This window comes from Dipodomys merriami, unplaced genomic scaffold (assembly GCF_024711535.1).
Source record: "Dipodomys merriami isolate MVZ:Mamm:240054 unplaced genomic scaffold, mDipMer1.0.p SCAF_13, whole genome shotgun sequence".
In the NCBI taxonomy this organism is placed as follows: domain Eukaryota; kingdom Metazoa; phylum Chordata; class Mammalia; order Rodentia; family Heteromyidae; genus Dipodomys; species Dipodomys merriami.
In genome coordinates this window covers 38,854,407-38,996,839 of record NW_027202604.1, presented here as the reverse complement: position 1 = coordinate 38,996,839, position 142,433 = coordinate 38,854,407, and the positions used below count along the sequence as shown (strand labels likewise).

The 142,433-nt window shown below is 51.5% G+C and overlaps 1 protein-coding gene across 4 annotated transcripts; it reads right to left on the bottom strand.

Annotated features, from left to right (window-relative positions):
• Nucleotides 1–22,207: 22,207 nt before the first annotated feature.
• On the bottom strand, nt 22,208–129,530 carry LOC138824824 (peroxisome proliferator-activated receptor gamma). 4 transcript variants are annotated; one of them, XM_070019165.1, is made up of 9 exons: nt 129,428–129,503; nt 121,511–121,556; nt 110,524–110,607; nt 59,330–59,557; nt 57,813–57,982; nt 54,130–54,268; nt 45,930–46,129; nt 35,977–36,427; nt 22,208–22,661 (listed from the first exon to the last, which is right to left on the bottom strand). In XM_070019165.1, exons 4-9 carry the CDS (start codon nt 59,547–59,549, stop codon nt 22,414–22,416), a joined length of 1,428 nt encoding a protein of 475 aa, XP_069875266.1. In that variant the 5' UTR covers nt 59,550–59,557; nt 110,524–110,607; nt 121,511–121,556; nt 129,428–129,503; the 3' UTR covers nt 22,208–22,413. The 4 variants fall into 4 exon arrangements, with proteins under 4 accessions (XP_069875266.1, XP_069875265.1, XP_069875267.1 ...); XM_070019164.1 differs by lacking the exon at nt 121,511–121,556 and having other exon boundaries at nt 129,428–129,530; XM_070019166.1 differs by lacking the exons at nt 110,524–110,607; nt 121,511–121,556; nt 129,428–129,503 and adding an exon at nt 107,635–107,876.
• Nucleotides 129,531–142,433: the final 12,903 nt, after the last annotated feature.

Here is a 142,433-nt window from a genome sequence, read left to right as displayed (position 1 = left end):
GGGGGCTGGCGGCTGGCGGCTGGAGGCTGGCGGCTGGAGGCGGGAGGCTGGAGGCTGGGGGCTGGCGGCTGGCAGGGGGCTGGCGGCTGGAGGCGGGAGGCTGGAGGCTGGGGGCTGGCGGCTGGCAGGGGGCTGGGGGCTGGGGGCTGGCAGGGGGCTGGCGGCTGGCAGGGGGCTGGAGGCTGGGGGCTGGGGGCTGGGGGCTGGCGGCTGGCAGGGGGCTGGAGGCTGGGGGCTGGGGGCTGGGGGCTGGCGGCTGGAGGCTGGAGGCTGGGGGCTGGAGGCTGGGGGCTGGAGGCTGGGGGCTGGCAGGGGGCTGGAGGCTGGAGGCTGGGGGCTGGAGGCTGGGGGCTGGGGGCTGGGGGCTGGCGGCTGGAGGCTGGAGGCTGGCGGCTGGGGGCTGGCAGGGGGCTGGGGGCTGGCGGCTGGGGGCTGGGGGCTGGCGGCTGGCAGGGGGCTGGAGGCTGGGGGCTGGGGGCTGGGGGCTGGGGGCTGGGGGCTGGCAGGGGGCTGGCGGCTGGAGGCTGGCAGGGGGCTGGGGGCTGGAGGCTGGGGGCTGGGGGCTGGCGGCTGGCAGGGGGCTGGAGGCTGGGGGCTGGAGGCTGGGGGCTGGCAGGGGGCTGGGGGCTGGGGGCTGGCAGGGGGCTGGCGGCTGGAGGCTGGCAGGGGGCTGGGGGCTGGAGGCTGGGGGCTGGAGGCTGGCGGCTGGAGGCTGGCGGCTGGAGGCTAGAGGCTGGGGGCTGGCAGGGGGCTGGGGGCTGGAGGCTGGCAGGGGGCTGGAGGCTGGGGGCTGGGGGCTGGCGGCTGGGGGCTGGGGGCTGGGGGCTGGGGGCTGGGGGCTGGAGGCTGGAGGCTGGGGGCTGGGGGCTGGCAGGGGGCTGGCGGCTGGAGGCTGGCAGGGGGCTGGGGGCTGGGGGCTGGCAGGGGGCTAGCTGTGAACACACAGCACACCCCTTTATAAAGGGTCAGTTCTTCCTCTCAACAAGTGCTCTGTGCACTCACTGTGTGCCAGGGCTGGGGCTGGGGCGCCGATAGAGCAGAGGAGAGGGACCCCGGCCACATGGAACCCTTAGCAACTTGCACAAAGTTGGTGCTGAATATGGGCAGAGTCTGCAGGCCACTGGGGCCCACACAGCTGGCCGTGGGGCCTGGGGGAGGGGGGGCTTCATCAAACACTATTTTTTTACAGCCTTATTGAGGTACAATTTACAGACCATAAAATATATCTGTTGCAAGTGAACAGTCCACTAGGAAATACACAGCATTGTGCAACCGCCACGATCCGTCACCCACAATGCTCCTTGGAGGCTGGCTGCAGTCTGTCTTTGCTGGAGTCTTCTGCATCTGAAGAGTGGAGCAGGGGTCTGGGGTGCAGCCGTGGCCGGGCCTGGGCTTAGCATGGGCAGAGCCCAGGCTCCAACTCCAGCATTGCCCATACAAGCAAAGAACCTGTTATCTGAGGGAGCTATTCTAAACCAATGATTCTGCAGATGGGGAAACTGAGTCCCACAGAGGTGGAAGGAGACTCTTGCAGCATTACTGAGCCACATCGGAGCAGCTGATTCCAGAGCCCAGTTTTTCCCCCTCCTAGGAGGCAGTACCAGGTCATAGTTTAGGGTCCTGGACTTACCCCGTGTGGATTTGAATTGTAGCTCCGCTATATGTGAGCTGTGTGGCCACGGCAAGTCTCAGCACCTCTCTGGGCCTCAATGTCTTTGTGGCCAGTGTGGGGAAGCAGAGCTCGGCGTGTGGAATCACGCGCGCGTGCACACGCAGGCCCGTGGCCCTGCTCATGGTACTAAGCCGGGACTCAGGGTACTTGGCTCAGAACGAGCCCATTTCCCCATGTTGCCGTTGCGGTCCCCCGATCTGCCCTGAGAATCTTGGCAGTAAAAGACACAGTAATTCAACGCAGCAGCCCGGCCCAGACGGAAGCACACAAGCTGAAGCAGCTTTCTAAGAACGGGGCGCAACGGCCCCGCCCAGCCTCGCACCCCAGGGCGACGGAGCAACTGCCGGGGTCTCCGCGGGGCCGCCCCTCCCCGCTCCCCCAGTCCACAGGCCTCAGGGGTCTCCACCTCCAGGGCCATTGCCTCTCCTGCTCTGGCTTCCTGAGGTTTTGGACAGTGCCACCCTTCAGTTACCCATGCTCAGAGATGAGGCCATGACCCCAGAAGGAAGGAAGGAGGGAAGGAGGGAAGGAAGGAGGGGAGGAGGGAGAGAAGGGGGAAGGAAGGAGGGAAGGAGGGGAGGAAGGAGGGAAGGAGGGGAGGAAGGAGGGAAGGAAGAGGGAAGGAAGGGGGAAGGAAGGAGGGAAGGAGGGAAGGAGGGAAGAGGGAAGGAGGGAAGGAAAGGAGGGAAGGAGGGAAGGAGGGAAGGAGGGAAGGAGGGAAGGAAGGAAGAAGGAAGGAAGGAGGGAAGGAGGGAAGGAAGGAGGGAAGGAAGGAGGGGAGGAGGGAGAGAAGGGGGAAGGAAGGAGGGAAGGAGGGGAGGAAGGAGGGAAGGAAGAGGGAAGGAAGGAGGGAAGGAGGGAAGGAAAAGAGGGAAGGAGGGAAGGAGGAAAGGAGGGAAGGAGGGAAGGAGGGAAGGAAGGAAGAAGGAAGGGAAGGAAAGGAGGAAGGGTCTCACCACCATGCCAATTGCCTTTGCCATGCTATCTTTCTCATCCTGATCACGTTTGTGCCATGCCTAGGACAGGAAGCTGAAGTTGTGCAGAGGGGTGGGGCTCACACAAGTTGGCACTCCCTTAGTCACAGGCCCCCGGTGAAGGACTGTCACCCAGGTCCCTGGAGGCCTGGGGGATGGGGAGCTGCCCCCTCCCCCCCAACGAATACAAACAGGGCCTGGTCTGCAGCCTTGAGGCTCAGCACTCGGCGTGAGTCACCTGAGAGTCTGTTCAGAAGAAAGCTGTGTGTCATCTGCTGGGTTATTCCGGTCCTCGGAGGTGGTGACTAGGGTCCCCTAGCTAGCTCCCCACAAGCAAGATGGGGGGACCCAGAGATGAAGCCATGTCCCGGATGAAACTCGGTCTTCCGGGCGGAAGAGCCAATCAGAGTTTGGTTTGGATGAGGTCTAGAATGCCATAGCCAGGGAGGAGGGAGGAGGGAGAATTTACCACGGGTGCCTGGCCCGGCCTGGGAGGCTCGTGTGGCTGGGGCTCAGGGTGGGAGGTGGAGGGAGAGAGGCCGGGCTCATCTCTAGGATCTTTGGCTTGATCTTGAAGGACGCAGAGCCACCGAAGGGGATGCAGCGAAGGAATGGCGAGGCCTGAGAAGCCTGAGCAGACCAGGAGAGAGCTTACTATGTGCTGGGAATCAGGGTCCTGCTTTAAGGGGCTGATCACAACCCCCCTCCCCACCCCTCCCTCCCCGCCGAGCCACGAGAGGGCAGAGGATGGCCGGCATCTGGCTCCCAGCTTATCACGAGCACAGGCGGCCTCCTGCTGGGCCGCGCCGAGTCCAGTGAGAGGCCCAGGTTGGGCAGGGGCGCTGGGAAGGCCCCGCGTTCTGCCGGCTGCACAGGGCCGGAGCTACCGTTTACCACCGCTTCTACCAGGCGTCGGCCACCCTGCGCAGACACGGCTGCCACCGAGTACGGTGTGGCCACCAGCTGGCTTCTGTGGCCATAGAAAAAAAGGCCACATCCTCCATGCCTGGCCGATGGGTCCCAGGAGGAAGCGCCACATTCTGTGCCAGTAGAGAAGAGGCCCGGGGTGAGGTCCGCAGCTGGACATCAGCGCATTGGTCAAGGCTGCCCGCAGGGCAGATGCAGGCACGACCCCTGCGGGGGTCAGGCTGGCCCCGGACACCCAATACCTGTGCAGCTCCTCGGGTGGAAAGTCTCCCCCGTGACTGTCTCGGGGTGCTGGAGGCGGGGTGTTTTTAATGGACAGGAGATTGGGCTCAGGACTCCAGAGGCTGCCTGCATCTGGCAAGGGCCTTGAGCTGTGTGGTAGCAGGGCGGAGGGTGGAGACAGGGGAGAGGAGAAGGAGGAGGAGGAGGAGAAGGGGAAGGAGGAGGAGAAGGATGGTGATAAAGACGGAGGAGCTGGAGGAGGGGGGAAGGGCGCCATACCCCAGCGGGCACTCACTCTGCTGATAACTCTACAGATCCCCCCACCCACGGAGAGCCCGTGCGACCTTGCTGCCTTTTCCTTGTTGTTTCTATACCTCCCCTTCGGTGGGAGAGAGAGCTAACACCTTTGCATGGCGGGGACACTAGGGACCTGTCCTCAGCCATCACCGTTCTGCAAACACACCACGGGCGCACACGGACCACGGAAGGGCGTCAGCAAACCGTAGCGTGCAGGCTGTGTGCTTATTATTTATTCCTATCCTAAACATCGTAAGAGGAAGAAGTGGGTTTCTAAACAGCAGCTGGGTCTCTATCTGTACATGCATCCCCTGAGATGAAAAGTTGGGGAGGAAGGTTTATTAATTATTTATTTGCTGGTTGTGGGGCTTGAACTCAGGGCCTGGGCACTGTCCCTGACCTCTTTCGCTCAAGGCTAGCACCCTGCCACAGTAGACCCACAGCTCCACTTCTGGTTTTTATGTGGGTCATTGGAGAAAAGAGTCTCACGGCCTTTCCTGACTGGACTGACTTTGAGCTGTGATTCTCAGATCTCAGCCTCCTGAGTAGCGAGGCTGTCAGGTGTGGGCCACCAGGGCCCTGCATTCTTTATTTTTATAGAGGCGTTGCCTTTCAGGGGTCAGGCTGTGGTGAATCGCTTATTTCTAGTTTCTCCCGTCTCATTTGGAACTGAGTAGTTGGCATGAAATTATTTACTTTCTATCAATTCTGGTTTTTTAAAAATTTATTTTATTTTATTTTTTGTCGGTCATGGGGCTTGAACTCTGGGCCTGGGCGCTGTCCCTCAGCTCTTCAGCTCAAGGTTAGCACTCTACTGCTTGAGCCACAGTGCCACTTCAGGTTTTCTAGTGGTTTATTGGAGATAAGAGTCTCATGGACTTTCTTGCCCAGGTTAGCTTTGAACCATGATCCTCAGATCTCAGCCTCCTGAGTAGCGAGCCACTGGCGGCCCGGCCTGTTTGTCTGTCTGTTTGTTTTCCAATAATACGATAAATGGAAAAGAAATAAACAATTAATGAAATGTTGTCAATAGGAGAGGCAGAGTTCACTCCTTCCCCATTCCCATCCCCCGTCAGCCCCTGGGACACACAAGGAGGAGGAAGGTCAGAAGGGGGAGGGAGGGAAGGGGGGAGGGAAGGGGGAAGGGAGGGTTGGCCTAAGATATGGAGGTGACAGCGTCCTGGGTTGAGATGAGGACAGTCTGGACAGGTGCCTGCTTTGATCTAGGTAGGAAGCGGGGACCCGTGTCCCCACGCTGTCCGTCAAGCCTGCCTCCCTCCAGGGCGTCTTCCTGAAGCTGGGGACAGGCTGCCGGTGCCAGGCCCAGTGCTTCCAGCAAAGCAGAATTCCATTCCCACAGTCAGCCTGGCAGCAGGAGGCCAACATTCCTTCCTTATAGAAAAGGACACAGAGGTCAAAGTTGCTGTGCAATGGGTCTGAGGCCACGCAGCTCAGACGTGGCTGGGACGCAGCTAGATCAGGGCGCAGGGTGACGGACGCTAGACCTGTCTGGTTCTTGGCTGTGAGAATACATTCTCCCAACCGCTAAATGCACCACAGGACTCTCCAGCACATGTTGGGGCCGTAGATACAAGAACATGGTGACGGGAGCCAAAGCGGTGGATCCAGTGGCCCACTGGAGTTGGCCCAGCTCTGAGTTAGGCAGATGCATGGATTTACAGGGCAGCCAGGGTTCCAGTTGGGTTCTTGAGTGTCTCCCAGAGGCCCATGGGCTGCCGGCTTCGTCCTCACGGGGCGGCACTGTGGGGGTGGTGGAGACCCCAGAGGGTGGGGCTTGCGGGAGGAAGTTAGGTCATTGCGATCTGAAGGGGAGGCTGGAACACAATCTCTTCTCCTCCCTCCATTTCTTTGTTCTCCAGCCACCACCAGGCGAACAGCTTCCCCTGCATGTGCTCCCGCCACGATAGGCTGCCTCACCACAGCCCCCAAAACAAGGGGGGCAACTGACCATGTTTCCTCCTTAAAACTCAGTGACGATCTCGCAAGTCCAGCTTTGGCTCAGTGGTGGAGGTCCAGTTGACTCTCTGGGGTATTTTTATCAGAGCGATGGAAAGCTGACTAGCATCATGACCTAGGTTCCCTACTTCTGTTGAACTCAAGAGTCCCGGATGCAAAACCCCTGACTCTTCACCTCCCAGGATAGTGGTCTAGTGTTCTAAACACTCCTCATAAAGCCAATTAGTGCTGGGTGCTGGCTGGTGAACCTTGGAATCCTACCTACTCAGGAAGCTGAGACTCAGAGATCACAGTTTGAAGCTAACCTGGGCAGAAAAGTCTGAGACTCCATCTCAGACTTAACCAGCACGTTGTTAAGCTAGAAGTGTGGCTCAAGTGGTAGTGCACCACCAGCAATCAGGAAGAAAGCCAAGTGAGAGCCAGAAGCCCCCAGTCCAAGCTCTGGTACCAGCACGCATGTGCACGTGTGCGTGCGCGCACGCGCGCGCGCGCACACACACACACACACACACACACACGTTAATTAGCTCAGTTTAGTCACCGCACAGTGTATACAGCTCCACCTCAAAACATCATGTTGTACCCGGTAAAGATTTACAATTTCACTTGTGAATTAACCAAAACCCCTACAAAACTTTAAGAAGTCCTTCAGGTGACAAGTCTCCAAAGGCTTGTGACAGACCCTCTGCAAATACTGTCTGCTCCATTTCCCTGGTACCCAGGTCCCTGAGGTGGGAGGAAACATATCACGGAGGTCAAAGGATCCAAAGTCATGGAGCAGTGAGACTAGACCTTGGGTCTATTGAACGTCTACTGCCTCCGGTTAAAACCCCAGACTGTGCTGTTAATCTACGCAGTCACTGCAGTAGGAATCCCAAAGAAAGGGCACCTGCTTGAGCTGGGACTGTGGCTCAGTGGTAGAGTGCTTGCCTTGCATTCATAAAGCCCTAGGTTCGATTCCTCAGTATCACACACACAGAAAAAGCCAGAAGTGGTGCTATGGCTCAAGTGGTACAGTGCTAGCCTTGAGCAAAAAGAAGCTCAGGGACAGCGCCCAGGATCTGAGTTCAAGCCCCAGGACTGGCCAAAAAGAAAAAAAGAAAAAGAAATGGCGCCTGCCACCCACCCACTCTCGTGTCTTTCTTTGGCGTGGAGGAGCTGTGGTGGGGAAGGGCTGGACTCTGATCTCCACTCGGTGTCCCCGGGGGCCTGTGTGTGTCAGGTCTCCCCTTCCCCTGGCCTCTGTTTCCTCATCAATGAGAGAGAGAGCGAGAGCGGTGAAGCCCCCACGCCCCCCCCAGGAAGTCTGGCCGCAGAACAGACAAAGATGTCCGACGCCCACATCTGCACAGACACCCAACAAAGCTTGTTGTGCTCGTATCCAAGGAGCTCACGTTGTTGCCCAGAGCCTCTGACTGGCAAACCCTTGACCCAAACCCTTGCACAATGCCTGTCCTGGTCATATGAGCTTTTGCGCCAGAGCTCGGGTCCCCGGGGTCCCCGGGGTCTTCTCAGAGCCGGGCTCCATGCGTGTGGCAATCATTGCTTCACATGGCGGCCTTTCTTCTTGCACTGGGAGTATGGAGACGGCCAGGAGCCTGGTGTCCCTCCCCCCCCCCCCCCCAGCCCCTGTGCTCTGTCCCTGGCCCTTTCTGCTTAGGAATTGCTACACACAGCCTTGTGTTCCTGGCGCCGCTTGGGGAACTATTGCCAGGGCTAGGGCACATGGATTCCCAGGGGCCCACTGTAAGTTGGGGTGCCGATGTCTTACCCTACAACCTTTTCCATTTCGCCCCTCCTTTCCCTCAGGAAGTCAGTCCTGGGTTCAAATCCAGGCAGCGTGACTCGCAGCTCTCTCTGTGCTGCGAGTAACTCACTTCTGTTCTCTGAGCCTTAGAAAGTGGGGCTCTTTACTCGGGCAGCCTAGGGCTGCTGTGAATCTTAAATCTCACCATGGTGCGGAGGGCTGGGCCGGGGGCCTGGCCCCAAGGGAGCTGAGAGTCCAGGTTGGTTTCCCAGTGACCTTGGCCGGCAGTGTCGCCCTCCATGCTTGAGTTTTGTCACAGCGCACATGCGGGTCCCACACTGAAATAACGCCCCAGGCAGAGAGTAGCCGGCAAGTCACAGGGAAGCTGGGGCTCCCACGGTGGAAGGCGCATGCGCCCTGGCAGGTCCCCAGCCTGTCCTCCCTGGGATGACCGCACACCACGGTGGCTGCGTTGCAAAGACAGAGCACGCCGGCGCCCTCTGCGCCCTCCATTGCTGCGCTGACTGCTGGAGATGACGCCAGGGCTTGAGGGAGGCATGGTGCAGAAGGCCCTGGCCCCAGACACTGAAACGCCACACGTGCCCACCCCGTGCCCAGCAGGGCCAGCGCCAGGCCCAGGCTGGCCCCCCGGGGTGCAGTCTCCATCCCTGCAGCTGCATCTTGGGGCCGTCAGAGCTTCGCCTTGGGCTGGGCTGGGTAGGTGCCATGTGCGACAATGGCTTCCTCCTTTCTTAAAAATGTGGGATTTGGGGCAACAATTCTGTGCTTCAACGACTTCTTTTTAAAGGGGGGCATTGTAGGACTGAGGGGTACAGTTCATGGCTGAATATTTGCCTAGCATGTGAGAAGCTCTTGGTGAAAGCAAGCAAGCAAGAGAGGAAGGAAGAAAGGAAGGAAGGGAGAGAGGGAGGGAGGGAGGGAAGGAGGAAGGAAGGAAGGAAGGAAAAAAGGAAGGAAGGAAGGTAAAGAGGGAGAAAGGGAGGGAGGGAGGAAAGAAGGAAGGAAGGAAGGAAGGAAAAAAAGAAGGAAGGAAGAAAAGAAGGAAGAAAGGAAGGTAAAGAGGGAGGAAGGGAGGGAGGAAGGGAGGGAGGATAGGAGGAAGGGAGGGAGGGAGGGAGGGAGGAAAGAAGGAAGGAAGGAAGGAAGGAAGGAAGGAAGGAAGGAAGGAAGGAAGGAAGGAAGGGAAAAGGAAGGAAGGAGTGGCAAAGTAATTTAGCAGGAACCTCCACTGGATTCTTGAGAGACAATGGAGATGAACTCATGGAAAGGCCTCGGCACAGAGGTGGTGATGGGACAGTTCTAGGTTTTTCTCAGAGCCCTTTCCTTTTCTGCCCAGAACCCAGACCTAAGTCTGCGGCATGACGGAAGCGGCAGCCCCCTGGGCACCTCTCTGCGGGGCACGTCTCCCTGGCTCTGTGGCCCATCCAGCCTCCGGAGCCCAAGGCCCTTCTCCCTGGGGAAGGCCTGCTCCCCGCTCCCCGGCCTGGCTCGCGTTGGCCAGGCGAGCTCTCCTGTCACACCAGCTGCACCCAGGGCGGCCACAACCTTGGGCCCAAGTGCCCCCCACATGGTACGCCAAGCCTGAGCTTGAGCAGGCACACCTCCTCATCCCCTGGGGCTTGTCCCCCCCGCCCCCAGCACGCTTCCTGCTCCTCCATTGAGCCTCTGTCCCAATGCCAGCCTCCTGCTTGCTAACTGGGACTGTGGGAGATGAAGGAGGCAGGGTGAGCAGGGTGCCCCACAGAGCCCGGCCCTCAGGCCAGGGGGGACGCTGTAGGGTGAGTGTAGAGGAGAGCCCCAGCCAAGAGAGCCAGAGGGGGGTGTCCGCACCCCACCTCGGGCCATCCTGGGCTGGGCATTTTGAGGAGGGGGGGCTGTCAACAGGTCCGGCCTGGTCTGCAGTCAGGCCACCTGCACCCAGGTGGAGGGTGAGACACGGGGCAGCTTCCTGGTGGCCTCCATGCCAGTTCTGACTCCACGTGGGGTCGGAGGGCGTCCCAGCAATAGAGCCTGGCCCAGGGGAGTGGACAGCGGGAAAGAAGAGGACGGGACGTGGAAATCAGGGAGGGGCCGCCGGCCTCGCAAACCTGTTTTCTCTGCTGGACAAATGAAGAGTTTATAGACGCCCTGGAGCAAGGGCAGAGGAGAGGAGCGCAGGTGGGAGGAGGAGGCCGGCTGTGGCTGAGGCTGGCCTGTGGCCGGCCAGGTGTCTGGGAAGGAAAGCTCTCTCCCCGGCGAGGGGGGGGGGGGGCTGTGGGATTGCGTGACTCCGGGAATGCTGGGCCCAGGGCGTGGAGGCGAGCAAACGCCATTAGCCCTATCAGCGATCTTGCCGTGCAGATAGGGGAGTTTGAGGAGGCCCAGCCGGCTCTGCCCAACTGTAAAGAGACGTGATTGAGACGGGTCACGGGGAGGTGGCAGCCATGAAGGGGGGGTCGGGGCTGGGAAGGACTTCCTGCATGGCAGGTCATGGTGATGGGGGGGGGGATGGGACTTAGTCACGGTCCCAACCCCTTCACCAGGCCCATAAAATCCAGGCATAGACTGTGCCAGGGAAGGCCTGGGAGAAAATCTGCCCCCCCTCCGCAGTGGGGCGGGGAGGCTGGGATGGATGGAGGTGCCCAGCCCAAGCCCCAAGACAGCCTGGACTCCAGGAAGCCGCCGCCCCAGGCCTGACCAGGAGAGGCAGGTGTGACGCGGGGCCATTCCAGCAGCCGCAGCTCAGGCCTCGCTGCTGCAGGGCAGAGCGGGCAGCACTTTCGCTCTCCCTGGGCGGAGGACAGGATCTGACTCTCACCTGCATCCCTGAAGCGGCCGGGCCAGGCTGAGAGGAGGTTGTTGGGTTTTGACCACAGCAAACCTGGGTTTGGACCCTGGCTTGGGTCCAGGGCTGTGGGGAGTCTCCTGGGCTGGGGATGGAGGAGCCTGGGGCGGGGGAGGGGGACTCTGCCCTCTGGGCCCCACACCTGTCTGGGCCACTGCTTTCTGATCATAAAACTCAAGCAACTGAGAGGAGAGGAGCTCTGGGGTTTCCCTTTGAGTGACTGAACAAAGTCCTAGGAAGGAGGCAAACCCAGGCTCTACCCCCCCCTTCCGCCCACCCTGGCATGGGGGGTGTCTTTGTGTGGGAGACACTGGAGAGGAACACCCCAGGAATGGGAGGGGATGGGGTGCTGTGTGTGGGGGCCTTGGCCCTCCATTCCTAGAGGATTTGGCGCTGCCAAGGTGAAGGAAATTCAACTTCCAGCTCTAGCATTTACTCGCCTCAGTTTGCCCCTGTGAAACGGAAGCACCGCTCTCTATGTCGCGATAGGGGGACAGAGGATGACACGTATCCTGGTCTGGGTGGTGGAGTCAGCGCTGTGACTCTCGAGAAGCCCCAGCACACAGAAGGCCCCCCAGGAAATCCCTCCCTCAGGGAGACATTTCAGGACCAGAAGGACAAGCACGCAGCCATGCCTCCCGCTGGTCCCCACTTCTCCACAGGCACACCTCCGTGATGGGGGGCTTTTTCTGCAGCCCCCACACTTCTCTTCCATCCTGCCTGCACCTCGGAGTGCCAGACACCCCAGCTCCTCCCAGCTCAGGGGACCCACGGCTGCTTTATCTCAGAACGTCTATGATGGATCAGAACATCACCCCCTCGGTGAGGCCCCGTCCCGTCCACACCCATCACCCCCTCACGCCGTCTCCACGTCCCTCTGTCCTTCTGTCTCCCTTGCCAGCGGCCTCTGTTCCCCCGACACTCCCCCCGCCCAGCAAACCTGTCTCCTCCAAGGCCGATGAAGGGGTGCCTAGGCCCAATACCCGATTTACTGTCCCCCAAAGGCTGTGTGTGTGTTGAAGGCTTGGTCCCCCGGGAGGAGGTGGTGGTGATGGTGGGGCTCGTGGGAGGTCCCTCGGGGGGGCACTGAAGGGGACTGTGGGGAACCAGCCCATTCCTCTCCCCCTTTGCACCCCAACTCACCACCAACCCAAAGCAATGAAACCAACGGGACAAAGGGCTGCGACCTCCAAGACTGGGAGCCAAATAAACCTTTCCTTTCACAGGTGGATGGCCTCGGGCGTTCTGTCCTAGCTGTGGTGGGCTGACCAACACACCTGCTAAGCGTGTCCAAGTCTCTCTCCCCACCCCCACCCCCACCCGGGGCTCTGCCTGACCCCCTTAGCGCTCTCAGAGTCTGGGTTCCAACCTATCTGATCCCTTCCTCGGCCTCCTCCTCCCCGAGGCCTGCTGGACTCCAGTCCTGCACACACACACACACACACACACACACACACACACACACACACACACACACACACACACACACACACACACACACACACACACACACACACACACAGAGCTCCGGTGGCCTGGGCTGTCATGTCACACCCGTGGCACCAGGCTGGCTGCCTTCAATCACTAGGACGCTGAAGGCGGCCCCTCCTCGCATGCAGGTGACCCTAACGGCATGTGCTGAGGGAGCCGGACCGTCGAGTGCTTTCCTACCTCATCGCTCACCCTCCTCCCAGTAACTTCGGCCAGGGGGATATGAGCTTGCCTGGCTACTCAAGATAAACTCAGGAAGGTTCTAGGAGGCTAGTCACAGAGCAGCGGGGCTGGGCCGGGCCGTGAACCCACACAAGCCCGGGAGCCACGCTGCTTCCTGCCTGGCCGGGCGGCCCGCGGCTGCCAACTGTTTGTCTCCTCCCCAGAGCGAGCTGGTGGGTGGCGTGAGTCACCGCAGCCTTATCTCTGTGTCCTCAGAGCCTGCGGAGGGCCGGGGACCGAGGATTCAGGGAGCTTTTACTCACACCGAGCTCTGATCTTTTCCTCCTCTCCCCTCTGGCTGACCACAGGCGACCTTTGCCCACTTCCATGCTCTCCCTGGGGTTCTCTCTGCCCAGATCCCTTCGGTGCCAGGGGTAACGTATGGGCCCTGGCTGGCGATTGTTGGTTGTGAAGGACGGAAGGACAGGAGGCAGCTCTGTGCCCGGAGTACTTAACCCACAGGAGGCAGCACTTCAGGCTGGAGGACCTGGTCTTCTTCCAGTCTGGAAGCGGACAGAATTGAAGGAGGCGATTTAACTCGGAAGCGACATTTCAAGCATGAATTTAGAATTCAAAGTGGTAGGGCTGGGAAGGTGGTACAGCGCTTGCCCAGCACGCATGAAGCTCTGGCTTGGATTCCTCAGTACCAGACACAGAAAAAGCCAGAAGTGGCGCTGTGGCTCAAGAGGTAGAGTGCTAGCCTTGAGCCAAAGAAGCTCAGGGACAGTGCCCAGGCCCTGAGTTCAAGTTCCAGGACCAAAAAAGAAGTCAAAGTGGTAGCCAGCTCTTAGAAAAGAAAAATCGTGTCGGTACAGAACATGGAGTTGTGCCTCTTCTTCTTCTTCTTATCTCCTAAGCGCTGTGGGCACACATGTGTTTTCTGGTTGCACCCAGGGCACCTCTGTACTCGGATTCCCCACATGGTTTGAGCAATATGGCCCCAAAGAGAGGACAGGACGGGAGTCCTTTCCTTCCTGGGTCCTCACAGCCAGGCCTCTGGCTGTGCCCTGGGCCTGGAGCAGCTCCTGGGCTCAGCTCGCTGCAAGGCCGGGGATGGGGGGGGGGAGCAGAGGGGTGGGGAGCGGGGGCCAGGGGGGGGCTTTTCCCACCCTTACCCTTGTTCCCTGGGGCGTGCACATGACTCACAGTTAGGTGACCCACCATCTTGCCCCTTCACCCGGGCTCCTGCCCTAAACCCTACCCTTGCATGTGCCGTTTGCTCTCTGCTGGGGTCCTGACCGCCCCCCCCCCCCCAACTCATGCCCGGATTGAAGGGAGGGAAGCGGCTTGCAGCAAGCACCCAAGGGAGAGGAGGACGTGGAGGGTCTTGCCAGCAGCAGGCGGCTCCTCAACACGGGGGGGCCCCCTCAGCCACCGCGGAAGGCCCAGCCCACCCCGGGGAGCCCCAGGAGGCCTGGCCGGGGACCCGCGTTTCCAGGGCTCGCTTCCCACTGCTGTGGCAGCCGCGGCAGCATCATCGATAACACTCAGCTCCTCTGAGGCCCGCCTGGCGCAGGCCCATCTGGCAGGCCTGGGTGGCCAGGGACCCCAGGCCCGAGTGCCAGCTCCTGACTCAGCGCAACGCCCCTCTCTCAGCAGCCTGGCTGCGGGTGGGGACCGCCATCCATCCAGTGTCCCCTCCCTTCTCTCCGAGGCAGCCAGCCCTGGGCCTGGAGCAACCCCAGACCCTTAATGAGTGCTGGCTGTGGCCTGGCCCAGGCCCGGGACGCCCTCACCGGAGAAGCAGCAGAGAATGCTGGCCTGTCATGGGTCGCAAGGAGCTCTGTCTTCCTGCCAGCTGGGGGGGGGGGGGGAAGGAGGGAGGGAGGGAAAGAGGGAGGGAGGGAGGGAGGAGAGGGGGCCCAGTCTCAGGATGTCAGCAGCACTGGGAGGGCAGAACAGATCTCAGAGTGTGTACCTGGGGAAACTGAGGCTCAGGGAAAGCATTTCTCCCAAGGTCCACTACAAATCTCGGTCAGTGTCTATGCAGTAGTGTCTTAGGCACTGGGTCAGGCAGGACTGGCTCCCAGCAGATGCCGTGGGTTTGGAAGACTTGTCTTTAGAAGGTTTTTACTGCTGGGGTTCTTTGTGCGCGTCCGCTGGAGATGACCCCCGATTCTCCAACAGCCCCACAAGATGAGAAACAAGGACCTTGGTCCGAAGTGGCTGTGAGTGCTGAGCTCCAGCGGGAGGAATACACATTCCTGAGGCTGCACAGCTGGTACACAGCTGGGTCACCATCAAAGCCAAGTCATTTATGCCCCCAAGCTTGGGCGCTACCAGCCAGGCTGCCTGCCTCGGTCCTCTCAGAGCACACGGCACACAGTAGCCTAGAGCGAAGTCCAGCGGGTGCGGACTGCAGGAAGCGTGAGGTCTAGCCCACCTCTGCCCGTGTTCGTGTAACCCAGAGCGCTCACCTTGCTGGGCCCTAACTTTCTCCTCTGAGAAGGGAGGCGATTAAGCCTGCCCTGCTTTCTTTGTCGGATGTTCCGTAAGACGCGTTCTAACAGACATGGAGCTTGAACCCTGGGCCTGGGCGCTGCCCCTCAGCTCTTCAGCTCAAGGTGAGTACTCTACCACTTGAGCCACAGCGCCACTTCCGGCTTTTTTTCTGCTTATGTGGTGCTGAGGAATCGAACCCAGGACCTCATGCATGCGAGGCAAGCACTCTACCATGGAGCCACCTTCCCAGCCTCGGGGCCCATTCTTTACTCAAGCTGAATGCATCAGATGTCATGTGCCCGGGGACCCCAGCAGGCCAGGTGGCCGGCCCGGACAGTGACTTCCCGGGCCTCCCACCGACCAAACAGCAGAGCTGTTTCCAACAGGCAGGGCAGGGCCGGTCCACACCCCGTGCTTTCCGTGGAAAAGTGGCAGTGCCATGAGAGTTCCAATGGTTGCCAAAGGCCTCCTCTTGGGTGCTCCCGGTGGACCAGGCCGCGGCACCAGACGGCTCCCGGGAGCGACACTCTCCTGGCAACTTTTGGCCTGGAACATTTGCAGGCCCTGGAGAGAGGGCCCCATCCAGCATCCTCCCTGCAGACCCAAAGGAACAATTTTCTTATGCCTTATTACCCCGGTGGAAATTCAAGCTATGCAATATTCATCTAAAATTAGGAGCGCAAGTCACAAGAGAAAAGGCTCAGTGCGCTTGGAGAAAATGTTTCCCTACCCTGTTCTTACAGCATTTGTTCTAAATCAGAACACAGTGATTATCTTTAATACACACACACACACACACACACACACACACACACACACACACACACACACACACACACATCCTAACATTGTGGATTGGGGGGCAAATTCTTTTGAGAAAATGTTTTTTTTTCTTTTTCTCTACTGATAAACGCTGAAATTTAGTCTCTCTGTTTGGCTTGGCATGTCTTGTTAGGGGGAGTTCCAGGGAGCCCACAATATAGAGACAGGCAAAGCTTCTCCATTGAGTCCTGAATGCTTTTATACATAAAGTGTGTGTGTGTGTGTGTGTGTGTGTGTGTGTGTGTGTGTGTGTGAGAGAGTGTGTGTGTGTGTATGTGTGTGTGTGTGAGAGTGTGTGTGTGTGTTTGTGTGTGTGTGTGTATGTGTGCTGGTACTAGGGCTTGAACTCAGGGCTTGCACTGTCCTTGAGACTTTTTTTTTTTTGGTCGGTCATGGGGCTTGAACTCCAGGCCTGGGCGCTGTCCCTCAGCTCTTCAGCTCAAGGCGAGCGCTCTACCACTTGAGCTACAGCGCCACTTCCGGTTTTCTGGTGGTTTATTGGAGATAGGAGTCTCACGGTCTCTCCTGCCCGGGCTGGCTTTGAACCGCGATCCTCAGATCTCAGCCTCCTGAGTAGCTAGGATTACAGGCGTGAGCCACCAGCGCCCGGCTTGTCCTTGAGACTTTTGCTCAAGATCTACTACTTACACTATACCTCTACTTCCAACTTTGTTGTTGTTGTTGTGGGTTATAGGGCTTGACTCTGGGCCTGGGTGCTGTCCTTGAACTTTTTTGCTCAAGGTTAGCACTCTACCATGTTCAGCCACAGTGCGACTTTGGGTTTTCTGATAGTTAATTGGAGATATGAGATTCACAGACTTTCCCGCCTGAGCTGGCTTTGACCCCGATCCTCAGACCTCAGCCTCCTGAGTGGTTAGGATGACAGGCGTGAGCCACTCTGGGGCCCAGCAAGCCATTTGATTTTTTGTTTTTAATTAACTTTTGATGGTGCTGGAATGGAACCCAGAGCTGTGTGTGTGTGTGTGTGTGTGTGTGTGCATGCGCGCGTGCACACACACACATGTGCACTCCACCTCTGAGTTACACCCCAGGCACAGTAGGAAGAGCACTTGAGCAGCAGCAGCAGCAGCAGCAGCAGCAATAGCATTGCCTGCAGCCAGCACTCACTATCTGAAATGTGCCAAGAAGTGGTGAGAAGTGTTTTACAGCTGTGATTGCATTTGATCCTCAAGATTACCCTCTAAGATGGGCCTCATTATCTCCTTTTATGTATGGGACCATTGAAGGCCCAAAGAGGTTAGGGAGTTGCTCAGAGTTATATAGTCCTTGAGTCAGGCGTTGTTGACTTAGGATTTTCACTCAGTCCATTCCAGGATGGAGTTGGAATTTACCGAACAAGCACTCTGTGCCACACATGGACCCGGGTTATGGAATGACCTCCGACCTCCACAGCCCTCCCTCCAGATCCTCCTCTGCTCCTTCCACTCCCCCCCAACCCCTACCAGCCACTCAAACTGCATACTCTGCCCTTCCAGATCTCTCCATTGAGTGCCCCCCGCCCCTTGTAGGAAGGAAGTAGGTGTGTGATAAACACCTTTGAGTGACTCACTCCTAGTTGACCCGAGTTTAGGTACATGGCACAACTTTTTTTTTTTTTTTGCAGTTCTGGGGCTTGAACTCTGGGCCTGGGCGCTGTCCCTCAGTTCTTCAGCTCAAGGCGAGCGCTCTACCACTTGATCTACAGCACCACTTCCGGTTTTCTTGTGGTTTATTGGAGACAGGAATCTCATGGTCTTTCCTGCCCGGGCTGGCTTTGAACTGTGATCCTCAGATCTCAGCCTCCTGAATAGCTAGGATGACAGGCGTGTGCCTGGCATGGCACAACTTCTTTATCTTCAGGGTCCTACTCTGGCCAGTGAGGTGGTTGTCTCCTCCAAACTGTAATTTTCTAGAATTGTGTGTGTGTGTGTGTGTGTGTGTGTGTGTGTGTGTTGCTAAGATCTCACATGTGCTGGGCAAATGCTCTGCCAGTGAGACTAATTTTCTAGAGAAGTCTGGATCTTTCTGGTGAGGGAGTGTGGGACTGGCAGGCTTTGGCCCAGGGGACTGGATGCGACTGTGGGATGGCCGGCCGCTGGGACGCAGGACCTCTGTAGGTCAGGGGCAGGGAAGAGAAGGGGAGGAGGGCCGGCAGCTCCCTGCCTGTGCCTGTGGCCTGTGTGCCTGCGCTGGGCTGAGAGGCGGTGACTGGAGTAGAGCCCGAGGCGGGCCTGAGCCCCCAGGCTGCAGGACGAGCCCCGTGGGGGCCGGGGTGTCCACGAGGGAGCCCCACTGTCCTCCAGCAGCTGTCCTGGGCTGGGTGGGGAGGGAAGTCTCACGGGAGGCTCACCTCCCAAATCTCGGATTTGATCACCTCCCTCTTCTCAGCAGCACCCGGTTTCTAGCGGGGAGTCCCGCCTGACTATCATGACTGGTCTCTGACCCTGGGCTGTTGTTACTCAGCCCCATGGAGTCCTCAGGGGAGCAGGGCCAGCCAGCCTCCTTCCCCTCATTCCTGGATGCTTGTCACACCCAGACTGCGTGCTCCATCACGGGGTGACACTACACGCTGGCCGTGTGTGTTGAACTCAAGATCTTGCCATTTTTTGTTGTTTTTTTGGTGTCCAGTCGTGGGGCCTGGCCTGGGCGCTGTCCCTCAGCTCTTCAGCTCAAGGCTAGCGCTCTACCACTTGAGCCACAGCGCCACTTCCAGCTTTTTTTTTCTGCTTATGTGGTGCTGAGGAATCGAACCCAGGGCCTCATGCATGCAAGGCAAGTGCTCTACCACTGAGCCACCTTCCCGGCCCAATCTTGCCATTTTATGTTGTCATTCTTCTTCTTATTTCAGTCTGGGACCAGGGGTTGAACTTAGTATGTGATGCTTCTGCTCACTGGCTGGCACTCTATACACCTGAGCCATGACTTCAACCCCCATAGGTAGTTATTTTTGACATGGGCTTTTGCTATTTTGTCCAGGCTGTACTTGAACTCCCAAACTCGAGGATGCTTCCTCTCTCAGCTTCCTGAGCCTCTGGGACTACCAGTACATGCTGCATGGAGGGGAAACAGTACGGTTGCAGCGAAGTGAGGAGGATACGCAAATAACAGTGACAGCCACGCAGAGACAGCAAGTGACCACGTAAGAAGCAGGAGCAAGCCGGGCACCTGCAGCTCACGCCTGTAATCCTCGCTACTCAGGAGGCTGAGATCTGAGGATCATGATTCCGTCAGCTTGAGGAGAAAATCTGAGAGACGCTTATTTCCAATTAACCACCCCCCAAAAACTGGAAGCAGAGCTGTGGCTCAAGTGGTAGAGCATTAGCCTTGAGCAGCAAAGCTCAGGGACAGTGCCTAAGTCCTGAGTTCAAGCTCCATGACCAACCCAATAGTAATAATAATGATAATGATAATGATGATGATGATGATGATGAATGATGAAGCAGAAGTGATGGAAAAGAAATAAGGAAGTGTCTACCTAGTGAAAGAACACATATCTTGGCCTTTTGCTCTCACAACTGCAAACTTCCAGTGAGTGAGAAGCAAGGAAGCGATGCGGATGATCATGGTGGGATCAGACTATGATCTTGGAGCCCCATCTCAACCCCAGCTCTCCAGGCGTATTTCCCCACCCCTTTCCAGCCCCTCTCATCCATCACCATCCTTTATCAGGGTCACACGGTTCACAGAAGATAGCAGGCAAATCAGGGCCTGATCCACACAAAGAACTTCCCTTTGGGGGCCTTGGAGAAGCCCAGAAAGTCGCTGGAATCTAGTAGTAACTAAGTGAATCAGGACCCTCCTTGTGTTCTTTCCCTCAGTGGCACTAATGTGGCCAGCACTTTGTTTTCTGTCCCCAGACCTCTCACTGGGGACTGGCCCGGTGATATCAACTGACCTCCTCTCGCTCCCCCCGCCCCCTGCTGTCCTGCCCCAGGTCCTCAGCTTTAAAAACAGAAGCCAGAAACTCAGGTCAGCCCAGGTCTCCATCCTGGCTGGAGAACTGGGGTGTGGGCCGCGGTATCTTTGCAGGTCCCTGGTTGCCCCTCAGTCCCCTCACAGACTGGGGCAAGGACTCGTCCAGTGAGCTTTGGAATTCTTTTTTTTTTGAATTGTGGCCAACATTACGTTTCTTCCTATTTTGTTAACACAACTCCCCAAGTGTGTGTGTGTGTGTGTGTGTGTGTGTGTGTGTGTGTGTGTGCGTGCGTTCAGGGCAAGTCCTCTGATTAACGGAGGAGACCCGTGTTGATTAACTTGTGAATCCTGCCGGGCTGGGCTGGGGGTGGGGGTGGGGGGCAGGCGCGGGAGCTTTGGAGCTGAATATAATGTGTTGTAAAATATTTAGCAAATGATCATCCAAGCCACAGGGAAGAAGTTAGGAAGAGGGGAATGTGAGAGCTGCCAGGATTTAAAAGCTATTTAATGCTAACCAGCAGTGCCAAAGAGCGCCCCCCCATCCCTCTTCCTCTCCCCCCTTCTCTGTCAGTGGTTGGCAAGGCCAGCTACAGAGTGTGGAAAGGCTTGGATGGCTGGGGATTGCTGGTGGGAATGGAGATCAGGCAAAAGCTGAAAGGCTTTTTGTGTGCGAACCTTGTAAACAAGGGGGGCCTTCAGAGGTGCTACCTGGGCCCAGTCTGCTCCTCTGCTTTTCCATCTCCCTGGAACCAAGGCTGCAAAGCCCAGAGTCAGCCACCCAGATGTGTTCATAACCCGCCTCAAGGCAGGAAACAGCCAACATCATCTGGCAGGCCGAATGTGGTACCTTCCTTCCAAACAAATGGTTGGCTGTCACTTAGACTACGGCTCAGGTCTCTGACTCCCACAAGGCTTTGCTGCCGCAAGGCCCAGGTTCTGAGGTGGTTTGGGCGTCTACATCCCCAAGGCTGTGATCAAGACTCACGCGGACTCTTTGCAGATACGTTGGAGGATTAAAAAACCACCGCCACCACCACAAAGATCTCTCTTGATGTTTTGGCTGAAAAGCCTGAAGGGTAAGGTTATGTTCTTCTGGGTAAAGGTGGTAAAAGGCTTAAAAAAAAAAAGTTAGGAGAAATCACCGTGGTCAGTGCAGGTGGAGGAAGGCGTCTGGTGGTATAGGACTCTCGTGGGAGACCTGACCGGACGGCGTCCTGCTTGTGAACTGGCTGGCTTTGCAACACTGTTGATTGTAGTGAGAAGGTCCCTGCCTGCGGGGACATTTCTCTCCCGGGTGGGGAGGCGTGCACTGTGCAAGTCCTTGGGTTTAGGAGGGGATCTCCGGGCCAGGGTTCTCAGGGAGGCTGCCCTCGGCCAACAGAGACTGCCGCTCTCCTCCCAGGGCACTTCTCCAGAATGCTCGGCTTCAGTCCCACAATACCTACCTCGCCCACCCGCCCGCCCGGCTGCAACTCCGTCCTGGCCACTCACTCCCCAGGGCTTTCATGTCCTCGAGCTCCCCGGCGCCCAAGGGCTGAGCCATTCACCCGCACACGGTGCCGACCACGTGCGAATCTGTCTGAAGAAAGACTCGCTTTCTCCAGGATTCAGTTGCCAGTTCTCTCTTGCAGATGCCATTTCTTAAACCCAGAGCTCCCAGCAGTGCCCAGGTGCCGGTGGCTCACACTTGTCATCCTAGCTACTCAGAGGCTGAGATCTGAGGATCAGGGCTTGAAGTCAGTTCAGGCAGGGAAGTCCGAGAGACTCTTATCTCTAATAAACTACTCAGATAAAGCCAGAAGTGGTGCTGTGGCTCAAGTGGTAGAGCGCTAGCCTTGAGCAAAAAGAAGCTTAGAGATAGCACTGGGGTCCTGAGTTCAAGCCCCAGGACTGATAAAAAGAAAAAGAAAAAAGAAGACTGTTCATTGAAGCACCCAGGAAGTGTCAGGCTAATGCATGCGTTTTTATCAGGGACCTCAACTCCACACCTTGGGAACAAGCCCACGGGCACCGCGGGCTGTGCACCGACAGGCTGCCGGTGGTGAGGAGGAACCTCAGCACTGCGGGAAAGGATGGAAGTCTCGGCAAGCCCAACAGTACAAATGACCGTCAAACTCTGCTTGAGCCCCTTTGGTCTAAAGTTTCCTTCCCTCTCTTAGTTGTGATTAAGGCAGACAGGGAGTTTATAAAAGTTGTGAGTAAAGAAAGAAAATAATTCATAGAGAACAAAGTCTATCAGTAGTTCCATTCATATATATATATATATATCCATATATATTTTTTTGGGGGGGGGTTGTGGGACTTGAACTCTGGGCCTGGGCGCTGTCCCTCAGCTCTTCAGCTCCAGGCAAGTGCTCTACCACTTGAGCCACTGCACCACTTCTGGTTTTCTGAGTGGTTTATTGGAGATCAGAGTCTCTCGGACTTTCCTGCCCAGGTTGGCTTTGAACCGTGATCCTCAGATCTCAGCCTCCTGAGTAGCTAGGATGACAGGCATGAGCCACTGGCGCCCAGCTTCCATTCATATTTTTTTAAATGGCCAAGAAAGAAGGGAGGAAGGAACCAAAAGAAGCCCCTGGGGAGGGCAGGATGTGGGGTAGGGGGTTGGTGGGGGGAGAAACACACCAGACACAGTTTTCCAAGACTCTCCTCAGTTTCATAGCATGGTAATTTTTAATATTAAAAGTAAATTGTAAAGGTATCTTTATAAACAATATGCATAAAATAGATCATATTCTAAAACCTTCCGCTTTTAATGCTTTTGTTCACAGTAAATTTCTTAGGTGTCGGATTTGTTTTGGCTGGAGATAATAGTGCAAGTGGAAGTGGGGCGTTGTTGCCCAGCCCAGCCTCCTGCGGGCTAGTACAGGTCCTTGTAGATCTCCTGCAGCAGTGGGTGGAGGCTCATGTCCGTCTCCGTCTTCTTGATGACGTGCAGCAGCTGCACGTGCTCCGTGACGATCTGTCTGAGGTCCGTCATTTTCTGCAGCAGCTTGGCAAACAGCTGGGAGGACTCGGGGTGGTTCAGCTTCAGCTGCAGCTCCAGCGCCTGCAGCAGGCTGTCCTGGATGTCCTCAATAGGCTTCACGTTCAGCAGGCCCGGCCGGTCTGGGGGAAAATCGGAAACCACAACAGGAGGGTCAGTCGGGTGCTCTGTGGGCCTGGGCGGCTCCAGGTCGCACACCTGTGTGTGGCGCCCAGGGCCTTTGCACCTGCTGGGCGCAGGCAGGCCGATACCACTGGGCTATACCTGCCCTCTGCTCTGCTTCACAAACACAGCGAGGAGGTGGGGTGAGAGCCACAAACAGGTAAAAAGTTGGGGGACAGAACTGAAGGCAAGAGTCTCAGTGCTCCCTCTGGGACTGACTCTGTGGCTGGTGCTCCACACTCCAGGGCCAGCCTGTCCTCGGTGAGTCTACCTCCAACTCCAGCTCGTCGGTGGGATGAACTGACAAAGACACTTTTTTTTAAAATGGCTTTGTCTTTTTTTTTTTCTCTCTCTCTCAATATAGAATATTGCACTTTCAATACAATAAAGTAGTTTTTAAAGACTGCTATGGTTTGGAAGGACTCCTGTCCCAGCCAATATGTTAACAGTGATTTCTTCTAAGTGGGGAGACTGCAGGTAGTGTTCACCGATCTCTACACACGCATGCAAGCATTCATGGGTGCATGCGCACACGCGTACATGCATAAACACACACACGGCGTTGTTCAGGCTCTCTGGCTCTGAACTGCTGGGCTCCAAGGATCCTCCGCCATCCTCTTTCCTCATCTTCCCCAGTAGCTGGGACGTACGCAGGTCCCACCACACTGGCGTGACACGAGTTTCACGCCTCCTGTGGAAGGAAACCTTTCCAATTGTTTACCCCCAGTACTGCTGTTTGCTAGAGATTATGGTAAATAGGGTTCACTCCTGGCTTTCCAAGAATTCTAAAGTTTTCAATTTGTTTTAGAGAGGAGTTGTTGGTTGAATTTTATCAAAGGCTTTTAACATTTCTCTCATGAGAGAGATAGGGTATCTGAAGAGATACGGCTTTATCTTAAAACCTAGCAGAGTGAGGTGTAGCCATCGGTTTCCTGGTACCTTGGTACTCATTTGTTAATATTTCATTTAGGGTTTTTCTATTTTGTAGCTGCTGTTGGTCCAGAGGGCTCTATTTCTGTGGCATCTTTTGCTGGTGGAAGTATTAACTAGCTGTGTGTACCGGAGCTGGACGGTCCTGCTCCAATTCTCCGGGCTCGCCACCTGCTCCTTGTGCGTTTCTTGGAATTCCTCTGCAGTACCATCTCACCTTGCGATAAACCCTGCACTACCTCTCATTTTCCTTCCATGGATTCAGATCCATTCAGGCTCCCCAAATCCTATAAACTTGGAGTAGTAAATTATTATCTTGGCACTTTGAGGACAGATCTTTCTATATAGGCCAGGCCAGCCTTGAATGCTGAGATCCTTCTTCAGCCTCCTGAGTCCTGGGAATTTTTGTAATTTATACTGGAATAAAGTTGTATATGATATTTTCTTTTATCATCAAGAATCTATTATTTATGTCCCTTAGCTTAAGGAGATCTATCTATCTATATTGTTTTGAAATTTTTTAAAGTTATTCATTTATTTGTTTTTATGTCGGTTGCGGGGCCTGAACTCTGGGCCTGGGCACTGTCCCTGAGCTCTTCAGCTCAAGGTGAGCCTCTACTACTTGAGTCACAGCGCTACTTCCGGTTAATTGGAAATAAGAGTCTCATGGACTTTCCTGCCTGGGCTGACTTTGAACCATGATCCTCAGATCTCAGCCTCCTGAGTACCTAGGATGACAGGTGTGAGCCACCAGTGCCTGGATATTTTATTTTTAATGCTACTGTAGCCTGAACCCAGGGCCTTGCACTTACTAGGAAGCAATCCACCACTGTCATTTTTATTTATTTATTTACTTCTTTTTTGAGCTTCTTACTAGTATGCTTTGATAGCACATGGGTGTTTCATTGTGATGATTCCATGCAGTGTACTTTGGGTAGGTTTATTTTGTTTTTGTTCCTGCTGTTTTTTCCTGGGCTAGTCTTGAACTCAAAATCCTTCTGCCCCTACCTTTGCTTTCTGTGTGTGTGCCAGCCTGGACCTGAGTGCTATCTCTGAGCTTTTTTTTTCTTTTGCTTACGGCTAGAACTCTACCACTTGAGTCACAGCTCCATGTCCAGCTTTATTGGTGATGAATTGGAGAGAAGAATCTTATGGACTTCTCCTTCCTCGGCTGGCTTCAAATTGTGATCCTTAGATCTCAGCCTTCTGAGTAGTTGGGATTACACGCGTGTGCCACTGGCGCCTGGCTTTAATGCTTTTTAATTGTGTGTTTTCTCATTTAAAAGTCTGATGGTCATATTATTTTTCTTTCTTAAAAAATAGATCTTTTGATTTTATCAATCAACTTTAGAGAATTGTATTTTGCTTCCAATTTATATAACTCTCCTAAAAACATAAAATAAGAAACAAGTTTTAGGTTTTTTTTCCCCCTTCCTAAATTCTTAGTTCAATACTCTGGTTTCTCTTCAGATCGTATAAATCTTTCGCCTTTTACTAAATTCTTAGTTCAGGAACTCCAGAAAGGTGGAAGGTAGCTCTTTCGCTTTGGGGTGTCCTGCTTCCTAAATCAATGCACTGGGGGCTCCAGGTCTTTCCTCTGAAGAACACTGGTTTCACCTGCCGGGCTTTGATAAATCCATCGCTCCTTGCTCCATCTAAATAGCCTCTTACAAATCTTGTTATTTCATCTTTAATCTGAGTTATACAAGCAAAGAGTTTTGGATTTGGTGCTTAAGGGCTGGGCTGCGTGAAGTTAGGAGTGTTAGGTTTCCTCCTGAAGGCCTGTGGGGGCCTGCTTTGACTTCAAGGATTAGCTCCCCCCTGTGGCTCTCCCTCCCCCTTCCTTCCCCTTCTCCACACAGTTCTCTCTGCCTTACTTTAAGTATCCCTGGGAGCTCTTCTCGCCCTGGCTGGCGCTCTGTGTCTATCTATCGTTTTGAGGTACTTCTGTTCCAAGCTCCTCAGTGACCTCTTGCATGATGCCTGCTTCCCTGTTTTCCTTTTGCACGGTGGCCACAGGCATGGTTTCGAACCTGGGTCTGTGTTCCATCCACCTTGGCTCCTTCCTCTTCTCCCGTCTCCTCCCCATCTCCTTCTTCTGATGGAGGGATGCGATAAACACCCCAATCGTAACCATGCTGGAGTCTACTTAAGGAGCGAGCGAGGGGTCTGAGGAAACCTGACTTTGTCCTCTCACTGTTCACAAAGGTGGGGGGGGGGATGGAGAAGGAATGAAGTCTCAGAGGAAAGGGTGAGTTTTGTGGAGAGCAAAGCTGTAGTCAGGATGGAAGCCCGCAGGCTCGGACTCCCTGCCTCCCTGCCTCCCTCCCCTGTTGGCTAGTACAGGCGTGGGAGCAGAGGCTGTGTCCTGAGCCACCGGGACCCAGAGGAAGCCTTTGGCTGGATGAGTTAGAGAGACAAGCTTAGTCTGGCCAAGCGCCCTGCCTGGAAAAGCCCAATTGTCAGGCCTGGAGGCAAAGCCGCGGGGAAGTCTCGGGTGGACTGCAGGGCGCACACGCCTGTCATCTTTAGTCACGAGGCCAGGCTCAAGAGAGCCACAGAGAAGCCCGAGGGTCCCGGGGGTGGGGTGGCAGGGGGGCGGATTTTCAGAGCTCCACACACCCCTAAACTAACTTCATTACTGCATTTGCTCTGATTTCTCCCCCCCCTCCTCTGACTTCTCCCCCGACCTCCATGGGTCAAATGAAGTATCTTTCTTTTTCTTTTTTTTTTTTTTTTAAACATTTCAGCATTTAATTTTGGAATCATCAGCAAAAGAATAAAAAAAGTCAGATGATGAGAAGGAAACAAAATGTGTAGGCCTGGCCTGCAGCTCCAGCCCGGCACCTTTCCCAGGAAGGACCCATTGGGGGTTCAAGGAAAGCTGGATTCCCGTGGTCCCTAGCTTAACCATGCTGGTGATTTCAAAGGCCGGTCGGTGGCCCTGTGAGTTCGTGCTGGTGGGGCCAGGCCCACCAGGTGGGAAGTGGGTGCCCGGCTCCCCTGGCCTCTGCTCCTTGCCCTGTCTTTTAAGCAGCCCCGGGATGGGGGGTGGTGAATGCTGCCAAAGTCATCATGTGAAATCTAGGAGGTCTCCCTTATCAGACTCCGACCCCCCACGCCCCCACGGCAATGACTGTGCTCGCTGGAAACTTGGCCCCACGGTGCAGTGCGCTGGAGAACAGGGAGAGGATCTGGTTTGGATTTTCAACCCCCTCTTTGGCAAGTGAGCGTTTATGATGTGATGGATGATGTTTGGCTGAGGGGCTGAGACGCCGGGGCCACAGATTCGGGCTATTTTCTCTCTAGTGACAAGTTAGATCATTTGTGGACCATTCCCACCATCCCCCGACGGAGCCTGGGCGGTGAGGGAGCGCATTCGGGGAAGGAGGGAGTGCAGGAGATAGGATCCTCCTTCCTGATCCTCCCCCAGCTCCAGATCGGGGCGCTGCCACTCAGGGCTCCACCGAGTGCAGGCTCTGTGCACAGACGAGCTCCCTCAAAATCCCGCATTCCCAAATTCAATTTATGTACTCCCTCTAGTACGCAGTGGGCGGGGGGGGGGCCCTCAGGAATTGGATTGGAAAAGTGTATTAACAGGCTTATAGATGAACATTGAGAACAAATGGCTTAGTTCAGATCAACGCCGAAAACCAGGCCTCAAAGGTGTCAGGTCAAGGGCAGAGGCCCCCTCTCCAGGCCGCCCTTCCTTCCCGCTTCCCTCTCCACGCTCCTTCTCCACACCAGCGCGGCCCTGCGTCCTCTCCCCCTCCACGCCCCTGCAAGCAGGGCGGCCCACCTTCTCCCTGCACCTTTCCCAGGTAGGAGGAGAGCCTGCAGCCGCCGAGGTCAAGGCCAGGCAGCCCAGCAGCCCTCTGGGGGCGGCGCCTGTTGACTCATGCGCGCTGGGAGGCTGGAGTCAATGACTCCTTCCTGACTCCCCTGGCTGTGAAGAATTGGGAAATAAACCTTTCCGGTCTCCTTGGCGTAGCCCTGGGATTGATTAGGGCGAGCTGCTGGTTCTGAGCAGGTCTCCAAAGCTTCTATCTTGCCCAGATCTGGTTCTGCGTTGAGTGTTCAGCTTATCTGAAATGCGGCCTCACTCCCCACCCTGGACCTGCCCACTGGGGCAGGCAGGCCATTGCAAGCGCCAGGTTGCGTCAGGCTTCCCAGCTCACTACAACGGACTCCCCTGATGGAGAGGGGAGGAAGCACCCCCAACAGGGCTCATTTTGTCTCTGCTCTGAGAGCCACCATCCTGGCCTTTCTCCTCCTTCCCCACTGGCCTTGATATAGCCTGACCTGAGGCGGACTTCACCTACTGTGTGTAGAAGAGAAAGTCTGTTTGTCCGGGCGGCGGGGATGGCCTATAACCCACGAAGGAAGTCAGTGCAGGTTTGGAGTGAACGGAGCAGGAAGAGGGGCTACCACCAGTCAGCACTCAATTGCAGTTGAGCTTCCTTTTACGCTTCCTCTCTCCTTTCCCTCATTGTATGGCCCTTTACTGTGTCACAAGAACAGTCACCAAACAAAAACAAGCAAAGCCGTGGTACTCACAAAAGTTACTACTTTCTTAGAGAAATAAGGCTAGGGCCTCTGGAGGGGAAGGGGGGATTTCCCCATCTGATGGTCAGAATCATGGTGAGCTTTGGACAGAGGGTGAGGACAGCAAAGAGACCGAAGTGACCTGGCCACAGCAGTTCTTGCCCCAGCCTTCCTCTAGGAAGGAACCTTCTGCCCAAGTTCTCTGCAGGCTGCAGGCTGCACTGAGCTGGGCCTGCCATGCGATCGATCGTCACAATCTGGGGAGAACAAACACAATCGCATGTGTGGGTCCTGTCCCTAAGACTGGGGTGTGACCTGCTAGTCCTGGGGCTTGAACTCAGGATCTGGGCACTGCACCTGAGCTTCTTTTGCTCCAGGCTGGTGCCCTAAAGGTTGAGCCACAGCACCAAATTCTGGCTCTTGGGTGGTTAATTGGAGTTAAGAGTCTTTGAGGCTTTCCTGCTCAGGCTGGCTTCAAACCGCCATCCTCAGATCTCAGCCTCCTGAATAGCGAGGATTACAGGTGTGAGCCACTATCACCCAGCCTTCAAGAGCTGCAAAAGCTCCAGGTGACTTGGATGTTCAACCAGTGGCAAGTGGCACTGGTCTACAGAGGTATCTGGGATCCCAACATGGCAACCTACTCCTGGGCTAGCTTTGGGCAAGTCCCTTCACGTCTCTGTATTTCAGTTTTCTCTCATTAAAAGAAATAAAATAAAAATGGAGTTTGGCTAGGCATGGTGGTGCAGTGGCTGGAGCTATAGCCCCAGCTACTTGCAAGGCTCAGGCGAGAGTACTGCTTCAGACCAGAAAACAGGAAGGCAAGACTCCATCTTCAATGAGGGGTTGGGGGGGGGCTTGGCTTGGAGGCAGGGTGCCTGCCAAGCATGCACAGGGCTCTGGAGCGTCAGAACAACAGCCACAGCACAGGTGAGCATAAAGGAGAATGAGCGATTGAACTCCCCATGCTGTCCTGAGGATTAAAGAGCTAATCTACAGAGCATGGCCGTTCATGCTCCATTCTCTTGGCTTTGTGTGTGTGTATCTTTCTATTGCTGCTGCTCTTCCTCCCTTCATTGCTCTCTTTTATTTTCAGCCTTTTCTTTCTTTCTCAGCTCTTGTAGATTTTTTGCCCCCCTCCTTTCTGATCCTTGAGGAGGATTTATTAGGAGCACTAGCAGGGTGAGCCTGCCCTATGCTGAGGCCTGAGAAGTACCCAGGGAGGTTTGAGGAGGACTGAGAGAGGCCCAAGGCTCTGGCCAAGGCTGTGCAGAGACTCTGTATGCGTGGTGTGTGTGTGTGTGTGTGTGTGTGTGTGTGTGTGTGTGTGTGTGTGCACGTGTGGTGTGTGCGCGTGTGCAAGCATGTGCATGTACACAGCATGCATGAGCGTGCACATGATGCACACAGCTCTGTTATTGGTGGTCTGGCCTCCCGCAGTTACTCAGGTAAACACCCCACACTTCCCCTATTTGGCAATGGCCACACGGGAATCAAAGCGTTCTCTGTCTGTGTCTGATAACAACTATGTATAGTTATAAAGAATTTAGCTAAGACAGTGGGAGGGGAACACCACCATGAAACCAAACCCAGCCAATCATTTTGTATCTGCGCACGCAGGGGCGGGTCCACATTAGTTGACCCCATCTCCCAAAGTACAACCCAGGACCCAGCCCTGGGAAGTGCTGGTGTCCCTCCGTCCCGGCCCTCAGGGTGAGGGCCTGGCTGTTGTAGTCACTCAGCGTTCCATTTTCTCAGGGCCTGTAGCCTGCAGACCCCCTTCCTGACCCACCTGCTCCTTCCGCGCCCAGAACTGGCTAGATCCAGACTGGAAATGAACGGGGCTAGAGCTGGAGGACGCCGAAGGAAGTGGGAAGAGAAGGGTCGACGGGACACCACAGAGCTTAAAGCTCTGCTATGCTGAGCTAGGGAAGGGGGAGCCGAGGGGAAAGCCCGGGGCAGGGGGCCTAGGCCAGACTGGGCAAACAGAGGCGGGGCACCATGCCTGGCACCCCCTCCCAGCGCTTCTCTTTCCCCTGGAGGGGGAACCTGGGGTAGAGAACGGAGCTCCATGCACACCCCGCCCCAGAGGCACCGGAGTCGGAGCAGGTACCCCACGGGCCTCCAGCCCAGCCCAGGCCGCATCCTTGGTGGGGGGCAGGCAGTGGTTTTACACCTCCTCCCCCAGAATCTCTCCCCCAGTGGGTTTGTTCTCAATCCACAACTAATCCCCTTCAAGTGCTGCCTGATAAAGGGATTAGCGTCTCCCCAGGGGCCTTACACTGAGGAGGGGGGAGGATCAGGAGAGCGCCTGGTGGAATTTCCAGCCCTTTGACTGGCAGCCGGGATTGGGGCTACTGCCCATTCTATGGCCCTGGCAGGGAGGGCAGAAATCGGCATTTACCTCGCGCTGAACACCGCGTCCTAGGCCGGGCGCCAGAGGCCGCACACTGGTACTGCACTGGCATGGATAAGTGAAGGAAGGCCGGGGGGTGAGTGATTATCCACAATCGCAGGGCTCAGGAGCCGCAGGGGGGGTGGGGGGGGCGCTGGACCCCCATCAGCTCATCCCAGAGCTCCGCCACCCAGCCCTGCCTCCCGGAAGCCCAGGCCTGATGTGGGCACCCTGGGGCCTCCGTCCTCCCCTGCAGGGGACCAGCGAATGGGGCCCTTCCATGAAGGGCAGCCTGGGGTCACCCAGAGTGTAACCAGAGCCCTAACCTTAAAGTGCTCTGAACAGCGAGCGGCGGGAGGGTGCGGGATGGCGACTGGGCAGTTTGGCTTTCCATCTTAGGGTGTCTGTGCCCCAACTCCAGGGTTTGCTGGCTCACCCAGAGGAGCCCCGGGGGAGGGCCAGGGCAGGCAGAGCCGGCACTTTCTATGCTCTGTCAGGGACAAGGCCTGCGCATGCAGTCGCTCTCTTTTGGGGGTACACACATGTCCCCATCTGTCAGATGACTCCAGGCGCATCACCCCCCCATCCTGGCTCCCTAGGTTTTAGTATTGGGGTATCAGTGGAGAGCTCATACACGTACCCCTCCCCAGTCATACCCAGTGCATAAGGTTATGAATGAGACATTTCTAGATGATTCCGAGTGAGTCACTGCGCAGAACCCTGTGGACTCTCTTCCTCCCTACGCCTCAGGCTGGGGTTCCCCCATCTCACCCCTGCCATCACCCTACTTGTCCTGCCCAAGAGAAGTCAGAGGGCGGTGCTTATTCCCAGTATCTCGGGAGGAGTCAGAAAAAGCCACCGGCCTCACAGAGGCTGGGCCCGAGGTCTGGCACCCAGCACTGTGTGGAGCAGGAAGTTCAATATTTAGCTGTGTGTGTGGTGGGGGGAGGCTGGGGTGGGGACTGGGCAGGAACTGGGTGAGAAGCACGTGCTCAGCACACAGGAGGCCTGGGTTCAATCCCCGGCACTGAGCACGTGTGTGCGGGCAGGCAAGCACACGCACACGCAAGCACGCACATGCATGCACGCACACACGTGCACACACACATACACACACATGCTGGCTTATTGCCTATGTTTTCCAATCTTTCTGATTTCTTCTTGAATGCCCAAGGAGGCCGGGCCACAGGCCGGGTGAGCTGAGTCCCTGAGCTGGGCTTCCCCAACACCATCATGAGCCACTGGGCTGAGCACGCGCGGCCTGGGCACGCAGCAGCAGCAGCGGGGACACGGAAGACTGTCACTTGGCATTTTAGAGCTGGGAGCAGGGGGACAAGGACAGAGGGCTGGCAGTCCACGGCCATGCTCCTGGGTGGTCTGTCCAGGCAGGATGAGATGAACGCACTCGGTGGACGGTGTCAGCAGTCCTAAGTGTCCACCTCTACCCTTTCCTGCAGCCTCTTATTTACTCAGGACCTGGTATGAGATGGTATCTGATTAGGTGGCAATGTGTTTACTTAGCTATTTAAAGTTTACCGCTCATTTTCATGGAGAGTTCTGCAAACAACGCCACTGTGTCCTGGATTTGGTCCAGGTGCTGGCTGGCTGGCTGAGTCAAGAACCCCATCAGCAGTGTTGGGCCTTGTTGCTGGCCCTGGGCCCAGCACAGTTCAAAGCCAAAGGACTTAAGTCCGTGAAGACAAGATTAATGAGCGATATACCCAAACCATAACCTGAACCTTTTATTTTTTGGGGTACATTGGGATTTGAACTTAGGGTATGTGCCTGCTTGGCTGGCACTCAACCATTTGAATCACACCCCCAGTCCTGCTTTGTGCTGGTTATTTTGGAGATTGGGTCTAGCAAACATTTCTGTCCAGGCAGGTATCAAACCAGGATCCTCCAGATCTCAACCATCTGGGTAGCTGGGATTACTGGTGTGAACCACTGCACATAGAGGCAAGGTAGAATCTAATGGTTGATTTTTTTTTCCAGTACTGGGGCTTGAACTGGGGGCACGTGAGCCCCCCCCCCCGGCACCATGCTCAGTGTTGGGCACAGGGGCATTGACTTTGAAGTCCCAGACGCCTGGGTCTGAACTTGCATCTCATCAATTAGTCACTCTACAACCTTGGGCAGGTGCCATCATCTCTATACATTTCTGATTTCCCCATCTAGGGGCTCAGTGACCTGATCCACAAATGGTAGCCGTGATCACGAGATTTCTAGTATTCTTCCAAGAAGAATGTATTCATGTATTCTGGACATCATTCTGCTTTAATTCTAGCAAGTGAACAAGCAGGCCCATCCTCGCACCCACAATGTGGTCATGGTCCGTGGCTGAGCCCCCAGGGACCTTCAGAGGGCTGGCCTCATGCAACACCTTCCAGAACTTTCCAGAACCACCTCGGACAGGGGCTGGGGCAAAGAAGGAGGACTGTGGTGGTGATGGGTGCCGCGAGCCAGCCTCCAGAGGGGCGGGCGTGGCGACTGGCCGTCGGCGGCAGCCGCGGTGACGGTGACCGCGGCCTCTCAGTCATTCAGACGGCCATGGCCGCGTGCCGCGAAAAATACACTGTAAAATCCAGGGAGCTTCCTCCCTCGCGTCTTGGAAGTTAAGGGAGAGCTGAAATGGATTCCAAACTGTTTTGAATTAACGAGAAGAGCCCTTTCCTGCCGCAGGGTTCCAGCTGGACCTGGCCTCCACTTTTCTTTACTTCGGCACCGCACGCTTGCGGGGGGGGGGGGGTCCCTGCCGCTCGGCCTACCCTGGGGTTGGTTTGTCAGCTTTCCTGAGCTCTGCGCTTGGCACTGGCCGCTGGGCAGAGTCGGGCCCCGCCGGCTAGGGGCTGGCGCAAGGCCGTGGCGCCAGCTGCACACATCCTCTTGCTGGAGGTGGTTCCCTGAGCCTCCCCCGCAGGCTGGGAGGGTGGTGGGGAGGGGGGGAGGACGGGAGAGGGAAGGCAGAGGGGACGGGGCAGCGCCCGTGGCTGTGAGGACACCTAGCTTTCATCCTGGTTCCGGGCTCCCTAGTTATTAGACCTCAGCCAAATGCTGAAGTCTCCCCTCTGTCCCAGGGGGTGATGATAAAGGCAGGGGGCACATTGGGTGCACTGCGCACGCGCAGACCATAGTCACGGGTGCCGGCTGAGGGTGTGCAGCGCTCTTGTTCTTTGCTGTAGTTGAATCCTCGCGGCCCTCCTCCCTCCCCCACCCAAAGCTCAGAGCAGAATGAGGAGAGCACTTCAGAACCAACGAGGTTATCTTTCTCGACAAGCTGCCTTTGGGAGCTAATGGGTGCCTGGTGTGTGTGTGCGGGGGGGTGGGGGTGGGGGAGTGACACAGGTCAGATCTGAGGCCAGGTCAAATGAGTTGTTTCGAAGGGTGCAGTTGAACAACACCCAGCTTAGGGGAGCGATGCCAATTTCCCCAGCAAACACTGAGTTGGTCAAATCATGACTTTCATCTAAAAATCGAAGGACCCCCCCACTCCGAGTGTCCCAGCCCCCCACCCTCCTGTCCCACAGCTCCCACCTCCGCCACCGTAGAACTCCAGTGTGATTCTCAGAGGAACTTCCTGAAGCCACTCAAACAACCATAGACTTACTTCCCAGCAAATGGAAGATAAGTCATGCTATGCATCGCAGAAATTCATTTTCTGGAGCAGAGCCTCTTACATACATGAAGGTTTTCCCTTTCTGAATTTCTAGGATAAGAAAAAAAAAGTGGACAATCATGGCTTCTTGGGAAAAGGCCCAGGGTAGGCTGTGGATCTCAGCATCTGCTGATGAGATCCGAGTGGACATGGCGCTCCATGGGCCACCACGATCGGGCATCTCTTTCCCTGGCCTGCACCTCATCAGCTTCTCTGAGTAAAGACGAGGCCTGCATCCCTGTGAGCTGAGCAAACACGGCCTCCAGTCCGTTCTTTCTTATCTGTCTCTATGTTTAGACTTCATCTACAAAAGCAAACGTTGGCTAGGAAGGTTCTGGCTTTGAAGATGTAGGAATCGGTCGATGGCAAATCGTTTTTAGAAATATTTCACAGGGTGGTTTTTTATTTTCTCTTTTCATTGTAAGTACAGATAAAAGGCATTTATGGCTGGGCGCCCATGGCTCCTGCCTGCAATCCTAGCTCCTCAGGAGGCTGAGATCTGAGAATCCTGGTTGAAAGCCAGCCTGGGCTGGGAAGTTTCTGAGATTATCTCCAGTTAACCACCAAAAAGCCAGAAGTGAGGTTGTGGTTCAAGTAATAAAGTACTGGCCTTGAGCAAAAAGCTCAGGGACAGTGCCCAGACTCTGAGAACCAGCATCCACACCATAATACACACACACACACACACACACACACACACACACACAAACACACACACACACACACAGAGCAGTCCACTCTGTGGGACTTTTGGCTATTATAAAGACAGTTTATGGCTAAAAGGAAGTTGTTTATACAGTATCTGCATTTCAATGGCACCATTTTTAACTTTCATAAACCAGGATGACTTAGACCCAGTCATTGAAACATGAAATTAAATCCCATCACGTTATTTATGGAACTATCTCTTGACTAGTCAATACTTGCTTCTCCCCTCCCATCACAAGCCAATTTCCACAAACAGAGGCACAGGGCAGAGTCCACAGCAAAAGCTCACCAGAAGTCAATTTCAACATGAGACCCCACCATTTCAAACCCTGTATTCAAGGATGAGAGCAAAACTTCCTCTGATGCTATTTAGACACGTGAGCGTGGCAAATGGAAGTAATGGCTGGTATGGAGCCTGACTTTTGGCGCTGGCTTAGTGAATTAGATCATGTACTTGCAAGGTTAACATTTCTACAAACTGCCAAATCATTCAGCTTATTCCTGGCTTGGGGGGGGGGGGAAGGGCGAGGAGACAGGAGAGAGAGGGGAGGGCTCTCGTGCAAAGAGGCAGAGGTCAGCTGACACACGCACCTCCCTCCCTGATGTGGGACCACAGTTCAGAGCTGGTGGAGGGATGGGAGCCCAAGGGGACCCAGATGCTTAGCGGTGCCTTCTCCATGCTGCACAGACCACCAGGGAAAGCTAAGCGCTCCACATCAAGACTTCAAGGAACTCAAGGTTACATTGGCTTTCTTGGAGAAGGAAAGGAAAAAGAGCTCGAAGAAAAATGAAAAGGGGGCAGATATCAGCCAGGGTTGGGGGGAGGGAATACCACGAGGGAGAGAAGAAATGAGCCTGGGGAGAACTTCCCCCAGCGTTCCTTTGGCAGAAACCTATGGATGGGGTTCTGTGTGGGTCGTGGCAATACTTGTTAGCATGTTGTGCCAGAGAAGTCCAGTTAGGGCGGCGCAAAGGCAAAGATGGCCAGCAGCCCACCTGCATCCCACCCGCTTCCAGGACAATCGGAGGATGGACCGCTTACCTCCGCTGAGGATGATGACGGCGATGAAGATGGCCAAGTCACTGTCATCTAATTCCAGTGCATTGAACTTCACAGCAAACTCGAACTTGGGCTCCATAAAGTCACCGAAGGGCTTGCGCAGGCTCTTGAGGAACTCCCTGGTCATGAAGCCTTGGCCCTCGGAGATGAGCACTCCGTCCTTGTTCATCAGGGAGGCCAGCATGGTGTAGATGATCTCATGGACGCCGTATTTGAGCAGAGTTACTTGGTCGTTCAAGTCAAGGTTTACAAAACCAGGGATGCTCTTGGCGTACTCCGTGATCTCCTGCACGGCCTCCACGGAGCGGAACTGAGAGCCTTGGAAGATGCGGATGGCTACCTCCTTGCTCGGCTCCTGCAGGGGGGTAATGAGCTTGAACTTGATTTTGTCTTCCCCCATCATTAAGGAGTTCATGTCGTAAATGACGTAGGGCTGCAGAGGAGAAAGGGGAAATGCGGCTGAGTTGGGAATGGCACAGGTGCATCTGTTTCTCTCCTACACACATTTGCTCGGCTCACTCACACCTTTAAAGTAGAACAAGGACGGTCGAGCATGAGAACATTCTTCTCATTCTAGGACCAAACATGGCGCATTGGTTTGGGCTGTTTCTTTTTCTTTTCTTTTTTTGGGCTGTTTCTTTCCACAGGTATGCTTAACCCTTTACCTAAAAGATGTCTATGTCATTTTTAAGACAATGCAGATTCTGTTGTTTGGAGCTCGACTTTCAGCAACACACTCATTTAGACTTCTTTCAGTGAAGAAAATAATCATTTCAGCAACTCAAGGACTGAAAAGACTCACTCGAACATACAAGCCACCTTGCAGTTTTAGATTCAATCTACTCAGACTGCAAATGAAATGCAGTGTGCACATAAAATATACTTCACCATAAAAGTCACCCTGAAAGCAGATTACAGATCTTGAGCCAAGAAAATGTCTAATTCTTTTTTTAATGCTCTGAAAGCCATCTGTTTCAGGAAAGGCAGTCATAGAAGGGCCTGTGGGTAAACACTACAAAAAAAAGCCACAAAATAAAAGTAGTTTGGAACTTTCATTACTATTTGTGGTGCTGGGGATTGAACCCAGGAGTCTCAAGGATGCTAGACAAGCACTTTACCACATTATACCAAACCCTGAACTTATTTTTATTTGTTAAATACTGTCCTTATGAGTCAGCCAGGCAATAAAATATATGCACCAATTACTCGGGTTTGCAATAGGTGGTTTTCAAAAACAAATTGTGTTGGTAGTGAAGTTCTCTCCCTCTCACTTGCTTGAGTAGAACCAGCCACACTCTGGAAGAGAGAGGTTAATATTCCACACACATCAAACATACCATACTCTGAAAGAGTCAACCCTCCATCCTATTCAAGGACGTGTACAGCCGTGTGCTGTATACTTGTAATCGCAGGTAATCCTAGCTACTCAGGGGCCTGAGATCTGAGGATCACAGTTTGAAGCCAGTCTGGGTAGAAAAGTCCAAGGAATCCTTTTATCTCCAGTGAATGAGCAACAAAGGTGGGCAGGAAGCCTGGGTCAGGTGGTAAAGCACCAGCTATGAGAGCTCACAAGACCCTGAGTCCAAGCCTTGGTACTGGCATACACACACACACACACACACACACACACACACACACGCACACACGCACACACGCACACAGGCAAAGGAGGTGTGTAGGTGCGATGGGCCAAAGTCGTTTACCCTGTCTAGGTCTCAAGGAAGTGGATACACCTGGGGCCTTCCTTCTCTCCTCTAGAGGAAATTCTAGTTGCTTTTATTGAGGAGCCATGGCCCCATGTTCATGTGCGTGGGCTTGGCAGGGCTGCACGTGCAGACGTGTGCCAGTGCACACACGCACGCCTGTGCACACGCATGTGCTCTGAGGGTGAGTAACGTTCGTTAGGGCAGCAGGGCTGAGGTGAGAGGTTAGAGCAACCTGACACGTGGAGAACTGGGCCAGGCCCAGGTCCCCCCCAGTTCCCCACGCCTGCACTGTGCCCAGCAAACCACAGACTCTCAGAGGCTGAGCAGGTTTCCCAGCATGCACACACTTCCCGACCCCCAGACGCACTTCAACCGAGCCCCAAAGGACCGGCGTGAGGACCCCAGGCAGGTGTGCCAGTGGGCCCGAGCTCTTCCAGCCTGCCTGGAGCACGCTTTGGAGTACATTTTGATCCCATCCCTCTCTCGCTTTCCAGACTGGTATTGTTGAAGGGAGACGGACAGACAAGTAAACAAACAGAACCCAGGCCGGCTCCCAGGCCGGCGCCCGCCCCCCAGTCCCCATGAGCTTCTGCTCAACCATGCAGATTCTTGGCACAGAGCACACGCACCATAGCCTCTCACTTCCAAGTAAGCAGTTTATCTGGAACGCTGCCCCGTTCCTCACCCGCGTGACGCTTCCCCGCTGCTTCCCCTGTCCCCTCATATGAAGCCCCAGGTTCCTGTTTTTGAAACTCCGGGATAGTTGAACACAGGGCACAAAAATCCTGCTAATTTTCTCTCCCAATTTAACAACAATGTGACTTTAACCCCTTGGCAATCAATGTTGGTCAGGATTTCCTGGCAGTAAACAGTGAAGGACAGGGAAAGAAGGTGGCCCTCTCACCAACATGCCACGCCAGTCCAGCTTTGCTTTTTTTTTTTTTTTTTTTGAGGTTGGTGGGGGGGGGCGAGGAGGGAGAAGAGAAGAAAAGAAAACTTTCAGAATTTCTGGAAAAAAAAAAAAGAAGTTCTGAACTGGCCGATGAATTCTGGGTATACGGCATGCAAATGAACAGCAGATAAGAATTTGTGTTAGTCACATCTGATAGTGTGGGTTTCGCTGTGGATTCTTCCTTTCCACCTTTGGGTGCCTTTGTCAATTGTCACTCTGCACGGGTGACGCCCCCTCCCCCGCAGGCAGCCCACAGTCCCTGCCACAGGCCGCTGCCCCAGCCGCTTTTGTTTCCCAAACCGAGCAAGAAGGTGCAGCTTGCTGGTTAGGTCACTGTCCTGCTCAGTAGGGCTCTCTTGGTACAGTATTCTGCCTTAAAAATACTTAAATGCTGCCTTCAATACTGCTCTGCACTGCTGCGGTGAAGTTTCTGTATCTCTTACAAAGCCAGGGCAGTGCGTGGCGAGTTGTCGTTGGAGATGGAAGGGCCGTCCTCCAAGTTTGCCTTGACTTTTTTTTAAACACTTCTCCCGCTAACAAGGGGGGGCTAACAAGGAGGATATTTGCTGATGCAGCATCCAAAGGTTAGATGCGCATCCTTTCTCACAGGAAAGCAAGCGTATTCACAAGCAGAACATACCCCGGGGGTGGATGCAGGTTTTGTGGGTCCTGAAGTGCACATACTGCTAGGGGCCTTGGCTAAGAAAAATGATGATGATGAAGAAGATGATAATGATGATGATGACGACGATGATGATGATGAAGAAGAAGGAGCAAAAGAGCGGGCGGCTTCCCCAAGTAGGGCAGGGCTCTGTGGTCTTGAAAGGGGTCTCGGAGCCTAAGCTTCTTTGGCACAGGGGGACTCTGCCCACGGCCACTGTGCTGCTGTGACACTGTGTCTCTCGGGAAGGGCAGGACAAGACAAGAATGGGTGCAGAAAGGGGCAGCGACACACAGCGTTCTTCCAGGGAAGCCAAAGGTGGCTGTAGAGGGAAACCAGCTTTTCTTGGAGAGAGCCATGAGATCTAATTTTATTTTGATATACTTTGATTAAAAAAGTAGTTCCACATACCAAAGCCAGCATGGTAATCAGGGTCTATGGAGGATTAAACTTCATTATAAATCTATGGCGTTCCTTCTATATGAAACATAGAGATGATGGCAAAATGGGCTTAGAGGTAAATAAGAGAGAACAAGAAAAGTTCCTTCCCTCCTCCTTCTCTCTCACCTTCCCTCCCTCCTTCCCTGTCTCTTTTCCTCTCCCTCCCTCCCTCCCTCCCTCCCTTCTCCCTCCCTCCTTCCTTCCTTCCCTCCCTCCCTCCCTCCCTTCTTCCTTCCTTCCCTCGCTCCTTCCCTCCTTCCCTCCCTCCCTCCCTTCCTTCCTTCCTTCCCTATTAAAGACACCACTGTTGCCCCCTGACTTCGTGGAGGTTAACCTTGTTCTCTACCACTGAACTCTAGGAGTCCAATGAGATCAGCATTTTAATATCTGAGTTATAGAAAGGATTAGGTCAAAGACTCTAAGTTTAAAGCTCCTTTCAAATAATGGAATGGTGAGCTACAGGAGACAAATGGGAACGGTTGGTTAATGAAGCCCAGGTTGCTCCGTATGATTTCTCGGTGTGTGTACGCTCGTGCACACGCGTCACCCGTACCCTTTGAAAACCTTCACCTGGAAACTTGTCAGAGACAAAACTAGCCGGGGAGCATGTCCCCCTCATGGCCGGGCGTCTCGGCATTCAGGTTCTCCAGGAGTGGGATTCGTTCTCAGGGCCAATCCCGTCTGTTTCCTCCTTCCTCCTTAGCCTTCTGACTCCTCTCCTCACCTGCTCACCCCCCAGTTCTCTTTCTCCAGATCCTGTAGGTGACCAGTAATGCCAAGCTCCCTGGTTTGGTACCCCCAGCCCCGTGGTTCCTACCCCACCCTAGTCGAAAGCTGTGGGATTGGTAGAAATCACGCTTCAGTGCTAAGTCTGGATGAGCTGAAGCGAGGAGTCTTGCTGAGGTGGAATAGTGCTTGAGAGCAAGCCCTGACCTAGAACCAGCACCGCTCCCGTCCCCGCCCCCTCCCCCGGCCTTTCCGCCCTTTCCACATGGCTTCTCTGCTTCTTCCCTTCCAAGAAGGCATGGGGGCCCGGAGAGCAAAGCTCTTCTGTGCGGATCCACCGTCCCCGCGCACTGCCAGCCGAGTGCTGAAGTCTGAAGGATTGTCAGATGGAATTGTTTCCCCACATGGTTTTAGAGATTTAAGACAAACAAATGAAAGCCTAACAAGAATTATTCACACTCAAGTGAACAAGCACATAACCACAGCTTAAAAAAAATCATCTTTGCCAGCCAGTAATTCAGTGGATAAACAAAGGCATTGGCTGAGTTCAACCACAGGAGAGGGGGAAAAGCAAACAAGAAACCAAGCACTTTCCTCCTGAACTGTATCAGTTATTGTCGTTGTTGTTATTAGGTGCTAGGGATGAAACCCAGAGCTGCACACATGTTGGACAAACGCTCTACTACGGAGCGCTCTCTCCTGTCCCAGAATGCTGTGCGTATTCTCGAAAGAACACCACTAGTTCGAGTACGCCTCACCTATGTTATTGGCATTGGAAGAACTGATTAATGCTGATCCAACAATGGCTGCTCCCAGGAGCCGAACGTCCCATCAGCCACGGGAAGCTACTCAGCACCCACGCGTGTCCCTCTCCTGTGGGCCTCTTTTCTCTGGGCTCCCGCCAGTGGTTTTCCTCTCAGCAAAGGCCACCTCACTTGGGCTCCAAGAAGAGAGGGAGAACCCCTTCTGCTTCGCAGACAGGTCTCTTTGCAATGTCTAAATGCACCAGGCGGCTCTCCTGCCCGGCTAGCTCCTATTTCACACACGGTTGGGAATGGCCACTCCGCTGAGGGCCCCAGCTGGCCCCCGTCAATGGTGGGGCAGTGCCTCCACGTGTCCCACCATAAACACGACGATGCTGGGAGTCTAAAGTCCAACAGACGCCAAATAAAACGTTTTATTTCTCATTCACGGGGAGAGAGCGCAGCCAGGTCTCCGCCATCGCTGAGATACGGAGTGAAGAGCTGGCAAGCGCATGAAGGGGTTTTTTTTCTTTCCCTTTCTATTTATTGTTTTATGACGAACCATGGCAGTGAGAATGGTTTTATGATTTTTTTTAAACTATCCTGTTTATTTCCATCAACAAGCACGGGGTCACGTGACCGCGACACGCCCAGAGTGATCACTGCACGAGTCCCATTCAGCTATGAAGCTGCCTTCAGGAAACGGAGGGCCAGGGTCCAGCACTGGGGCGGCCGCTGGGGCTGAGAAGGGCTCTGCAGACAGGGGCTGCGGCTGGACAAACGCCTGGGGGGGGGAGGTGATGGTGACCGCCACCTCTACCCTGACAGTGCTGAAAAGGACGAGGGGTCCTGACCAGTCCCGAAGCCCAAGGCCCCAGCTCTCATTCTGCTAAGCAGGAAGATGAAAAGCCGGGGTGAGAGTGAAGTTGATAAGAGGAGGAGGAGAGCTGGGGCTTACTGTGTTGTCTGTTCTGAAAGCTGCAGACGGCCCTAGGAAATCAGATACAGAAGAAGGAAGTGGAGGCCGGGAGGGAGAATCTTACTTAGCTCCCTGGCCCAGAGGCACAAGCCGGGGAGGAGGCAGCTGGTGCGTCCCCTGGTAGGTTAAGGTTAAATGAACAGTGAGATAAAATTTAAGAATGGCCTCTTCAGTCCAGTCATTTCCTTGTTCCAAGGCCCTGGGTAATTGGTCATTCTCTCCACTGAGGGCCCACCCCCGGGGCTTGGCCTGAGCAAAGCTACAGAGACCAGCCAAAGGAGGTGTACAGTGGGTCCGAAGCGGGCCCCCCCCCCACAGCCCCACGAGAAGCCCCACAGCCCAGTGCTTCTCACATCCCTAACCTCTGGGGAAAGCCAAAACTTCAGCAAAACTGTGCCTATCAACACAAATCTTAAGTCTCTAGAGCCCCAGCCAAGAGATAGCAGAACAGCTCAGAGATAGATACTATCTAATGAATAATATGACCGCAATGATAAAGAGCAAATCTCATTGGAAATAACATTTTGGGTTTCCCCCCTCTCCCCTCCCATATTCCTACTCTGAATTATTTCTTTCCACTGGTGCTTAATTTGATTTTGCAAGATAAGGAGAAAAGAAGAGCACCGAACAATTCGATCTCAGTTTCGTGTAATCAGCGAGTGGATTATTTGAATTTGGCTCAATGTCTTGTTTCTTGTTCCAGACCCTAACCAGAGGCAAATCTGCCACTATCTAGATCAACTGAGGATGTCCAGTTTGGTGAGCAAATTCTGACTTAGTGAGAAGGCGTCTGTTGAAAGGCCAGAATTTCAAAGGGCATTGCCAACAGTTTTTCATTCAATTAAACAAATACAGTTTGAGTTCCTGTGGGCCCGCAGCGGGGGGGGCCTGGCAGACGCTTGCCCTCTGAAACCTTGAGAAGCTTAAAATCAAGTTTTCTTTTTGCTTTTTTGCCTTTTCTCTTAAAATAATGTCATAGCAATTTATTCCAGAAAGAGCCTCCAGTGATCTTATTTTTTCACTCCAGGATTTAGAGCTGGCAGATCAACGGGGATGCGATCTTAAAGTGATTTGACTTGCCTATTTCAGAACAAAGATGGGGGTGAGTCGGACATTTAACTTCTCGACTCTTCTTGGCCTTTCTTTGGTCCCTTGCCTTCTTCCTAGTGTTCAGACACCGTGAAACCCCCAGGGCTGGCGGGCTGAGCTGGCAGGTGTGCGCCGGAGGGGAGGACTCGGTGAGGGAAAGGGAGAGGGCTCAGGCCCAGGGCGGTGAGCTGTGCTACAGCCTCCTTCCGGTCAGCACCCCCCCCCAGGCCCTCCTCTAGATCGCTCCTAGCAACGGCCTCCATCTGCTTTAGGTGTTCACTTCCCTTGACTTCTCTATCTGAGAATGAAACAAATTACAGGTCCGCACTCCCCTGTGACCCCTAGTCCTGCCTGGTCACCGTGACTCACGACCCAAACAACACGAGAAAGAAAGTGCCTAGACCATGAGTAGTGAGTGTGCTGTGCCGGCCGGTACGCGGAGCCGCTGGGGTCCATGCACGGCTGGGAGGGGTGTGGGGGACCCCGTGGGGCAGTCCCACGCACGGCTGGGAGGGGGCGTGGGGGACTGTGGGACCGAGGGGTCTTCAGTGCTGGCTGGGAGAGGGCGTGGGGGACCGTGGGACCGAGGGGTCTTCAGTGCTGGCTGGGAGAGGGCGCGGGGGACCCCGTGGGACCGAGGGGTCTTCAGTGCTGGCTGGGAGAGGGCGTGGGGGACCGTGGGACCGAGGGGTCTTCAGTGCTGGCTGGGAGAGGGCGTGGGGGACCGTGGGTCCCAGGGGTCTTCAGTGCTGGCTGGGAGAGGGCGTGGGGGACCGTGGGTCCCAGGGGTCTTCAGTGCTGGCTGGGAGAGGGCGTGGGGGACCGTGGGTCCCAGGGACACACTGTGCCAGGTGTAACACACCTGTGCTACGCCCTTGTTCTTCCCCAGGCCTGCCACCGGCGGGTCCCAAGGGCAAAAGGTCTGACCTTTCTAGACCCGGGCTTCCCTGCCTGTAAGAGGAGGATCGTAATAAATAACCGGCACCCTGAGATGGCCCTGTGGCTTGAATGCAAAGAATGCACAGAGCCGTTTTGAAACAGTGCGGCCAAGGCCCAGGTGTTACCGTGGCCTCAAATCAACAATCAACAATCTCTGTTGTGAGTTGGAAACTCGACTTTCCTAAGCTGCTCTTGACTACAGAATCGCTTTGCGGACTTAACTCCTCCTAAATAGCTTAGTTAGAAGGAAAAATGACTTAAAGATAGTCATCAAAATATACTGAAAAGCAATGATCATCTCCTAAAATGTACCTGAGTGTGTGGAAATTTACACACAGGCTGTCGTGGGGGGGAGGGGAAGGGGGGAGTCCCTTGGCGATCTGCACCTGTGTGCAGGGCTTGAGGGATGGGATGGGGTCAGGGCTTTGATGATGCTCCCCACAGCTCTGCCTGCACACGCACCATCAACTGAGGGTCAGACCCTGCAGCCATCACTGTCCGTCAGCTGATGGCAGAATGGGGACCAGAAGCCAGGGACAGTTTCCCTCTCTCTCTCTCTCTCTCTCTCTCTCTCTCTCTCTCTCTCTCTCTCTCTCTCTCTCTCTCTCTCTCTCTCTCTCTGTCAGTCTTGGGGCTTGAACTCAGGGCCTGGGCACTGTCCCTCAGCTCTTTTGCTCAAGGCCAGCACTCTACCACTTGAGCCACAGGGCCACTTCCAGTTTTCTGGTGGTTAGTTAGAGATAAGAGTCTTATAGACTTTCCTTCTCAAGGCTGGCTTTGAACCATGAGCTTCCTAAGTAGCTAGGATTATAGGCATGAACCACTAGCGCTGCACAATTTCATTCCTTTTAATGAGTATAAGCTGTGTGCTCAGCCTCCTGTCAGACAAGAGCTCTGCTTCCTGGAAAACTTAACTCAGGAACTCTTAAAGCCCTTCTGAGTGCCGGAAACTGCATGCATTGTAAAAAGCAGTCGAAAGCTGGGGATACAGGTGGCGTAGTGCACAGGTCTAACAGGCCTGGGGCCCTGATGCCAACTCCAACACCTCAACCTCTACTAAAATACCTCTGCGGTGGCCCCAGCAGCTGAGATCCCTGCGGAGACACGCTGGGTCAGCCCCTGGCTCCCCAGAAAGAAAGACCACGCGTGACCAGGAAAGAAAGGCTATACAGCCAAGTACAGCTGTATGGGATAAACTTTGCGGGAGATGGGCAACACCTTTCCAAACCTGGTCCCGGCTCCTGCTGGCTTCCTGGATGAGCCGCTGTGGTCCTGCTCAGTTATTTTCCTGCTTAGAAAACAAAAGGGCTAGACTCTGACAGCAGGCAGGAGTGTGCCAGCTCCGTGTGCATTCATGAAAGTGCATTCTCTTATTGTGTGTGTGTATGTGTGTGTTTTTTGGGGGGGAGTTGATCCTGAGACTTGAACTCAGGGCTTGGGTGCTGTCCCTGAGCGTTTTCACTCAAGGTTAGTGCTCTTCCACTTTGAACCACACTTCCCGTGCATTCTCATTTTAGTGTCAAAGATTTCATGGCAGCACGAACAACTTACTCCTTTCTCAAAACAATGCTAACGAATCCCATCTGAAGCCATTTCCTGCATTTCGGACCCGGCCTGATGGCTGAAACGCGATGAACCCTTTCCCCTCCCCCTCCACAACCCCCCCCCCCCCCCCGCAAGACAGCAGAAGAGAACTAACTGATTTGTCCGTGGTCTTTCCTGTCAAGATGGCCCTTGCCTTGGCCTTGGTCAGCGGGAAGGACTTTATGTATGAGTCATACAGATGCTTGGCCAGGGCGCGGAGATCAGCAGACTCTGGGTTCAGCTGGTCCATATCACTGGAGATCTCAGCCAACAGCTTCTCCTTCTCGGCCTGTGGCATCCGCCCGAACCTGATAGCTGTGGAGGCAGAGGACGACAGGATGCGGATGCGTCAGTGAATGACCACAGCTCCCGAAGCTTCAGCCCAGCCCCGCTTCGCCTATCTCCACTGCCCCCTACTCCCTCCCCCCCCAGGCTAGGTTTCTGTCTACCACCTTATTTCATGACAGCACAGATGATATGCAAAAATTAAATGGTTCCCTTCCTTAACGAAAAGTTGTAATGTCTGGAGGGGAAGATATGTTTATTTACACATGCAATCATTGAGACAAACTCCTATTCATCCCTCAAGATCCAATTCAAATGTCACGTTCTTTAGGAAGCTTTCAAGTACAGGGAACGATTCCTTCCACGCTGCTCATCGCATCGCTTCAGTGGCAGCGATGTTCACACTGCGCTGCCTTTGCTTTGCCCACTACCTACTCATTCCACCATTGAACAAGGTCTGGTGTATCTTGGAGTCTCGTGACACATGGCTGGACAGACCAGAAGAAGAACTAGCCATGTGTTTCATGAGTTACACAGGCACGGTGCGGCATGGGGAGCAAAACCAGCACGGGGTTTGGTTCTCAGGCTGCATCTGATCCGCTTCACCTCGGTTACAGGGGTGCAGGGGTGGCATTTCATTCCACTTACTAGGCCAGGCAACTCTTCCATTCAGTGGAGAGGAGCCAGGCTCGGGCTGCGGCCCTCCCCACCCCCGCCCGACTCTCCAGAACGAACACTTAATGATGCTTCTCAGAAAGACCATAGCCCACACATTTTTGGCTTCTTTGTGGGGGAAGGAAGTGCGGAAGCAGAGGGAAAGAAGAGGGAAGGAGCAAAGAGGAGCCGTGGGCAGGGAAATGATTGGTTACCTTAGCGGTGGAGCAGTCACCTGCATGCACAAGACCCCAGAGGGACCCCCGGAAAAGAATGAGTGGCTCTGCTCCTCCCCCTTTCCCAATCACCTGTGTCAAGTAGCCCCCCCAAGCCTCCAGCGGGCTGGGATTACAGGCGGGGACCACCAGACCACTGCCTTTTATCTGAGATTTCCCAGAGAAAACACTGAGTGGGACCGCTGAGCCTCAGATTCGGAAATCCACCTCAGTGGAGCCGAAATAAACTTTGCAGTGATTGTCTGGCCTGGCTTGGAGTTAGAAGGGAGAGAGACTCTTTCAGGAGCCTTCCCATTGAACTAGCTGCTCTGTGGGTATTTCAGGAACTCTCTCCTCGGCACACCACCCCTCACAGCAGAAATCTCTACATCATCGCCTGGCTTTGGTTCGGTCTGTTCCAGCTTCCTCCTCGCTCTTCCCCGTCCTCTCCCTTCGCAGTTGTGCAGGACAGGGAGGCTGGTGCTCATGGCTCATCTCCCCATCCTCGCGCGGCCCTCCCCCCAGCCTGCAGTCTCCTGGCGGGGGGGGGGGGGGGGAGTGTTTCTGACTGGACCCCAGCTTCCTCCACCCCCAGCAGCTCTCTGAACAATGGAGGAGGAGGAGGGTGGGGGCTATGTCAGGGGTGCCTGCCCATCCTGGTGCAAAAGTTGGGGGGAAAACTCAGAATTATCAGAAGGTGAGGCAGACGTGGGCCAGAATCAGCCACGATTGGTGGCCAGATTCGGTCCTAAGCTGCAGAAGCGTACGGCGAACGTTATATGCCGAGAAAGGCTGTGTTTTTCTTTTTTCTCTCTCTTGTGGACAAGCAAACTAGCAAACTTAAATGGCCCAAGATATGGATAGACTTGCTCTCTTATGCTTAACAAAAACAGCCAACAAGTAACTTTAGAGATGACTTTTGAATTAGGAGACATGAACGTAAAATCCTTCTGCTAGAATCTGAATAAACGCTCCCTCATGGAAGTTTCGCCCGCAAGGCTGTCTCCTGAACAAATTATCTGTAGGGTTAAGTGACTGCACTACAATTCAGGGTTCATTAACTTTCAGTGCTACTAGTTACACAGGCGGGGTAGTATTTTTACACCTCTGAGGCTCAGGAAAGGGGTGAAAAATGAATCTTGTTTAGTGGGCTCAAGTTGCCAAACAATATACATAAATCTGAAGCCAGGGAGGAAACAAACATTTTTATTTTATTTTTATTAAATTTTTGTGTGTGTGCTGGTCCTGAAGATTGAACTCAGGGCCTTGGCTCGGTCCTTGAGCTTCACTGATCAAGCCTAGCGCCCTGCCACCTGAGGACTCTCCACTTGCAGCTTTTTGGTGGTTAATTGGAGATTAAAGTCTCACGGACTTCCCTGGCTTTGAACTGTGATCCTCAGATCTCACCCTCCTGAGTAGCTCGGATGACAGGCATGAGCTACCGGGGCCTGGCTTGTATTTTTTTTTAAGGGTCAAAAGCCAACTGGGCCTCTTTGCTTTGGAAGCACACATCTGGCCAGGGTGAGACCCCCACGGGCACGGGCCAGGCCCCTGTGGTCACGCCGCCAAACTCACAGATCCAGAACCCGAAATCTAGGCTGTCTTCTCGCTCTACCTCTCCATCTGGTGTTCCAAATTAAGCGTCTTGTCTTGGAACCAGCCCACACTCGGCCCATTTCCTGCCTCTGGGGTGCAGAGTTGGAGAATCAAAACAGGGAAGGTGGTGGAGGCAGAGGTCAGAGCTCAGACAGGGAAGAGGTGCAGTTTTAGACTGGAAACAGAAATACTGACTGCAGGATGCCCGTACACCATGCACAGTCCATGGTGTGCAGTTGATCCTTCTGCCGACAGAATCCCGCCCCCACCCCCCACACCCGTTCCCCATCACCGAGTCACAGGGCCAGCGAGCACTTGTCCCTGGCTTTCTACTGTCCGTTTGGTAACCAACCAGCTCTGTGGTTTCCAGAAAGTTACTTCATGTCTCTGGTCCTCAGCATGGGGTAGAGGTTCCTTCTTTCGGCTCTAAGTTTAGCTCTAAAATTCTAGGAATGTCTGTAACACTCAGTACCTGGGAGCAGACTTCTGTAAAGCCAACCCATCCTGTCTAGACCTCCAGAAGGCTGACATTTGGTTATTAGTGGGCTAATTGATCCCCTGGGGGGTGGGACAGAGCCTGTATCTTGGTTAAAAAGCAACAGCAAAGCTGTTAAATGACTTGATAGGATCCCGTCAGGAAGACTAGGTTTCATTAGGGGCAGCAGATTCTGGTGAAGATATATTAGCTTGATACAAGCTCTAAATGCCTACTTCATGCAATGTATAAACATGCACTCACACAATGCCTAAAGGAACGTGATGCAAAACACTCGTGATGCAAAACACTCATCGAGGCTCTGACAGACTCAGCTGCTTATTTAGTAGACACAACATTGAAGCACATGAAATCATTAAAGACCCCGGATATTGAACCCGGGTCTGGGTATGGCTCCAAGAAACAGTTGACTTGTTTTCAAAATATCTACCTTAACTGGGCACAGGACAGATAGTCGCTATTTACTTGTGAAGATAGATCGAAGCAGACTTTCAAAATAATAGCTCAACAGAAAAGAAAGAATGACCTAAGTTGATTCTGACCGGGGATGGGTTTGCAGAGCCTGAGAACAAGAGAAAGGCTGACCCCTCTCCCCCTACTGCCCGCCCCATGGGGCTGCGCTCCGGATCTTTCTGCTTTGGTCATCCTGCGGTTTGAACTGAGGGCTTTATGCTCACTGCTATATCATGACGCTCACATCCAACCAACAGCCTTAAATCACGGGCCAGCCGATCAGAGCCTGGATGTGTAAATACACCTCGAAGGCACTAACACATACAGGGGGAAGCTTTTAAATTTAGGCAACTCAGCTAGCTACTCAGGAGGCTGAGATCTGAGGGCCATAGTTTGAAGCCAGCCTGGGCAGACAAATCTGGGAGACTCTTATTTCCAACTAAACACCCAAAAAGCTGAATGTGGGACTGTGGCTCAAATGTAAAGCACCAGCGTACCCAGCTAATCAAGAATGCAAGGCCTGAGTTTGAGCCCCAGTATTAGTGTGCAAACACACACACACACACACACGTATGCACACGCGCACACACACATACAGACACACTCAACATTTTAGGCAGCCACCTTACCAGAAGCCTACATATTTGGGAAGATTGTAGTAGCTGGATGAAAAGTGAAAACTTCAGTGTCTCAGGTTGCTTGATTAGGAAGAATTATAGAATTTCCAACTTATTTATTGATTAAAAAAATTTTTTTGGCAGTAGTAGGGTTTGAACACAGGGCCTCATACTTGCTAGGCAGGCATTTTATCATGCAAGCAATGCTTCTAGTACAACGTGTGTGTGTGTGTGTGTGTGTGTGTGTGTGTGTGTGTGTGTGTGTGTGTGTGTGTGTGTGCGCCAGTCCCAGGGTTTGAACTCAGCCTGAGCTCTGTCCCTGAGCTTCTTTTGCTTGAGGCTGGTGCTCTACTACTTGAGCCACATCTCTACTTCTGGCTTTTTGGGTAGATTAGTGGAGGTAAGTATCTCATGGATTTTCTTGCTCAAGCTGGCTTTGAACTGCAGTCCTCAAATCTCAGCCTCCTGAGTAGCTAGAATTAGAGGTGTGAACCATGAGGCACCTGGCTTTCTAGTAGAACTTTTGGCATTGAAAGACTTGGCGATCATTAATTTCATTAGCTTTCCAGCAGTATTTCCCAGCTCTTAGTGTTCTTTGAACATTACTTTAGAATTCTTCTAAGGTGCAAGTGCGTGGCTAAGGGAGACACCAAGTTCACAGAATGGGCTCAGCAGATGCCAAGGAGAAGAAGTAAAAATAACCCAGAAGTGGGCAATCTGTAATCTCAGCTCTTAGCAGTCTGAGATAAGAGGATTGAGAATGCAAGGCTAGACTGGGCAATAGCCCTGAGGGAGACCTGGTCTCAGAAAACAAAGCAAAAAAAGTAACACAGAAATTGGTAAATTTTTGGGCCAGAGGAGATGTGAATTCCTTCTTATGCACGCTGAACAGGGCTGGGTGCTGATTTGGGGACGGCACTCAATGCCATAATTCAGGAGGCATGGGAGCAGCAATTACTGTCGACTCCCACCTGCCAAAGACATAGAATTTAAAGTTATGGCAACCACCTAGAAGCCTTGCCAGTGGCTGAGTTCCCCTGCTGGGTGCCGGGCATCTGTGGATGGTGTTCTTTTTTGTTGTTGTTGTTGTTGGTCATGGAGCTTGAACTCTGGGCCTGAGCGTTGTCAGCTCAAGGAGAGTGCTCTACTGCTTGAGCCACAGCGCCACTTCCAGTTTTCTGGTGGTTTATTGGAGATAAGAGTTTCATGGACTTTCCTGTCTGGGCTGGCTTTGAACCGTGATCCTCAGATCTCAGCCTCCTGAGTAGCTAGGATGACAGGTGTGAGCCACCGGTGCCCGGCTGTATGGACGGTGTTTAGAAACAGCACACAGACTGCCATAAAAACCCTGGAGGGACTTGGATCCAGTTAAGTGCTGAGCCCCTTAACTGTGCAAGGCCCTGGTATTTAATTCTCTTTTGGCCTTTACAAGTTCGGAGTACTTCCATGTCCCGCTATCTCAACAAAATAACTGAATCGTCAAATAAGGTCAAAGATGACCTTATCAAGTTTGTGATAGGGTTCTGAGATAATTCTGGAAGGAGAAAACCATGGCTGTCACATAGGTGGACTTTCTTTTGCTTTTCTTTTTTGGGCTGGGGCTGGAAGCCAGGGCTCGGGCATGCTCACCCCCAGCCTGTAGGCTGAGATTTAAATAACATTAGCCCATACATACGAAGCAATAAAAGATATATTTTATGTTCATATTAATTTATACGCTTCCTGGCACACAACAGGAAATATATTTCACACCAAGTATATTCTATGTGTGCAATGTCTTTTGGTACTAGGAATTATATTTCACATGAACGTGTGAAGTGACAATTTTTTTTCTTTTTTTTTGGTCAGTCATGGGGCTTGAACTCTGGGCCTGGGCGCTGTCTCTCAGCTCTTCAGCTCAAGGCGAGCGCTCTACCACTTGAGCCATAGCACCTCTTCTGGTTTTCTGATGGTTTATTGGAGACAAGAATCTCAGGGGCTTTCCTGCCTGGGCTGGCTTTGAACCGTGATCCTCAGATTTCAGTCTTCTGAGTAGCTAGGATTACAGGCATGAGCCACCAGCACCCAGCAAAGTGACAATTTTTAACAGGCAAGAAATAAATAGCACTAAAAGCAGAGCTGGCATGCTTTCTCAGGATATCTCAATGATAATGACCTCGAAGTCAATGATTTCTTCATAAAGATGAAATAAATTCATTGCAACTTGATTGCATCACCTAAAATATAGCCCTTGGCTTGAAAACGTGCCCTGATGTTTTATGAGGCTTGATATAAAAAGGAAATGGGTGGAATTAAACCAGCAAATTCTTTTGCAATCAATGACTGCAGTTGTACAGTGTGCTACAAAGCAGATGTAGTCAAATGTCGAGAGAAGTTGGACCCAGTCCCCAGCCTGACCACCAGGCCTGTTGATAGCTCTATTCAGAATACATTCTTGTCCTTAAGGAACTGACCCATATTAACAACTTGAATTCTGTAAACTATTTTTAAAGGGTCACCAATTAGGGATTGATTGCCAAGTATCTTGGTGGTTTCCACTATGAAAACCAAACATCTGTATGGTGGAACAAAAATATTTTTTTTTCCAGATACATTAGAGTCAGGAGGGATGAAGCCTCAGTTCTTTTTTTTTTTTTTTTTTTTTTGTGGGCCGTGGGGCTTTGAACTCTGGGCCTGGGCACTGTCCCTCAGCTCTTCAGCTCAAGGCGAGCGCTCTACCACTTGAGCTACAGCGCCACTTCCGGTTTTCTGGTGGTTTATTGGAGATAGGAGTCTCACGGTCTCTCCTGCCCGGGCTGGCTTTGAACCGTGATCCTCAGACCTCAGCCTCCTGAGTAGCTAGGATTACAGGCGTGAGCCACCAGTGCCCGGCTGAAGCCTCAGTTCTAAGACTATTCTTCTTACCAGATTAATTTGGAGAGAGTGAAGAAGAAAGGAGAAAAAAACCCAGAATCACAGCTGGGCTGCAGTTCTGTTGTACAGCCATATGCTTAGTAGGCTCAAGACCTATGTTTAATATCAAATATGAAAGAAAGAAGGAAGGAGAAGGTAGAAAAAGAGAAAGGAAGAAAAGAGGAGGGGGGAATTAAATATCCAAGGAAATAAAATTCTGAATTAACTTGGTCACTTGAGCCATAATGATGTTTCAAAGAATTGACTAATCCTTGACAAAAATAATACTATCAAGTTACAGCTGAAATTGGTCTTGGGGGTGAGTCAACCAATCAGAACCAAATGGTAATGAAGAATTAATTCTTTGAGTAAGCGTATCTTCTGTGATTTTCCCGAGTTAGCACTGCATTTTCTGAAAACATGTGTTTTCTCAGGTCTTCCGCATTATTTCTTGGAAATGGATGGGCTTGATTTGTGTGAGCGTGTGTGTGAGCGTGTGTGTGAGCGTGTGTGTGAGTATGTGTGTGTGTTGGTGGAAGATGGAACCCAGGGCCTACCACAAGCTACCACTGACCGGCTGCAGTCCTGGAACCTTGAATTTAGATTCAAGTTTGCCTATCACACTGGGATTGTATTGCACGGGTATTTTCTTTCTCCTTTCTCCAAGTGCGTCCATTTTCTGCACTCATGGGCAGTGCACATTAGTGTGTGCAAAAGGGCACAAATCAAAGTCCTCTATGCCACGTAAAACCCTATACCCAGAAATAGCCAGAGTTGTCTTAGAAAGTACACATACACCCACAATACCCAACACACACACACACACACACACACACACACACTTCTCTTTGTAGCTATTAGAGCAACACCAGACACATCGCCATTACCGCTCTACTGGCTTGCGAACACTAGTTCCCCGTGGCTTTCCAGTCTCTTCCCTCAGCATTGCATGTGCCGGACGCACACACCATACCGAAAGCTTCAGGTCCCTGATCTGAACGAGGCCCGCCTGGGCAGCGTCAGGTTCTGCAAACTGGCATCCCGTGGGGCGGCTGCCCTCTCCCACCACCGCCCGCGCGCTGAGCTGCAGGGCCCCCGGGCACCTACCGTTGTGCGACATCCCCACGGCAAGGCACTTCTGGAACCGACAGTACTGACATTTATTCCTACTCTTTTTGTGGATCCGACAGTTGAGGTCACACCTGTCGTAAATAAGCTTCAACCGGATAGTCCTTCGGAAGAACCCCTGCAGAGACACACCGAAAAGCAAACTTTATGTCTTCGTGATCCACAAAGGTAGCACTCACCTACGGCTCCCGGCTCCCTGAGCCCTGGCCTGCGGGGCGGGGGAGGGGACTGCCACGCCATGTTCTCGGGCTATGACAAGTCCCTTGCCTTCTCCAACTCAGGTTTCTTTGCTACAAGCCAAAGCCCTGAGGGACCTCGAGGGTCCCTGTCCAGCACTCAAACGCTGACCACGTCCAACTGGTGTCATTTCGTGTACCTTGGCACGCGCTTCGGTTTTCAGCATGCTCTAAGAAGGGCTCTGGATTTAATGAAATGCAAATAAAACACCATGTAATCAGTTCAGTCTCTCCGAGAGTCGTTCCAACTGCATGCCCCGGCCTTTATAATTGTGCTCAGCAGCTTGGCAAAGTTATAATCATTTCATTCTAAAATATGATTGGGGCCAATAAAAATCCACATGTGGATTTTTTTTTAAAGAAAAATTCTCTCGGTTGCATAATTTCCGGCAGAGTTTGTTTCATTTATTATTAGTATTATTTTTTGTCATTGAAAGCCTGCAGACAGAAAGAGATAATAGGACATAACGTGAGAAGCCATGCACAAGTCCCCAGAAGTTCTACTCTTGCAAGATGACAAACAAGGCTGTTTGGGGCTGACAAGTCTGCTAAATTTCCTCTGGCTTTTGGATAGAACCGAAGAAGGATTTTTTTTTTGTCAGTCATGGGGCTCGAACTTAGAGCCTGGGTGCTGTCCCTGAACAATTTTACTCAAGGCTAGTGCTCTACCACTTTGAGTCAGAGCTCTACTTCTGGTTTTCTGATGGTTAACTGGAGATCGAGTCTCACAGACTTTCCTGCCCAGACTTTCCTGCCTCAGATCTCAGCCTCTTGAGTAGCTAGAATTACAGGTGTGAGCCACTGGCGCTGAGTCTGAAACAGTTTTTAAACTAGAAATGTCTTCCTGCTCCGTTTTTGGGGTTTATAGTATTCTTATCCACTTCCATTGTATTCATCTTTGTAAAATTTAGTTTTTTGGGGGGGTATGACCTTGGGGCTTGAACTCAAGGCATTGTCTCTGAGATTTTTGCTCAGGGCTACTACTCTTAACACTTGAGCCACACCTCCACTTTCCAAACTCAGTTCTTCATCTATTCAAACTGCTCTGGTCCTGTTTGGTACACAAAGCAATGGCTTAGTCTTGGTTCTACCATGGGTATGTATTTTGATTTTTTCCAGAATTCATAATCTGTTGTGTTGTAGTTGTTACAAATACCTTCTCTAATGGCTTACTTCCCTTGAAGTGTATTTTTCATTGTTTTAGAATAACCTGCAAATATATTCATTTCACCTTTGTGTGTGGGAGACCAAAGGCACTCTATTTTCTCTCAGGGCTCTGCATTTCCTTGCCTTGTGCTTCCATGGTTGCTACTGGGTAACCTGTCCCTGCTTTGAAGGTGAGCTCTCCGCGGTGCTGCCTCGTTCTCTGCAGCGTGCCTGGGTACGGATTTCTTTTCACTTATTCTCCACTATTTTTTTTTTTTTTTTGGTTGGTTGTGGGGCTTGAACTCTGGGCCTGGGCACTGTCCCTCAGCTATTCAGCTCAAGGCCAGTGCTCTACCACTTGAGCCACAGCGCCACTTCCGGTTTTCTGGTGGTTCATTGGAGATAAGAGTTTCACAGACATTCCTGCCCGGGCTGGCTTTGAACCTGTGATCCTCAGATCTCAGCTGCCTGAGTAGTTAGGATGACAGGCGTGAGCCACCAGCACCTCGCACCAGACACATTTTCTAAATCTTGACTTCACTTTTTTTTTTTTAAACTCAGTTCTAGGATTCAAATGAATACTTCCCTTTACTATTCCAGAGCCAATAAAATGAAGTGCATTTTTCTGTTTGGGTTTTTTTCTTAACTGTATTTTTTTGTCTTTTCTTTTTTGGTACTGGGGATCGAACACAGGACACTGCACTTGCTAGGCAAGCGCTTTGCCACTGAGCTACATCCCAGCCCATGAAGTGCATTTTTCAACCTGTTTTTCTTTTTTCTTTTTCTCCCAACAGCTTATCTTCAGGTTACCAGGGAGTCAGAGCTGGTGGCATGGGCACGCATCATTTGTCCTTAGCTCTTCACGCCTGTGTGACAAGGTGACTTCTGGCTTTGATTGTTTGTGTCTGTTTCACAATGTTTTCCAATTGCTTTATTTTAAACAAAATTTCATGTGCCACGAGGTAGCAGATTGGCATTTATCTTACACTGAGATTAAAAGCCGCGTGCTGGGCCCACTCCAGCTTCTCCGTGTGTGGTCTGTACGGGCTGAGTCCATAAGCTACGGGATGCAGCCGGGAACTCACGAAAGCCCATTCGACTGGGATAAGGTCCTGCAGACTACGCAGCAGACCACTGTGCCTTTTGTGGGTCCTAAACCGTCTTTCAGCAGAGGTTAACAATGGGATTGTCACGGTTTGATTGTGGCCCCGAAGGGTTCACATGTTAACATTCAGTCCCCCTGCTGGGGGATAAGAAAATGGAATTTAATCTGACTACGGTGGTTAAAGGTGAGACCAGAGGGGACACACACACACACACACACACACACACACACACACACACACACACACACACACACACACACACACACACACACACACACACACACACACACACACACACACACACACACACACACACACACACACACACACACACACACACACCCTTCCTTTATCATGTGAAGAAGCCCCACACTTTTTGGCAATGCTGTATCAAGAAAGCCATCAACCAGCCCGGCACCAGCAGCTCACTCCTGCAGTGCTGGCTACTAAATGTTGGTGAGACTCCCTCCCTCCCTCCCGCAACCAACACCCGGGTGCAGTGCCTGCCCTTCCCGTTGGCTGAGGCAGAGGCCAGAAGGGTTATGGCTTCAGGCAGCCCAGCCAAAAAGTCTACGCGTCTCCATCTCAACAGAAGAAGCTGGGCCTGGGCTTACGTGCGTTTGGCAGGTTTTAGGGAGTGTTTAGTCTCTATCTCTGCATTCTAACCTGTTTTTCTGTTTGTGCATTTTGTCTGGCAGTGCTCGGGATCAAACCTGGGCCTTGCGCGTGCCAGGTGAGTGCTCTACTATTGACAGAGCTGCACTCCCAGTCCTTAACTCACAGTTCCTACATCTGTAACAGCGTCGTAAATAAGCCCATTCGTAAGGGTGAAGTGAAACCAGGAAACCAACATCCGGGCCTCACGCATCCCTGACAGTCTTGCAATGATTCCTGGCACAAATCATTTAAAACAACACTCCCCTCCCCCCCCGCCCCGACCCAAACCTGCAAGACACCAGGGCTGGGCGCGCACACCTCAAAGGAGCAGCATGGGGACAGGAACAGGGGTGGAGCAGTGCTACTTGCACCTGTGTTTCTTAGGTTTTCACACATGGTACCCCTGGAAGGAGTTTAACCAGAAGGAAAAAGAATGCGACCATCTGATCTGGGCTCCCTGGACTGAGCGTGAGCCAGGCCCGTGCTGGGGCGGATTCTGGGGTGAATTCTTTTTTACCTTGCACCCCTCACACGCGTGGACTCCGTAGTGAAAGCCGGAAGCTTTATCTCCACACACGCGGCACTCGATGGCCATGAGGGAGCTGGAAGGTTCCTCGTGGGGCCGGTTGTAGAGCTGCGTCTTCTCAGAGTAGTAAGGCGGGGAGGCCGGCTCCACTTTGATGGCACCTGTGCCCGGGGAAAACATCAGATGATTACCAGGGACATGAACAGTGAAGAACCGAGCATAGCATCCCCAAGCCTCCTTACGGGTGAGCCCCGGATGCTTCACTAGACAGCACCGGGGTTTGGAGCAATGAAGAAGCCGTTTGGCTGGGAGATGGGCTGCACTGAGCCTGGCATTGCAGCATCAATTACATATTTCATCCAAACGCTGCATTTTTTAAAGAAGCATTTTGCAGTCACTCTTGCAAGAGAAACACAGAAGGGCCTGGCTGTGGAAGGTCATGGGGAACCTACCTCGAAGGTGCCCAAACAGCAGGACTCGAGGCTGAGTGGAAAGAGGTGGTGTGTAAAACACCATCTCTGATAAGGAGCAGGAGAAACCTACAGAAAGCTGGTACTACATTTACTGGTTAGGTTCAGGTTGATTACATTTCCGTATTAGGCTCCAACTGAAAACCACACAGATAAATATGACCGCGTACACTATTTATCTAAGAAAAAGAAAGGAAAGAACTAGAAATACAGAAAGTTCATGCTTATGATCAGGCGATGAATGGTTGACAATGAAAGACTGGTGGCTTTGGAAAACCACCCACAGCCAGATATGAATCAAGGAAGCAGCGCTACGGAAGTTGTCCTTTATCATGAAAAGTGCAGCCCTAGTTTTTCTTGAGTCTGATGTTTTGATGTTGGTTAGTGGCATGAAGATTTATCAAGAATACAATGTAAATTTGTGCCAGGAAAGTAGGTTTCAGCATAAATGCCACAAACTACAGATTAGAAGAAAAAAAGAAAACCCTTACAGTAATAGTCACTTAGCGGTGATAAGTTATGTAAGGTAGAAGTGGCGCTGTGGCTCAAGTGGTAGAACGCTTGCCTTGAGCTGAAGAGCTGAGGGACAGTGCCCAGGCCCAGAGTTCAAGCTCCATGACTGACCAAAAAAAAAAAAAAAAAAAAAAGCTACGTAAGGTAACTTACAATGATTACTTGTTAAATTATAAGAGGTCAAAAGAATTCAAAGTTCGGATGATGGACTCTTAAACTCTTAAAGGGGCAGCAAGCATGGGCTGGAGGCGTGGCTCAGTTGGTGGAGCACTGGCCACTGCGAAAGCAGATGTAGGTACCAAGTTCAAGTCCCGGTTCCAGACCTAGGGGAAAAAAAGCAAGCAAGCAAGGAGGAGAAAGGGAAAGGAAGATAGGAACAGGCCATCTTCCCATTTGGACTATGACTGATAATCAAGGATGGATAGATGAAGGACATGCGTGGATCTCTGGGGCTCACATTCCAGGAGCCTGGAATGGGGTCACCCCCAGCCCGAGCGGCCTCAAAGGTGGACATCAACCTCATACTTTGGTATTCCTGCAGCTTCAGGTCGTATTTATAATCCGCCACCATGGGGTCGGCTCTGGCGAATGGGGTGTCCTCGTAGTGTGGATTGGAGATGCTGGAGAAGTCCACGGTGGTGAAGGGTTTGATGTCGAAGGCGTGGGGGTGCTCGTCCATCCCAGAGAGGTCCACCGAGCCAATCCCGAAGCTGGTGGGCCAGAAAGGCATCTCGGTGTCAACCATGGCGATTTCTGAAATGGAAGCAAAGAAATGGAGCCTGAAGTCAGGTGCTGAGGGACAGGGCACTCGCTCACGACTGCACGCACAGGAAGCCAAGTCTTTGATAAGGCAGCCACCCTTCTGAGCACCACCCCAGCTGGGTGAAAAGCCAACCCCTACCCTGGCTAACCCAGGAGAGATCCTGTTGTGTGTGTGCGTGTGTGTGTGTGTGTGTGATGTTCTTCTACCTGTCCTGCCTACATCTCTACCCCTCACACTCTCTAAAGATAGGCCAAGTTAGTTGCTTTTATTTACTTGAAATTTCTTTCCACCAAGCCCTGAGTTCAACCCTAGCACTGCCAAACAAAACAAAACAGATTTTACTCAGTACTAATTTCCACCCATTTCCACCCCCCCCCCCAACACAACAAAACAAAGCGAGATGGAAACAAGAAACAATACAGAAGACAAAGTGGGGAACACATGGTTTCTAAAGTGCAGAATAACCACTGCGGCCGGCGGCGGCTCCGGCGCCACGAGCCGCGTACGTTATTTTACGTTGACTTTTGTCATCACAGTACATGAAATAAAACCTGGCCAGTTTGGGTGGCAAGCATCTACTGAGAGCTTGTGAGCCACAGGGGAGCGGACCGTTGAAGCTCCCACGCACTGTTACCTCCTGGCTCGGATTCTCTGAGCCCAGTTCCCTCGTATCCACAGTGCGCCAACAAAGCAGCCAGAAAGTGTGATAAATGTGGATTCTTTGCTCAGAAACCTGAGTGCAGAGCTAGGCGGAATCCAGGACTGCTACCTCAGGAGAGAAAGAAATGAGCTGCCCATCCAAGTTCCAGAGATTCCCAAGCCCGGGGCAGGAGGTTCAAGTTCTAGACCAGGGCAGAAAGCCTGCTGTCAGCCATCCTCTGGCGGATGGAGGCCGGGGAGGAAGGGCGGGCGGCTCTTCCAGGCCTACCTGGGAATCGGCCTCCTGTCTTTTCCCAGAGAGCCCAGCTCCCAGGAGTTTGCTCTCCCCGGCTAGCGCCTGCACGAGGCCGGAGACTTCAGTTGTGGTCTTCGTAAGAAAAACAAAGTGCTTCTCTAAGGAAGGAGCGGAGTTCTGTGAATGCGCTCCGTGACTCCTGGGACCCTGCCCGTGTTCCCACCCGGGAATGTCCGCGCTGTTAGCTCCCAAACAAACTCATGTTATCTGCAGGCACTACAAAACCTGCCCATGGTGGCCAGGAATGTGGGCGGTGATAGCTGAGGGACCCCTGCCCCTCCGGGAGCTCAGTGACACCCAGAAAATGTCTGTGTCCTGGGGGGGGGGCAGAGGGGGAAAAGGGGAAGCCATCAGGCTCTGTCCTCTGTCTCAAAATTCATCTACCCCCACTCAACCCACGCCACACATCCACGCTGCGGTCTCAGCCTGGCGGGCTTCGCCTGGGCATCACTAGTGACTGCACGTGGCCTGCACCATCCTCACGCTGCCACGTGTCTGGACGGTGGGCCTGGCTGCCAGGCACTGTCCAGCCATCTCTCCCGACAACTGACTGCAAAGCCTCACTAAGTGACTTCCGGCTAGTGACTAGGATCTGTAGCAATACAGATTTATGCAGGTATTTTGTTGTTGTTGTTGTTGGTCGAGGGGCTTGAACTCGGCCTGGGTGCTGTCCCTCAGCTCTTCAGTTCAAGGCTAGCACTCTACCACTTGAGCCACAGCACTACTTCTGGTTTTCTGGTGGTTTATTGGAGATAAGAGTCTCACAGACTTCCCTGCCTGGGCTGGCTTTGAACCGGGATCCTCAGATCTCAGCCTCCTGAATCGCTAAGATGACAGGCGTGACATTACGTTCTGTAGTTGTTTGCCTTGCAGATGTGGATGGGCACGGATGGCGTCCCTTGTCCACCATGGAATACAGAGCCATTCACCCCCCCCCATGTGTCCCAAGTGCCCCGTCCACCCCTCGCTCCCCAGGGAGGGCTGTGGTTTTATGGTCCTCTATTTCAGAACAGCCTCTTTAATAAATGACCGTGTCAGGGCCCGGGCCTTGGCTTAGTGGTAGGGTGCCTGACTGGCAGGTGCAAGGCCCTGAGTTCTAGCCCTGGGACTGGCAAGAACAAAAGCACAAAAAACCCTCAACCCACACTTGAGAATAAATGACCATGCCTGTGTTGGCACCGCAGGCCCTGGAAGGTGGCCCGGCTTCGCCCTGTCTGCTGATTTTCCCCTGGTGACCCCAGGCCTCATCCCGGTGATCGGCACAGACAGCTGTCAACCCGCCGTGCAGTTTGCCCAGGATACCGGCCCCTGTCTGTGTCCTCGGTCCACTCCTCGGGTCCACGCGTGTTCCTCCGCCTAGCACTTGCTCTAGGCACCCCGCTCCCTATGTGTCAGAGCCCAGCCCGTGCTCTGGTCTCCACAAAGCTCCGGGTCTCCAGGCACTCCTGGTGGCTCTCCTCCACCTCCCGCCATGTGCTGACTTGGACGAAGGCTCCGCCATTCGAGTTCCAGCCTGGGAGAAGAGGACTGCAGCTTCTCCATCTTGCCGGCTCTGCACGGTGGTGCTTTCCCGGGCGCTGGCTAGTCCAGTGATGGTATTTTATAGACACATGTAGACTAACTGCTCATTTTTTTCCCCCCGATGAAAAATGAAGATACTTTCTCCATGGTTCAGTGTTGCAAAGGCTTATGCTCCTCAAAGGATAATAATCTCCAGAATTATAAATCTAATGCGGTATGATCTGTAACCCTTTCCTCTCAACAACGAATATTCATTTTTCCTTTCTTTTTAGTTGATTACAAGAGGATGATTAGGGGCCTGTACATTTCCCCCTGCTTTATCTTTTTGTGTGTGATGCTGGAGATTGCACCCAGAGCTTCACACATGCCGGGCACTGAGCTAACACCCCCGGCCCATGTTTTCTTCTTCTTCTTCTTTTTGTTTTTCTAAGTGGCAAGGACAGAATAAGAAAGAAGAGCAGCTGGCTTTTCATTTTTGGGAAAACATGGTGCTCCAATCCCGCAGGACTTCTCCCTGTCCTCCACCCTGAGCCGCTCCGGCCCCAGCGAGATGACGCACCGGCGTTACAGGGAGGCTGTGGCTCCCTGGACGCTGTATTTTATTTTGACTTAGAGATGGGTCCAGGAAACCTGCTTCTCATTCTGTCTTGAGAAAACACAAGCTTCTGTGGCTGCCAAGCCGTCAGTGGAAGAGGTGTTTTCTGTTACTCCGTGCAATTACCCATGAAAGAACAAATGAACAAAATATTTGCATGAACAACAGCCCTTTCTCGGGAATAAGCGAGCGGCTTCACTTCCAGCCGGGTGAGAGCAAGTTGTGTTGCCTCAGGGCAGATCCAGCCATTTCCCAACCCTCAGTAGGGTTCCTGGGGGTGGGGGGGAGGCGGGGGGGGTGGGGTGGGAGGAAGGGGGGGTCTGGAGTCCATCTTGTGAGCAAGGACAGGAATGTGTGTTTCAAACTTGGCTTTAAACGCCATTAGAATGAAGCCAGCCCACTTTTCACAAAACTCCGAAGTATAATGCCTTTCAAAGAAAATGTGATCGATTTCATGCAAGAGTAAAGTAACTTCTCTAACCTGATAGGCATTATTACTCGGGGTATGGAAATGGGTCAACAGAGACACTGAATTGTAAACAGCAGCCTCAGAAACAGAGGGTCTACCTTTGGGGTTTTCTGTTGTCCCTTCAGAAAAGAAAAACCTCCAGTAGAATAGCTTGGAGTGTGACTTCATCCTTGATATAAACCCTAACAGAGAGAGACAGACAGACAGACAGAGACAGAGTCAGCGAGAGGCACAGAGAGAAAGAGCACAAGATTAAGCAGTCATGATTAAAGCATGATTTTGGGGGTGGGAGAGCAGTTCTAGGGTTGGAGCTCAGGCCTCACCTGAGCCAGGCTCCCAGTCCTATGCCATGATGTTAGCAAGCGGAGGTGCCAGGAAACTACTTACCAGACGGAAAAACAGAACAGAATTTAATGCAGAGGAAAGAGATCTGCAGCAGCATTTGTGTTTGACCCCCTGCAAATCAACTCAGGATGAACTGAAACATTTACGAAACCCAAAAATAATAGGCTCTGAATTTAAGAAACATTTTTTCCTTTTCTTTCTTTCTTCTTTTCTCTTTCTTTCTCTTTCTTGTTCTCCTTTCCTCCCTCCCTCCCTCCCTCCCTCCTCCCTTCCTTCCTTTTCCTTCCTTCCTTCCTTCCTTTTCCTTCCTTCCTTCCTTCCTTCCTTCCTTCCTTCCTTCCTTCCTTCCTTCCTTCCTTCCTTCCTTCCTTCCTTCCTTTTGCAGTGCTGAGGATGAAAGCCCTTGGGCTCACAGTAACCCGTGAGCCACATACACCTTCATGCTAGGAATAGTCTTGAAGAGGCTAAGGCAGCCAGCACTGTACAGGTCTATGTTTTTCTATAATAGATACATCTATAGCTATCCTATTGCAGGTTGCCATCAGGAATATTAATGGTCAAGAAGGAAGGAGCAAGTGTCACGTCAGATGTCCTAGGTTCAATCTACTGGTCGCTATTCTGTCATCTCTCTACACCTAACTCCCCAATGGTGAAGCAATCACGTTGCCTACATCATCCAGCTCTTACCAAGACTGCCTGAGACGGCAGAGAGCTGGCACAGGTCCAGACACTCAGTACATTCTCAATAAACACTAGGAGCAATTTTTGCACGTTTCAGTTCAAAGCCAGCACACTGGACCCCTACAAAGGTACCCCAGAGCCTCCCGCACCACCACAAGGGACAGGAAGAGGAAGAGGCCAGCGAAGCCCATTGTTCCAGCAGGACCACGCCTAAAACACATGTCCTGTTTTAAAGACCCCTGGAGGAGGAGAGAACAAGGCTTCTCTCCTCCAGTTCCAGGGCCTCGCTGCTCTTCCATACCAGGAAAGCCTGCATGTTACCTGCCATGGCCTGTATGGGTTCCGCCTGTGCCAATGACACTCCGGTGGTCCAGTGCACTCAGGAAATGCGCTCAGCCGTGCCTGGCCTTGCCAGACTTGACCCGCGTGGCTGTGATTCACTGGGGCACATGCGCTGCCGTGAGCACCGAGACCACGCCGTCTCGGTGTCTCACACAGGCTCTGTCCTGGGTCACTGTTTCCTTTTCTTCCATTTTTCTACACATAAAGTTAGGATCCTCGGCACAGCGCCTTTTACCGCGTGTCCTTGAAAGCAGTCCTTTAACTTCAGATTGGCCAAGGCCGGGGATTTGCGTTTGGACAGATGACAAAGCCCAAAGAAGCAACGATTTCTGAATAAATCACTGTGCATTGTTTTCTAGAGAAACTATCCCAAAACCTCCAGGAAGGAAAAAGAATCCACATAAATGCTGATGAATCAGAAAGACTTCGAACTTCTCAGCAGTAACCATGGAAGTTACGAAACCAATAGACCAGCATTTCCACTCTACGCCAGGTGTGTATCTTACACCCACTATCCACATGATTTTATGCATATGACACAGTATATATAATTACAGACAAAATGATCCTAACATGACCTAACAGAGTTAAAAAGTTAGACAGAAAGAATGGAATGATTTATCCAATGTCAGACCGAGTAAATTGGTAATAGGGGGTAAATGGTTTTAGAGCCAGGGTTGAATTCCGTGGTGGTTTTTCTGCGTATATGGCTCCTTATATTGGACACCAGGAACTAAGACAAGATTTAGAAATCAACTCTTTGGCGTGTCATTTGTGTCTTCAATACAAGAAAATCTGTTTTCATTCTTCTGCCTTCTAACACTATGTTAAAAATCGAGCCCAGTGTTTGTGATTTCCTGCTGACGGCACCCGCTGGGTTGAAGCACACCGCACATCCCCTCTGTCCCCTGCTGATAAACCAGGGACTCGGCCTGCTTTCCAGCCCCGGTCAACAGAGCCTCACAGGAGACTTGGCCCTGAAGCCTCGGAGACAGGGCTCACCTACCGTCCCGCTGCTCTCCAATGGGCCACATTTGTAATCTTGGGAGCTGCCTGAAGCCAGTCCTGAGGACCCTGGAGAAGGGAGGAGGACGGGATCACACCTTCACCCAAACCAATCACTTCTGCAGACTCGTGTCCTCCTCCCCCAGCATTCACAGCAGCTCAAACCCTGTTCCTCTGCTAGGACTGCCCTGGCGTGTCTGAGGGGCATCTCTGTGTCTGCAGCCGGGAGGCGGAGCCCCCACGCTGCCCGGTGCCCCGTGCAGGAGCGCAGATCGTGTTCATTCAGGAGGCGAATGAGAGAGCAACACGACCTCACACCTCAGTGGTGGGGTGTGAGCTTGGCAGGTGTGAGGCCTGGCGTTAACTCCTTAGCACACACGTGGCACGCACACCCACATACGTGAAGATAATAAAGGGACAGTATCAGCAATTCTATGCCCAGAAATTCAACGGCCTAGACAAAATGGATCTGTTCCTTGAAAGACAAACTGCTAAAGTGAACCCCTGCCACGCACACCCTAAACAATCTGAACCAGCCTGCATCTATTAAAGAAATTGAGTCAGTAATTAATAACCTTATAAAATAGGAGGCACCAGGCAAAGATGCACTGACGGGTCAATGATACCAAACCGTTAAAGGAAGAATGTTTTTTTTTTTAAACAATTCTTCATTATCTCATTTGGAAGATAGAAGTAACTAGAATAATTTCCCATTCTATGACACCAATGCTATTCTAACACCAAAACAAGACACAGACATTACGTGAAAAAAAAACTCTCATGATACACCTTTTATAGACACAAAATGCTCAACAACATATGAACAAATTGAAGACAGTAATACATAAAAATAATTCTACACCATGACCAAAAATCAGCTAGATTTTTCCTAGGTATGCAAAGCTAGTTTGATATCTTGAAGTCAAATAATCCATCACATCAGTACACTGAAGAAGAAAACAAAGGGAATCCTACACAAAAAGAAGAATCTAACATCCATTGATCATTTAGGATGCTCAGTGAGTCAGGTGTGCGAGTTCATACCTGTCACCCACACTTGGGAGGCTAGAGCAAGAGGATTGTGAGCTCCAGGCTGGCCTGGCACGAGATCTTGTCTTAATGTCTCCTCTACAAACGACAAAACCAGAGACCTCCGCCCAAACCAAACCAAAAACACTCAGAAAATGGGAAGACACAGCACTGCAGAGTTACCATTGCACGAATGAGCAGAAAGTCAAGTTTTTCTGCCAAGACCAGAAATAGGCAGGATGTTCCAGCTAATGTAAAAGAGCAGGAAACGAAAGGCATGTGGAGTAGGAAGGATGAAATAAGAAATCCTTGCTAATGACATCATCATCATCTATGTAAGCATCAGTAAGAATGAACAAGGACCAAACAACTGCTCCTAAAGCAAGCAATTAGTGATGGAGCTCCATCTACCGCCCTGGCTGCCGGCCGGTGATGGCTGGGGGTGGGTGAGAGGAGGATGATGGGAAATCTTTGGAGCATGGCCTCCACTTTCCTGTGAGCCAACACACTGCTCTTAGACATAAAGGAGGAAGGAGGAGGGTGTGGCAAGGGGGCGGGGGAGGGGGACGGACAGAGGAAGAAGAAGAAGGGGAGTGTTCAGAGGAGAAAAAGAAACTGGTCTGTCTCCCTCGTCCAGCTTCCCCTGCACATCTGGGTCTGGCTTTGCAGATCGGGGAATGGAGATGGGGGAAAACGTGGAGGAATTATCTGGGGGAAGGTGTAATTTTCAGAAAGGAGGGAGCCACCGACCCGCTTTCTTCCTGCCCACCTCCAACCAGCCCAACCTGCTGGAAGAAACATTCACGACCAGAGCTGTTCTATTAGTGCGTATTATCTGCAGGGAAAGCCATTGTCCTACTTGAGCTGCTTAGTCTGACAAAAGGAGGCGATGATCTGGGCTCTTTTATGTTGAGCTCACTGCTCCAGGAACCCTTCCCAAGAAGGCAATGCTGTCAGACCAAACAAACAGAGCCAAAGTGTCAAAACAGATGCAGCCAATTCACTGGTGGTGATGGGGCGGATTTGCAGACTTCCACTGGCTCTATTAGCCAGGACCTTAAAATACATCACAATTCAAGTGACGGATGTTCTGTGTTCTGTCTTCTTCTTGAGTATTATGAAACGCTGCGTAAAATCGCTTGATAAGAGTTCAACATTCATTTGTGATTTTAAAGAACTCTTCACTAGGAAAGACAGAGGATTTTATTAATCTAATAAAGATTAGCCCCAACAAACCAGATGTGGGAATCCTGTAATCCCAGCTACTTGGGAGGCTGAAGTTGGGAGGATTATTATGGTTTGAGGCTAGCAGGAGCAGAAAGTTATCGAGACCCTCATCTCAATCAACAAGCGGGGCTTGTGACTGCATGTCATCCCAGCTATGCAAGGGGCAGAGGAGGAGGATTCTAGCCCGAGGCTGGCCTCTGGGACAAAAGTCTAAAACTGAAACAAAAACCTAAAGCATGACTCCAGTGGTAGAGTACTTGCTTAATACGCTTAGAGCCCTGAGTTTAAACTCCAGTACTGGGGGGGGGGGGGGGGGTTGTAATTTGATCGTTGAGAAGGACAAGACAAAAAAAATTCTCATGAAAAAAGGAAAAGGAAAAGAACATCCACAAACAAACAATATTTGAAATATTTGAAGTTTTCTTTCTGAGGGTCAGCACGGATGTGAGAAAGATAACCAGCCGCCATTACTTCTCTCCAACCCTGAACCAGAGCTCTGCTTCCATCACGTATCAAGGGAACAAAGGCACACAGGGCTGGAAAAGGGGGAATAAAACTAACAGCACTCATGGATGACATGATGTGAGTGTATTTCTAAAACATCGACACCACCCCGTACGGTTATTAAGAGAACTTAGTAGAGTTGCCAGACACAAGGTCTCTGTCTGGGAACAAGCTCTATTCCTGTACGTCAGCAACAAATAGAAAATTAAGAATTATTTTTTGTAATCGTATTGAAAATGTCAAATAACTAGGGGGAAAAAATCTAACAAAATATGTAGGAAACATCTTTATTAAACACTCAAAAATATAATAGAAAAAAAATTAAAGACTAGCTAAATAAAGGAAAGTTAGCCCATGTTGATGGAGACTGAACAATGCCAGTCTGTGACTCTTCACTGGGCTTTCCCAGAGAGAACAATTCTAGCCAGGTGCCAGTGGCTCACGCCTGTAATCCTAGCTACTCAGGAGGCTGAGATCTGAGGATCACAGCTTGAAGCCAGTCCAGGCAGGAATGTCTGTGAGACTCTTCAATTAATCACAGAAAAAGCCAAAAGTACAGTTGTGGCTCAACTGGTAGAGCGCTAGCCTTGAGCAAAAAAGTTGCTCAGGGACAGCACCCAGGCCCTGAGTTCAAGCCCCAGGACTAGCCAAAAAAAAAAGAACAATTCCTACCAAAACTTCCAGTACATCTGTGTGGAAACAGACATGCTGAGTCTACAATTTATATGAAAGATCCCAGAGCTAAGAACAGCCAAGACAGAATTTAAGAACACACTGGAGGTCCCACACATCAGCTACGGAAGCCAATCACAAAGCTGCTGTAATTCATACAATATGTTAATTGGTACAAAGATAGAAAGAGAGATCACTGCAACAGAAAAGCAAGTCCAGAATCGACCCCACACATGCAAGGTTGCCTGGCTGGCGACAAGAGATGCAACTGCAGGGCAGTTGAGAAAGGGCGGTTCTTCAGGAAACAGAGTGGGGACTGGGAGATTCCCATGGGAACGACCCGACCTCTCCCTTCAAGCACACGCCCAAACCAGGCCCCACACGGACTCAAAATACAGAGTCAGGAAGCTTTAAAAGAAAAATAGACACGGGGCTGGGAAGGTGGCTCAGTGGTAGAGCGCTTGCCTTGCATACATGAGGCCCTGGGTTCGATTCCTCAGCACCACATAAGCAAAAAGAAAAAAGCCAGAAGTGGTGCTGTGGCTCAAGTGGTAGAGCGCTAGCCTTGAGCTGAAGAGCTGAGGGACAGCGCCCAGGCCCCGAGTTCAGGCCCCACGACCGGACCCCACCCCCCTCAAAAAAAAGAAAAATAGACATCAACCTCAAGCAAAGCATCTTCAACAGGAGATTATCTGTCTCTATAGATAGATCTATAGATCATGGATGTAGAGTTGTCGGACTACTTCTGTCTTGTTGGTGCAAGTATAGACAGACACAACCATGCTCACAATCATTTACCAACGTCTCCTAGAACACAACATTTCCTATGGCCCCCAAATAAAATGTGCATAGAAGGGCAACAGTCAGAGAGCTTGTAGAACACACATGCTGTTCTGCTTCTCTAGGTGCTAACAACACAAGTATGTTCTGTAGCTGTTGTTCGCAGTGCTGGGGTTTGAACTCAGGGCCTTGTACTTGGCTACGTAGGTGTTCTACCACTTAAGCCATACCACCCCCAGTTTTTTCACATTTGTTAGTTTTTAAGTAGAATCTCAAATTTATGTCCGAGCAAGCCTGGACCATGATCCTCCTATCTATGTTTTCGATGTGGCTTGCATGACAGCTGCTATCACCATGTCAGTTTTTCTTTAAATTGGTTGAGATAGGGTCTTGGGAACGCTTGCCTAGGCTTGCCTGAACTGTAATCTTCCTGATCTCTGTCTCATGAGTATCTAGGATTATAGGTGTGAGCCACAGCACTGAGCTTGCACAGGAATGTTTGTAAGAGTATTTTAGATACTTTTCTTTAAGTATGTTATACTTCAATAAAAAGGGTAAACAAGAATGTTGCACAAGAGTCCTGGGGTTGGGGAATGATGGCATAAAACCTGCAGATCAACCAAAGAAACCAGCAACTCTTTCAGTGTGTGAATTGCTCAAGAATTTTAGGACGCTGCTTTAAGAACTGCTCAATTGGAAGTTATAAAACAATCATGAAATTAGTCTTAACGTACAAACTCTTTTTCTTACTCGCTTCCTTGCAGGATTATTGTTAAACATCTACCTCACCAGGGTGCTCTAGATAATATATAAGTGATAAAGATTCGTTGTATCCTTCGAGAGGACTGAGTAAAGTTACCTTCTTGCTGAGAACTGGTAGTCTTGGCTTTAAGGAAGGAAGACCAGTTTTGAGAATACCATGCTTTTAAACAATGCAGGAAATGTTTCTCCCCCCAAAACTATTGGAGTCTCATGTTCAGGAAATTACTAGGCCAGGACCAGTTGTGTTTTGAGATATTCCATTTAACAAGAAAGAAAGTTGATGCGTTTAGTCCATTCAAACTATTAAGTTTATGCTAATTAATTAATTTTTGCTTCATATCGTTATATAAATTTTTCTCTTTAGGAAAGTTACTATTCTATTTCACAACAGATTTGGTTCCCCCCCCAAAACCTTTCCGTGTTTTAGTTTTAGTTGGCATTGTTCTTTGCCAAGATCTTAAGCTCAGTGAATGTTCAATTAGTAACATAAAACCCAAACCATCTCAGGTCAAGATAATCAATCACCCAACACCCCATGCAAGGTGCTTTCCAGGCTGCAAAGAAAGAAACGACCTTGAGACGTTTGCCAAGGTTAAAGATGCACAAGGTGAAGGGAAGAACTGAGAACAAACTGATGACAGAGGCAAACTGTGCTCTACAAGCTGGGGGAGGGGGGTGTGCTCTGGAATAATCGGGGGTAACTTTCTGGTAGAGATGGGATATGAATTATGTGGAGCCAGAGGGGTGATTGGGACTGATTGCGACTAATGGCATTCGAAGGAAAATGTACACACACACACACACACACACACACACACACACACACACACACACACACACACACACACACACACACACACACACACACACACACACACACACACACACACACACACACACACACACACACACACACACACAGCTTCTCAGCTCTTTGGCAAAGATCAAACATCAAGTGCCTGTCCCTACCACCCAGCATGCCCCTGTATTACCTGACCTTGCCTGAGAAGTCATAACGAAATGCATACCATCAAAGCTGCTATCAGACTTATACTGATGAGTTAGACTGGATTCTCTCAGGTCAATAATTGTGGCTAGAGATGTGGTTTTATCCCTGGTAATAGGTTTCTTTGGAAATGGCCCAGATGCTTTAGGTCGACCTGGCCCTCCCCTGGCGCGCTGACACTTTTAACATTCATTTGCATCATCTTTTAATCCACTAAGAAAACTTGCACCGGCCAGGTGCCGTGGCACACGTCTTAATCCCTGCATGGGGGAGACTAAAGCAGGAGGATCGAGTGTTTGAGGCCAGCTTGGGTTACCTGGCCAGATCCTATTTCAAAAACACCAGGAAAGAAGCAGAGGAACAGAACTTGTGGGACAACGTGCACAGCAGGTCTGGGACTTGCCTTGCACCGCGGAGGGGAGGTTGAGTTGAAGTGGAGGACCTCAGTGCCAGAGCGTCCACTGCCTCATGCTGCACATGTACTTGCCCGACGTGAAGGAAAATAACAAAAGCAATAAAGCAACCAGATTTTGCTTTCTCCTGGAGCAGCAGCTAAATGAAACGAAGGGTTCCCGCCATTCCTGTGTGGTTGTTTAGGTGAGTCGCTGGCTCGTGGCCAAGACCAGTCGTTGGAAGTTGGTTTCTTTCTTCTGGAACTATGATGAGCAACGTGTCTCCATCAGGCAAGCTCTAGATATTGTGCGAAGCGTTCCTGGGAAGGTTAGAGTGTGAGTGGACAGAATCACCAGCTGCCAGGCACCCGTCCCCCTCGGGCCCCCAGCGGAGAGCTGTATATAGCAGCGTTCGTTACTCCACCAATCAAGAGCCGACGGGGCACAGTAGCACTCGGGCCACGCTTCAGAAGGAGGAGAGAGAATCAACAGGGTGGTTCTCAGGGGACTTCAGATCAGAGCAAAGATCTGAGGGGCTGAAGGTGTGCGCGGGGAGAGGACATCAGAGGAAGAGGAGAGGAGCAGGAGAGACATCGAGGCACAGGGGTGAGGGGTGTGTCTGGGATGCAGGGTGAGGGGACGGGGGGGAAAGGGGGGGGACAGAAAAAACACGGGGCAGCCACCGAGGGCTTGGCGTGAGGGACAGCCCTCGCTTGCCTGTGTGTGACAGCCCATAAGCCCTGAGGGGAGACCAAGGGCAGTGCAGAGAAGCCCATCAGGGGCCTGGACTTCATGCCAGAGATGGCGGCTTGGCTCAGGGCGGCAGAAGCCAGGAGGATAGAGAAGGTGACAGAGTCGCAGCAGGTTTTCAGACGGGTGCTGGCGGCGGAGCAGCGTGCGCTGGGTGCCGCCTGGGACGGCAGGAGGAGCCGAAGGTGTAGGGAAGAGGAGGAGCCGTCCCGGACAGGACGCTGGATGGCAGGAGGGCCTGTGGCTTGTTCTTGGGCAATGAGATGTGTCTGCATAGAGCCGGGCAATTCCTGGGGTTTGGTGGGCGGTGAGGTGAAATACGTCTGACTCGAGCAGAGGTGATGGCCATGGTGACTGGCAAACAGGTGCTCCGCGAATATCGGAAGATGGGCACAGAGGGATTTCGGGGAGGTGACTACGGTCAGTGTTTCCCGGGTGGGAGGGAGTTTCGGGTCCCGAACGTCAGCTAGGAGGCCACACGGCAAACCCAGCCAAGATAAGGAGGGGCAGTTCCCTGGTGAGTCTCACAGCTGACTGTGACCTCTGCCTCCCAATGGCAGCCACCAGTGCCACTCAGCATGGACTGGAACGTCCACCTGGTGCTGGCAAACTCCCTGCTCAACTATCCATCACAGGGGTCTAAAACACAGTGTACGCAGAGAGCCACGAGATCTGAATTCCGGGTTGTCAGAGCCACAGTGCCATTGTTACGGGCGACGTGTGATTTCTGTGCCTCCAAATAAAGCACATGGGCCAAACTGCATTGAAAGGAACAGAAAAGCAACTTGGGGCAAGTTGGTGGAACCAAAGTTCTACCCGACGGCGTCTGATCTGTGAGGACGCAGCCTCGTGGGCAGACAAGGAGGTGTGCACGCGCTGGACAAACTCTGTGGTCCATTTTCAAGTGAGGATGACGGCTAGACTCGCAGCATGAGCAGTCCTGCTGAGTGGAGACAAGGAGAAACTTCCCCGGCACCAAGGAACACACACACACACAAACAGCGAACCCTCACGATCTGTGGTGTTTGTGCGTACGCATGAGCATGCCCAGCACCCGTGAGGAATCACGCACGCACACGCTCCTGGGGCAGGGTCGTGGGCAGCGCTGGCTCGCTGAGAGCATCTGGAAGGGTGCACATGGGTTTCTGAGCACAGGGCTGCCTTGCCTCCCAGCCCCCTCCGCCCCCATCACGCGGGTCATGGGGCTGTCTCGGGAGGGCTCCCACGTCGGCGTGGATGGCAGCCCTCAGTGTGTCTCCAAGGCCCACTGCCCATTGCTCAACAGACTCCAGAGGGCTAGCGTGTCGTCATCTCCCAGCGTGTGCTGCAAGAGCGGAACAGTACAGAATGCACACAGGGCCGCGTCTGGCACTGGATGTGCCCAGGCCGGGGGCGCCCTCTCCATCGAGCCAGCGGTGCCTGTGGACGTGGTTCACAGCCAGCATGGACAGGGCAGCTTGGGATTGCTCACAGAGCTCTTGATGGAAAAAAGAAAAGGGGGCCTCAGGATCGATGGGGCTGGGGAGAAGAGTGGCCAGGCGAGGGTCAGGGGAGCGGAGGACAGCTGGCCTCACAGACAGGATGCTGGGCTGGACACCTGGGAAGCTAACTCCAACTGGGGAAGAGGGAGGGAGTTCTTGAACCCAAACCCCCAAGCAGGCCAGATACAAGACTCCACCAGCATTTCATCTGGGCTGGCCTTGGAAAGCTAATGGCAATCATAAAGACCTCAGCATTCTCCAGTTTCTCTGTGTGTTTGGGCAGGAAGGGAGCAAACACTTAGTGGTCATCTACACCAGACATAAGAAACATGGGTTCCTAGCCTTTAGAAATGCAAAATCCTGACAACAACAAACCCCAACGTTTATGAGTGAGAGGGAGTCAGAGCACATGCAAGACAAGAGTTAAATTATTGTTACAAACATGCAACGTGGTGGCTGCTAATCTATATAAAGAGATACGCTCTCACCATGCTGCCTGGCCTGGCTCCAAACGTCTGGACACAAGTGATCCTCTCACCTCAACCTCCCCAAATATCTGAGATTACAAGCATGCACCACAATACTTGACAAAGAATCCTATGCTGTACCATGTAAGTGAAAGGTGGTCCAGGTTCTTGTCTTGGCGGGAAAATATTACACCGAGGGGAATTTCTTCTCATAAAAGGAGAAGATTGGTGTAGAATTAAAACGAGCTTGAGTCATACACCTTACCCTGACTGTAAGCAGTGTTTGCCCCTCAGTTGACCTAAAATATCTGCTGTGTTGCATTCGAGGCATGTTCTTTTCAAAGAGACAAAACAAATTTTGACTCAAGAGCTGTTTGACAGTATAGCTGGGACATTTTCCCCAAGGCCAGCTCAAAGTAATAACTAAAGAAAGATTTATTTTGATGGCTTAAAGGAAAACAGGAGGCCAGCACTTACAGACTAGAGCGCAGTGAGTCTCCAGGTTAAGAAGACCAGAGAGGGCTAGGAAGGTGGCTCAGTGGTAGAGCGCTTGCCTTGCATGCATGAGACCCTGGGTTCAATTCCTCAGCACCACATAAGAAAAAAACTGGAAGTGGCGCTGTGGCTCAAGTGGTAGAGGCTAGCCTTGAGCTGAAGAGCTGAGGGACAGTGCCCAGGCCCAGAGTTCAGGCCCCACGACCGGACCTCCCCCCCAAAAAAAGAAGCCCTGAGACTGGAAACATACATCGAGTGAGCTCGGTGCTTTGGCACCTGCCTGGCACCAACCTGGTCCTGGGTCTCACCCCCTGCACCACGCACACACACACAAAACCATCACAAAAAACAGCGGTGCCTGGAGATGCACGCTTCCTTTAGTTTTGAAAAGAAAACTCAAAACTTCAGTCTGCTGGGAAAATGAGAAGGTGAAGAGCCATTCATTTCAAACACTAAGGGACTTCATTTTACTGCATTAGCAGCAAGAGGGTGAAACAAAAGTTGTTCAAGTTAACATAAGCTATTTTTTTCATGCAATCTCTGAAGAGAGAGAGAGAGGGAGAGAGAGAGAGACAGGGAGGGAGAGAGGGGGAGAAGGAGAGAGAGAGAGAGACATAGTCATAGAGGAATAAGCATGAAAGAGCATGAAGCAAAAGTTGTGCCGGACGAGACCTCCAGCGGGAAGGGCTACAGGAAGAACGCAGGGTCCCGTGGTGGCTGTGAAACATGGAGGATCATGGTTCCTGTTTGCACCTGACAAACCGGAACACACACTCATGCAGCACGCATTCAACCTAGCCAGGTGCAAAGCGACGCGCTTGGAATACACATGCTCCAAGGCCTTCCCGGTGTATTCTTCTACAGTGCACTAGGGGCTGTGCTTAAGGGACCCTAAACAGTCTGAAGAAGGAACAGAAGCGGTCCTTGCACTCTAGGGGAGAAAGAAGCACTGAGAACGCTCTAAGAGGAAGAACCAGACTGTGAGGGATTAAAAGCTTCTACGAGAGGGGCTGGGAAGGTGGCTCAGTGGTAGAGCGCTTGCCTTGCATGCATGAGGCCCTGGGTTCGATTCCTCAGCACCATATAAGCAGAAAAAGCCAGAAGTGGTGCTGTGGCTCAAGTGGTAGAGCACTAGCCTTGAGCTGAAAAGCTGAGGGACAGCGCCCAGGCCGAGTTCAGGCCCACGACCAACAAAACCAAACAACCAACCTCTACAAGAAAGACCAAAAATACAAGACAGAAGGGGGTGAGGATGGGGGTGTACACGATGGATCCTTTGGGTATTCAAAAATACGCGGAAGCATTCGGCTAGCCGAGTTATACCTTTCATGCTGAAAACCCAGGGAAGAGTCCATGCCCAGAGAGGAAATATGGGTGAGGTGAAGGTCCTGAATGTGTGTATAAGCGTAGTGGGCCCTCCCCACACCGCCCCCCCCACCCCACGCAAGTGCACAGAGCATCAGAATGGACAAGAGTCACCTTGAGAGGAGGTGGCCACAGGCAGGGTGTCAGCGAAGCGATCGCCCTCCGGGTCCACGGGAGACCCTCCCACAGTCTCACCCATGGCAGCACGGACCAGGATTTGCTCTCATTTACACTTGTTCGGTCGATTTCTTGCAAAAGAGCAATCCCGTGGAAGGAAAAAAAAAAAAAAGAGCCCTTGTGAATCCACCAATGAGTCAAGACACCCGTTTCCAAATATTTGGGAGAAGTGGGAATATGCTCAGAAAGGACTGGCTGGAGTTGGCTGGCACCGGCCTCAGCCCGGGCCAGCTGTGACAAAACGGGGTGTCATCACGGCGCTCGCTGCTTTGGCAAGACTTGGTACATTACAAGGAAAGCATTGCTTCACTGCCTCGCTGGAGGCCGCGGCGGCAGCGAGGGGCGGCTCGGGAACCGGGGAGGGGCTGTGCGGGGCTTTGACCGTGGCCGTGGTGCCGTCAAACACACTTGCTTCTTGGATGGAAAATTCTCAATCTTAGGAAACACCAGATAACACTTCTCTGGCCCAGGTTTTTCTTGGGTGTCCTTCCCTGGCTGAAACTCCTGTCACATCAGCTGAAGAAAACTCTGGGGTTCAACAATGTATTCGTACACCTGCAGCTGCTACGGTGTAAGCCAGGATTTGTTTTTAAATTCACCCCTTGGATGGTCTAGAAATTAAAATAGTGACACGAGATGGCTCCGGGGACGGGAGGGAAGCGAGGGCTGCTGAAGTTTCTGTGTTCTAGGCCATCCCTCATTGCACCTTTAGTCATGTTTCCACACTTGGGATTTAAGCGAGAAATGCTATGATCCTAATGCAGGATGAAAAAAATGGAGTTCTCTCTCAGAAGAAAAATGCATTACCAGAAAAAAAAAAAAAAAAAGGGCCCGTCCCGCGGCTGGCGGGGCGGCGGTCGGTTTTGTAATCAGGAAAACGCTGGCTTCTCCTCCGAGCCCTTTGCCCTTTTTGGCGAGGAGTGGCGTGGCCTGTGCCAAACTGCCCATGCGGGAGGAGCCGGTCTGGTGGCCGCGTGGCCTGGTGCTGCCGCCGTGGCCTGTGGGTTCTCGTGGAGGGCAGTGTGTGGGGGGCAGATCCTCCCGTGGCACACATCCTGCTGGGCCCCCCAAATCGGAACCACTGCAAACCCTGCTGGTCTAACACCAGCTTTGGGGAGAGGCCGCCCGCCCCGTCGGGAGCCACGGCGCAGGATGAAACGCAGATGGCGTTTCTCAGCCCTGGAAACCCCTACTAAGGTAACCCCGTTAGTGTGAGTGTCTGGGCGTTCCGAACGATGGCGGCAACGCTCGGGGTGCAGAACTTACACTAGTAATAACACAGCTCACACCCTCCAGAGAGGACGTCCGCCTCCCCGCCGCGCCCGGCCACCCAGCTCGGGGTCCAAAGCCACTGCCCCGGCTGTGGCCGCAGACGGGACACGGCGTCCACACGTGTGCGGGAATCCAAGACCCTCCGTAGACCTCACGGGTCAAAATCAGTCACTCCAGTCAAGTCCACTTTGCTTTTCCAGGGAACCGAACAATCCTGAAGTCCCGTTCCACCTCGAGCTACGCCGACCCGTGTCCCAAGCCGCCGTGGCGCGTGGCGCGCGCCCGTGTCGGCCTTCTTCCCCAGGGAGCGGCAGCGTGCTCCTCGTCTCCTCACCCCTGACCCCCGCTTCCCACATGGTTGGGGCGGGGAGCAGCTCAGTGCAGAGCACCGCTAGGTGTGAGCCGGGAAGCGTTCACCGGAGCCGTGCCGTGGCAGCATCAGGAGTGGGGAGGGGGCAGAGCAGGGCCACGTTCACACTTCCTACACAGCCGGCACCCAGGACCCGCGAGAGGGAAATGCAGGCAGCGCATCCAGGGTGAAGGAATGGCCACAGACACCGCGGGAGGGAAATGCAGGCAGCGCATCCAGGGCGAAGGAATGGCCGCGCGATCTCCCGTTCTGTACCGTGGCTGCCACCCAAAGCGCGGGGGGGCAGTGTTCTCAGTGGCTTGTGCCCCACAGAGGACGCAGTGCGCGTGTGTCACGCCCATGTGCAGAGGCCAGACACCTGACTCCGGTACAGCATGGGACACACAGGCCCCGGGCGGCCAACCGTCCTGCCAGCACACATTCTTGGGCTCTGCCCATTTTCTGCTGCTCTCTTATCTCTTTTTCTCTTGGGGTTCCATCTTTTTTTGGGGGGAGGGGGTGTGCCCGCACACATGGCGCTCTCCCACCTGAGACACAGCTCCAGTCCTCTCTGTTTTTTCTCTCTCTTCATTATCATCCGTCACCATTCAGCTTGCGCAAGGCTGTATTACAGGCTGCGCCTCTGCCGCTCTATCCGTGCTTCCGTTACTCACGCACGGACTTCCCGTGAACAGTAACACTCCACCAGCGCGAATGTGCTGTCTTACCACCACAGCTGTCTTCTCCCTGCTCTCCCTGGCCTGGACTATTTTTGCTGGAAAGAAAGGCTTTCCTGCTCACGGTATATTATTTGTTTGTTCAACAAATACTTGTTGGCCATGAAGTAGTAGGTGAGGAAGATACCAGGTGCTAGAGATGTGATCCCAGCCTGAGATGGAGGTGTCCTTATCTCACAGAGTTCAAAAGTAGCTGATAAACAAGGGTGGCAGTTTTGATAAACAGGGCAGGGCAGGAAGCGGGATCAGACAACTCCGGGGCAAGGCCACCGCCACGCCACACAAACACCCCAGTTACTAACAGCTCACAGTAACTACTGTTTATACACAATTACTGCTAGTGATAATCTTTTGTCCCATCACACTGAAGGGGGGGGGTAGGGGGGACTGGTGGCTCACGCCTGCCTGTAAGCCTTGCTAAATTAGGAGGCTGAGACCTGAGGATCACGGTTCAAAGTCAGCCTGGGCAGGAGGTCTGTAAAACTCTTTATCTCCAATTAAGCACCAAAAACAAACAAACAACACAAAACAAAAAACCCCAGAAGTGGAGCTGCAGTTCAATGAGTGTTAGTTTTGAGCAAAACAGCTCAGGGACAGAGCTCAGGCCCTGAGGTCAAGCCAGGACTGGCACAAGGAAGGAGAGGAGAAGAGAGGAGAGAAAGAGCCAGAAAAGAAATAGAGTGTTCATACCAACAACAAGATCACTGCCAGGCTCATCGCTATCTAATTACGCATCTCCTTATTAATTTTATTTATCCATTCATCCGCCCACCATCGACTCATTCACCAAACACCTGGCAAGTGCCAAGTGTGACCACAGGCCCGGAGGTGAATGTGCTAGGCAGCCATCAGCGTTATCCTCAATGAGTGCACTGAACTTTGAAGGCCAGCAACCATGTCCTGATATCAGAAATAAAATACTTTCTTAAAATCGATACTCAGAGACAGTGCACCATCCCCCAGACCGCCCAGTTCTGACAGGGACCAGAATGTCCCCATCTCCAGGGTCTTAAGGTTCCCAGTGGCCCAGTATTTTTATTTATTTATTTATTGGTGCCAATCCTGGGGCTTGAACTCAGGGCCTGGACATTGTCCCTGAGCTCTTGTGCTCCAGGCTGGTGCTCAGAGACATAGCTTCACCTCCAGCTTTTTTAGTGGTTACTTAGAGGAAAGTTGCTTGCAATTTCCTGCCCCAGCTGACTGCAACCCTCGATCCTCAGATCTCAGCCTCCTGAGTAGCTAGGATGACAGGCCTCCAGTGAGTGTCCCATCCATGAGATGAGACCTTCCTTAGACCCAGCCCCGGGTGCAGCGTGGTGAACAGCACTCACAGAAGGGCTTGGCACGGACTTCCCAGTGCCTGGCAGAAATTCACTCGGTGAACGACAGCTCGAGGCCCAGCTGCAGAGTGAGAAGGAGGGGAAGGGATCGGGACTGTCCCCCACCCACGCGGGGACACGGGGGGACAACCCAACACCCAGGAGGCAGAGAGGCCAGAGTTTGAAGGCGGCCTGGGCCCCATGGGGAGACTCTTGTCTCTGAAAACAATCAGACAAGGAAAAAGATGCCAGGAATTAAAGCAGAAAAATACAAAGACCACCTCCCCATAAGTTCTGTGCCCCGAACGGAACTTGCTTTCTGTTGAGGAACGCTGGGCTTTGTGCACTGTGGGGGTGACCAGCACCTCTCCTTGAACACCGAGGCCCTGGGCCGGGGCTGGGGTCTCTGGCACCATGAGCAGGAGGAAGGGTGAAGAGGATGGAGAGACTATTTCAACTCTTTCCCAGGCCTGTGACAGGTCCGTGCTGCAAACGACCACTCTTTGAATCTTTGTGTTCAGCTCTGGTTGACGGAATCTGCTTTTGGCCAGATGAATGGGAATTTTACTCGGCGCCCAAATGCCTAAATGTGAGTGAGCTTAGAGGAGTGTGAGAGTGGCGAGCGCTGCGAACAATTCAACAACAATAGAGGAAGCAGCGCTACCTCGCTAGCTACGCTGGCGACCGCTTGAGCCAAGGCCTGCCACCTTCTTCGTCGTTTTTTTCCAGAGTGCTGTTAGCGTAGGGGCCAGCCTCAGACCTTGATCCTCTTCCTTATCCCTCCACATAGCTGGGATTACAGGCAGCACACCACCATGCCTGACCCTAGATCTTTAACGTTGCTTTGGCTGCTTGCTTTTGTGCAAAGGCAGTCATATTTGTATGGGTATAGAAAGGCCTGGCCAGCATTTTGTTTTCTTGCTGTAACCTCACTTTATCCGTGGCTTTATTCAATGCCGTCGATGCCGCTAGCATTGTAAGCTAACTCCTCAGTGTTCAGGAGCTCCTAGAGTGCACCTGCCTCTCTGGACTCCCAGAGCTCAGCTAAGACCCCGGCCCTGTCCTCCGGCCGGCTGGCGGGCACTGACGTCTTGTGGATGGTTTCTGTTGACCGTGGGGGTGATAAAAGAATAGTGGCTTGCCACATTTCTGTCACGCGTATTGCTCAGGGAGGAACTCAGAGGTCTAGTAAACTGATCAGGGCACCCATTTTCTCCCCATTCCAACATGACACCGCGTTCCCAAGGAACATCCGGACGTCCCGGAGACGTCCCAAGCTCCTCCCGGCCTTGCAGGGGACAGCTGCAGCCCCCTGCACCGCAGAAGCCGGGCCGCCAGTCCTCCCAGCACTGGTTGCATCAGCCTGGGGTTTCTTCACCGCAGTCACCGGGGAGGCCAACAGGCCCAGGCCTCTGGGAACAGACACTCCTGAACCCCGCATTCGGACATTCCCACAGAGGGAGACGCCCAGGCCGCTGGGGCGGGGGAGGCCTCTGGAAAGGCAGGACCTAACTCACCTTTTTAAGATGCAATCAATATGCCAAATAACCGCATTGTCTTGATTGAAAGTAAAAGGACTCAAGGAAATAATGCATCACCCGGAAGTCAGTGGCTCCAGTAGATGTGTATGTGAGATGTTTTTTAAAAGGTCTTGCAGGGCATGGCGAGGTATGCCTGTAATTCCAGTTACTTGGGAGGTACAGCCCACTAGGTGAAGACAGCAGAGGCACTTGAACCACAGTACAAAGGGTCTGGGGGAAGTGGCGCTGTGGCTCAAGCCATAGTGCGCTCACCTTGAGCTGAAGAGCTGAGGGTTAGCGCCCAGGCCCAGAGTTCAAGCCTCACAACCAGAAAAAAAAAAGTGTCTGGGACACTGAACCAGAGGCCTGGCAGGACGTGATCACTGAGAGCATACTGCTCGTCTCTAGAAGGAAAAGGCCTCTCTCTGAAATGTAACACTTCTATTTTGTTGTTGTTGGTGATGGTGGTCATGGGCCTGAACTCTGGGCCTGGGCGCTGTCCCTCAGCTCTTCAGGTCAAGGTTAGCCCTCAACCACTTGAGCCACAGTGCCACTTCTGGTTTTCTGGTGGTTAATTGGAGTTAAGAGGCTCACGGACCTTCCTGCCCAGGCTGGCTTTGAACCGTGATCCTCAGAACTCAGCCTCTTGCGTAGTTAGGATTATAGGCATGAGCCACTGGTACCCAGCTAATAATTCTATTTTTTAAAGGTTTACTTAAATTTATTATTCCATCTAGAGATACAAACCACAACTTGTAAGCAAGTTAGGAAACAGACAAACAAGCTAATAATAACTTTCACATTAAAATTGCTCATGGCTCCCCACCTACAGCCAATAACTCCTGTTGTCAATATGTGTAGTTTTGCCATAAACAAAACCAAACACACTCACTCTGCTCTTCTCCCCAGCATCCACTGACTTCGCTTTTGAGAGAAGACCTCAGCCCCTCTGTGTTGCTCAGGTAGGTCTCGAATGGCTCAAGGGATCTTCCCACCTCAGAAGAACAATTCCGTGTGTGTGTGTGTGCGTGTGTGTGTGTGTGTGCGTGTGCGTGTGCGTGTGTGTGTGTGTGTGCGCGCGCACGCAAACACAGGGCCTTCCCTGACCCTTGGTTTATGGGCCTGGAGCCTCACTCTACAGACCAGACACCTGAACTGATTCTTCTGCCTCAGCCTCCCAAGTGACAGGAATGGGCCACCATGCCCAGTTCTGCCTCCGAAAAATCCTGACTGAGATCCTTTTGGATTCTAATGAAGCTATTTAATAGCAGGCCTGTGGTGAGTGTAAGGGTTGGTGGAAGTTATACACATTGGGCTAGTCATGCTCCAGTCCCCAGTTACAGTGCTTTTTTTTTTTTCCTATAGGAAAACAATGGCCAACAGCCTAAAATTAAAAGCAAGCCTCCAGCAGAAAAAAACAACTGAACACTTCCTTTTCTTCCCCCTTTCCTTCCAAAGTTAACTTTTGCAATACCACAGAAAGTCTAACCTGTCCAGCTACTTTGTAGTATTAACTGAACACCTTTGAACCAGAGACATCCTCCCTAAGCTATGCTAACGTGTCTCCACATGTTCATCTCTGAAGTAGCCCAGGAACTGGGTTCTAGCATGATCAAATACCATGAGCCACCCTATCAGTGCAGGTTTGTGCTATGGGAAATCCTAATGATCTAACAGCACCGGTTTTCAGATTTTATCAATTTCTTTCTTTTTTTTTTTTTTTTTGGTTGGTCCTGGGGCTTGAACTCTGGGCCTGTGCGCTGTCCCTCAGCTCTTCAGCTCAAGGCGAGTGCTCTACCACTGAAGCCACAGCACCACTTCTGGTTTTCTTGTGGTTAATTGGGGATAAGAGTCTCCTGGACTTTCCTGCCCAGGTCGGCTTTGAATCACAACCCTCAGATCTCAGCCTCCTGAGTAGTTAGGATTACAGGTGTGAGCCACTGGCACCTAGCTATCAATTACTTTTTCAAGATCAGTTATGTGGAGCTTTTTTTTTTTTATTTTTTTGCTGATTGTAAGCACTCTACCACTTGAGCTATAGCTTCACTTTGGGCTTTTTGGTGGTTACTTGGAGATAAGAGTCTCACAGACATTCCTGCTGGCTTCGAACCATGATCCTCAGATCTCAGCCTCCTGAGTAGCTAGGATGACAGATAGGAGCCACTAATGTCTGGCTTGAACTCCTGATTTTTCATGTAAGGAAAATGGGTTCCAGAGGAAAGAAATGGCATTACCAGATAGTGGCAGAGTTTTAGCAGCAAATCAAGTTTGGTGATTCCTAGTTCCAATCTAGCCTAGGCTCCATCTCATTAAAATAAGGCAATAAATACATAAATGCCTGAATTCAGGCCCAGCTCAATCATGTCAGGCGACCGCTCATGACAAACGTCTATCAGCACGCAAGCACTCTCTGTGCCGTGGCTCATGGGTGCCGTGGCAAATCCACACGGCTGCCACGTTCCTGGCACACTGTCACCATTATCCGAAAACAATGTCCACGTCCTGCTAGTAACAGTAGAATGAAAATAAGTGCCCTGGATGTGCATGGTGCTTAGTCCCTTAGAAGCTCAGAACCATGGTGGGCGATTCACTGAAGCAGAAGGGAAAATGTGGCCCCCCACTGCACCCCGCTTCCACGTGGAGCCCGGGAGCTGAGCTCAGGGCCAGAGCACCTGCCTCACACGTGAGGCCTGGTTCCATCCCTGCCATTGCCGGGGGAAACCATGGAACCATTTGGTGGCTGGGCTGGGCCGGGCCGCATAGTGTTGCCAGCGTCTGTAGTCAGAACGGTGAAGCGTCAGGCCTGGGTTTGAATTCTAGCTCCATCACCAACACAATGTTTCTCATCGAAACAAGGAATCCTGAGATGCAGGCGTGATGGAAACGGACTCTCGAAATCCTGTTATGAACTCTTTCTTACCATCAAAACCAAAATCCTTGATCAAAACCAACTAATAAAATCTTAAGAGCGGCCATCAAGTAGAAGGAAATCACGGGCAGGTTTTTCCTGACCTGTATCATCCACACCATCCTATAACCTACGTGCACACATTAGCAGTATTTACATTCTAAATCAGCTCGCCATGGGGTGTTTACTAGCAGTATTTTGCCTTTTAAACTCAACTACCTGCCTCTTTCTATTATGCTTTCATTCAACACCACCTCAGCCTTATTCACATTTCCACAGCTGCCCCCGACAGCCTTTTATTTTGGCAGTGCTGGGGTTTGAACTTCAGGCCGCCTGCCTGCTGGGCAGGTGATCTGCCACCACGTCACCACACCCCCCAATGCCTCCCTCTTCTTTCTTTTGCTTCCAATGCCCACGTAACAGCGCACAGATTCTTTTCTGGTTGCCAGGAGAGAAATGAGGCCACACAGGAGAGGGGGCCGGCCTGCTCTAGATTAGAGGTGCATAGAAGCCATATGCTGAGCCTTCCGGCTGGGCAAGCCGTGGGAGAAGCCTTCCCACGTCTCTCGGGAAACATCCAGCTTGAAGCCTGGGTCAGCTGTGGTACCTGGTGTACGAGAAACGTGGGGTGAAGAAGCGAGCCAAATGACACCACAAGAAAATCACCGGCACGTTCTGGCTCTACATACAGACTTGTTGACCTGATCGGTCTGAGGCTTTAAAATTAAGGGGCCAGTGCGGCTCCGGGAAGGGAATTTGGGCTAGATTTTAAAAACATTTGAAAGATACATAACCAAATACATTTCGTAATCCTGGGCTAGATGTAAGTGGAAACAGGCCAACTATGAAGAATACTGTGGACCAGGCACAGTGGCTCACACCTGTAATCTCATCTACTCGGGAGGAAGAAATAGGGAATATGGTGTTGAAAGTTAGCCTGGAAAAAAGTTAGGCACTCCCCATTTCAACAAATAAAGTAGGTATGGTGGTTCATGCCTGTAATGTCAGCTAAGGGATCTGGCCTAAATACCCCGTTTTACTACGGTATTTATTAGTAAACTTCATCATGATTTCCCTGAATCAGTATTTTTGAGTTCATGAGATGAAGCTCCTCTGCTTCCAGCATTCCTACATTTATGAGCTGGCATTTTTCGGGAGGAACTTCCTTTGCGACCTAAGGCTATGTGATTCCGACGGGAAAGGAAGATTCACGTCTCATTCCATACCACACTTGGGCGGTGAGGGACAAGCCTGTCTTCACTGGATGTTCACAGGATAAAAACCCATCTGAATGACTCTTTCCCCCAGTTGTTTTGAGAGGACTTTATTTCGTTTTGTTTTCTCCTGTGACCGCCACAGCGTGACACGTGCACACCCCTGGCTTATCTTTGGCTACTCAGTCCTTATTCATTTCATCTTATTTCCAGACCCACCCACCCCGCACTCCTTAAACGGATGCTTCTGTTTTTGTTTTTTTTTTTTGTTCCCAGAGTTTCCACGAGCAGGTGTCTTCAGATTGTAACCGGTGGGGACTCCCAGCTGGAACTCGCTCTTCCCATGTTATGCGGGACGCCAGCCCGGTTGTGGTGAGTCCCTGACTCCAGACAGAGGACGGCTGAAGCTCACGGTTCTCGACTCAGAATGTACTCAGCAATAGGAAGGAAGGTGCTAAGGACAAGAAATGAGTCGCTCAGGTCAACCCCTCCCCCCACCCCTGACCCCACAATAAAAATAAAATTGGGTCTTAACCAGTCCTCCCCGATTCTGTTTTCATTGTTATCTGTTGCACACAGACGGAGGAGCAGCTCCAACAGCCTCCAGCCACTCCGGGCAAGCTGACAAGGATCCTACTCACGGAGATGAGGGGGAAGGCGGCCGGATTGCTTCATTGTTTGTTACTTGGGAGCCAGAATCTTTACGGGGAGCCAGAGAGCTCAACCTCTTCCTCAGGCAGGAGAGGAAACAATGACCAGGCTCGTGCAATCAGAGGAGGTACCATTGTCTGCTCCATTGTTTTGCCATGTACCGCCGGCGGGAGCATGTTGCTACCCGTGGGAGGCCCTCCAGGGAGGCTCAGAGGAGGAGAGGCCTCCGGAGATGGCTGGGAACTTCCACACCAACATGGCGGGAGCTATGCACCTAAAACACCTGTGCAGGAAGGTCAGGAAGTTGTGGTGGCTGGGGTGAATGGGGAAAGCCACGAGGCAGGCAGGGATAAAGGGGGCCTGAGGAGAAATGGGGAGAATGGGAGGTGGGCGAGGAGAGAGCGGGGCGCACCGAAAATGGCCGAGTTAGGGTAAGATTTTTCCATTTGTGCAAGAAAGTCTTGAGAACACTATAACCCCCCTCCGTCTTTGTTTCTACCTGGGCAAACTGAGGCACAAAGGTTAAGTGGCTGGCACACAGCCTTCTCTGATCGACGACAACATCAACGCTACTCCATGACACATGAATGACTAGATTTCTTCTCTGGTTCCAACAAAACAATGGTTTTCCTCCATCCAGAGTTAAGCAAGGAATACATAAATACTCTTAGGAAATCCTACAGCTTTTCCCAAGTAGCTTTCCCAGGGACTAGTGCACACTTCCAGTGGACAATTCGGTGAACTTTAGGCAACAGGGCTTGAGCTCCGCGACCTTTTCACAGCCCAGTGAGGCCCCCCACTGCCCGGACAGCCCCTCGCTGCGGCTCGGCCGCGGGCCCGCTCTCCCCCCTGCCAGGCACAGGGCACACGCGGGGTTTCAGAGTGTCCAGTAGTCCATTTCACCACTGTCCAGTCGTCTGGTTCGCCTTGCTATCCAGGCACTCGGGGACACGGATGTCTGACAGAGTTCCCACTTCTATATTTCTGATATCGCACCCCTGTTCTGTGTTTTCAATCTTCCTTTTGTGCTGATGACACACTAGAACTTTTTCGGTAATCTGGACGGTTCACCCCTGCGGATGATCTCATGGGGGCTAGCTCCGGCTTTTCCCCTGTCCGGGAAGCAGGAGGACAGTGGTGATGATTCCCGTGTGAATGGCTGGCTGGAGGGCGCCGAGGGCCATGCCGGCGGATGTGTGGCTGTCCGGGCGGCTGGGCAGAAGGCCCTGAGGAGCATGCACGAGCAGCGATGTCTATATCCACCCTTCTACAGCATGGCCAAGCTCTTAGACATTACCACTGCATGTCCTTAGCTCTGTCGATTTATAAGAGCTGCAATCACAGCCACAAATTTACAGCTAATTGGCACACGCATTTAAGTCACATTACAATAAAAAGTATGTGCGTATTGGGAACTGTAAAAATTCTTCCTCGAAGGTGCAGTTTAATCAAGGAACAGTGAGATAGAGCTATAGGAAAATTGCTAAAACTGGCTTGGAGGATGCTCTACCGTCTCATTCTGTGAATTCAGACCGTGGTGAGGCAGGGGAAGCACACAGCCGGGGAGCAACAGGGCTGAGCTGCAAGGTCCGCGAGCAGACTGAGAACGGGACTAAGAACGTCTCGGCCGCGCTCATTCATTGCTGACAACCGCACTGGGCCTTTGTCAATTTTTAATAAGACTTCTGCTAAAATGGAGATGCAGAACCTCTGTTTTCTAAATCAGACTTTTCCATTGATGAGTGTGTGGTAATGACACCCCAAACCTCTCATTTAGGGGTGGGAGTCACAACTGTCTGGGGTGGAAGGAAAGGCTTTCCTGACAAAGAGCTAAGTGGTACAGGGAAGACAGCCAGGCCCCGGCCCCCGTGCGGTCCCCACGTGGTCAGGCCGACCCTTGGATGGGGTCTGGGGTGAGTCATAGCAGCTCTGCTCTAGAGCCCAATCTTCCAGCAGAGACGGGGACCAGAATAGATTTGATGGTCTCTGACACTTCACTGCTGAGGGCTCATTATTATCCATGCTTGGCCCTAAATAGAAGCAGTCTAACTCTGTGTAGGCTTACTGTGATCATTTTACACACACACACACACAGGCCTATAATCAGCTGAGTGGTAGAGTCTTTGCCTAGCATGTGCAAGACCCTAGGATCCATCACAGTGAAAAAAGATGAAACAAGTAAATAAAATGTGTGTGTGTGTGTGTGTGTGTGTGTGTGTGTGTGTGTGTGTGTGTGTGTGTGTGTGTGTGTGTGTGTGTGTGTGTGTGTGTGTGTGTGTGTGTGTGTGTGTGTGTGTGTGTGTGTGTGTGTGTGTGTGTGTGTGTGTGTGTGTGTGTGTGTGTGTGTGTGTGTTGGAGAGCACCAGACCACCTCCATGCTAGCGATTTCAGGGCAGTGGGGTTGTAAGTAACCCTCTTTTGCTCTCTATGTTTGGATGGACTTTGCAATAACAGCTACTGTTCTCATAGTCACCCAAAACCACTGTAAAGAAAACAAGATCCTGTACAACAACTAAGGATTTTGAAACGCTATGATGGGTCCATCTGGAGGCTCTGGGACGGAGACCCTGTCCAGAGGAGGCCCGCCTCCCGCCGGGCTGCGGGTCTCGGGAAGTCCCAGGGACGCTGACCACCACCAGCGCAGAGGGGGCGAGCCGAGCTGTGCTCAGCGCGGGAGGCCGCGCGCGCGCTTCAGCCTTGCTCTCGTTCTGAACCACTCTGAGCTCCTCCGGAATCCCCGGCATCCTCAGATAGCCAGGCTGGGTTCACAAAACAATTTCCAGCTCAACCTGCATCTTAGTCATCAATTCATTATTCTACAAACTTCAAGGCTCAAGCAGCTAACTCTCGCTGCCCCAGCCTCGTGAGGAAGCTGGGATTGCAGGTCTGCGCCCCACGTCTGGCCTCTCCATCACTGAGGGCTCTGATGAGCACGTCCCTGGGGTTCCTCACATCTCAACCCCCTAAACCCAAACAGACCCTTTTATACTTTTTAAAAACATTCACTGATTTTTCTTTGTTTCAGTATTACCTTCGAGCAGTTGTAGGGAGGGGATTCAACTCAACATGTCCGATTACAAGTACCATGCACCTTGATCAGCGTCTCCCCAACCCTTCACTGTAAATGAATCTCATGGTTTCTCACCCTCACTGAGCTGAAGGGATGAAAGGAGCCACAGGCTTTGTCGCTTCAAGTCTGGGACACTTTTAAAGGGCGAGACCAGGGCAGGGGAACGGTGGGGCTAGAACAGCTCAAGGCTGGGGCAGGCGCCGGTCCCAGGCAAAAGAGGTCATTGCACCTCGGGATGAAGCAAGGCTTGGAGCGGGCGGGCGGAGGCTGCAGGCTCTTTGGAACTGGCAGCTGCCAACGAGGCCAAGTCACCTTGCTTGCTTGTTTGTTTTTGCGTACTGCCTTCCACTCAGGAGGGTCAGCTCATGAACACAGGCCTTCCTCTACCCAAGCCCTGGTTTTTTTTTTCTTTAGAACTCTGTGTTGAGCGGTGCGGGGCTGAGCTTTCTCGCTCCTTCTCTCTTCCTCTGCTGTTTGGGGGGCGAGTCACGCGGGGCGGTGGTGAAGAGGAGGGGGGTGGGGAGCATTGCACAGGTTTTGCCCCGGGCTCCCGCAGTAGCGATTGCATGTGGCCGCCTCCGAGCCACCAGATGTGGTGAAGAAAGTAAGCCAGGCCCTTTCGGATTACAAATCTCATTTCAATATCTTTCCACAGAAATAACAACAATAGTCAATCCATGCATCCCGAGGTTTCCCAGAGGGGAGACACAGGACCACACAGGGCTCGCTCTCCAAACGCCAGGTGAAATAATGATCCTTACCACAATGTAAAAAAAAAAAAAAAAAAAAAGATCAACACAGCACAGAGACAGTAAAACAAGGCTGGTGTGATGACCTCCATCCACTGAAACATCAACTCGGGCGCAACCCTGGGATGGGTGAATTCAGGAAATAATCCTAGCACTTGGCAAATTTGAACCGTAAAGCCTCAGCTAGCCAAATGATTCAATCTGGCGCAATGACTGCAGAACAAAAATAATAAATAAAACCAGCGCAATGTCCAATTTCTAATGATAATCTGAAATGTCAAATAAACGGATTAAACTACCTTGAAAGCAAAACTAACAGTAATTCTATTCTAACCACCTTTGTTGTCTGATGAGCCCATGCATCTTCACGTCAGAATCCATCAGGTTTGGCTAGTCCAATGGCCGCTTGCACCATTTTAGTCTGAGATCATTCATAAGACTAAGATTTATGAACCTGGGCATGAAAGTGCATGCCTGTAATCCCAGCACTTGGGAGGCTGAGGTAGAAGGACTGAGAGTTTGAAGCCAGTTTGGGGGACATAGCAAGACTCTGATGAAAGAAAGAAAGAAAGAAAGAAAGAAAGAAAGAAAGAAAGAAAGAAAGAAAGAAAGAAAGAAAGAAAGAAAGAAAGAAAGAAAGAGAGAGAGAGAGAGAAAGAAGAAAGAGAGAGAGAAAGAAAGGAAGAAAGAAAGAAAGAGAGAGAAAGAAAGAAAGAAGAGAGAAAAAAAGAAAGAAAGAAAGGAAAGAAAGAAGAAAGAGAGAAAGAAAGAAGAGAGAGAGAGAAAGAGAGAAAGAAAGAAGAAAGAGAGAAAGAGAGATAGAAGAGAGAGAGAAAGAAAGAGAGAAAGAAGAAAGAGAAGGAAGGAAGGGAGAGAAAGAAGAAAGAAAGAGAGAAAGAAGAAAGAAAGAAATGGGGGTAGAGGGAGGGAGAAAGAGAGAGAGAGAGAAATTCAATTGTCAGTAGGGAAGAGGCAGGGGGAAGAGGACTCAGGTTTGAGAATAAACTGAAGAAGAAAATAATTTGAACTAAAAAGAGCAAACAAAAACAGTCAACTGTGGAGAGCCACATAGTGGGACCAGAGGTAAAAGAGACCAAAGAGCTAGAGCTCAGAGGGTTTGCTGGGAAGCTCTGGGACAGGGCGATGGGCCACCCAATTATAACAGAATCAGAAACACCCCCACAAGCCAGCAGAGTCCTCGCAGTACTTGCCTGCACTGTGGCTTTTCTCTTAGGAAGGGCAGAAGTGATTTCCACTGACTGAAGGCTCACGGTCAAGGGCACTGCGCAATCTGACCCATATCACTGGACCAGGAAGGAAAATCAGCACTCAGAAATAAGCAACTCCAATCAACAGATATTTGTTTTTTTTTTAAAAAAGGCCAGATGGCGGCCAAGGTACCTGCGGCTCAGGAGCGCCTGCCCACACCCAGGATCGGAGAGAAGTTTGGGCTGATCAGACCCAGGTCTCAAAAGAAAACCAAACCCAAACCCTTGGCTATTTACAAGACAGTGTGGGAAAGCCAGGGCTGCAGAAGGCTGCCCCGAAGGAATCTGTAATCTCGCTGAAGAAACAAACTACAAAGAGGTGAACAGTGAAGCAATGACTCATGATTGGGAGGAGAACCGGCCGACTCCAGCAGAGATGTCAAAAGGCAGCGGCTGGTGGAGGGCTGAGGGCCGAGGTCTAGGGACAGCCGGGAGGCCACTCTGGTCTCCAGGCATGTCAGGAGGGCCGGTTTGGGGAGCTGGGGCCGCTGGAGTGTGAGGCTCCCTTCAGAGCCACAGCCGCCACAGGCCTGATGGCCCAGGAGCTGAGAGGTGGCAGAATGAATGCACGCAGAGACGCAGAGGGCATGTGGGCCTGGCAGGGCCGGGAAGGGGAGTGTGAACACACCAATGGCCCAGCCAGCGGGCACATTAAGAAGACTCCCGTGTCTTCGCTTCCAGCGATGGACAAAGACACTAGCATCAAGACCCATGCCTCTGAAAGGAGACACATCTAAGCTTGAATCCCAATATTGTGTTGCGGTGTTGTGTGAGCTAGGCAAGCCTCAGTTTCCCCATCTGGAAAGTAGGATCTTTGCGAAGGTGAATTGAAACAGCTTGGGGCCTGGGGTGTGGCTTGGTTAGTGTGTCTGCGAAGCCCTGGGTTCAACATGCAGCGTTCACACAGAAATAATGTGAGCAACACACACACACACACACACACACACACACACACACACACACACACACACACACACACACACACACACACACACACACACACACTGTTTAAACATTCTCTTACCCCCAGACTGCTCATGTCTGTAATCCTAGCTACACGGGAGGCTGAGATCTGAGGATCATGGTTTGAAGCCAGCCTGGGCAGGAAAGTCTGTAAGAGTCTTATTTCCAATTAGCCACCAAAAAAAAAAAAAAAAAGAAAAGAAAAAATCTGCAAGTAGAGCTGAGGCTCAAGGGCTAGCATACTAACCTTGAGCAAAAGAAGCAAAACTCAGAGCCTGGTCCCCAAGTTCAAGCACCAGGAGCACAAAAAAAGAAAAAAAAAAAAGATTGACTTTGGTATTACTACCATGGGCAGCCCGGCACAGTGTTCTGACTTAGGTGGATCAGACCAGGTTTAGGCCCAGCGTTTCACGTGGCTCTTACCTGTGTCCTGGTGAATATCTGTCATGCTAGTCATTTTGAGAAACTGCCATCCGCATGATGTCAGTGACCCCAAACTATGTCTCCTGATGAAACCGCCGTGCAGAGGACACCCTGACCTGCCCCGCTGCCGTGGGAGGAATTCCAGTTAAAATGTTTCTCATATCAAGCCAGGTGCTAGTGGCTCATCCTGTAATCCTTGCTACTCAGGAGGCTGAGAGCTGAGGATTGGGGATCAATGCCAGCCCAGGCGGGAAGGTCCGTGAGAGTCATATCTCCAATGAACCACCAGAAAACCAGAAGTGAGTGATAGAGTGTTAGCCTTGAGCAAAAAACATGAGGAGGAAGAGGAGGAGGAGGAAGAGGAGAAGGAGGAGGAGGAAGAGGAGGAGGAGGAGGAAGAGGAGGAGGAAGAGGAGGAGGAGGAGGAAGAGGAGAAGGAGGAGGAGGAGGAGAAGGAGGAGGAGGAGAAGGAGGAGGAGGAGGAGGAGGAGGAAGAGGAGGAGGAGGAGGAAGAGGAGGAGGAGGAGGAGGAGGAAGAGGAGGAGGAAGAGGAGGAGGAAAGAAACAAGCTCAGAGGCAGCACCCAGGCCCTGAATTCAAGTCCCAGTACCCACACAGGGATTGGGGGGGGGGGAGGGAGACAAAACACAACTCTCTTATCATGTTGAAAACAAATGTATTAAAATGTTTTTAAGGTGTTGATTCTGAGCGTGGAACCCAGGGCCTCACACTGGCCAGGCAGTAGCTTGACCACTTGAGCCACGCCTCCCGTCTAAGAATTTGCTCCACAAACCCTGCAGCTTCTTCCTGTCACGTAACCCCAGCACCCTGCTGCGATGACACGGATCACACACTGGTCACGATGGCCGCTACTCAGCTGTCTGTCGGGAGCCTGGAGGAGTGTGTGTGTGTGTGTTTGTGTGTGTGTGTGTGTGCTCGCGCGCGCGCGTGTGTGTGCGCAGACCTCATGCTGTCTGAAACCATCACCCTCTGTTTGGGTGTGTGCAGTGCCCTGAACTCAGAGTCTTGCTCTCTTACTCAGTTTGCTTGCTCATGGCTGCTGCTCTATCACTTGAACCACACCTCCAGCCAAGCTTTTGGCTGGCTAATTGGAGAATGGAGTCTTGGGACTTTTCTATCCAGGCTAGCCTCCGTCTATGATCCTCTAGGGCCTCCGCCTCCCGAACAGCTAGGGTTATACTGGTGCTGGCCAGTGGTGGATCTAATGCCAGAGAGCCAAAACTCTACCCTCAGAGTGTGTGAATGTGCAACACGAGTCTTAGGGAGAGCCGTGAAGTTGCTTCCACATGCACAGGCCGCCAGGGAAGCAACTTCCTTCCTCCAGCCATCCCCCCCCCACACACACACACCACACACGTCCTCTGCTTCTTCATCCCACAGGAACCCAAACCCTGTCAGGCAGGAGGCCTGGAGGCTCGGCTCTTCCCAGGACTGCACAGCCATCTGTGAAGTGAAGACGCTTCCCACAGGCGGGCCACAGCCCGTGTCCACCTTGAGAATGAACGGACCAGTGGCAAAGAAGACAAGGGCAGGTAGAGCGATTTAGCTGGGCGTGGTAGCTCTCCCCTGTCATCCCAGCATTCAGAGGCTGTCAGGCAAGACTGTGAGTTCAAGGCCCGCCTTGCTACATAGCAACAGCCAGCCTCAAAAAGCAAAGCAGAGCAAACAAGAAAAAGTGGAGGCAGTCTTAGAAAGCAGCTTCTAAAGTGCTCTCCAGCGCTTTCTAAAGCTCCGGGCTCAGAAGCCTCTGCTGTTAAAAGACCCGGATACATCCGTGGGGCAATCTGAACTCCATTCCTATTTTATTTCACCCTACCCTATGTTAAAGACAACCACCACAAAACCCCGCGTTAAAAGACAACCACCACAAAACCCCGAGCCCACGCGTGCTGAGAAAGCCCGCACGCGAGCACCAAGGCAAAGGGCTCCGGCTGTCCCTGTCTGCAAACCATTTTAATTTTACTCAGAACAGGGCCGGTGTGGACCGCCGGAGCCCCGAGTTCCTCGGCCCCCAGCACCGCGCCCCACACACGGCACTGAGAACCCCTCGAGAGCTGTGTGTCACGCCAGCGCCCCGCTTCCTCCCGCTAGCTGCTGCCCAAGGAAATGGAAACGCGTTGGAGGCGACCATCACGATCAGAAATGTAATTCACGATCTGACAGTCCTGCGCGTATAACCATCGCTGTCGGTGGGCTGAGGGACTTGAGGTCCAGGTCCTTAGCCTGACCCACAGCCGGGGTCACAGCTCCGCTGGCACCCAGTCCCCACGGTGTCCCCACCCCTGTCCTGTCGGTGTGTAACCTTCAGACTAAGTCACCAGGCCACCTGTGAGCGGTGCCGTGAGCTCCAGCCAGAGCTCCCCGGCACACTGGCTGAGCCCCATTGTTATGCAAGCCCTGGGCCCTCCACTCACACCTTCTTAGGGCTCAGGCCTGGCCGTGCCCCTGGGCCTGAAGATGCAAATCGGGCTGAGCCCTCCTCCCACCGCTCGTCTCTAAGGCTTCCCCAGGGCAGAGCCTCCCCCAGGCTGGCTGGGTCTGTAACCACATCATGGCTGACTCCGTCTGTAACTAACTATATCCTCTCCCAGCAGGTCTAGGCGCTGTTGTGGTGCGGGCCTGCTCCTTCTCCTTGCCTGGGGACAGGATCACAGGATCCCGGACTGTGATGTGGTCTACGGTGCCACAAAAAGAACCCCCAATGGAGTCCTGAGTAGGAGTTTTAGGGCAGGCTTTGACTTAATGTGTCATCCTGGACAAGTCACTTCCCTGGTCCTCTTGGCAGAAGGAAAAGGAGTAGAAGCGGATCAGTCTGATGGGTGTGTGTGTGCGTGTGTGTGTGTGTGTGTGTGTGTGTGTGTGTGTGTGTGTGTGTGTGTGTGTGTGTGTGTGTGTGTGTGTGTGTGTGTGTGTGTGTGTGTGTGTGTGTGTGTGTGTGTGTGTGTGTGTGTGTGTGTGTGTGTGTGTGTGTGTGTGTGTGTGTGTGTGTGTGTGTGTGTGTGTGTGGTCCGCAACCCTTTTTTGCTTTAGTTTATTTAGCATCTCCAATTTTGTTTGGCTCGGCTTGGCCTGGATGAGGGTCATTCTCCCACAGATGGGACCACAGATGTGCTCCACTGCCCCTGGTTTCTTGGTTGAGATGGGAGGGGGGGGGTCTCTGCAATTTTTGCCCTGGCAAGTTCAAGCCCCAGGACTGACAAAAACAAATAAACAAATAAATTGGTGCCAAGATGCTGATGCCCATCCACAGGGATCTGCTGCAGAACAGTGCAGGCTTGGCGGTGACTGGAAAAAGTAAAACATCAGCTGGGCTGTGTGGTGCACACCTGTAATCTCAGCACACAAGAGGGGTGGGGCAGGAGGATGGCAAGTTCCAGGCTGGCCTGGGCTACACAGCAAGATCTTGTCCACAACGTAAGTAGAATAAAATATAAATGAAACCAACAGGATTGGCATCTGCTTTCGCTTGGATGTGGCTCGTTCCCCCGAGATCCGTGCCTGGGAAGAACCAACCCCAGTGTGGTGAGGTTAGGAGGAGGTGGCCCTTCAGAAGGCCGGGTCTAGTGGGAGGCGTGGCCCTTCAGGAGGTGGGGCTTGGTGGGAAGGCAGGGCCTGTGGGAGGCGTGGCTCATGCGGAGTTAGCGCCTGGTGAGAGGCAGGGCCTGGCAGGGGGTGGGGCCTGGCAGGGGGTGGGGCCTGGCAGGGGGTGGGGCCTGGCAGGGGTGGGGCCTGTCAGGGGGTGGGGCCTGGCGGTAGGTGGTGAGGCCATTGGGGGCGGTGCCCTCAGAAGGGACAGGGCCGCTCTCAGCGCGTCTCCTCTGCTGTTATAGAAGCACAGGCCTGGCCCTCCCTCCCCTTGCCTCTGCGGTGCCAGTCTCTGTGGGGAGATCCCCTTCAGAGCCCCACCAGTGACTGAGTTAAAGTCAACCTCTTTTCTTTGCCAATGACACAACCTTGGGAACTGAACGCACACATGGGACCCAGCAATTCTGCTCCTCAGCACAAGCCCAGGGAGCATCAATCAGCCTCACCCAGGGGCTTGAACACGCATCGTCAGCGCAGCGTCAGTAGCATAAGCAAAGGGCAAAGCACCTAACTGCCCGTGGACAGACGGGAGGATGCACAACATACTGTACTGCTGATGTACACAGAGTGGAATACTATTTAGTCAGAGAAAAGAACAACATTCTGACCCTCACCATAAGATGGATGAACCTTGAGACACTGAGAAATAAAATCTTCCATGACCCCTCCATACATGAAATAATTTGAATAAGCAAATTCAAGAGGCCCAAAACAGAACAGAGGTGGCAGCAGGCAACGCGGGGCGGAGTGAGTTAGCACGGGGTGGGCGTCCTGTTGCAGGCTGGGGGCTGAGGATGGAGAGAGGGCCAATGTAATTATTGTCAACGAATTTAGTTAAAATGGTTGCTTTCACCTTAAATGTATTCTTGCTACAGTTTAAAAAGTGATTTGTTATTTGCTGGTTGGCCATCTAAACTGTTACTCTACCGATGATCTAATAGAGATACAAAATGTACACTCTTGCAGGGGATCGGCAGGTGATAGGGCCCGGGAGGGGGAGGGGGAGGGGACTGCAGGCTGAGCTGTGCAAGGCCCGGATTCCATTGCCAACATCACAAAAGCAGTGAGCACAGCGGGGGGGGGGGGGCGGGGCTCCAGCCCACAAAGGTAGCTACCTGGGAGGCAAAAGTCAGGGATTGCGGTTTGAGGCAGCCTGGGTGAGGAAGGGGAAGCCCATCCATCTTGATGGATGTGGAGTTGTATGCCCCTGATCCCTGCTATGAATGGAAACACAAATAGGAGGATCACAGTTCAGGCCAGTCCCAGCATAAAGCTAGGCCCTGATCTCAAAAAGCCACACACACACACATACACACACACACACACACACACACACACACACACACACACACACACACACACGCTAAGGATGTAGCACAAGTGGTACAGTACCTTCTAGCAAAGGTAAGGCCCAGTATGAGAGGAGAAGAGAGAGAAAAAGGGGGGGGGAGAAAATGGGAGAGAGAGGGGGGGAGGGAGAAAGGAGAAAGAATTAATTAGCACTAACAAGTGTGTAACTAAGCACCTACTACACCTGCTTATTTTGTTCTAGGATTTCAGAGGCCCTCAGAGGTGATTTCTCTCTAACATGCAGCATAGATTTTTCCTCCACAGCAGCTCGGGCTGATGATTAATATCCTTGGTGGGAAGTGTTAAAAGTCTCAAGGAGTACTTGAAAAACAACTGCACTACAGATCTCAATACGCTAATTGCCTCTCATCCCTTGGAGCCCTCGGGAGTGGAGGTGGTGAGGGATTGAAGGTTGACCAGAGGCAGAAGGTGACCGCGGTGCTGCTCCACACAGCGCGCTCACGCGCAAAAGTGAAGATGATGTCTCCGGTGCCCTGTGGTGCCCGTCCTACCAGCCTGTCCTATCACTATGGTCCGACCTGGGTGTTTTGCTGGCTGAGCTCAGACCCAGTGATTGTAGCAGAATCAAAGGCCGTTCGGGCTGAACCCCCTGGGATGTTAACACCTTCGTGGTGGGAACTGATAGCTCTGAGAACTGATCCAAATGGAATTCAGGGTCCTGGGAAGCGTGAGGGCTCTCCCCACACTGGAGGAAGTGTTCTTGGCAATTCCTGTTGTCGTTGTTGGTCGTGGGGCCTGAACTCTGGGCCTGGGCGCTGTCCCTCAGCAATTCAGCTCACGGCCAGCGCTCTGCCTCTGGGGGGCAGCTCCTCGGCCCCCTCCCCCGGGTCAGGCCTGTCTTTGGGATTGTGGCTTTGCTGTCTCTTGGGCTGAAACCCTGTGTGGAGGGGAGAGGGCACCCCTGCCTTGCACCCCGCTCTTCTTCTTCTCTTCTTGCAGGAATACTGGGTCCGTGGGCCAAACCGATCTGCACAGAAATGAACGTGGGCTTCTTGGCTGGGGGGCCTCAGTGGTCACCCCAGGGCTGGACAGAGTCTAGCTGGTTCACAGTCTGCCTGAGCAGAAGGCTGTGAATATTGGGGGTGACACCTGCGCCCTCCTTCCCCTGTCCCCCGAGTTCTCGTCACCTCTGTGCTGTCTGCGCAGGCCGGCTTGCCCGGGAGCTTCTACCCGCAGACACTGTCGCTTTGTGGCTCCTGTCCCAGTGTTTGAACTCAGGGCCTGGGGGCTGTCTCTGGGCTTCTTTTTGCTCAAGATTAAGTGCTCTCCCACTTGAGCCACAGCTCTAGTTCTGGCTTTTTCTGAGTAGTTTATTAGAAATAAGAGTCGCATTGACTTTCCTCCCCAGGCTGGCTTCCAACTGCGATCCTCACATCTCAGCCTCCTGAGTAGCCAAGATTACAGATGTGAGCCACTGGTGTCCGGCAGAAACGGTCACCCTTGAAAGAAGATTCTGTGACATTCTATATTTTGAAACACAAAAACAAAGTTGGGCTGGGAAGGTGGCTCAGTGGTAGAGTGGTTGCCTAGCATGCATGAGGCCCTGGGTTCGATTCCTTAGTGACACACACACACACACACACACACACACACACACACACACACACACACACAGAAAAAGCTGGAAGCGATGCTGTGGCTCAAGTGGTAAAGCATTAGTCTTGAGCAAAAGAAGCTCAGGGACAGTGCCAGGCCCTGAGTTCAAGCCCCAGGACTGGCAAAAAAAAAGAGACAAAGTTGAGGGGACCTTGGAGGAGGAATGGTTAACGGTCCGTCTCCCGCCGTGTTCTTCCCGGGGCGGCCCACGCCCTCAGCCCGGCCGCTGTCTCTCCAGAGCGCCCACAACCCCGAGCAAGCCCAGCTGTGCCAGGTGCCTGACGGGCCGGCCCCGTATTTCTTTTTTCTTTTTTTAGCTTCTACCTAAGAAGCAACCATTTCTGAGAATCTGAATTTTCCCCAAATTTCAAAGCAGTACCAAGGAGACAAAAATAAAAACAAAACAAATGAAACAAAACATGTATTTGGACCCATCTTCCTGCAGTCACGTGTCTCCGTTCACCCCGTGAGGCAGAGCCGGGTCTCCACCCGCAGCGCGTGGAAGTTACGCGCTGGCTCTAGGCCTGCGGTAAATCGAAATCCATCTCCTCCAGCGCTCAGCTCACCTGGGCGGATGCCTGTGAGGGAGGGCGCTCTGGGTGGCTCTGTCCTGCCCAGCTTTCCAGCCTCTGCCCGCCACACCCGGGCGCAGGGAGCGGACACGCTGGTGCTGGCTGGGGACAGGCCTGTCACAGGGCTGGGGAAAGCTTGCTAAACTGGGGGTGGGCTTTGCGGTTTTGGGTTTTCTCTCAGCAGCAGCATGACTAAGTTTGTTCAGAAATGGAGTTTCTAGATCATCTCCCCACTAACTATACAAAACATGGTTTCTTTTTATTAAAAAAGAGAAAATATTCTTGGCAATTTCTGTTGCTGTTTGTCATGGGACTTGAACTCTGGGCCTGGGCGCTGTCCCTCAGCTCTTCAGCTCAAGGCTAGCGCTCTACCACTTGAGACACAGTGCCACTTCAGGCTTTTTTCTGCTTATGTGGTGTTGAGGAATTGAACCCAGGGCCTCATGTATGTGAGGCAAGCACTCTACCACTGAGCCACCTTCCCAGCCCTGTATTTTACTTTTAAATCAACTTCCATTCACCTAATAAATATTTCCTGGGTAACTATTACCTAATGAAAGTATTCTTGCTTTCAAAACAACACAGTAAGCCGGGCACCAGTGGCTCACGCCTATAATCCTAGCTACTCAGGAGGCTGAGATCTGAGGATCATGGTTTAAAGCCAGTCGGGCACGAAAGTCCATGAGACTCTTATCTCCAATAAACCACTAGAAAACTGGAAGTGGGGCTGTGGCTCAAGTGGTAGAGCACTTGCCTTGAGCTGAAGAGCTGAGGGACAGCGCCCAGGCCCAGAGTTCAAGCCCCACGACCAACAAAAGAAACCCCAAAAAACAAAAACAAACAACAACAAAAAAACCCACAATAGCATATGTACATGATTACCAAGTAAGTGTTATTGTGTGTTTTTTGTTTTCTTTGAGACATCATGCTATGCAATGCAGATTGGCTTCTAATTCACTGTGTAGTTCTGCGTGGCCTTAAATTCATGATCCTTTCCCCTCAGCCTCCCAAATGCTGAGATTTACAGGTGTGAGCCACCATGCTTGTTTGCCTTGAAATTTTTATTAAGGGAAGAAAGATAAATAACCACAAATTTTTGTTTATAGAATTAGGTTCTCAAAACTTCCTTGGTACCTCTGAAGGCAACAGTTTTCCTTTGATGTAGAAAGCCATGGAATTAGTATATCTTCAGAAAAGATCGAGGTTGCTCTAGTCTGCAATGGCTAAAACATTAAGAAAGGGTGGTCCTTAGGTGACCACTTTGTCTACCTGTGGAAAATGTGGAGCTAGAAGAGGGACAGTGAAGTCATTACTTATTGGCCATGTTGATTTTACTTTTCTAGGATATTTTCTGAGTACAATAAGTGTGATCTGTGGAGGGACTGGCCGAAGGGTCTCGTCTTTTTCTATCTACAGACATAAAAGTAGATAGAAAAATGATGTTGACTCTAATAAACAACACAAAATTGCTTGCTTGGCTAGATTTTTTTAAAAAATGCCTTTAATAAATAACACAAATAAAAACTCAAAGAAAGAAAGAATCCCAGGGCTAGAGACTGACCGCGCCCTGCCTTCGGGTGCTATATCAAGTTAAAGCCATCAATGGCTGTGAACTGCTAGCCCTCACTCTCACACCTTATACCCTTAAAGAGCACCACGGAGGGACCCAAGTATTTTTGGTATGGATTTAATTCCAGTGTTTGCAACAACAACAAAATCCTCCAAGATTGTAGCCGGGGTGAAGTCCCCTGTGTGTGAAATGCTTGGAGCTGGCGGCAGCAATAAGATGTCTGACGTCTGGGATGAGGATCTCTGTGTAAGGATGATGGGGAAGGCTCGGGCGAGGGATGGAGACTGAGTGAAGCTGACGCAGACGTGGACTAAGGAAAATCTGCTCACCTAGAAGAGCCGGGCTTGGCAAGGACCTCCCCCACTTCCTCCTATCACCTGGGGGAAGTCAAGTCCTGGCCATGTACCAGGCTACTGTCCAGGCCAGCTGGTCTTCAGGGAGGTGTGGATGGCGGGGGTGGGGGGAGGAAGGGGGGGCGAGGTTCTCATGTCTGTAAGCCCACACTCTTACACAGAGCACACGCTGTGCACATGGGGCTTCTCCTGAGCAGGTGGGCAGAAGGCCAGCAAGCAAGGAAACTGCTTCGTTTTACTTTTCTTTAGTATCTCGTTGTTGTTATTTTGGGTGTTCTGGACTTTTTTTAGGGGGGAGATTGGACCCAGGGCCTCACACATGGAAAGTAGGCGTTCTACCACTAAGCGACATTCCCCCCTCCAAACCAAAATAGACTATACTTAATTTTGTTATATGCTATATGTATGGTAGAGTCTAAAGGTGAAAAAAATAATACAGGTATATCTAAATACTTACAGACTTATCTAAGCAGTTACAAGAAACAGCTCTTGCTACAGACTGGGTCCTGGGAGGTAGGGCATGAAGTGGTTGGGTTTATTTTGGGGGCTTTGTTTTTTTCTTTTGTTTTGTGTTTTATGGTGCTGGGGATGGAACCAGGTACCTTGGACAGCTAGGTCAGCAATCACTCAGTGCGCTCTCACCCTGGCCAACAACAGCAGGAATGATTTGAAAAACATGTTATTATCACAAAGGACGTAAATACCAGTAGTTCAAAAGACAAAAACCACATTCTGGTCAACTTTAGTGTGTAATCATTATGCAGATTCAGGAATACCAACACCTGTTTCTCTAAAAACACAGCACATCTCAAAGTGAGCTGCGCACATGCTGGAAACACCAGTTCTTGTGGTAAATGCACCGGGGTAAACGCATGGTCTCTCTGCTCGTGCTGGGTCATTTCCTTCCCCTGCATCCTTGCAAGAATGGCCTGGATTTTGCCCAGTGAGGGCTGGGGAGGCCGGGGACCTGGGGACCACAGCAGGAATCCCCAACATTGCTCTATTCTGATTCCTTCACTGGAAAAAGAATTTTAAAAGTAAAGCCAATGATCGCGGTGCTGTCACAAAGACACTCAATGCTGTAAAATGTTTCCAAGCCCTTTATGCATTTGTTTTCATTTGATCCTCATGATAAACAGACAAGGAAATAGTCCTGACATTTTTTGTTGTTGTTGTTTTGGGTTTTTGGTGGTGTTTTTTTTTTGTGTGTGTGTGTGTGTGTGTGTGTGTGTGAGTGTGTGTGAGTGTGTGTGTGTGTGAGTGTGTGTGTGAGTGTGTGAGTGTGTGTGTGTGAGTGTGTGTGTGTGTGTGTGAGTGTGTGTGTGTGTGTGCCTGTCCTGGGGCTTGAATTCCAGCCTAGGTGCTGTCCATGAGCTTATTTTTTTCCCCCTCAAGGGTAGTGTTCTACCACCTGAGCCACAGCCCCACTTCTGGCTTTTTAAAGAGATTAATCGGAGATAAGAGTCTCATGGACTTTCTTGCCCAGGCTGGCTTTGAACTTTGATCCTCAGATCTCAGCCTGCCCGATTGCTAGGGTTACTGGCAGGCGTGAGCCACCGGTGCTCAGAGGCCTGAAGTTGTTAAGAGCAGGCTAACTCACAGGAGACACCCCAACCAAGAGGCCTGACTCCCCAAAGAGTGAAGTTCTCTGGAGTTCTGTGGTTCCGGTTCTTTCAAAGTCTAACCAGACGTCCTTATCAGCATAAAGCTGAACGTCAAACCTCTCTTATCGTAGTAAGGAAATACGTCTTGTTGTCACATACATTGATTGTCACACTTTCTTATATTCCGGTGGAAGCAACAAGCAGAGCTTACTGTGGTCTACTAGCCATTCTGCCTTTCTCTGGAGATTCCCAACTGACTACTAGCAAAAAACGAGGCCTTGTCAAGTACATTCTCCCCCAGTGGTTTCTTCCGTGTACAAAGGTGCTTCGGTGTCAGGCCGGCCCGGAGGACGGCCAGTAACGCGTTGTTCGCGCTCTGTTCCTCCAGGATGATTTCTGAGCTCCCTGGGAATTTCGGTTTGCACAAGTTATTAGGATGTGACCTTTCCCTTAGATTTCTTATTTTAGGATGGAGTTAGCGCGGTATTTCCCCCGTGGGAGCTGCCGCACTTCCTTCGCAGATAAGGAACATAGCAATGACGAGTCACAGTGGGCGACCCGGGGCTGTGGATCCCGGGCGTGAGGACAGCAGGCCAGGCGTTCCGGGCTTGAAAAGGAAAGCCACGCGCTCGCGAACAAAAGAAAACTCAAGTCTGTGCTGCTCTGGCATTTCCCTGAAATTTATTCCTAATTGTTTCTTGTACCAGAGACCTCGTCTCATGACTCCGAAAGATTACCACAGATGTTTACGTCACGTACATTTCCTATGTCCTGCCCACCGAGAGTGTAAAAGCTTAAAAATACCAATTCATTTAAATGACTTCAGATCACAGGATCTGGAGAACAAGGAGTTCATGAGCTGAAAGGGAAAAAAAAAAAAAAAACCAACAAACACCTAAAAACCAAAAACCAAAAGGAAACAAACCAAACCAAAACTAAAACTAAAACAGCGAAAATGAAAGCCGACCAGGCCTTCCTCCCTCTCCAAGGAAGCAGAGCGGCTTCTGAGCGCCAAGCCTCGCCACGTAGCCGCGTTCAAATTCAGACACAGTACGGGCAACACAGAAGTTACTGGAAGTGGCCAATTTACCCAGCATGCTCTAGCGAGGCTACATAGCTCAGGCATGAGAAAAGGAACAAGGCAGATGATATAATGATGAGGCTGAAACTCCACCACCGCCTTGCCCAAAGGAAAAAGCAAAGTGTTTCACCCACAATGCTTCTCCTAGCTCAAGACGTTTTTTGAAAGGTTTCCGGTTTTAGCTTTTTATTGTATTATTATTATCTTTAAGGGGTTGTACCAAGCGGTTGCCATTCAACAGGTCAGGTTCAAAGTGCCATGCATCATTTACCGTCTTCCTCCGTCATGTTGTGATACATTTTCACCACAAACTTCCTCATCTACTATACTAGCTTCATTCTAAAATCATGACCTCTAATATTTAACGCACAAAGTTTAAAATACTTGAATTGTTTCAAGGGATTAATCACCCCAGAACTTCACGCGCGCTCGGCAAATGCTCTACCACGAAACTCCGCTCTTAAGCCCCCAAAATAGCTGACTTAAAGCTTTTTTTTTTTTTTTTTTTTAAACAGACAGGAGCTCTGCCCTTTCTGTGTCAGCCCCACGCACACTACACTACAAGGCGTGTGCTGCCTTGTAGAAAATATTTTAAAACTAGACTTAGGAGGAGGCAACAATGCTTGATAAGAAATGCACTCATTCCCTTGCTCACGTAACTGCAACCCCTCTGTACGGTATTTTCACAATTAAAAAAAAAACTAGACTTATAACCATCTATATGAAGTCCTCCTTTTTTTTTTTTTTTTTTTTTTTTTGGTCGTGGGATTTGAACTCTGGGCCTGGGCGCTGTCCCTTAGCAATTCAGTTCAAGACTAGCCCTCTACCACTTGAGCTATGGTACCACTTCCAGTTTTCTGGTGGTTTATTGGAGATAAGAGTCTCAGGGCCTTTCCTGCCCATGTGGCTTTGAACTCAGATCTCAGCCTCCTGAGTAGCTAGGATGACAGGCGTGAGCCACCAGAGTCTGGCTAAGACCTACTTAAAAAAAAACAACTATATTTTAAAAGCCATTATTCCTTCCTCTTAATTCACAACACAGGATTTAAGAGTCCTGAGCGCCCTGCAGTATAATCTGTCTTCATATTTTATTTCAACTTGCATCCTCTCAGGAAATTATGTGACGCTTCCTTGCTAGAAAGTTGTCTTTTAAAAACTTCATAGCAGTAAGCCACCCACATTTTCTGTGTTCACTGATCCTCAGATGGATGAAGTTCTCCTCCCTCCCCTTACTACAGAGACAGACGGATGGACAGACAGACAGACAGACAGATGGGCACAAGCCAAGGATTCATTTTAAATTAACAGAAGGCATTTAAACGCATTGCTGTTTTGTATGTTTAGTTCATTTGCTACTAATATAGCCCCAGGCCAATTCAGTGTCATAAAAACTAATAAAGCAAGAGTAATATAATTGCTCAAGCACTTTCACTAACAAATTCCTCTGCTGGAGATTTATCTGAAGAAAACAATTTTTACAAGTAAACAAATGAGCTGCCTCAAGATATCCACAGCACAGAACAGCAAAAGAACAAACAAGCTGAAAACAAATACAAAATCCAAACCTGGCTGTGTATGGTGGTGCACCTCTCTCATTCCAGCAACTGAGGAGGCAGAGAAGAGAAAGGCTGTGTGTGTTATGGTACTGGTCTTGAACTGGGCACTGTCCCTTAACTTTTACCACGCAAGCTTAGCACTCTACAACCTGAGCCACAGTTGTAGTTTGGCATTTCTGGTGGTTCATTGGAGAGAAGAATCTCACACAGACTTTCCCACCCAGGCTGGCTTTGAACTGTGATCCTCAGATCTCAGCCTCCTGAATAGCTGGGATGACAGGTGTGAGCCACAGGTACCTGGCTCTCAGAGAGGGATGTGAAGCTCAAGGCCAGGCCAGAGAAAGTTAATAAGACCAGCTCTTAAAGACAAAAGATAAAACCAAAGCCCTGGGGGCATGGCTCAAGTGGAAGAACACTTGCCTAGCAAGCAGGAGGGCCTGGATTCGATCTCCAGCTAGGAAACAAGAGTAGAACCCCCTAAAGCCTGGCTGAGCAAGTCACCAACACAGAGGAACGTGTGGGCCGCCGTGTCCGCCAGGCCAGAACAGGGAAACTGAGGCCAGGCCTCCCTGCGGCGCTGCCTGCCGCCCCACCAGCAGCCAGGAGCCAGGGCATCCGCTCACCCAGGGCCGGGAGAAACTGCGGGCGGAGCCGTGTGGCTGCGCTCCTTCTTAAACATCTTTCTCCAACTTTTTAGTAAGAAAACTATTTCAGAAGAGATTCGTGTAAGGCCCAGGAACTCCGCATCTGCAAAGGCCTGGGGTGGGGGTGGGGGCTTGGGGGTGGGGAAGAGGCCCATCTCCAAAACAAGCCCAGAAGCCCAAGTTCTAAGGTAAAATCTGTGCCCAGGCTTCCTCGTGAATGCGCAGGGCAGAGAGCTTGGAGCAGAAGGCGGGCCTGATGTCCCCCCCCCCCAGTGAGCACACAAAGGATAAAGATGGGGTGTCCTATTAGTAATTCACCTGTCATAAAACCACCAGGATCAAGCAAGTTCAGAGCTCTTTTATCTCGGCCCGTTTCCTGTGGCTCTGCTTCCTTTTACGGAGTCATTGGTCTTAGTTACAAATTAACCCTGCAGGTGACCCGGGCAGCCACCCGCCCTGCTGCGCCCCTGCCCTGTCCCTTCCCGGTGAGGCCACCGGGCAGTGCGCACGCTAGCTGACCAGCGATGTCGGAGAATCGGCTCTAGATTTAAAGCTGCCAGAGACCTCAGTCCTTTTTCTATTATTCTTTTTCTTTGTATTGTAAGCAACATAGACACAAGACAACATGTACCACGTCATTCATTCGTTCACCTTGAAGCAGCCCGGAGACGCTCACAGGTCGTACAAGCCAGTAACAACACCCCTATGTCTCCACGCCTTGGCCAGCCTCTGCAGTTACCATCCGCCTTCTGCCTCTGGGAAGCTGATTGCCTTGTGTGGACCTGCGCCCCTGCCTTGCATGCACACCAGGGCCACGCAGCACGCTAGCCCGGACGAACACATGGGAGAGTCGCCAAACATTCAGGGTCACATTCCAAACACGGATTGTTTACTTATGCCAAGACAACTGGGTTTGTGACACTCATATTCTGATGTGGAAGTACATACTCACCCTTTTAAGAGCTCGGCCCTGCCCTGCCCTGCCCTCTCCTTCCCTTCCCCTTTTTTGTTGATTCTGAGGCCTTGAGCGAGCTAGGCAAGTCTTTCTAACTCTAATACCTTTAGGTGTTTCCAACATTGAACTTTCTAATGTTTCTAAGATTGGATTGTAAGCACGCCGGCCGCTGAAATCGATTTCCCCTAAAGCCTCCAAGTCCCCTCGGCCCTGCCTGTCCTCCTGGAATTTCCCACACCTTCTGCCTCCCACGCCATGACTGTTTCCTTCCCTCTCACCACGAAAATGTAAGACCACTGACTGAGTTCTGGGGGAAAGTGTGCCCCGGGGAACGGCCTGTGGATGGGGGGGGGGGTGTCTCGGTGGGATCCCACCACCCGCACGGTTGTGGTTTGAGCATCTGCATCCCATTGATCACCAATTAAAATCTTTGCTAGAAGGTGGGACCCACGGCGGCAGGGCCTGATGGAGCTGGCCGCCCACCAGCGTGGGTGGGGTCCACGTGCCAGGCAAATGCACCACCACTGAGCTCCACCTGACCCCCACGTGCCTGCCCACACCCTGGGGTTGGGCAAGAGGCTGGGATAGGACATAGCTGATGGCCGCATGGAGGCCAGATGGGCGCAGAGCGGGCTGCGGAACAGCGTGTGCGAAGAGAAGTCAAGGGGAGCGGTGTGGCTCAGAGGTCCAGCACCCACTTAGCATGTCCGGGGCCCCAGGTTCAACCTCCAGGACCAGGAGGCAAAGGACAAGGGCTCGGGAAATATTCAGGGGCAAGGGAGGGACCACACCTCCCGTGAGTTTAAGAGAATTCCTTCTCTGAGGACCAGTGATCAAGACCCCACCAGGCCCTGGTGCTATCCCCAGCATCACAGCCGAAATACCCAACCACCACTGCCTCTGGAATGAGACACGGCTGATCGCAGAGTTACAGAGACAGCAGAGATGGGGCCCTTAGCCCCAAGAGTCACACACTGGATGTCAGCAGAGGCCAGCGGTGCCTTTTCAAACATCTCGTTACCATGATGCTGACCTTGGTGGCCTGGTTTCATGGTGGTGTCTGCCAGGTTTCTTCCCTTTTGTAACAAAGACACATTGGGGGAAATACCCTGGAAGTCTCTTACTTTCCTCCGCCCTCTAATTTCAGTATTGATGGGCGGATCCTGCCTGCCACGTGCGTGGCTCTGGGTCTCCGACAATTCTGTTTTCTGAGTTCCTCTTCTGTTTATTAAGTTTTCTGCGAAAGAAGAGTTTTTCTCCTCCCTACCTTTGTTTATCTACTCATTCATTCATTTATTTGCCTCAGTCTGAACTTTATAGATACATTTCATTTGGAAAACTTATAATCCCATCATATTGGTTAGTTTGTTATTTTTTTTTTCTTTTTGTCAGTTGTGAACTCTGGGCCTGGGCTCTATCTTTGAGCTTTAGACTACTGGTCTACTACTCGAGCCACAGCTCCACTTCTGGCTTTTGGTGGTTTATTGGAGAACAGAGTCTCATGGACTTTCTTGCCCGGGCTGGCTTCAAACTGCCATTCTCAGATCTAAGCCTCCTGAGTAGCCAGGATGCCAGGTGTGTGCCCTTGGTGCCCCGCTGGTTAGCTGTGCTGTTGTCAGGTTGTCCTAGCTCTGGTCTCTGAGAGCTCTTCCGGCTTCATCTGTCTCCCTTGAGTATATCCTTACAACCACCAGTCTGGCTTTGATCTCCCACTTGTCCACAGAGCTCTAGGAGCTGCTTTGTCATCGGGAGGGCCCTGCTTCTCGGCCCTGCCTCTCGGGGATGGGGCAGGATCCCTCCCTGGGCACCTTACTGCGTGCACATCTGTGCACACTTGTGCACGCTCTGCATTCATTTCTGTTATTCCTCTTTCAGTGCTGCAGAATCTCTTTATCTGCGGTTTTAGGAAAATGAGCCACTCTGTGACTTTCCTTACTGACGGCGCTCAGTAGTCCCCAAGCCATGTCAAAGAGTGACTGGTGTCTCCCTGCCTTTCCCGGACACAGTGGGGATCTGTGACACAGCTCTGGGATCAGGGGCCAAAGGTTTACATTCTCAGCGGTGGACTTCCCGGGCCCTTGCCCCCAGCTGGCCTCTGAGATGGCGTCTCAGGAAGCAGCAGTTTCGGCCTGGGTACAAGCTTCCCCAGCAACGCCCCTCCAGGATGGAACTCTTCTTATATACTGTGAAACTCACCTGTCACTTCCTGGCCATAGATCCTGCATGTACGGCCTACAGAGACCAGGCAGCCATAGTCATTTTGATCAATTTCATTCTAACTATCACAAGAACCTGAAGGAATGTATTTGCCATTAGTCCTTGGGTACGAAAACAAAAGGAATGCACAAGACTTAGTCGAGACTTATTTTTTTCAGGATGTGTGTTATTTCTCCATGTCTAGGTCATTTTCCTATCTTTGTTTTGTCTTAGACAAATATGACTCCATGAACTCCAGCTGATTAGCAAATTACATAGAGAAAGTGTCAGGACAGGAAAAAATAAAAGCCCCCTAAGAAACTGTACCATAAAATCCAATGAAGATACTTTTAAATAGAAATGTAGTATAATAACTTTGATTTACCTACCGTTAATAGGTGATTCTTATTCCAGGGAATAGAATGGCTTTCTTGTTGTTGATCTGTGATTCGCAGTTGGCGTCTTTTTCAGAGCTGAACAATGGAAAAGAAACAAGATTTTCAATATACACGCAATATTCAGAATCCTTGGATAACCCAGGCTGCCAGAATGTACATGCACAAATAAATTTATTTTCTCTGTTGGATTTCATCCCGATTATTTGCCCAAATGACTCATGATAACTCATGCAAGGCTGGAGAGTCTTCTCAGAATTATTTCATGGAAGGAGCATGTATTAGATTAACTTCCCACTTGGGTCACTGACATGAGGCAAAGCTTTTTTTTTTTTTTAAATTTCATCCATCTTATAAGTCAAATTAATAACAATACCTACATTATTGTGCAGACTTAGGAAAAACTAGATCTTAAAGGGGTTAGTAACATCAAAGATCTGATCACTGTGAGTATAGTTCAGTAATAGAATACCTGATTAGCATTGCAGAAGGGCCCTGGGTTGCATTTCCTAAAACACACACACACACACACACACACACACAGAATAAGAAAGGTTTTTAGTGGTACTGGGGGTTGAACTTGGGGCCTTGTGCATATGAGTCAGGCCTTCAGCCCTTTATAAAACAGGCTCTCTCCTGTTTATATCCCAGCCAGCCTAGACTGTGATCCGCCTATTCGTTTTTCCCACGTAGCTAGAAACAACAGGCTGCCCCACCATGACCAGTGAGCGGTTGAGACGAGGTCTGACTGCCTTAATCCCTAGGGTGACCTCAAATCAAAGTCTCCCACTCTCTGCTTCCTGAATGGCTAGGATTAGAGGTACGAGTCACCTGACTCAAGGTAGACACTTAATAAAAGTTACACACTGCAGTGTTGATATGTGTTGAAACAAAACTTCATCTCCAGGGGCTGGGAAGGTGGCTCAGTGGTAGAGTGCTTGCCTTGCATGCATGAGACCCTGGGTTCCATTCCTCGGCACCACATAAGAAAAAAGCCAGAAGTGGTGCTGTGGCTCAAGTGATAGAGCTCTATCCTTGAGCGGAAGAGCTGAGGGACAGCGCCCAGGCCCAGAGTTCAGGCCCCATGACCGGACTCAAAAAAAAAAACAAACAAAAAAAACCTCCACTTTGGGCTGGGAAGGTGGCTCAGTGGTAGAGCGCTTGCCTTGCATGCGTGAGGCCCTGGGTTCGATTCCTCAGCACCACATAAGCAAAAAGAAAAAACCCGGAAGTGGCGCTGTGGCTCAAGTGGTAGAGCGCTAGCCTTGAGCTGAAGAGCTGAGGGACAGCACCCAGGCCCAGAGTTCAGGCACCACGACTGGACCAAAAACAAAACAAAACAAAAAACAAAAAACCTTCATCTCCTTCCATGCTAGCTGGTTGGAGAGGCGGTGAGCCACACGGTGAGACTCACGGAGGAGTCACGGCGGGCAGGCCGGGAAGCAGCCTGCGGGTGAGTGGTGCCCAAAGGCTCGGGGACAGAGCTTGCCACGAGATGAAGCGGCCTCCCCGCCAAAGGCCTTCTCCGGAGCCTGGCACGCAGCCCCGACACCCCGCCCTCCCACCCCAGCACTCCAGTCGTGTGTTCTCTATTTCTGTGCCTTCTAGAACAGTTGGGACTTACAGAAATGATTCTGCTACCTGAGACTGCGGACGCAGGGGCCCCCACGTTGCTATTGCTAACATGAGAGGCTGCGAGCTGGAGGGGCCCGCTTGGTCAGGGCTTTCTGCCTGTGTGCTTGGTTTTCTGGCTGTCCACAGCAATGTGCACAAACTGTTTGTCCGTGGAAGGGAAAGACACACGCACACCAAAACCGTGTCAGAAACCACACGCAAGGCACGACACTGCCGGGGGGGGGGGCATGCTCTGAGCATCTAAGGCAACCACCAAAAGGGTTCCGACAGGTGAACGCAAAAGAAAACAGTACCCATAGACAAAGGTTTGAATGAAATCACCACTGGAAACCTGTGAAGAATACGGACTCCAGGTTCAGGTGAAGGCACGCTAGCCCTCCCTGACATTTGCTCTCTGTAATACATTCATAGAGAAGCAGACTGTAGGGGCGTGAGGATTGTGTGGAAACTCCTAGCTCGCATCTCCAAGAATTGGCTCCAACAGAAAATGAGATTCCCACAGCCTCCCTCTCCTCCCGCTTCCCGTCCCGTCCCCGCTCTCACCCACACCAGGGCCACACTCACAACCGTTCCGTCCGTCAAGGAAAGGCAGGCCAAATACCTAAAATCGAAAATCCCAGGATAGGAAAAAAGCCCCTTTCTGAGGCTTGCAGCGCTCCTCATTCTCCACTGCTAACCCTCTTCAGATCTACCTCCCTCGGGGTCCCTGGGAGCCCAAGTCTGGGCTTAAGGTAATAATGTTCTCCACTCAAACAAAACCCACCACCTGGCACAGGGCTGTTCTGGCTTCTCATTCAACTATGTCAAATCTGAGGTCAGACTCCCACAGTTACTGAGTTACTCAGTAGTTACTCAGATTAATTTGCCTGAGATGGAATCATGGTAAACAGTGATTCAAGAAATATAAGAAATAATTCAAAATGGAAATATAAAAAATGTGTACTGCACTGGTAGAGCACTGCCCTGTCCTGAACAGGCCTGGATTCAAACCCAGCACTGCCATAAAAAAAGAAATTATTTACATTTATCCATAGTAACCCCATAGTGGGGGTTTTCTGAATTTCCACAGAAAAGATACTTTTCTTATTATACAAACTTTCTGAGTAAAAGAAATATAATGACCTGTTTCCCAAAGTATAATAGTGACATGAAAATCAGACCAAAACACAGAAAAATATCAGTCCTACTTATCAATATTGACTTAGATCCAAGAAAAAAATACTTAAGGAAAGAAATCAACAGTAAATGAACACGCTACCATAAATCAGGTTGGATTTATCTGAGAAGGGCAAAGGACTTTTAATATCAGAAATCTATGAAAACATGTCACAGCACAAGTGACATGACTATCTCTCTCTCTCTCTCTCTCACACACACACACACACACACACACACACACAGAGTACTCAGTGGAGTTGCAGGAACATAGTTCAGGGGTAGAATTTGCTTTACAAGCTCCAGGCCCTGGGTTCTACTCCATAGTGCCCCAGGCCCTTGGAAAAGGATTCACATTTACTCTTGACAGTATGTCTTTAAAAATCGAAACCATTTTAGCAACAAGAATATCTGGAACTTTTCACCAATACAGTGTTCATTGCGAAATAGTGCCAGTGATATTTCCCAAGTACAGTCTATAAATAACAAGTTCCTTTTCCAACAGAAAAGGTTTCGGCAGAAAATACATTTGCATATATGGCTCATTTCTGGAGATTAACAAAGTACATTAGCCCTGTACGTCTGAAAGCCCTGTCACTGAATCAAAACCAGCGCCAACAGTCTGCCTAACTCGGTTCATCTCAAACTTTCCACTTTTTCACTTTCACCCATTCTGCCCTGGTTTTGCGACCTGTCTTCCTTCCCACCCTCCAGAGCAAGCTACACGTTGTCTAAAGCCATTAGACGCCTTGATTTTTCGCTGCCCCCCCCCCCCATTGTGTTGCTGGCTCTCCTGCTCTTGCTTCTCTGCGCTGCCAGTTTCTGTGATGCTGATGCTTCCATGCTGGGCTGTTTCAGGCACCACATGCACTGTCAGCACAGCTGGGCCCCTGAGGCCCTCGAGGCATGGGGACCACACAGACCACAGCCTCAAGGCGTCTCGGCACTGCGGACTCTGGCTTTGTTTGTGGATTGGCTCTGAAGGGGCACTGGAGCTGCAGCGGGCTGGTCTGCCTGGCTATGGGCTGCACGAAGGCGCTGGGCTCTCATGTTACTATGGACCGCTCACTGTTGACCAGACACAAAACAGAGCTGCAGAGTTTAGTTCTAACCTGTGTTACATCTGCTCGTGGTTACACTTGTGTAGACCCAATTGTTATCTGGGGAATGGAAAACTCTGGGAAAATTAGCCTCTTGCGCAAGACAAAGTAGCCGGGCTTACACTGCATTTAGAACTTGGTTTGTCACCTGCCTCTCCCTTCCTTTCCCTTCATCTGACTCTTAGGATATATTCTGTGTGTGCACGGCTGAGGATGAATAAGGTACTCTCAAGGATGCAGGGTGCTTTTCCTAGAAACTAATGCAGAAAAGTACAAAGAAACTATGTTCCAAAGCTACCACTAGCTGCCTCTTGAGTTAATTACGAAAGTCCTTTAGGAAGACAGTTAAGTGACACCAGCTAAGGGTGTCACAGCAGAACAGACCAGAGGGTAGAATGAATGGGAAGAAAGCATTCTCTCACCACGAAAGCATGCAGTTCTATTAGTGCATCCGTTGTTAACTAACAACCCTAGTAAGTGACAATATTCCAGCAAGTTATGCAAGCTATTGAGGATTAGGAGGCAGAATGAGCGGGGCAATAGGAAGTAGGGGCGCAACAGTGATTTGCTAGACATCTGCTAGTTGTTAGCAGCGTTCTTGAGAAGGGGCCCGGCGTGAACCGCGCAGACCGGCATTCTGCCGCTTGTACCGGGGCGGGCAGGGCACACCGCCGGGGTCCCGGGCCGGGTAGGAGGGCAGAAGGGGAGGTCGGTGGCTCAGCACTTGCTGTGGTTTTGCCAGGCCTTCCGCCCCTTCTGCCAGTTGAGGATCCATGGCCCAAGGGCGCTCACAACACCCATCATAAATGATTCCCACCAAACAGGGCTTCGTCTGAGAGCGAGCTCACGTTCCTTCCAGAATAAAAACATCCCCTCCATGGCTCGTTTGGTCAGCAGATGAAAACACATGGGATTTCTTGCATTGAAAGTTTAGCCAGAGAGAGACATGGTAGCCGCTGAGAAGCCAAGAATAAAGAAGAGCTCCATCAGGAAAGGAAAAGAAAGGGAAAAAAAACCCAGAGTTTAGGAAGCACCAGGCACAGACAGGAGGGGAAGAGAATGTAGGAATGATAGCCAAGGGAAGAGGAGGAGGAAGGAGAGAGGAAAGCAGGCTGGGAGGGGAAGGGGGGGACAGAGGCTCAACTGTGAGGAAAGAAGTATTTTGCGCCTGTGCTGGTCCTGGGGCCTGAGCCCTCTGAGCTTTTCCCCCCTCAAGGTTGGTGAACTATCACTTGAGCCACAGCTCCACTTCCAGCTTTTGTGGTGGTTAATTGGAAATTAAGAGTCCCAAGACTTTCTTGTCCAGGTTGGCCTTGAACCATGATCCTCAGATCTCAGCCTTCTAAATAGCGAAGATTACAGGTGTGAGCAACAGGCCCCTGCTCTGACAAAAAACCAAAACCAAAAATAAAACCCCCTTTTTTTTAATATTCAAGATCCGAGTTAGCCATTATTGTCATTGTGTAGAAATGAAGACATCAAAGATGTTTCACCAAAAATTGTGCACAGTGGTAATTACACGTAAGAACTACCTATAGTTTGGGTTAAAAAAAAAATATATATATATATATAACTGTACTTTTTTTTGTCTTTTTTTTTTTGGTACTGGAGATCAAACCCAGGACATTATACTTGCTAGGCAAGCGCTTTGCCACTGAGCTACATCAGAAACTACCTTTGCTAGTCTCTAAACTCTCTTTGCTAGTCACCTTCCTCCCCCCCCACCCCCCCGCTTCCCACTTAACCACACTCCCTCCCTTGATTTGCACCATCTCCTCACATCTCCCAACAACACCGTGTCCACCGAAGGCCCACTGCACAGGTACACCATGCCTGCCCGGAGCAAGACACAGCAATGTTCCACTCATGGCTAACAATGTGGATACACTGTTTAATCACTAGAATGAGGCAGGCTACTTTAAGTCAAATATTCTATTAGGCTTGAGACGAAATGAATTTTTTTCTTTTTCTGTGGATAACATTTTCCTTCACCTGAAACACTACAACAATCCTTACAAAAAGAATGCCCCTTCTTTGAAGAACATTCCAGAATTTCTCCGCCTAAGAGCGTCTGGATGGTCCAGTTTCTAGGAAGGGCAGTTGATCTGTGGTATGTCCAAACGCTAGTGTGTGACATCTGTAACCACAGGCATCGAATCAGTGGCATAATTCAAATCCCTTAAACTTTTACCCACATCAAAATGGCGCCCAGAGACACGCTGGCGTGGGCGGGCGCGCCAGGTCTTGTTCAATCACGCTGTTACATCACAGAGCCGAAGGACTGAGGGTCAGCACTTCTGCGGTTTGCGTAACACCTCGGCAGAAATTTACATGACTTATGACACATGTCACGTGCAAGGGGAACTTTCTATAAATATTAAAATTGGAAGGAAGCAAACGGCTCTCGCTCGGGAGGTGATGGAAAATAGTAGTTTCTCTAAAAAGAGCTGAGGAAGTAGGGGGCGTGGGGCGTGGCTCCGAGGCCTGACGCGGGCTTGGCCTGCAGGAGGCCCTGGATCTGCTTCTCGGGGACCCCCAAAAGGCAAAAGCACAGAAATCCTGGAGCTGTTAGGGGATGGCTAAAGTCTGATTTGTGCACACACGTTTACATGGGTGTGATTACAGACACTGATGACAGTGATCGGAAGCGTAGGCTCCGGTGAGATGGCGAGTCGTGAAGGAAGCGGGGGGCGGTGGGTGCAGGCTGCAGGAGGCGCCCCCCCCGCAGGCCTCGGCCTCTGTGGGAGTGGGCGTCTCCAGCCAAGCCAGGCTCCTGCACACTGCCGCAGGGTGTGTCCGGCACAGTGGGTGACACGGCAAAGGGCCCCTACGGTGAGTGAGCGTGCCCCCCCCCCAGGACACAGCTCCCCATGTCTCCATCCATGCTGGACACTGCAGCCCTCTGGGGGAGAAGCTTTCTTCTCAGTCCACTCTGGAGACATTTATGAAAGGCCAAAATCACGCACTTGACCGTGCACTTGCTTGTGCCAGGAAGTCGCCAACGCCAAAGCCACAGCAGCCATCACACCTGAACCCCTAGGCAAGGTATCACCCTGTCTGCTGCCCAGCGGGCCAGCAGGGCCTCTGCACCCCCTGGACAGGTTCTGCAACCACTTCCAGGCTGCTTTCTCCACAGACCTCTGCCAGCCAGGACAATCTGGTGAAATCGTCTCCCTGGTCTGAAGACCTGGAATTCTCCTCCCCCTGCATTCCGGATCCATTATCATCCAGCCAAGCCTCTACCTCCAAACCTCCGTCTCCAAACCTCCATCGCCAACATAGCTCTGCCTCTCCTACCACCCTTCCACACGACTTACTTCATTACACTGGGAATGGTTTTCCCTTCCTCTTTGACTATCTCAAGCTGGGAATAAATAGTATTTGTCATTTGTTTATTTTCAGATACTGGGGTTTTAACACAAGACCTCAAGTTTGCTTGGCCAGCAGGTTTTCTATCTCTTAAGCCACACCTCAGCCTGGCTTTTTGGTTGGTTATTTTTGAGATGGAGTCTCTGTGTGTGTGTGTGTGTGTGTGTGTGAGAGAGAGAGAGAGAGAGAGAGAGAGAGGTGTGTGTGTGTGAGAGAGAGAGACAGAGAGAGAGAGAGAGAGAGAGAGAGAGAGAGAGAGAGAGAGAGAGAGAGAGAGAGAGAGAGAGAGAGAGAGAGAGAGAGAGAGAGAGAGTTGTCAGTCCTGGGGCTTGAGCTCAGGGCTGGGCACAGTTCCTGAGCTTTTTCCTTCAAGGCCAGTACTCTACCACTTGAGCCATTCCTTCACTTCTGGCTTTTTTGGTGGTTAGTTGGAAATAAGAGTCTCATGGACTTTCCTGCCTAGGCTGGCTTTGAACTTCAGTCCTCAGCTCTCAGACTCTTCAGTAACAAGAATTATAGGCATGAGCCACTGGTGCCCAGCTAGAAATGGAAATCTTGTGGATTTTTCTGCTCAGGCTAGCTTTGAACTTAGATCCTCTGGACCTCAGTCTCCTGAGTAGTTAAGATTACTGTTAAGATTATAGCCATTGGCAGAACTTTTAAAGTTTTTTTAAGTGATATCCAGTTTTGATTTTATTTACTTTTATTCTTAATTGACATGTAACAGTTGTGCATGTTTATGGAGGGCAGCATGAGGAATTCACTACATGTGTGCAATGTACGACAATCAGATCTGACGGATGTGCAAGCCGGGGCTGAGCCAGCACCTAGCAAACTTGGGCCCTCTGCAAAGTTTTCAAACCATCTTGAAATCCCAGGCTCCCAGCAGGCTCCCAGCAGGCACTGCTTCTGCTTCCCCGCCCCCCCCCCCCCAATCTGCATGGAATACTTGCTCAGGATATTTCACACCAACAGAATCAAGCTCTGGTTCCTACTTTCTTTCTTTCTTTCTTTTTTTGTCAATGCCGGGGCTTGAACTCAGGGCCTGGGTGCTGTCCCTGGGCCTCTTTGTGCTCAAAGCTAGTGCTTTACCACTTGAGCCACAGCACCACTTCCAGCCTTTTCTGAGTATTTTATTGGAAAGAAGAATCTCCCGGCCTTTCCTGCCCAGGCTGGCTTCCAACCACAATCCTTAGATCTCAGCCTCCTGAGTAGCCAAGATTACAGGTGTGAGCCACCAACGCCCAGCCCTCTGTAGATCCTTAAATGTCGTAGTCTGAGCTCCTGAGGTCTTGGGTACGAGGCTCTCTCTTCCTGTCCTTCCCACCCGGCCGTGGATCTTATTCTCCTTGAAATCTGCAGTCTGCCTTGCCTGGCCCTGAGCCCATTTTCACTTGTGTCCCTTTGGACTCATGTAGGTTCCAGGCTCCTACCTAAAGAGCACGGCTTCCCATTCTGAGCCTAGAACTTGCCCGAACAGATGTTTTTCGTTCCTGTGCCCTGCAGTGCGCGAAGGGGGTTACACGTTAAGGAAAAGGAAGTCTCAATAATCAAAGGAGCAAAGCCCGCAGCCCAGCCCTCTCTCCCTTCCCCTGCTACCTTCTCTCCGAGGGAGAAGGGTCCCCCCCACGTCTAGCGGGCACAGCGGGGCGGGGGGGGGGGAGGCATGGCGTCACAGGGCAGGGAAGAGGCTCATTTATCCGCTTTGCTCTTCCACATCAGTCTGTTTCGTCCTTGGAAAAGATGAGCTGTTAAAATAATGATGATGACAGTGTTTGTCATCCACAGAAAGCATCAGTGAGCGGGTGAAAGCATAGGGGTTTTACCTCGCACGACGGAAACGGAAAGGGAGCCCCTTCTACTTCACACGCGGAGAGTGCGTCGCGTCACGCCCCATGCCGTGCCAGCTCTCCACTCTTCTCCGCCTGAGGACTTAGCAGAAGTCGCTCAGATGCTGCGGAGGGCCTGTGAGGGGCCGGAAAACCTGTTCGTCTGACCAGCACGGCCGGGCCCAAGTCTATCATTAACATTCTTCCTTCTCTCCAAGCCCCGGGTTCAGAACTGCACGATGGGGATTTCTTCTGGTATTGATCTATATGACTGACTGTCGTAGAAACAGGATCTAAGAGGTAAGTTTGCACTACAGGGGGCAGTTTAGGGAAGAGACAGGGATTCCCCTGACCCCGTGGGAAACCCGCACTGTGCACCTGCCCCTGTGCTGCGGGGCCTTGGGGGAGGGAGGGGAGTGGGCAGGGCCGGGGCAGGGCGTGGCCAGCCGTGCCACACTGGCGCCCGGCCCACAGGGTACAAATGTCCACACTGAGAAAACACAAGACACCGAGCCATCTCCAAACCCGTGTGCATCCTTCAGAAGACAGCGGACGTGAGACCGCAACTCAGGGAGGACCCGGCTTCGCATTCTGCTTTATCCAGGCTAAGAAGAAAACCAGCTTGCTTTTTTTTAACAGAGTTAAAAGCTCGTGGTTTCCAACCCAAAGTGCATTCACCAGGAAAACCAGCCAGATTTTATATTAAAAAAAAAAAAGTTAAACCCAGTGATCTGCGTGTTGTGTATTTTGGGGACCAGCAAGCATCCAAACAGGCGGCCTTGAGTGTTGGTGTAAATACATGTGCTCATTGTGCCCAGCTGCACTGTGCAGTTGCTCGGTCACGGGCTCCGCTCGGCCGGCCCGGGGAGATGCTGTCTTCTCCTGACTTAGAAGCTCCACCCCCCCCCCTTACACAGCTGTGTTCTCCATGGGCAGATTTTGGTTCCTGGGTGAGGATTCACAGTGCTACACTGCCAGTGGCCACTCACTCAGCGTGGAGTTTGTGCAATAACGTAAACAAACGGGCGTAAAGCACCAAATCTGAAAGTCTGCTGACATCCACCCCAGGCCCTGTCCGAGGGAGAAAACTCATCCACTTCATTTCATAGAAATTCCTCCAGACCCCCTTCCTCTCTCTCCACCATTCACGACCAGAACCAATGTCTAAGTGGTCAGTAACGTAGTATTTTGTCAAGTTCAACACAAAACTGCAATGGCAGATGATTCCTGGACACAGAGCCTGGGAATGGCATTGAGAACCTGGTTCTCAAATAATCTTTTCACACGGGTGCAGGCCTGCAGATACGACTCCAACGTTTGTGATCTGTGGCCTAAGGTTTGGTCCCAAGAAACTGCCCCTCCCCCCAAAAAGAAATAAAAAGCATTGAGTTTACATTTGTTCTTTGAATGATCATCTTACTAGAAGCACTTTTGTGAGTTGTCCTCTGCATTATCTTATACTAAGGACTAAACTCTCAGAAACTCTGCCATCAACGAGGCAGACAGAAGAGAGAAGAAAGAGGCAATGTCTCTGATACAAAATATCTGAAGGCCTTAAAAAAAAAAAAGCCAAGCTAGAGAAGATACTAAGACATAAGTCTGACACAAAAGTGTCCCAAAAGCAAGCCCAAGAAAGCAGTGGGAAAAACGTAATCTCCAACCTAGGTCAAAGGCAAATGCTGTTAATTTTCCCACTGGGATTTCTAGAACAATGCAAAGAAAATAAGTGGAGAGAGAACTAATGTGAGGGTCGATGCTGTCCTCAGTTGACGAGGAAATCTATAGGCAACTCTACACAGTTCGCACAGATTTGGGGAGACCCCCTAATCACTTCCTAATTTAAATCTACTATTTTCCAAACCACCCCCACACAGTGTGAGGGACGATGCTCACCTGACGTTCTCCTGTGGGTGGGAAGTCTTTATTGCAGGTTCAAATCCTGTCAGGAGTTGGAAAAACAAATAACTATCATGAGGCCAACTAATTATAGGGGGGAAAAATCCTGGGTATGATACATGTATATTTTTAAAGAAAAAAATTAAAAGAAGAGGGCTTTAAAGGAAAGTAACTCAGGAAGCATTTTTAAGAGCTCTATATGCCAGTGTGTGTACTAAAGGTCAAACAGATCACAGGCCCTAGGGAAGAACAAAACCAAACCTAACTAACAAGTGGCTGGGCGTAAAAAGGCTGGAGGGGGTGAGGGGAAGGATGGGTTTTTAAGGTTTTCTTTCCTTCCCCAATAGGCAAAAAGTCAGGCAAATCCATTATGTGAAACAAAGTCAAGTACAAAATAAAGGTTGGGTAGAATGGAAAGATGTCAGGTCATGACTTTACACTTTCCTTCTGTAGAGTCTTCATGTTTAGTTAAAAAAAATTAAAGCTATACATGCATGTTTTAATTACAAAAGTAACTTATGTAACACTGGCTAGAGTTCAAAAAAAAGAAAGAAAGAAAGAACAAAATACAAAGCCCTCTGTATCCGGCTACTTGAATCTAACTGTTACTATTTTGTATATTTCCTCCAGATGCCTTTTAAAAAAGTCACAATCAATACTACACATACATTATAATCCTCCTTTTTTTCCCACCTAATTCTTTCAGCGTTGCTAGTAGTTTTCTAAGTTATCACAGACATTGTATAACATCCCACAGAGTGATACATGATAATTTATTTAACCGGTCTCTGACGGTGGAGTATTTATGTGATTGCCCAAGGTGGAGTCCTTTGGTTTTTGAGACAGGATTCTGCTTTGTAGCCTAGGCTGACGCGGTCAAACTCATGGGATCCTGTGGTCTCAGCCTCTTGGGTACTGAGATTACAGGTGTAGACTACTATACCTGGCTCACATAGAGGTTTCTTATCACGAAGTCTTTTTTTTTTTTTTTTTAAATGAAAGTCGCTGTGCACATGCCTTTTTCCGATATCCTCCAGCCCTTTGGAAACTGTCCCAGAAGTGGGGGTGTAGCACCAGAGTACATGGACATATTGCAATAAGATTGCCCAATCTTTTCTATGCAGGCGCAATCTTGGTGACATCAGAGATATAGGAATACGGATTCCTTAATCCATGATTTTTTTTTAAAGGTGAGTAGGAGTTAAGCTAGGGCTTTGTCCCCCAGCTGTACCCTCAGCTCCAATCCCTAAATTAGAAAATTTTAGACAAGGGGGGGAAATAAAAACCTATCAGCCGTCACTAGGAAAGGTATATAATCTACTTAAAGAATTTTTTTTTTTTTTACTTTTTTTTCGCAGCAGTACTGGGGATTGAACTCGGGGCCTTGGGACTTGCTAGACAGGCACAGGGCACTTGAGCCTTGGCCTCAGTCCTTTTTGCTTTAATTATTTTCCTGACAGGGTCTTGAGCTTTGGTCAGGGACTTATCTCTGACTATACAGTGCTGGGCCTGCAGGCACACACCACCTCGCTCAGCTCATTCGCTGAGATATGACTTTGGGAACTTTTTGTTGGCTTTGAACCACTGAGCTCCCGATCTCTGTCCCCAGATTACAGACAGGAGCCACCATACCTGCCTACATCATGCCTCTATTAAGCAGGATTCCAGCTTTATAAATGGCATCTTCAAAACCCATCTCATTCAGACCCTTGCTCTGAGCCATCCCCCATCGCCATTGGCATGGGGACTCTGGAATCCTAAGGACCACAGAAGACTAAACGCACCACCGAGGCTGACACGGGATGAGCCAGCTGCTGGCCCCACAGGAGCCTGTGGACGGCAGCCTTGGATTTTTCTAAGTCATAAAACGATGAGCCAGTTGGGTGGTTTTGCAGTGTGGCCCCAAGAGATTGAATGGGTGGGAAGAAATTCAGCAACCACAGACCGGGGTTGGCCTGCTAAACAGAATCCACACTAATTGCCTTGACAATGGCTCCCCAAACTCTCTGGGATTCCAAAGCAGTCCCCTACACCAGAACCCCTGAACCCAAGACCACGAGACTCCATCCTCTGAGTCCTCTCCCAGTGGGCCTGAGGTGGGGGCATTTCTAGCAAATTCCCAAAGGATGCTGGGACAGCAGGGGCTAGCACCACACTCCGAGAGCTCTCACATCAGACTACTTCCTAATTCTTAAAAAACAAAACAAAACACCAGCACGCCGTACCACAAACACGTAGAACTCAGATGAATGGCACCTAGAAACTGATTTGTCTGTGGTTCTCAGACATTGAACTTCCCCAGGCCTAAAAAGCCAACAAATTTGAACCTTGTTGAACACAAAGTTTAAAAATATTATATTGCCTTTAAATAAAACCAGGATGTCTCTAACTAGCTCCAAATGCTTTGGGAAAACATGCACTAATCGCACACTGCCAAATGCCTGCCTGGGCATTTTCTTCCTTCTTCTGGATTATATTGACATATGCAAATAATTTTTTGAAGTTTCGACTTCACTTACATTTATATCATTCATATGTTTACTCTCTCTTTTATAAACCTTATCCAGTGTATAAAACAAGGGAAAGAATTTATATGGGTATACTTTTCCAAGCAATCAAAAACTTGTTTACACCAGTAATTATCAACTGCCAGAGAAAGGACAGCATTCAGCAGGCGAGCCTGGGATCTCTGCTTGAGCTGCAGAGACCAGCAGACCAGCAGCTTCCTGCAGAGAACTGAATGGCAAATGAGCTTAGTCACCGGGCACAAGGGTAGCCGGTGCTTATCTGTTAAGTACTACCAGCCAGCTGAGTCACGGGATGAAGGAGCTTGCTTTCTGGGTGGCTCCTATGCATGTATTGGCAACAGATATATACTGGCATGCCCTATTTTCAGGTAAAAGAAAAGGGAAAAAAACCCACCTGTCTACAATTCTATGATCTATGGATCTGTGAAGGGATTAAGCACTGCTTTAGAGTTATTGGAGACACTTTTTTTGTTTGGTGAAATGACTGAGAAGACCCTCTCATTTCCATCTGCACGCACTCCTGAGCACCGCCGGGCTAACATCACAGATAATAAGGGCCTTGGTGAAGTGGTACTTGAATAAATAAACTATCTACCAGGCCTGGCACTGGTGGCTCACATCTGTCATAATCCTAGCTACTTAGGAAGCTGAGATCTGAGGATCACAATTTGAAGCCAGCCTGGGGTTGAGAAGTCCTTGTGAGACTCTTATTTCTAATTAACCACTCAAACACGGGAGGTGGAGCAGTGGCTCAAAGTAGTAGAGCATTAGCTGTGGGCAGAGAGCTAGAGATAGCACCCAGGCCCTGAGTTCAAGCCCCACAACTGATAAAACATACACACACACACACACACTCAGGCACGCGCACACACACATACACACACACACACAGAGCTATCGACTAGCCTATAACTCTTAACTTCTATTTCCAAATGGCTTGTTTTTCCTTTGGGGGTCTTAAATAGTTTGACGAACATTTGCATATTGTCTTGATTTGGGGGGGAGGAGAAAAAAAAGACTGCACATATATGCTGTCATACTTGCTTCATGGGGAAATGGGGAGAAATGTTACTTTAAATTTATTTTCCCCTCTTTTCCCACTATTTCCTAATGATCAAAGACGGAGACTGTGTTCCTTAAAGGAATAAGGCCTTTATGATTATTTTTAAAGGCTTTGTCTCCAGTATTCAACTCTCAGGTTTTTGCTGATGGCGCGGTGGGGAGTCCGGTGTTACAGAGGTAGACTCGTAGCCCTTTGGATGACAGTGACGGGGAGGTGGGATGGAGGCCCCAGGGGCTGGGTCAAGGTGAAGAAAAGAAGTCGTGTTCCCAGAGCTTCGCTGACCTCATGCTCTCAGTGTGAGGTGTCCTCAGACCCTGGGTCCTAAGGGCTGTGTAACTGCACCCCCCCCAACTGCGGGGCAGAGCTCCCCCACTCCTGCAGTTCCTCAGGGAGGAGAGGACATGGGCCGACCGAGTGGCTGCTTTAAAGGGCTGCAAGCAGCCCAAGAATTGCACAGAGCCACAGAGGCAAAGCCAAACCAACCTTGGTTCCAGGGCCCAGTAACCAGCTACACCCCGTGCTACACCCGCCAGAGCCCAGGACCCGGGCCATCTCCTCCGGGAATCTCCCCCACCCCCCATCGCCTCCTTATCAGCAGCAGCCGGGCTTATGCTAATCTGAATCTGAACTCTTCCTCGCCAGATGGTCTTTCTCAGCGCACCTGACCCTCCGGAGGCCAGGTGAGCACAAAAACTGAGGTCACTTTAAAAGAAAAAAGTGAAGCAATGAACCACGGCCATGGCTACCCTGCCCTTGCCTCAAACCACACAGCACCGGGGTGAAACCGCACAGCACCCGGGAACAACTCCGCAACACAGAGCCTGACCAGCAGGCTCAAGGCCACGGGTCCCCCGCCCGCCCCCACTTGGCTGGGGGTGGGCCGGGGGTCGGGGCCGGCAGCACGGTAGAACATGGGGTACTTGGTCAGTGCGAGGTCTGGGCGGTGACCCCCACCACCCAAGACATAATGAACAGAAATAGACATGTGATTTTAAAAATTAAAATTAAAAAAAGATCAATGCAAATGTTTCCTAAACAGATATGTGATGAAACTGACCAACAGGATCCATGGAGGTCTGAAAAGCTCTGCTGTCCTTGAAGGAAACTGCAGGGATTGATGATGTCTGGAGAAGAACCCCATGGCATGAGGTTCCCCCAAAAGGAAGTAGCTGAGGGGGTGTTCCCCACCCCCCAGGGGGACCCACAAACAAGGAAGGGGGAGACCCTGGCCACCCACCAGCCTGGCTTCACCTTCCCTGGCCTTGGCCTCCCCATCCTCTCCCCTTGGCCCCTGCGTGGGCTTGGCAGCTCCCGGTTCCAGAGCCGAGGGGCTGCCAGCTCCACCCCGTGGCGCAGGCCCAGGGATTCAAGGGCAGCACAGGCCTCGCACCCTGTCCAAGGCCCTGCGGCCTGTACAGAGCTCCCGACCCCATCTCAAGAACAACGCCCAGTCACCTCCCAGCTCCTAAGGAGGAAATCCCATGTGTTATTTGGACAAAATGCTCGGGGAACTGAGGTTGTCCACTTCATATTAGTGAATGGGGAGCAGAAGACACATGAACTTTTCAAGTCCCTAGAAAACAGCTGTGGGCCAGGGCCCGTGGAAAGGAAGGGAGCTGACTGGAATCAGCAGGCGCCAGTCAAGGGCTTTGGGCCCAGGAAGAGCGCTGTGCGAAAGAAGGACCGTAGGCCGGGCTGTAAAGCAGGACAGCAGAGAGTCATCTTTTATGGTGCACTGTAAAAAATGCACCAAGATCTCGGCTTTATTCAATAAGAGCACCATCTGCACCATTCAGACACATTCATGTCGATGTGCCCACATCATGCTTGTGAAAGACAGAAGACGGACAATTGACTGATTTTTGCTCAAAGTCACCATGAAGTAGGAAAGGCTTCATGAACTGGTGACACAGGGCGGCAGTGTTGACACAGGGCGGCCGGGGCACTGTCACCCTGAGAACAGGATTCTCCTCCAAGGGAGCTTTAGGGGAAACAGCAGTGTCACACGATCTTTAGAATAGTAGCTCAATTCAATTCAGGGCCAAGCTCTTATCATTGAAGCTGATAATGTCTTAAAGTCATCCCAAAAAAAGCAAAGGATAATAACTGCATGGTTTTTCCCACCTCACAAACCAGGAAACCAAAGGTGACAAAGGTGAGCACCGTGTTCCCCGCTGGAAGAATGCACGCGGCCAAACAACCGCAAGCGTTCACACTCGCAATGAAACACTGACATACGTGTTCATGGATGCACATTTATGGTTGAAGAGAAATTACAGAACACATAAACTTGTTTCTTAACATAACAGTTTAAGCAGACACTATTATCAGTGGTACTTTCTTAACATCTATCATAAAAAATCCACTCTCTCCCTCCTCCTCCCCCAGCCACCACAAACAGCCAATATTTGAGTCAAATTCTGGTGAAAGCAAATAAAAGTTAAAACATGACACGTTGTTACGATTTAAAATCTATACTGCATTACTCTCAGAAGCCTACCTTTCTGCTGTGAGAAAATACGCGACTTAAACAAAACACCTCCAGGAAGAGAGAAAATAATCTTAAAATTAATATTTTTGATCTTGTATGCTTCCAAGCTAGAGTGATAGACCCAGAGGCTGGAAGCCTGGAAGATATGTGTCTGTAGATGGCCCTGGTTTTCATGGGGTCTGTTTAGATCAGTGTCAAAGGACCTTTGCCATTGGTCAAAGTCGCAGCTCTTACATTGCTTAGAGGTGTTGAGAATTAAGGAACAGATCATGGAGAAATCTGCCACATAAAACTAAGAAAAGCAGGGTATTCAGCTCCACACTTTTGTACAGAAGCATGTGTTTACACTTACAGATTGATGACTTAAATCAAGTTTTCTTGACTAGCAATTAAAAAAAAAAATCCTCTACAGCTGGTGTTTGCTTAGTGGAATCTTAATTCCCAGTACCTCTGCCACACCTTGCGACCAGTATGGCTCAAGTGAATGAGTTCAGTAAAATATCCCAGGATCAGGATGACTATGTTCTGTCAGATGTACTAGGAACACAGACAGGGGTCTTAGAAAAGAAGTGAAACTAGGGGCCAGAATACACTAAACGTTTGGAAATGTTATCTTAATGTACTTTTTTCCCCTACCCTGCAAAGCCGCCTGTTCTTGAGCATTTTATGACTTAAAAATAAAATGCGTTATCCTTTTACACAACTTCCACACCCACAGCTATCTTGACAATGAAGGCTAATTAAAAGGTTAACATCCTTGTGTTCAGAGAATTATAGAAAAGAGAAAACATTGGTGTAGATGCAGACCGCTCGCTGGTTAAAAACAATCAGTTTCTACTTTCCTAATCCCCGCGCCCAGCTCTCACTCCGGGTGAACGTCAAATGTCTCGGGGATGTCAGGATCCAGCGTTGGGACCCGAGCCTGCGGGAAGCCGGTCCCCGCAGGGTGATGGAGGGGACCGGTCTTCAGATCGAGGCCGGGCCGGGCCGGGGCGGGCGGCGCGCATTTTGCAGGAACAATAAGAATAAAAAGGGGAGGACATTCTCTGGGATGTAAAACGTCTCCGGCCGGCCCCGCTCCCCAGTGGCCCCGCTTTCTGGCAACTTCTACCAGAGCTAGGAAACGCGCCCTTCCACGCCAAGAGGTTTTCCACAACTAGACAGGAATACCAGCGCGGCCGGGGTCCCCCGGTGTCGCGCGTTCCCTCCGGGGAGCAGATGATGGGATGCAGCGCCCCCCACCCCCCGGGCCCGGCCTCAGGTCTTCCCGCGGCCAGGGCAGTGATCAGCAAAGGACCGGTCGGGTCCCGGCAGGACTCGAACCCGGGGCCGCGGGCACGGCGGGGCGCGCGGCGAGCCCGGGGCGGGCGGGCGCGGGGCGCGGGGCACGGGGCGCACCTTCGCTCCGCGGACCGAGGGACGGACGGGACGGAACTACTACTGCCCGCCAAAGTGACTCGAGCGCGGACCCCCCACCCCCCAGTCCCGAGAGATAAACAGCCCGAGTGCCCAGGGCTCGGGGCGGGAGGTTCCCGCCGCGCGGGGGGGCGCGGGGCGCGGCGGGGCCGGGCGCACCTGATGCCCGCGGCCCGGGACGCGGGACGCCGCCCGCCGCCCGCCGCCCGCCGCCCGCCGCGGGGATGGCTGGCCCCGCGTCACCTCGCACCCGGCCCCGACCCGCCGCGGGGACGCCGCGCCGCGCCCCCCGCGGACAGCCTCGTCCCGCGCCCCTCCCGTCAGTCCCGGGCCCCGGGAACCCCGACGCCGGCCCGGGGCGGGGCGGAGCGGAGCGCGCGCGGCGCGGGGCGGCGCGGGGCCGGCCGCACACTCACCTCGCCTCGGAGCGGGCGGCGCGGGGCGGCGCGGGGCGGCTCGGCCGGGGCTGCGCGCGGCGAAGGCCCCGCCGTACCTAGCGCCCGGCCTTATATAAAAGCGGCGCGCGGCGCGGTGACTCCCAGCTCGGCCTCCTCACCTCGGCTCCTCCCCCGAGCACCGGGCGCCCAGCACCCGGCGCCCCGCCGCCCCGCCGCCCCGCCGCGCGCCCGCCTCCGCGCCGGCCCCGCGGGGTCCCGCGCCCGGCCCCGGGCGCCACGTGACGCCGGCCGGCCCTCCCCCGCCCCCCGCCGGGCCGCAGCCCCGCGCCCGCCCCGGACGCCCGGCCCCGTCCTCCAGCCCGGTGCGCCCGGCCCGGGGTCCCGTCGGCTCTGACCGGCGGCGGCGGCGGCCCCGGGGACCCCGCGGGCGGCCCGAGCGCCCCGGGCGGCGGCTCCGGCCCCGAGCGCCGGGCCGGGAGGGCGCGGGGCCCGCCGGGGCCGCTCCGCTCCCCGCGCCCGCCGCTGGGAGGCGGCCCCGAACCGGCCCCGTTTCCCGGGGAGGGACCCGCGGCGGGGCGCGCGGCCGGGCCCGGGACGGCCGCGAGGTGACGCCGTCTTCAGGTAGCGAAGCCCGTCGGGGGCGCCCGGCTTCCCCTCGGGGACCCCGCGGTCCCCCGCGCCGGGCCCGCATCGGCGTGGACATCACGTCGGGGCGCAGCACGGAGCCGCCGCCTCCCGCACTGCTCCCCACGCCGGGGCCGGGGCCGCGCGGCCTTCAGCTCAGAGCGGGCCTTGCCCTGCCGCTCGAGGCCCGGGGACCCCCGGGGACCCCGACGTCCAGGAGCGCGAGCCCCGCTTCCCCCTCTCGTGTCACAGGCTCCCGCCCAGCGTCCGGTCTGGGCTTGCGGCCTCCAGCCAAGGGCGCGCTCCCCTTCCCTCCAGTACGGAAGGGAGAAAGACACACATGCACTCACGTGCACACACACCCCACGCACACACACCATATACATGCACACACGCACATACACGCATGCACACACATACACTCCCACCCACACCATATACACACGCACTCACACATGCACTCACATGCACATGCACACATACACATGCACACATATACACAATGCACTCACACATGCACACATGCACACACATGCACATATGCACATATACACACATGCACACATATATACATATTATGCACGTGTGCACATATACACTCACACCCACACACATACATGCACTCACATGTGCACAGTGCACATATACACACATGCACACACATGCGCGTGTGCACATATACACTCACACCACACACATACATGCACACAATGCACCCACACATGCAGACACACACACACATGCACACACTCACATGCACACACACCATAGGAGCTCAAAGCCCCACAGCCAGGAGGGCAGGAGGGACTCCTACCCCAAGTCCCAAGCTAGCTGTCTTTAAAAAAAAAGAAGAAACGGCTTTTTTGAGTTATGATTCACATGCTCTAACACCACGCATTTAAAGGGCACATCCAGTGAGTTCCAGCTTCATGACAACGTGGTGTCACCAGCACCATCATCTGACTCTCTACCACTCTTGGAGGCTTTCTCCTCCCTCCCCCCAGTCTCTCCTCCCCCAACACCTTCCCATTTCCTAATAACGGGGTCACTGGAGGGCTCTGGTGGCTGCTTGCTTTCCTGCGGCCTATCTGAGGCTCCTCCAGATTGTAACTAGTAATAGAAGTTTCTTGTTGTTGTTGTTTAATTTTTTTAAGACAAGTCTTTGCTACGCAGCTGGCCTCCTGAGCCTCTCAAGCATTGGGATCGCTGGTGTGCATCACCTCAGCCAGTACTATTTCACTCTTAAAATAATAATAATAATAATATCCCACCTTATGGGAACACTGCGCTTTGCTGTCCGCCTCCGGGCGGTGGCCAGTGTGCCGCTTTCAACACGCCTGTGCTGGCTGGGCTGTCTGTGTGCGCGGTTTGGTTTCTCTTGGGTCTCTAGGTAGATTGGCCGGATCGTACGGGAACACCGTCCTCAGACACGGCTGGTGAGTGTGAAACAACCCCATCTGATGCCCCCCAGTGACCAGCCTTGTCAGCACTTGCTGTGTTTCATTTTGTTGTGATCTGTGGTTTCCCTATTGCAGGTTTGCATCTCTTCCTGGGGGGGGGGGTGGCCATTTCTTCTCTGAAGAAAACCATCTTAAAGCCTTTGCCCATTTTTTAAAAATACTGGGCCATTTGTGCGTTTATTGTTGAGCGGGAATATTTGCCTATCATGTATACCAGTCCCTTATCAGATGCATGGCTTGCAAGTATTTCCTCCCATCCTGTAACTTGTCTTTTTTACTCTTTGGGTAATTTTGTTTTGCAAGTTTTACCTTGTGCCTCAAGGCAAAGGGAATCTCTCCCCTACCTCAGCCTCAGTGATGGGCCTACAGGGGTGCGCCCACACACCCAGCTTGTCTTTCTACTTTCTGGATGATTTGATTACTAGCATTGCCTTCCAAGCACTTGTTGTTGTTGTTGTTGCCTGTTACAATCCACACTCGGCTCGTTTCCATTTGAGTTTTACAGATATATTAACTTTCTTTCCAAGGAGTGGAACTTGGTTCCCAGGTCCATATCCATAATTGCTGGCTCTGTTTGTTCTGTGAAGAAGGAAGGGCAGGTCTTGATCTTTGATTGAAGTCCATGTTACCTCTCTCTCTCTCTCTCTCTCTCTCTCTCTCTCTCTCTCTCTCTCTCTCTCTCTCTCTCTCTCTCTCTCTCTCTCCCCCCCTTCCACCCTCTCCCTCCCTCTCCTTCCCTCTCTCCCCCCTCTCTCTTCCTCTCTCTCCCTCCCTCTCTCTCTCCCCCTCCCTTCCTCCCTCTCTCTCTCTTCCTCCTACCCTCCCCCTCCCTCCCTCCCTCTCCTCTCTCTCCCCTCTCTCTCCCCCTCTCTCTTTCTCTCTCTCTCTCTGTGGTATCAAAGACCAGTCCAAAGCTATGAAATTTATCACTACATTTTCTTCTAAGGATTTCATTGTATTTAGGTCTTTGATCCATTTTGCCCAGGAGGTGAGGTAGGGACCAATCTGCTTTTTACGGGAAAATTCCCATAATTCAACAGTGACTAAGGGGACTTCCACCACAGTGCGTTCACAAATGGTGCAAAACTTTACAGAGTTAATACGAATGTCTCCCACGTTTGTCTGCTGTGGCTAGCTTCAAAACTCAGCTCTCAGACCTCAGCCTCCTGAGTAGTTATGATTATAGGCATGAGCCACTGGCACTTGGCTAAATGTTGTAACTTTTAAAGCCCTCGATGGTTACTGACATCTATAAATGTGAAGAGCTTAAGCAATATAAAATGAATTAATATAACTCAAATTGCTGGTCCATACGTGAATGGATTGTGAAATCAGTTTAGTGGCTCATAGCCTATATGCTTAAGGCAAATAGAAAGAACAAAAGAGAAAACAAACTATCAGAATGCAACCCCTGTGTTCCATGATGTGTGGGATGTGTGCGTGTGTGTCTGGTGTGGGGTGTGTACCAGCAGTTGGTGGTACAACATGGTATAAATGTCTGGTGGCAGACATTTTGAAAAGTTGGGAAAATAGTGCAGATACAGGATTCTTTCATTCCTCAGACACTTGCTGAGCGCCTGTCTTGCGCCAAACCCTCCGCTAAGTGCCGGGGATGTCATGGCCCCCACCTTGCAGCCTCTGGTGGGAACACATGACACACATCCATGGGGTGCCCCTCTGTACCCCATTCCACTTTCCTTCCAAACACTGTTGCTGAGTCCCAGGAGCTTTTTACATTTCTTAATATTTTTTTTTAATTTTCAGTTACTGCTGGTGTGTTTCATGTGAGACCTGCAGACAGGTTAACTTTGCTTCCAAAGTGGAACTCGGTTCCCTGGTCCATAATCGCTCACCAGAGCAGATCATCCCTGTGGATTTCCACTTTCCTGCAGCTATTTTGCAAACTAGCCTCACTAGCTACATCTCAAGTATTTAAAAATAAAGTCATATTGCCTGATATGAGCGGAGAAATGAAAAGAAACCAAACACTAACAGCATCATGTGGCCACTTTGCAAGCAGTGCAACTGCAAAATCCTGGCTCTGGCCGGTGCTGTTCCTCCTCATCTGAAACGCCACCACCCAGCGCCAGATGCCGTGGACTCCCGGCTAAAACGCCACCACCCAGCGCCAGATGCCGTGGACTCCCAGGAGATTGAGAAGATCTTAATTCCAAATTTAAAAGAAAATCATAACTAGTTTGACATACTGAGCAGGTTAGGCACGCATGCGCGTGCACAAACACACACACACACACTCTTCCACAAACGCATCTAGTTTTTCTTAACATGTTCCCACCTGTGATCTTGCAATCTCCCAATTTTCCTTTATTATGGTCCTTTCTCTCTTGATCAAATGACTTGGTGCGTTTCTGGCAAGTTCTCAAGTTCCCAGGCCATGCTTGCAATTCTTTCTCTTAAATACAGATGGCTTCCTCTTTTCACTTTTCACTCTCTGCTTCCTTCTGTTTTGAGTTGTTGCCTATCAGTTAAAAAAAAGAAAATCTGGGAGGTTGTAATGAAAGAATCATTGGGAAGGGTGAGGGATGTAGCTCAGTGGTAGAGCACCTGCCCTGCGAATACAAGGCCCTAAATTTTATCATGGGTTACAAGGAATAAAACACCATTCAGCAGTAGGGAGGAGGGGTGGATAATCTTATGTATTGGCTAACGTACTCATAATCCTCAGTACTCAGGGCCCCAGGTTCAATCCCCAATACTGCAAAAAGAAAAGGAAGGATTTTGTTTCAATTAAGTCTTGGTACAACACAAAGAAATGTAACCTTTATTCTGCTCTCTGCTGGTGGGAGAAGGCCGCTGCCCAGTGAACTGTCATAGGTTCTGGAAAGTTCATCAGCGAGAAGGTGTGAGAAAATGCCTGTGACTCTAGAGCATGGAGGGTATTTTTTGGTGAGAGTCACCGTTTTCTCCTCTCCTGGAGGGTTTTACCTGTGTGTCCTTTTTGGTTGTCTATCCGCGTGCATTCTGCCACTACATCTCTTCTTTTTTAAAATCCACTACACTAGGCAGACACGGTGGCCCATGCCTGTAATTATAACTATTCAGAAGGTGTGGTTCAAAGTCAGCCAGGGCAGGAAAGTCCTTGAGACTCTTATCTCCAATCAACCACAAAACAAACAAACAAAAAAAACCCACAAGTAGAACTGTGGCTCAAGGGGTAGCGAGAGAAAGAGCCTTGAGTGGAAAATCTCAGGGACAACACCCAGGCCCTGAGTGTAAGCCCCCGGAGCTGCACACAGAAAAACAAAAAGCAAAATACAAAAACCACTCCTCTAATGAGTAGACGTTGAACTCCTGACTGCTAAGTGAAAATCGTTTCCTTGGGACACCTATGTGAATTTATAGAACTTGGACCTTGTACTAGAAAATGAAAAGCTTGTTGTAGGACACATCAGACACACCTGACATTAGACAATAGTATAGCAATCCCCAGTAGCCCAGCCTGCCCGGAACTTCACCCCTGCCCCTCCCTCCTGTGTCCCTCTCCCATGTCCTCCTGAAGAAATTCCAGGCAGCATTTCATCCTAAGACACTCAAGCTGTTCTAAAAGGTAGCTCTTAGGCCTTTGATTTAAAAGAGTGATCTGCCATGGGAGATTCTGGGTTTAACACAAAATAAAATGGATGTACATATACATATAGTACATATACACACACTGGGGTTTGAACTCGGGGCCTTGTATGTGCTTTGCTTGCACACTACCACTTGCACCATGCCTCCTGTCTAGCATTTTGCTGGCTAATTGGAGCTGAAATCTCAAGGACTTTTCTGCCCAGGCTGGCTTCAAATGGCAGCTCTCTAGGTCTGAGTTTCCTGAGTAGCTGGGATTACAACTATGGTTACAGCCATCAGAGGCTGGCTCTCTCTCAGTACTTAACACGCCCGTGTGTTCTGGCTGGCGCGCACACCAGGAGCCGGGGTCTGGGGGAAGCTACGTGGAGGCGTTGAAGTGGCTAACATAAAACCAGACAAAAAGCCCCAAGTGTGTCTCTGTGCCAAGAAGACACTGCAGCTGCCTGGTGGCCTAGAGGTCGGGTGGCCCAGGGCTGTGTCTGCCAGCCTCTGGGGAAGGCATCTTCTTTACCCTTTTATGCCCTGATTGGTGCCACACTGGAAAGGATCAGATCTCATTCATAAACACGCTTTGGAAAGCGTGCATGGTCCTCTTCTTCCTTCCCGTTCTGTGCTGCGTGTTCGGAAAACCCTCTGGAAGATGACAGTTCCTCCATGAACTCTGCCCCGAGTGCATTGTGGGTCTAGCCCGGGTGACGGTGAGCCTGCCCTGCCGCGGGTGCTTCCCTTCCCTGAGGAGAGGAAGGCATGCACGGTATCCATCTTTCTATGCCCGGACGCCCCGCATACGACACCCCCCGACAAGCACGCGGGCAGTCGATGGCGATTCCAGGGTTTGCCTTGTACATCCGAGCCCACTGCGGAAATGGTTCACTCTTACTCCACTTGCTCTTGTTCTTTTTGCTTTGCTGCTTTTCTTTCCTTTTGCTAGTGATTGAATCCAGGGCCTTGCGAAGCACACTCTACAACTGAGCTATCACCAGCCCTGAAATGATTCTTCCTTTTATTTTTTTCTGTCATGGGGCTTGAACTCGGGGCCTGGGCCCTGTAGGGGAGCTTTCTCTCAAGGTCAGTGCTCTACCCCTTCTACCCCTTTGATCCGCAGAACTACTTCTGGGTTTCTGGTGGTTAATGGTGGATAAGAATCTTGGACTTTCCTGCTCAGACTGGCTTTGAACTGAGCTCCTCAGATCTCAGCCTTCTGAGTAGCTAGGATGACAGGCGTGAGCCACTAGGGCCCAGCTCAGAAACTAATAAAGAAATTGAACTTCTTGACTGAGTCCCCCCCACCACGTGGCCGGCTTCCCGAGGGCCAGGGTTCTCCGCCCGGCGCTGTTCCCACCCTCATCTCTCCCTGACCGGCACCCAGCACCAGGCTCTCGAGCTTTATTTTTTTTTTTAATTATTGAAAATAAAAATCCCCAATGTAATGTCAACAACTCACTCCCTTGGCCTGCTGAACAGTTGATCTGGGCCTTGCTTGGGCGGCCGCGTAGTTTGTGTTTTTAGGAACCAAACTTTGGTTGGCACGTTTGGATCCAGGTGCGAGGTTTGCTCTTGCCGTGCCCAGCATCTCCCGAAGGTCGCCAGGGAAGCTCCAGCCCTGGCTCCCGGGAGCCATCTCAGGTACGTGGTTCTGGCCACGATTTGTCAATAGCAGAATTTCCCCGTCCCCCTTTCCCAGGAGAGATTTTTCCAGGCACCTGGTGCCTGGTTCCTACATGACTCAGGGAAGGATGCCAGCCCAGCTGCCCGCTGGCTCCTTGCTGCTGCTGCAACCGTCAGAGCAGATCTCCTTGCCCTGGCCGGCATGCCAGGCCTGGCACTGACACGCAAGGCGACATTTTCCTACATCCAGGGTGCAAACCTGGAGCCCTTTCTGAGGACCGATGCTTTGGAACAGACCAGAGCTCTGCTTTGCATGTTCCCTGGATTCCAAGTGTTTGGAGCACTGGTATGGAAGTCACAAATCGCATGCACACATCTAGAAACTTCGGTGATTGGGAGAGGGAGGAGCAGAGCTGGGAAGCTTTGCTGACAAGTGGGACTTGATGCACTGAAAAAAACATTCACAGCGGCACCTCAACTCCATAACATAGATCTGCCTGTGTGTGCGCGCGCACGCACGTACACACACTGGTCCTGAGGCTTGATCTCAGAGCCTGGGCACTGTCCCTGAGCCCTTTTGCTCAAGGCTGGTACTCTACCATTTGAGCTCCAGCTCCACTTCCAGCTTTTTCACACATACACACAAACAATGGAGATGAGAGGAGAAGAGCATCATGTTCTTTCTCGCCTGATCTGGCTTCAAACCGCGATCCTCAGATCTCAGCTTCCTAAGTAGCTGCAATTACAGGTGTGAGCCACAGGTGCCTGGCTACGATGGATCATTTTCCTTTACCCCAGGTCTTCTTTCTGAACATAATCTCCCGTAACAACCATTTATTCTCTCAGTAAAAATCACTGTGAGCAGATTGCTTTCAGAAAAAAAAAAACAACAACTCTCCTCACACATCATCTCCTCATATGTAAAATTAAAGACATAAACATTCCAAACTAGTCAGAAGTTGACTCTTTTAGCATAAGGCTTTAGAAAAAAAGATAAATTCGGTTAACCTCTTTAACTATTACCAGAGGAAATCACAGTGGCCTCGATGATTAAATAATTGGTTAATGTGAAAGCAAATTGTTAGCCTGTAGGGCACACTTTGGTCAGATTCCACAGAATATGGCTCTCATTATGATTGTTTTCCAATATTCTAATCCTAGAAGATCTACGAACATTCCCTAAAACTTGTAAACAAAACAAAGCCAACCCTCGTAGCTCTGCTACACCATGCTTACGGGAGGCTGCGATGTGCTCTATCCCTACGGTTCTCGGCTGAGCAAAAACCAGGTGTCTGCACTACTGTTCCAGAACCTCATGGGTTCAACAGGTGCCAGCCAGGAAGCTCCTCCCTGGAGGAGGAGGCCCTTCCTCTAACCACCAGAAACGCATCAGCACCCCCTGCATCTCTTTTTCTCCTCACAGCACTTTTTGTCTTACTATGAAGCCAAAGCTGGCCTCAAACTAGAGGTCATTCTCCCTGACTCAGACACCAAAATGCTGGGGTTAACGTTGTGCGGGAAATCCACGGACTTCCTCAAGTCTGCCATCTTGAATTAGAGTCAAAGTGGTCCATTGTATTAGGTGTTATGTGATTTACCATCATGAGGTGTTTTCCAGAGTGGCATGCTCCCCCGCCTACCCCCTTCCCCGGTTTGGCCCTCTCCGTGAATTGGGTTGAAAAGGATCCAAATAATCTTTATAAAAAGTGCACTTCTAGCCTGGCGCTGCTGGCTCACACCTGAAATCCTGCCTACTCAGGAGGCTGAGATCTGAGAATTGTCATTGAAAGCCAGCCCGGGCAGGAAAGCCCAGGAGATTCCTATCTCCAATTAACCACAAAAAACAAAAACCACACAAACAAACCATAAGTGCAGCTGTGGCTCAACTGGTAGAGCACTTAGCCTTGGATGATGGGGAAGCCCAGGGACAGCACCCAGGCCCTGAGTTCAAGCATGTGTGTGTGCAAACACACGCACGCACGCACGCACGCACATTTCTGGTTCAGTGTATGTTCCACAGCTTCTTTACAGTTGCCTTTTCCTGACTGAAAAGGATTTGGTGTATTGTTCAACATAGTATTACGGGCCGCTGAGACAGTTTTTATATTTAATATCACTAAAATTCCACCATTACCAAAGGGATTTCCTGATGGTCACCGTGTAACAATGCAACTTTGCTGACTGCATTCTTGTGTCCATTTCAAAAGAGCTGAAATCATAGTATTTTCTACACTAAATTGAATCCGTGGTCTGGCACACATAGGCTGCCTCACACTGACTCCATGCATTGCTCTCACACAAACAGGAAGAAGGTCTGGAAGCCTAGTACTTCATGTTTCAAGAGCTTGTGGGCCTGGTGTACAGTAGGTCCTCAATAAATGTTTGTAAACGCCCGAGGGACAGGAGACCAGTCTTGTGTATTATGAGGCACAGTGAACAGCCTGGGAGGGAAATTTTGTGAAGAGAAAATGAGTGAAATAATTTGGACTACTAAAATCAATCTAGGAATTGGGGTCAACGATAACTATTTGGCTTAGTGTTAACTATTTGTAGTATTATAAATCTATAATTTTCCTCAGCTCTTCCCTCCCCCCCCCCCACTTAGAGCTTGTTTGTTTGTGAAAGAACTATTTCCTTGGGAACTGCTAACTTTGGAGACCACTGAAAAATGTTCCCACTTAAAAATCAGTAATCTGGTCAGGCACTGGTAGCTCAGGCCTGAAATCCTAGCTACTCAAGGAGCTGAGATCTGAGGATCGAGGGTCAAAGCCAGACCAGATAGGAAAGTTTGTGAGACTCTAATATCTAATTAAAGCCCTAAGGATAGATGTGGCTCAAATAAACTATATGCAAGAGCGCCAGCCTTGAACAACAAAAAAAAAAGCCAAGAAAGAGTGTGAAGCCTTGGGTTCAAGCCCTAGCTCTGGCACCAACACTAAATAAAAGAGAAGAAAATGAAAAGTGATCCGTAAGTAGTTCAGACATCTGGCTGCACAGCTGTCCTCAGTGTTCTCTTCTTGATTTGTGTGTTAGTTTCTAGTCCTAGAAAGTTGTATTCTAATCCTAGAAAGGATTCCCTGACTACCTGCTCACTTAGGCCTAGAAATCTGAAATTGAAGAAGAGCCTCATTCATCCTACACGTTTGCATTTTAACTATACAAATTACTCATAAACAACTTACTTCTTAGGAAAAAAAATTGGACAGTTTTCAATAAAGTCAGATTCCCCTCCTCAGTCCTGTTCACAGTCTCATCTTTTCCCCCGATTCAAGTGTTTCTTAAGTGCATTCAAATCACTATTTGTAGGTGGTGGTGGTGGTATGGCTCGGTGGTAGAGCACCTGTCTGGAAAGTACAAGATCCTGAGTTCGAAAGCCCAGTAGAGCCAAAGGAAAAAGTCATTGATACAAAGAAAAGTTCAAGAGCAGTAAACTGGGGGAGGGGGGGAGGAGAGAAGGTTTCAAGTGTATAAGGTCCAATCCATTGGGTGTTGGTCTTTATTATATGAATTAGAGTCAGCCTCCAGTGGAGGCACAGAATAAGCCTTTCAAGTGTCTGATAGTATCTTCCCCAAAGAATCTTTTTCTTCTCATGAAAAAAGTAAAGTGTTTCATTTCAATAACTCTCAGTAAGAAATGCAAGCCATAGAAATAGTAAACACATTCAGTATGTGTGAAACAGCTGGGATTCGGGAAACAGCATGTCCTTTATTGACTTGGCCAGGCTCCCTGAAGGCTGGCATAGAGTTAACTCTTAATTACCTGGGAACAGAGTTACTCCTTGGGAAGTAGTTTGGAATGCTACTGACCCCCGTCTCCATCCCCGGCTACGCTGGGGGTTCCCGCTGTGTGCCCGGTGAGCAGCCATGCATCTGGGAGGAGGGGGCTTTCCACACCTTTTCCTGACAAGGTGGAAGACAAACCTTACCTTCTGAGCACACTGTCCTGGCCCTGGGGCTGTCCGGGGGGTGGGGTGGGGACGCCCATGGTAGAGCAGTGCTTACGCAGGAGAACCCCTGCAAATTAGACACCAGCAAAAAGCTGCCACCTCTGCAGCCTACATTTGAAATAGACTACATGCAACAATCTCAAAAAGTGCCGAGATTACAGCTCTCGGGGGTGGGGTAGACTGGAGAGGGAGGACGCCCCAGCTGGGGGGGTGGGAGGGAATGGGGGGCTTCCTAAAGAAGGAATGACAGAGCCAGTCTCCAAGGATGGAGGACGCAGCCACTGAAAATCGCTCCAAATCCAAGGCCTTCATTAAAACAACCAAACAACAAAACCAAACCACTGCACCACAGAGCCGGCGTCCACGCGGAACCGAGATTTCTAACTCGAAGCAACGGACCACACACCCAGCTGGGGCGCGCTGTGCTCCACTTGTCCGGGAGACGTCGGTGGGCAGCGGCGGTGCCCTCTGCCCCCCAGGAAGAGGGCGGGTGGACGTGGTCTGCGCTCGCTGTGCTGGAGATTGGAGCTGGAGAGAGAGGACCGGGAGGCCCAGATAAGCGAAGAAGACCCGGCCCGGACGGTCGGTGCAACTGCTTTATCACAGAGCTAGGAGGACGGCTCAGCTCCACCAGAGATGGAGTCCACGCCTGCCTCTCTGCTGGCCACCAGCACCGCCAGCCACCCAACCACAGCCACGGTGGAGACACAAGGAGATTTTACAAAGGGCTGGAATTCTGACCAAGGTGACCTTTTGCTTTTATTTTTGGTCTTTAAAATGAAAGACACCTAGCCAGGTGCCGGTAGCTCACGCCTCTAATCCAGCACCTACTCAGGAATCTGGGAATGTGGTTCAAAACCAGCCTGGGCAGGAAAGGCTGTGAGACTCTGATCTCCAATTAACTAAAAACAAACAAACAAACAAAAAGAGCCGGCACTGGTGGCTTGCACCTCCCAGCTACCCAGGATGCTGAGATCTGAGGATTGCGGCTCAAAGCCAGCACGGGCAGGAAAGTCTGTTGGATTCTTATCTCTAAGTAACCACCAAAAAGCTGAAGTGGTGCTGTGGCTCAAGGGCGTACTAGCCTTGAGCACAGAGGCTCAGGAACAGTGCCCAGACCCTAACTCCAAGCCCCAAGGCTGGCACACAGAGAGAGAGAAAGAGACAGACAGACAGAGACAGAGACAGAGAGAGGAGCTGGCGTTGGAGGGGCTCAGCAGGCAGCACATACATAGTACGTACATTCTCAGCAACCCACAACAACAAAAGAAGATGGTGCCACTCTTTCATTTCTTGGCCTGGACCAGAATAGATCTAGTAGGAAAAAAAGAAATTAAACCACCCATTTGAATTATAGAAGCTATTCGGTATTTGGCATTTTCTGAAAGAAATCACCGGCAATACATGTCCAGCCAATCATTCCTCGTGTGAAATTCATGAAGGCAGGCGGTGCAGCCCGGCTTGCCTGTTCACCGCAGCGCAGCGCGGTGCCGGCTGGCGGTGGACGGTGCCCGCCAGAGGCCGGCGCCCCGCTGTGAACTCTGAACCCGCTGACCTTATCGGGCGCTGTGCTCGCTCGAGGGCCACAACCCAGAGTTGTTTCTTTTGCTACAGAAAAACACAACAACAATATGGTGCTCACTGCAGAATGCTCTGCTGATCTCTACTGTGGTGCTGGAAATGATTAGTTTCAGTTCTCTCCCAGATCCTATTAAAAAACATATGTATTTATACATATATATGTTTTAAACATATATGTGTTTTAAACTTCACTTCAACGGAGTTCTCATACTT

Coding starts and splice junctions, on each gene's coding strand:
- LOC138824824 (XM_070019163.1), bottom strand. CDS start 76,609: ATGGGTGAGACTGTGGGAGGGTCTCCCGTGGACCCGGAGGGCGATCGC. Junction 59,558..76,524: donor TGTGGCCACCTCCTCTCAAG/GTGACTCTTGTC, acceptor CTTCCATTTCAG/AAATCGCCATGGTTGACACC. Junction 36,428..45,929: donor GAAAGACCACGGACAAATCA/GTTAGTTCTCTT, acceptor TCTCCTCTGCAG/CCCTACGTCATTTACGACAT.